Source organism: Gymnodraco acuticeps, unplaced genomic scaffold (assembly GCF_902827175.1).
Source record: "Gymnodraco acuticeps unplaced genomic scaffold, fGymAcu1.1, whole genome shotgun sequence".
Lineage (NCBI taxonomy): Eukaryota > Metazoa > Chordata > Actinopteri > Perciformes > Bathydraconidae > Gymnodraco > Gymnodraco acuticeps.
This window is the reverse complement of record NW_022990441.1, coordinates 5,278,252-5,408,918: the sequence shown is the minus strand read 5'-3', so window position 1 is coordinate 5,408,918 and position 130,667 is coordinate 5,278,252. Positions and strand designations below refer to the sequence as shown.

The 130,667-nt window shown below is 41.6% G+C and overlaps 3 protein-coding genes across 3 annotated transcripts; 2 read left to right on the top strand and 1 right to left on the bottom strand.

Annotated features, from left to right (window-relative positions):
* Positions 1-34,611: 34,611 nt before the first annotated feature.
* On the top strand, positions 34,612-44,439 carry rab4b (RAB4B, member RAS oncogene family). The gene is made up of 8 exons (XM_034225591.1): positions 34,612-34,816; positions 37,923-38,003; positions 38,899-39,013; positions 39,293-39,355; positions 41,105-41,259; positions 41,682-41,777; positions 41,902-42,073; positions 42,159-44,439. Exons 1-7 carry the CDS (start codon positions 34,801-34,803, stop codon positions 42,015-42,017), a joined length of 642 nt encoding a protein of 213 aa, XP_034081482.1. The 5' UTR covers positions 34,612-34,800; the 3' UTR covers positions 42,018-42,073; positions 42,159-44,439.
* Positions 44,440-45,158: 719 nt separating this feature from the next.
* ap2s1 (adaptor related protein complex 2 subunit sigma 1) lies at positions 45,159-52,090 on the bottom strand. Its single transcript, XM_034225507.1, has 5 exons — positions 51,931-52,090; positions 50,955-51,104; positions 50,354-50,467; positions 47,219-47,278; positions 45,159-46,525 (listed from the first exon to the last, which is right to left on the bottom strand). The coding sequence occupies exons 1-5, from the start codon at positions 51,931-51,933 to the stop codon at positions 46,424-46,426; spliced, it is 429 nt and encodes a 142-aa protein (XP_034081398.1). The 5' UTR covers positions 51,934-52,090; the 3' UTR covers positions 45,159-46,423.
* Positions 52,091-55,772: 3,682 nt separating this feature from the next.
* Positions 55,773-118,972, top strand: arhgap35a (Rho GTPase activating protein 35a). Its single transcript, XM_034225506.1, has 7 exons — positions 55,773-56,404; positions 92,162-95,998; positions 100,590-100,728; positions 110,826-110,903; positions 112,643-112,774; positions 114,178-114,283; positions 114,876-118,972. The coding sequence occupies exons 2-7, from the start codon at positions 92,276-92,278 to the stop codon at positions 115,366-115,368; spliced, it is 4,671 nt and encodes a 1,556-aa protein (XP_034081397.1). The 5' UTR covers positions 55,773-56,404; positions 92,162-92,275; the 3' UTR covers positions 115,369-118,972.
* The last annotated feature ends 11,695 nt before the right edge of the window (positions 118,973-130,667 follow it).

Below are 130,667 nucleotides of genomic sequence, written 5' to 3'. Positions count from 1 at the left end.
ATCGACATTTCTCAAGTTATCAACCCAACTAAACTCCTTCAAATGTTGAGGCACAAAGAGAAAACTGTCCGTATAACTTTTATATGTCTAACATGTCTAACATAAAACTGGAATTATCCGCCAGCGAGTTTAGCTTAGCATTTGTACATTTTATGTATGCAGTCTATGGCTCTATACAGCACATGATTCCTGTAAAATCACAGATTGTAAGTAAACCTGTGTGCCGTGGCATAATCACACAGACCAACAACTCAGACGTATGGTCCTGTGAACATATGAGAACATGAGAACAGGTCACTGAAGTAACTACAAGACTGAGGTCTTAAACATACTTTGAAAGAAGATTTATGTCCAGAATAATTAACTGTTCTCAATCGTTGGTTAAGTCTACTGTACGTGTGGGTGTTTTTTAATCAGGGCCCCAGACATATTGCATCGCATTACAAGAGCTTGGGCAACAGTTAATCCTAAAGACAATGTACAAAAGTGGACCACAGTCCCACCCCACGGGCCTGATCGACATCGTTAATGTCCCTCAGTAATCCCGCCCCATGGGCTGAGCTCCAGTCATTATGCTAGTAATTATCTGAGGGGTGCCGAAGAAATCCTTCATCAACTTTAAGACATCAAAACCTATTACAGAGCTGCTCTTTCATCTAGAGTCAGAGTTCACTTGTTACCTAAATGATTCTCAGAAGTTATGTAAGGAGCTGGGTTTGCAGGGCAGAAAGTTCAACGATCATCTGAGTTTTTACAGCTGAAGCCGGCTACAGCACAGTTAACATTTCACACCCTTAAAGGGGCCCTATGATGCTAATTTTCAGGTTTCAGAATTGTATTTTGTGTCCCTACTGTGACTTGTTTCCATGCTTTAATGTTCAAAAAGGTCTTTATTTTTCTCATACTGTCTGTGTTGCAGCACCTCTTTTCACCCTCTGTCTGAAACCAGAGCCCAGTCTGCTCTGATTGGTTAGCTGGCCTGCTCTGTTGTGATTGGTCAACCACTTAGAGATGTCCCGCCCTTTAGCACGTACAATGTGTTTGAGCGCTAGCCAATAGAGTGTTGCAGTGACGAGTCCTAAAACCCGGAAGTGAGTTAGCATTTTACCACATCCGGTTCCCTCGTCTCAGAGTCAATGGGATTTCTCCATAGGATTTTGGAAAATAGCTGGAAATAAGGTCTGTGTTTGACACAAATTGAAGAGACAGATCACGTTTTGTTCTTCGACATTAAATACATCAGCAGTGAACCCACTGGTGATTTTTAAAGAGTTTACGTGTCTGAAAAACGATGGTTGTTAACAAGTGGCTGAATAGGACTACAGCAGTTGTCGAGGACGTTGTACGTCATTACGCCGAACACGTAAACACTCCCGCTAAGTTTGTTCACCCCTGTTCTGCTTGAAAGCAAGTACCTGCGCTCTTGAAAACTGTTAAAACAAAAGCTTGAACTTGTACAATTTTGAATCTGTATTTTTGAATATCGATCTTAAGTTGGCGTGACGTTAAAGTCATGCGACCCTGCTGTACTCGGCTGTAGTTCGTTTATAGCATAACGTTAGCAATTTGCTTCTGGCGATTAGATTTATGATTCGAAAATTATAAAAGTAGGGTAGACATGTGGATATTATCCGGCTGAACAAAACGTGCATTTATCAAACAGGTTCGTTTTCCACAGACCTTATTTCGAGCTATTTTCCAAAATCCTATGGAGAAATCCCATTGTTTTTTTGTCGAGGGAACCCATGCGCAGCTTACTTCCGGGTGAATACGTCATCCCTGCACCACTCTATAGAAGCGCAAGAGTTACATAACGATGTCATTATGTTTTGGAAGTAAACAAAGGAGTCCAATCGAGGGCTTTGAAATACTAATTAAGAAAATACACTTTTTTAAATGTATAAATGAATAAACAACTTGTGAAATTGTTGAAGAACATGTTAAAATACAACTGTCATTATGATAATATATATTATATATATTATTCATTGACATAATAACTCTATATATTCCATATGATCCTTTTTCAAAAGTCCTAGTTTTACAATCACCGGACTCATCCACACCCAGTTCACACTTCAGCCCTGCAGTTAAATCCCCAACTGCTCACCTGCATTGCACTCCCTCATCAGCTCCTCTGTATATTAAACAGCCCAGTTTTATTCATGCCATGCCAAACAATCCAAGTTGCCATGTTCAGACAAAAAATTCCACATGTTTTCATATAAAGCTGCTTGAATCGTTATTAAATATCAACAATGAGTCAATAGACTGGGTGTTTCAATGTGAAAGGGTATCTTGCAGTGATACACCAACAGAGATATAAAACCAAACTCTGCACTTTGCCTCCGCTCTAATAACTGGTCTTTCGTCTTTAAGGTAAATATTTTAGTTTTACAGCCTGCAACTTCACTGTTTTGGTTTAATCTTCTTTTTTTAAATGCAGATACTTGGCTTTCTCTTTGTGTTTGTATCTTCGAACAACAGCTCATGTCCAAAAGTATTATTAAGATCATTACACATATGTAGGCTCTGAGAATCCTAGTCATCAAAAAGTATACAGTGTGGAGTACATTATGTAAACACCAAGTTTGGGTTGTGTAACAGATATTACTGGAGAGTAATCAAGCTAGTTTTCCCCTCCCGAGAAACAGAGTTTCACTTAAGTGGATTTATGATTAACAAAAATATGTTTGACTAAGCTCTCTTTTGATTTCTTCTGAGGACTAAAGCCACCAGCCTGCTGTTAGCTAACACTGTGGTAGCAGGAGCGACCTGTCTGGCATGCTACAGTATGGCGTAGCTAGCAGGATTATGTTTTAATAAGCTTATATAAACACCCCCCACAGTGCAGTCTCATTATGGGAAGCTAATTGAGTCGCTCTGTCTCGGGGTCAGCAGGGCCTCTTTGAACTGCTCAGTGATTTTTTATAAAGAGGCCCATCGTCGCTGCCTCCAGAACATCTGTCCTGTGGTCTGCGAAACATGTGTCTCTTCTTCAGGCAATCTGTTTGGATGTGAACATTTTTGTATCTTTACACTTGCCGGTTATACAGTGTATTTATGTAAAGGTGATTCAACTGTAGCCTCTAGGTTCACTCGTAAAAAAGTTAACTACAAGACCTTGCTCCTCAAGCAAATTCTTTATAAAGCTGTTTAGTAATTTGTAAACCTGACAGAGTTCTTCTTTGTCCTTATTTAACTTCGGCTCCAACTCTGCTTCGCTTCTGTTTGCTTGACATTTTTTGCGAGTTTTTACATTTCTGTCCTATTTGAATGCACTGTGTTTTACAATTTGATTGGTCTGTGTTATAAGAAGAATATTTGCCACTGCTCCTTGGTTACAAAATTCCGTGTATTTTGTATTACATTGCAGTATTGTCTACACGAATTGGTGAATAAAGGGGATACAAAATGAGAAAGCAGTAGTAATCTTTAGCTCTCTTCTTTTTTATAACTTTGAATTGTATTTTCTAATATTTTACCATAATTTGAATTCAGTTCAATTAATTCATGGATTTGTGTTTTTACATTCACAATATAATAAGTCCATAAAGTATGGTGCTTCATTCACAAATGCACACACCTTTGTGCTTGTCACATGGGCTTTACAACATGGTAAACACACGAGAAGGTGTGTAATTCCACTCTTTTTATGGTTGAACTCACAGCTGAAAAGATAATTAACCTGTTGCAGAAAGAATGGGATGACAGAAGCAGCTCCATATCTGTCTCTTATCAGCAGCTCTGTTACACAATGGAAACTGTTCTCCATTGAAGAGTGTAGTTAATAATTGACTTGAGATATGTTAGCATTTCACTTGTTGTCTCCAACATTCAGCTGTAAACATTTGGGATCTATTCTCTGGTGTTCAGACAGTAACCAGATGCTGCATAGTTCTTGATAAGGAGAGCATCTGCTGTTTGCAGAGCGTCTCAAGTTGCCTGCACTGTAGGCTACTTGGTTTCGGCCTTTAGTGCCAAATTGCATCTGGGGCATAAAAAGTAGTCCTTCCCTGACTCTAGAAAGTGATTTTGCTGATGAAACTGGAGCATACGAGTTGAGGCTTCAGGGTCTAATTCAATAAAGTTTAGATTTCCAAGAGGATCCACACTTTAAGTTTTTATTTCCTCAGTAGATCATATTCCCTGGTTTCAATCCAACTGTACGTCTGATGTCACTAAGAGAGGTTGTGATTGGGTCACAGCTGAGCCCACTTGGCTGACGTTATCTGATTGGCCTCCAGAGACATACTGTAGGGTGTTTCTCAATGTCGAGGAGGCTTGCTTTGTAGCACATGTACCTCCGAGTCAGTGGGTGTTTCTCAATGTCAAGGAAGGATGCTCCAGAGCCACCATTTCAAGGATGCTACATCATCGAGTCCCGCCGAAGGACTGTTCCAATGTCCAGGCTACTTGGAATTCTACCGAGGCCGGCGTACTTAGTTGCGGGAAATTTCGAGGCTGCACATCTGTAGACTCCGCGGTCTTAAAATCCAAAGCATTGTGGGGATTTTAAGACCTCATTTACTCTGGGACATATGTGAATATTTTCTCCTTTCTTACTCTCCCTCTCTCTCTCCTCTTTACTTATGATTGTATCTCTCCATGTCCTTTGCTTCCCTTTTCTTTCTGTTAACTCTATCACTTGCTCTCTCTATCAGTATTTTTTGTTGGCGTTCCCTGGGTCTGTTTGATCGCCGTCAGCATGCGGTGCTTTGATCTCTCATATGGGACAGATAACGATACCGTGTGTGTGTGTGTGTGTGTGTGTGTGTGTGTGTGTGTGTGTGTGTGTGTGTGTGTGTGTGTGGTTGTGTGTGTGTGTGTGTGTGTGTGTGTGTGTGTGTGTGTGCGCATGTGTGTGTGTGCGCGCGTGTGTGTGTGTGTGTGTGTGTGTGTGGTGTGTGTGTGTGTGTGTGTGTGTGAGCCCACTGTTTGGACTGCAAACCCAACAGCCTTCAGTTTGACTGATTTAACAGGACAAAGACACCACAGATAACAGATAGGTGACTCACTAGTTTTAATATTGATCAAACACCCTGAGTGAGTGTTTCCAAATATCAGTGCAGAATGAACATATCAAGAAAAGTGCAATTGTATTCCTAGAGTAAACAAATGCCTATGAAATCAGTCTACAGGTTTAGCGGTCAGTGATAATGTCAGAGGGAGAAGCTGATTATTTACCCAGCCCTGTGACTCATTAGTGGCCTGACCAGCTCAACAGGACTGATGGACCAAAGTGTTCCTTGTTGGGAAAGTAAACAATAATTTTGTCCGACACATGCAAGATTAACAGAGCCTGTGGTTGTGTTGAGAATGGAAAAATGACAGTATTAGTTGGTTCAGCAAATGTGTTGAAGTGATAAAGTCTTCTAGCAGCTGTAGGATCAGTCCATCTGGATAAAATCAGAAATCATTGTGACATTAGTATGGAGCCTCAAAGTCCGCAGAGGGAGGGGGATCGCTTGATACATGGGTTAAAAAAACATGTCTATTAACATAGGAGACCATGGGAGAACAATAAGCATTGCTAACCAATTATTTTTAACCTTGCTGGTGTCAAGGTTTCTAGGTCTTCGGTGCAGACTAAAATAGTTCAGAAACTATAATAGGGATTGTCCTGACAGTTTGTACAGACATTCAAGGTCCCCAAAGGATGACGCTGGATCCATTTGTTGATCCCCAACTTTTTTCTAGCCCTACTATGAGGTTGATATTTGTGGTTTTATCTCAGCAACGATAAATTGCGAATGAATCACCATGCAATTTGGTACCAATATGCAGGTCTTCCACAAGAGTCACTTTTGGAGATCTTCTGAATTTTGATATAGTCATCATCCCTATCAATACCTGCAAACTAATGATGTTCCCAACCACTGCAGTTGTACTTTATGTGTAGTGCTTATTAGCAAATATTGGCATGCTTCTATGGTAAGAGGATGAACAGGAACACCATTATTCCACAACATCAGCATTTGAACATGCCAAGGTAAGCATTTGGCTAAATTCACAACCCCCAGAGCAGCTTCATCCATGGCTGTAGTTTTGTTTTACCACAACAATTTATGTATATATATTTCATGGTAACTAAACCATTTTCCGATCAGAAGATACTTTTATTTGTGAACCAATGATTTCTAACACTTCGAAAGGCAAACTATCCGACACATCAGATTGTATGTTTGTTTTTTTATTATGAGAGACTTTTAGGGAATGTTTGAGTCAAAACTTTATATCCAACATGAAACAGTAGTACATATTGCAGGTTTAATAGAGTTATAGCCCTAACCCTCGTCCAGTTTACCTCACAATTATAATTTTGTCATCTTGCTATGACGCACTGAAGATATAGACTTAATCTCTTGTTGATACATTTTAATAAATTGTCATGCCCTGAAGCTGGGAAGTGTTGCAGTGCCTCATCATTTGTTTCAAACTGTTTGAAATGAAATAGTGGATCAGCGTATTAAAGTGACTGTATGACCTCTTTCTCAGTTCTTGGCATTTGATCAACACATATGCTCTTCCACTCAGACGGAGGAGATGCATCTTGACGGGAGACAGAACCTCACATGGCCCGGCTCTTTCCATTCTGTCTCTGCTCTAAAATACTAACTGATGGACACATGAGATCTGGACCCGTAGAAGCTTTAGCGCTGCGGTCCCAGACCAAGCCAGCTGTTGGCAGTCACAGGGCCAGTTATGTAAGCGTGTCCCTCTCTCCCTACAGGTTTCAGATCCTCGCCTCACGCCACACTGTGCACAAAGCCTTTATTCGGTAACCGAGATAACACCTGCAAAAGTGCTCTACTTCCCTGTCCCTGCAGTGCAGCAATGTAATAGCTCACTAGAAGAAAGAATAAGGTTCAACTTGTACTTCTGATGAACTTTTGGTCTTTTTTCTTTTGTACAACTGGTTGCAAGGGTGTTTCTCTTCACTCTCTCTCTCAAACTCTTTATCATCTTACTCTTGGCAGTTCTCTTTTGTTTCTTCCACACTCACACTCAATCCTGTTGTCACCCCCCACTCCGCTGTCTTTCTAGGGCTGACCTTTATCCCACTTCTGAATATCTGCATTCACTTTCCCAATCCAATACCAAAACAATGCCCTATTCTTTATTCTCTGGCCGAAGATTGACCTTCACCTTCTCCTCTCTTTGCCCAGCCAGGGCATTTCTTTTTATATCTTTTTCATTCACTCTCTACCTCCAAGTTTCAGAGTCTCCTTTACAAATTGTCATCTGCATTTTCTCCTCCATTTTTCACGATACACAATACCTTAGCATACTTCACAGTTCCTTTCTCATGGCCTATACTTCCTAGCCACACTGTTTTGTAAACCACAAAGGTATATACCAGTCCATCCCCCCATCACCACCACCAAAACCACTGACACACATGCACACACTATATCTGATCTAGCAGACCTATTGGTCTTTTATCACTGACAGTGAGCTTACACTGAGATTGTGTTTGTCCACTGAAGTCAAAAGCAGAGCTGCCCTCAATGATTGATTGCTCAGTAATCCCACAGTAACGACACAACGCACACTAAAATCACAGTGGTAGCTTGTGCTCAGCCGCACATCAGGTAACGAGCGCCCAGAGACAGATCACACGATTGGGTGAAACCGCCTGACGTTCATCACTGTCCCTCTCTTTCACCAGAGGATTTAAATGCTTCCATTTTTAGTGTTTAATTGCGGAAGCCATTACTGTGATTCACAAAAACACAGCGGCCTTAACTAGAGCCGAACTGCCCACCGTGACCCAGCGACCTCAGCCCCCAGCAAGCTTTGAAACCTGAGAAAGCAGCCCTGAACTCTGACCTGCAGCCTCCCACCTCCCACGGTAAGAGAAGCCCCATCTTTCTCCCCCTTCGGACAGGATGTGACCTATGAGAGGAGCTCTGTAGGAGGGCCTTGACCCCAGACACTGTCCAGACTGAGTGTCTGGACCAAGCTCATCAGAGAAGACAACAACATGCAAGAAATTCAGATCAGTGTTAAACTCACAATTGGTGTTATATCATGTTGCAGTTTATTTACTATCAATAATATATACTTTAGATCACTGCTGATCCTTGAACAGGTTATTCTGTAGTGTTTCTTCTAATATCCTATCCATTGGTAACCATTTATTTCCATGTTTCTTGTTTATCTGGTACAGGTTATGTTAGTGTTACATTCTTAAGGCGTTGAAAGTGATTGATAGGAAATCTCTGCACTGTACTACCAGGCAATGATAACCTTTCTTTGACAACAGACAGCCATGTTGTTAACTCTGATGGATCGCTGATCTCAAGCAGGTTTCAAGTGACTGCAAGTTGATTTTTATAGCATACTGAAATGAATGTAAACAAACAACATTGATTATCTAAATGCCAGCTTTGGTTTCCAGAATGCTAAGAAAGTTCTTAAGGTAACATCTCCAGGTGCTTCTTTTTTTTTTTTTACAATAAAACCTTTATCATATTTTTGTGTTAAAACATTATCCCACACTTTGACCCATTTTCCTCCCTTTCCAATGCTCCTTTTAAAATAATGAATGAATACAGTCACTTCCAGTAAAGTTTACAAGAGAAAAGTCTCTTTGTGATGCCACTGGGCGATGTGAATCCACATCATCCATTTGCTTTTATCTCTGTATTTAGCTAAGGCTTATCTCAGAGTGCACCACTGAAAGGTAGTCAAACCACCATCCAAGCTTCGCTATTCAACTTAGAAAATGACTTTGATGCTTTTGACTGAGGTGTATTTGTCCGATTCCCTTTCAGTTAATTCTTTGCTTTGTTGGTCTGCAGTGTGTCAGCCAACAAAACATCAGGAAGAGCTGAGTTGTTAAGAACAGAAAGAGGGTTTGGACGCATTGCGAAAGGGGTCATGACGTCTGTTGTGTGTCAGAAGCAAAGCTGCTTTCACCTCAAAAGACTAAGAACAAAGACCTACTGCAGGATTTGACTAAGTCTAAATACCGGCCGTTTAATTATATGATGTGTTGTTCAGATAAATAAAAACCTACTGGTTTAGGGGTTTTGTTTGGTGCAGCACATTATTATTATAAAGCTATGTATATATGTATATATATTATAATTGTTTAGCTGCATCAATTATAGTGTTGTGACAGTAGTTTGGTTTGTGTGAAGTTGGCATTCAAAACATGGTTAGTGAGGAATCACTCTGCCAAGACTGACACAACCTTCTGCTCCTTAAAAGCCACTGCCTGTGTTTTAACATGTTCTTTTCTTTTATTGTTCTGTCTTTTCATTTTTTATTTAAGTATTCCAATAATGTATGTTGAATGTTTTAATCTGACTGTATTTACATGTTTAAAATGAAATGTGTTTTAGGTTGACTTGTAAAATCTGTCCAGGGACTACAGACGAAAAATAGCCTCTTGGCTAACTCTGGCCCATTTACAGCAATGTTAATTAATGTGCACTGTCCCTGTTAAATAAATGAAAAATACTCAAGCTGAACCTTCAAATGAGTTGAGGACAGTGATGAAAATAAACTAATACTCAAGTTTGATCTTAAGTACTTGCGTAAGTACTTTATACTTCTACGTCACTACATTTCTGGTAAACGTATTTTACTGTTTACCTCATTCAGTTCTTTAACAGCTTTATTCGATAAAGACTTTGATAACTAAATTGATTCTGTCGATTAGATAGATGTATAGAGAGAGAGCCTAATAAAACACCTGCTGCATCTCCCACAAAGCTTAAACAATACAAAGGTCAGGTGTGTTGCATTTCCAACGACAGAACACCATAGCATCTTTCATTACACACTCCCTGCTTTCAGAGACACAGGAGACACTTAACAACTAGATCTCAATACATGCTGAATACTCATTGTGTTGTGAAAAACTGAATCTCTTTCAAATTGATTGAAATGTCAATCCATATTAAATGATAATGAAATATTGTAAAACGCAAGATAACATATATGAGGGTTATTCTTCTACTTAATTAATAATATTCCTTTAAAGTATATTTAACCTACAGTTTTGATGTATTACTTTACTGTTTACTTTTGTCTCCACCGATGAAGTGAGTATGTAGAGGTTCATTGTCTCAGTCAAGGTTGAACAGTTGGTGGTTAATGGATACATGCTGTCAACTGTCGTAACAAAACTGTGTGTGTGTGTGTGTGTGTGTGTGTGTGTGTGTGTGTGTGTACGTGTGTGTGTTTGTGTGTGTGTGTGTGTGTGTGTGTGTGTATGTGTTTGTGTGTGTGTGTGTGTGTGTGTGTGGTGTGTGTGTGTGTGTTGTGTGTGTGTGTGTGTGTTGTGTGTGTGTGTGTGTGTGTGTGTGTGTGTGTGTGTGTGTGTGTGTGTGTGTGTGTGTGTGTGGTGTGTGTGTGTGTGTGTGTGTGATTTCTCATAATGGGACACTGTGCTGATGGGAGTGAACCACAGAGAGACAAGAAGGGAGTGAGAGGGAAGAAGAAAATTACATACAGAAAGTTTGGGAGAGACTGAGGGAGATTGTGACACAGAGAAGAAGACAGTGGGAGAGCGAGGGAGTATTATGTAAATACAAATGTGAGGTCTAATCGAAACCGGTGCCATTTTGCTCGGCTGTGGGAAAAAAGTCACATGACAGCAGCAGCCATCAGCCAAATTCAAGGAGAGATTGTATTTATTGTTTTAAGGTTTTTGTAAAATGTGGATCATTTCGGAGGACAAAGTGAAGCTTTATTCCCGGGAGACTAAGAAAGAAAGAGATTGAATACCTCTTTGCGGCAGCCTCCTAATTGATGTCATTACTGTGTAACTTCCTGGTGAATGCAGGCCGCTCTGACCTTGGCCTTTGAAATATAGACTCATGGCGTCTCAGGGCTGCTGGCCGAGGGAGGACTTGGAGGAACAACAAATCTCTCTGTCATCCAATGCATGCCTCTTTGTGTGTGGATATATGTGAATGAGCATAATGTGTGTGTTCATGGATGCTTGCCTGTGTGTCCAAGTAAGGCATGTGTGGGAGTTAGTAGTGATTCGGCTGACGTAAATCTAGTGCACTGACACAGAACCCGTTTCCACGGCCAGTCTGCTGCAGAATATGGATACTATGGTGAGACTAAGGGGAGCTGAGCCATGGATGTACAGTCAGCAACAACTGTTTGTGTCTGTTACTTATTTTCATAGAGGCTGATGACTGTTGACACACACCATGCCTGGGACTTTAACTTTTAAATGTTCCTTTAATGCAGGGAATAAAAACTTCCAATTTCACATCCCTCCTCCCTTAATTTTCATTATAGTAGCTCAAAGAGGAGCAGTGTGTACATGGTGCAGTGTTTTTCTCTGCTGTCACACACAGTGGGCGCCTGTCACTTGACTGAAGAGCAGGGAAATGCCCCTTATAGGCCATACACAACTCTGTGTTGTCGAACCAGCATGAACAACTGTTATGTAATCATACTTGATTCACTGATTCTTCTATCTAGATCACAAACGCAATTCATCTTTTCACTCTTCTGTGCTCGCTGTTCTTCTTTTTATTTATGCTTCTTGTACTGGCTTTCACTGACTTTCAAGTTCAAATGTAATGTATTTTTTCTTTATTTCACTTTTGACTTCTTTAATATTTAAAGCCACCTTGTCTTAATTTTACAACGTTTTTTTGCGATTTATCATTACCATTATAAAATGTATCATGCTTGTTTTGGAACAAGGTGATATTGAAAGTACAGATATCAAGGAAAATGACATTAAATATGTTGTCAATGAGTGCTTTGCACATATATTTAGAATAATATCGTGGCTAATTAAACTGAGACTGCTTTGGACACTGGTGCTGTTTCCTTTAACAAAAGATTACATCTTAAGCATTATAACTATCAAAATATTCCCCTGACATAAGCAGGCATTTCAAATGGCATCCCTTTTCTCTTGAGATGCAGTTGCACATTTTTGGGTGTATTTTAACTAGGGGTGCACCGAATGGGAAATTCTTGGCCGAAACCGATACCGAAAATAGGAAAGAGTTGGCCGAAAACCGAATGCCGAAAGGCCGAAAATTATTAATAGAAATATATATATATAATGTATACATTTTTTACCAATGTTGTTCAGCTACCTGATTATGGAAATAGACATGATTATGGCAAAACTTAACTTAAATAATAATCACTATTATGGGTCCATAAAACATTTATTCAGCACATTTGAATGCATACAGTACATTTATATATGTCATGTATTATATATATTATATCGCAGTCTTAGTGTCGCCAACTCGTTTCTAATATGCAAAGACAACAAATGCGTCTATGATGTATTTTCGATCAGACGAGATCTCTCTCCCCTGTCTGTGTGCGAGGGGGCGGGGCAGTTTACACACACGCAGCTGCTACATGCAGCGGAGCACACTGCGGAGATGGCGGAGAGAACGCGCTCCGAGGTGTGGTTAAACTTTACCCGTCTCGATGTGGAGAATACTTGTTACCATAAGTGCAATAAGAGTTTAGCATGTAAGCACGAGCAATTTGTCTAAACATTTAGCAAAAGTGCACCGCATGCAGACGGAGGAATGTACCGGGTTCGACCGTCTTTCTAGCAGCTCTGTAGCCCCATCCACGAGTAACGTTTCCACGTCAGGTGTTATGTATGCTAGCAGCAACACACGGAGTTAACTACATTATACAAACATGGGTTAATGATTAGAGGAAACTGGGGTATTTAGTTTGTTCAAATTTCAGCTATTCTGTTTACAGTCTGCCATCAGATTATTTAATACGATTTGTTAAAAGCTCAGGGCAATCTCGATGACAAAGGTCAATGTCCCCCCCCCCCCCCCCCCCCCCCTGTGAGCCAGCCGCGAGCATGGTCGCCGCGTCTTTATTACGTCATCGCAACAACACGTTAGGTTACCAACGTAAACCTGTTCTGACATTCGGTGATATTTTTTCGGTGCTAAAACCCTTTCGGCCGAAAGCCGAAAGGGCCTTTTTAACCATTTTCGGCCGATAATTTTCGGTGGCCGAATATTCGGTGCATCCCTAATTTTAACCCTAACCCTTCACTGCACTGATTCAACTCCATCATTTAAATAACTCCATTATTGACTGCACTGTAACAAAACTTGAAGCAAACCTCCTGTCATTGTGGGCAACTCTTCTGCTTGCTTAATTATAACAAATTATGCAATTTTCAGCTGTTTCTCAACCTCATTATGTACAGTACTCATACTCATTTCCATGTTTGCCCTAACAATAGGTTATCCTTCCTTCCCCACATATCTTATATCTTCCCTTTCATTCACTGAGACTAACTCACTTATTCTGTTTATTCCTTCTCTATCATTTCAACTTTCTGCCACTCTGTGTGTCTGTAGCCTAAAATTGAATGTTTGCCTGGTGTTGGCAGCTGTTGCAGATGTCTCAGTGGGCCTATAGATATAATCATTCTAAACTGGAAGGCCAATCTCCATGCTGAAAAAAGTTCATCTAGCTACACACTCACACTGTGGAAATCAGTCAGGCAGTAAAAATCCAGGCAAAATGAAGGCTTCAATACACATCAAATTAGTATAAAACATTCTAACCATGCCTGATAATAGATGCAACTTCAAAGTAATGCATACAAACAGTTGTTACATGTTAGTTTATCAAATGCCAATGTAACCGGATTGTTGACATTAGCATTATGTTGCCACTGATTGAGTTAACATTTAGCTGGCACTGTGTTAGCCATGGAAAACCTGAGTCCAAGTTGCATCTGACATCTGTTTAAACAGTGATTAAACAGTCATCAGGGTGTCTGTCTGCTGTTCCACCTGGATCCGTGTGAATAACAATGTGTTATTGTACCAAACAGGTTCTTATGCTTATCTTTAGAGATACAAGCTGACTTATATTAGTTTGTGGAGCTGAAACCAAAGAAAAACAGGGCACTCCTACATGGTGTTCAAGAAACATGGGTGGGATGCTATTTATAAAAAAATTATACTCAGTATGTTCATGTTTTGAATAGATGGTGTTGTTTTGTTGAATGGAGGTGGGATGCAACGAGAGTGTTCAGGGCATTTGGGGTCAGCTGGTGGGAGTGAGCTGCAGGTTGACGAATGACACACAGTGTATCTGTGTCTCTGTCAAAGACCTTATTGATGAGTTATGGAGCGAAGATAAACAAAAGGAGGCATTCTCTCATCCCAACATGTCACAGCATGGAAGACTGTGTACTGTACTGTATGTCCGCCCTGATGCACTACTTTGTTGTTCAACCACACATATAATTCATTGAACAATAGACTGACATGAACACAACCCACAAACATGTTCTAGTAATAGCAGCATTTTAAGCATTTGTACATCATTTGAAAAATTGTCAAAATGTTTTAAAAAGACTAAGAAATAAGTTAGAAAGGCTTAGAAATATATCCAGTGCATTTGCAGCTGCTTCAGACACCACTGACGGGGCAGTGAATCAGACACTAGAAACACCCAGTAACATAAATATAGAAAGATAAACAGACCCGACAAGCTGCTGGATGAGGCTGCTGTGTTATATAAAGCTCATGGCCTATTTGAGACATGCTGGCTAATGCAAATGCTGTCTCATCTCTGTACCTGGAATTAGACATGCAACCACAGCAACTTACTACTAGACAACATATAGAACAAAGATGTTTGAAAAACAGCATGGTGAAATTTTGTTTGTGCATGTGGGCTGATGGAAAGTGGGCAGGGTCGGATGAGTGCTGTTTTATTGCCTGTTGATTGACGTGAGCCCCGGGGCTGCAGACAGAGGGTATGACATAAGGGGATGTAGAAACTGTAAATAATGGGCACAATGGTGCAACTCCAGTCAAGACGACCTGGGCTCGGGGGAGAAAAGGGGCGTTTAAAGAAAGAGATAGAGGAGATACAAGGGGGAGGGAAGCACACAAGAAAGGGCAGAGAGAACAGATAAAGAGGTGGGAGGTGAGAGAGTTTTTTTTAAAGTGTGGAAAGTCGGGTGGATAAAGTTGAAAAAGAAAAAGGGGAGTGGGGGAGAAACACTGTCATAAATCTTCTGTCAGTGAAGCAGATAGAGGCTGTAAAAACTGTCCCCAGAATGAATTGCTGTGCTATACACACTTCTCCCTCGTCAGTATCTCTGCAGCACTGACGTCAGAGTCTCTCAGTAAGAGGGAGAACAGTAAATATCAGGCTGGTTGAAAGAGGTTTGTGAGGATTAGTCCTAACAAAGGACACCTGCTTACTATGGCCGCTGCTGCGAAAAGCTGTAAGGCCACTTACTGGAAGTCATACACACACACTCTCTCTCTCTCTCGCTCCCTTTGAAGGGTTATTATGCTGAAACTAGTGGACTTTGTTCTCCTCTATGGAACAGAGGGAGCCCCTTCCAGCAGTATAGATAAGACCAGGGAGGCATGTGTGTCAGTATGATCATGGGAGCATGTAATAAAAAGCACTGGAATGCCTGTACATTTCCATTTGTTTGTTCAAGCACACACACACACACACACACACACACACACACACACACACACACACACACACACACACACACACACACACACACACACACACACACACACACACACACACACACACACACACACACACACACACACACACACATCAAAGCAATGATAGAGGTCGCTCAGGTGTTCAACTGGGCCTGTTCAGTGGACTCAACCTGCTTTGACCAATACAATCATTACTTACTGGTTGAGTATGGGTGTCATGTGACATTATAACGAACGCTAATGAGACTGGAAAAGAAGACAGGACCTATTCCTGCCGAAAAGACTGTGAGGATTATTTCTGACATCTGACATTGGGTGCTGATCATTGTTCAGACTATAACATCTGGAATTTAGACTTAAACTCAAGACATTTGATATATCACACTTCTCCCCCGACTCCCAGAAGAGCAGGATGTGGGTGACAGAGGCCGGAGAGAGGAGAGAGATTACACACCCCTGCCGGGCAATTGAGGGGCAAATAAGGGGCATGTCACACTGCTGAGAGCACAGCCCCTTTAAGCCCCAATCTGAAGGGTTTATCCCACAGCTCAGGGCTTTAAACCACATATCAGTCTTTATGCCAAATATCAGATTTAATGATATGTAGGGCAAACATATAACTGAGTATATTTCTTATGTTTTTGGCCCTGTGCTCTTATCTCTCTCAAGCCTAACAGCTCATCAAAGCCACTTCCAGGTTATTAGTATGTTCTCAAATCACATGATAAGAGCTCAAAGTAGGAAATGTGTTACCATGCGTGATCTAATATCAATGATGTCCCCTGTGCTCCACATAGCCTTCAGGCTGATGTTTGGTATAAACACTGACATGTGCCTGGTATTAGCCAAAAAATTCATGGTTTGAGTGAACTGAATAATACCAACAGAAGATAGTCTCATGTTTCTCCATCCCACTGCCTCCCTTATCTGCTCAAAACAAATAATCTCAACAGGCAAATTATTTGCTGTGTCAGTGCATGGGCCGTTTGGAAAATAAAGATTTTGTCAGCACCTTCCTGTTTGCAATGTGGCCCCGACAAACAGACTTTGCATTAGTGGAAACACTCAAACACAGGCATGTGTTGACGGCACACACAAACAGGGAGACAGGGAGGGACAAATTAAGGACTTGTTTGTGGTCAAGCAGTGAGCTCGGGGCAGTGTGAAGAATAATTGCTGTGGTTGTGCTTGAAGACCACCAACAGCACAGTCAATGAACAAATGCACAGAAAGCCTTTATTGTGGTCATACAGAATACAACTAAATTAGCAATAGTCCTGATCAGTAATTAAAGGCTGCAGGAAACACTTCAAAAACCAAAACACTTTCTAAAATGAAAATTGAAATATGAAAGTTTTCAAAGACTTCAAAGTTATCCCGTCAATCATTTTCTTCATATCCTGACATTTGATCGGTGCCCATGAAGAAACCAATGCATTGATTATCCACTCATGGGATTCAAATGTGTTAAGCTCCTTGCACCTGATTCTTAAACTCATGTTCATCTTCCTCACAGATTTAGCGTGGGAATCCCCTGACAACTGCTATCTCTGCTTCAGGCATCTGCCCCGCGCACTATCGTATGTCACACATGTATGCAACATACATAACATATGCACATATATGAAACAACACACACATACCATGTTACCCCAGCTGCTGCGTGTCACTTGTTGTTGTCACTTTGACCCCACGTCTCTGTCGCTGGGGAGAAAACTAGAGCATTACTCAGGTTGCACTCCAACATCTGCCACCTTTAACACACATCTCTCCCTGCTTCTCCCTCTCACACACACACACATTAATTAATTCTAAATTAACTGCACTCAGATCCTTTGATAAAGTTAAAGTAGCAATATAAGTATTAAAGTGTATTAATGCCCAAACAGTACAATCTTATATGATGTTGAACAACTCACTCCAAAATCTTGCTCCTTATATGCTGCTTTTCTATTTTTCAGATAAGGATTTCCAAAAGATTGAGAAGTGTAGCTGCAGGGATCCAGTTTCGATTCAGCCACTAAAGCATTAGTGCAGTTGGACACTGATGTTGAGTGATAGGGCCTGACTCACATGCCCCTTTCACACCAAGGCAGTTCCCGTTCTAGTTCCGTGATAGAGCTTTTCTGGTTCGGAACCGGTTCTTCTTTTCAGCCCCCGTTTGTTCACACCGCCCAGAGCCCGACTGGTGCTGCCGCTGCTGCGTCATGACGTCACCGTTTACGTCGCTGATTTTCTCCCCAACGGCGCTCACTACAACAACAATGGGGGACTGCATCGGGTCGATGATCGTGTTGCTTTTAATCATACGAAGCCAGATTAAATAAAATAACGACTTCTACAACCTTATACTTTTCGCCAGAGTGCCTTGGTTCATTGTTTATTAATGTGTTTCAGCGGCATTTACCGACTGCTGCGGTCAGAGCCGGCCCGACCCATTAAGCGACATAAGCGGCCGCTTAGGGCCCTGCAGCCACTAAGGGGCCCCTAGCAAAAAATGAAAAGAAAAATGGGAAAAAAAAATAATCTCAGTACACCGACACCGTGATAAGTATGTTTAATTAATTGTGTGCCTAGATTGCCTACTCTCAAAGTCATGTATTATATTATTGAGTCAATAATATAATACATTAACCGTGCTTTACCTGAACCTCATCATGACACTAGAGAGGATGGCAGGATTGTAATTTCCCGTGTTCAGTGAATGCAACAGAGGCAAGACACCAGACCAACCAGAGAGTTGAATGGAAATAAACATCTGTCTTATTGGCTGACAGGTCCCTTCCCTTCCCAAGTCCCTTCCCTAGTCCCTTCTCTAGTCCCTACTCAATTCCCTTCTCAAATCCCTCCTCTAGTCACTTCCCTAGTCCCTTCTCTAGTCCCATCTCTAGTCCCACCTTTAGTCACTTCTCTAGTCCCTTCTCAAGTCCCTACTTTAATCCCATCTCAAGTTCCCTCTCGAGTCCCCTCTCCAGTTTCTTCTCAAGTCCCCTCTCGAGTCACCTCTCAAGTTCCCTCTCAAGTTTCCTCTCGAGTCCCCTCTCGAGTTCCCTCTCGAGTTCCCTCTCGAGTCCCCTTTCTCGTCACCTCTCGAGTTCCCTTATCTAGTCCCTCCTCTAGTCCCTCCTCTAGTCCCTCCTCTAGTCCCTCCTCGGGTCCCCTCTCGAGTCCCCTCTCTAGTTCCCCCTTGGTTCCCCTCTCGAGTCTCCTCTCGAGTCTCATCTCAGGTCCCCTCTCTAGTCCCCTCTCTAGTTCCCCCTTGGTTCCCCTCTTGAGTCTCCTCTTGAGTCTCCTCTCAAGTCCCCTCTCGAGTCACGTCTCAAGTCCCTACCCAATGTCCTGGTACAATACATATATTATTAAATTAACTTAACACATTTTGAACAAAATTAACATTGCTTTTTATTTAAATTAAATACATAATATTTCACATCAAAAGAACAGTGTTTTAACAAATCGTATTAAATAATCTGATGACAGAACTGTAAACAGAAGAGCTGAAACTGTAACTAAATAAATACTCAGTTACCTCTAATCATTAACCCATGTTTGTATAATTGAGTTAACTCTGTGTGTTGCTGCTAGCATACATAACACCTGACGTGGAAACGTTACTCGTGGATGGGGCTACAGAGCTACTAGAAAGACAGTCGAACCCGGTGTATTCCTCCGTCTGAATGTGGTGCACTTTTACTAAATGTTTAGACAAATTGCTCGTGTTACCGCCCTTACATGCTAAATTCTTATTGCACTTTTGCTAACGAGGATTGTCCACATCAAGACGGGTAAAGTTTAACCACACCTCGGAGCGCGTTCTGTGTTGCATGCATGTAGCAGCTGCGTGTGTGTAAACTGCCCCACCCCCTCGCACACAAACGGGGAGAGAGATCTCGTCTGATCGAAAATACATCATAGACGCATTTGTTTATATTTTTGCATATTAGAAACGAGTTGGCGACACTAAGACTGCGATATAATGTTTTTGTAGCAATAATACATGACATATATTTTTTAAATGTCTCCAGTACCGATAAAAAGACCAATAACGTTGGAGCTTAACGGCGCGTAAAACACACGTGATGACGTCACCAACGAATCGACGACTGAATTAGTTGGCAACTAATTTGGTAATCGATTTTAATCGATTAAGTCGATTAGTTGTTGCACCCCTAATATCTAATAGAACTGCTCGGGTCTTGATAGATTGAGTGGGGAAGTTCATGAGATCTTTCTAGAGGGTTATCAAGAATAACTTTTATCCAATGACCTTTTCCCTCTCTGTCTGTGTCTGTGAATTCTCTTGTTCCGATTAACCCTGAGGTTTCTCCCATGTTCCCTTTAAACTGTCGGTTTTCTCTGGAAGTTTTTCCTTGTACGGTGTGAGGGTCTAAGGATAGAGGGTGTCGTTTTTCTCATACTGATATTCTGAACAATCTGTGCTGTTGTATTTGCTGTAAAGTGTCTCTACTGTAGGCTATTTGTATTATATGTACAGCACTTTGGCTCGACCAAAAATCGTTTATAAATGTGCTATATAAATAAAACTTGATTTGATTTGATTTGAACCCCTTGTCCTGTTCCGTTGGAGGCCCCGCCATCACCTGTCTCGCCGGGGGTCCTGCCAACTCCTGGTCCTCTTCCGTGGGGGATCCTGCCGAAGCCTGTCCCACCGGCTCCGGTTCCTGTTCGGCCGATACCGGGTCCTGCCCGGCCTCCGGAGCTGTCTGGTCTTCGCCCTCGAGCCCGGCCCCCTGAGAGCCTCGGTCTTCGCCCTCGAGCCCGGCCCTCTGAGAGCCGCGGTCTTCGCCCTTGGGGCCGGCCCCCTGAGTGCCGCGGTCTTCGCCCCACCATGGACTCTGCCTTGCCCCCGGGTCGTCCGCCTGAGTCCCCCTTCTCGGCTTCTGCCTTGCCCCCGGGCCGTCCGCCCGAGATCCCTTCCAGGTCCTCCACTGTGCTCCTGGGCTGTCAGCCCAAGACCTGTCCTCCAGACCCCCTCCACCCACCCTGGTGTCCCTAGTTTGGCGTCCCTCCTCCGGATCCCCTCCACCCACCCTGCTTGAGGTTTTGGACTTTTGTGGGGGGTTTTTTAGGGACGTCTGGAATCCGTCCCTTGAGGGGGGGGGTTCTGTCAGGATTAGTGTGTTTTGTCAGGTTTTGGGTGTTTTGCTTTTCTCCCTGTCTTGTTTTCCTCTGGGTATATTGTCTGGTCCTTTTCCCTGTGTTTTTCCTCCTGTCGTTAGTTTCCCTGGTGTGTCTAATTGTCTGATTGTGTTCACCTGTGGCCCTTGTGTTTCTCCTCCCCTGCCCGGCTGTTTCTCGTCTTGTGATTACCCCTCCCTGTATTTAGTCTTGTCTCGTCCTGTGTTCAGTGTTGGTTCGTCTTTTGTTTGTGAATGAGTTCACCGGTGAGAGTTCTGTTTTGTCCTAGTTATTTTTATGTTATCCTTGAAATAAAGGCTTTTTTCAGCGTTATCTGCATTTGGGTCCTGCTGCTCCCGTACCAGTATTGATTCCATCCGATAGCTGCTATAATACAAAACAAAACGTCTGCCTGCTCTCCAAAATGATCAATGACAGCGAACGGATGGTCAAAGTAATGCACAAATAAACAGAATCACACAAAGCCTGACTTTATAAAAAAATGTTTTATAAGTGTGTGGTTGCGTTCTAGTCACTTTGCTCAGCACTACTGCTTGTTACAACTTGTATTTGCCGTACTCGCCTTTAACTAGTAGCTCAGTTTAATCTCACCCCCCTCCGACGTAAGCGTGACGTATGCGGTTAAAAAATGTTTGGTGCTTGAAACGAACGGAATTCTGCGGTGTGAACAGGAAAAAACTGTGCTTTTTAGGCTCTAGCTCCGAACCGGCTCTGGAACCGCGTTGGTGTGAAAGGGGCAGTCAGCCCAAAGGTGTTGGTTGAATCTGAGGTCATGGCTCTGTGCAGGGCAAGGCTAGCGTTGTTTGCCTCACCAAACGGTAATATAATTTCAATTTGAACCTGGCTTTGTGCTGTGAACCATTGTCATTTTGAAACAAGAAGGTAGTAGTCCACCAACCTGCACACAACCCTTTATAAAACAGGCGTTTGTGGTTCGAACACTACAGTGTTGAGACACGGTTCTGAGGATGAACTCTTAGCTCTTCATATGCCTTTTTTTGTTAGATCAGAGTTAGCTCGTACAAGAAACAAAGACCCAATACATCTGTTTTAGGGAATTTTTCAGCTGGGTATATTTAAGATGTCTTTATAAACTCTACCTTAAATATGAAAGAGAAAAATATTTGAAACACAATATCTCTTCTCTCCTGTCAGACTGTTAACCAAAATCCCCCCTGTTTCTAAGAAAATCCCCACTGTGTTGATTCCCTAAAACAACCCCCATTTTCCCATCCCCTTAATTTGCTGAAACCAAATGTTTCGCTCAGGGGGATTCATGTGATATGAGCCGTTTAACAATGTACACAATCATCAGTACCTGCATGTTTTAATGAGATGTGTGTGTAATGAACTCCACCACAACTTACATCATATTTTCTTTGTATCGGTGCCAGAAAATGTGTTAATCCACTCAGTGATTTAGTGTCATTAAAGAGCAGATTAGAGAGCAGCTCATTTGAAGGAGTGATGCACAGCGAATTCACATTATTTAGACTTTTTTTGAGTTTATATAAACCTCACAGGTAAACCAAACAATTCTGCTTATTTGAGAATGCAATTGACAAAAGTCTGAACCATTTCCTCCCCACCTTATCTCTGAATCAATTAATCAACGGCTCATGTCAGTTGCAGGCTTGCACACACACTCATACGCACAGTCGTGCCGATATGAATAGCACCCATTGATGCGTTTCCCTTTGAGGCCTGCCCCCAATGAGTGCTGTGCTGAGCAGGTAAGTGGTGGTGGGTAAACCGATATACCCCTGGGCTCTGCTACACCCCATATACTAACCCAACCACACAAAAACACACACACCCCTGCTATTGTTCCCCCCTCCATGTTTTCCCATGTCTCCCTGCTTCCTGGGCCCCTGCACTACCTGCCGGCACATTCCTGCCCCGGTGCTGTCCAATCTCTTTGTGTTCACACTCTTTGTTGCTCTGTTTCCACTGTCACTCTTTCTTTATTACCTTGTTTGTCTGATGCCCGCTTCCCCTTCTGTGTTTTACCTGTTAGTCTCCGTTCACTGCATACCTGCCTAACTCAAACAGTGATTAACAACATGTCTCACAGTCAGAAAAACGTGACAGTAGCTGCATGCAGGCTCTGGTCCATTAGATTACTGCAATTCATCTTTTCTGCTCCTTCAGACAAATGTATTGAGTATTTTAGGGCTTCTACAGCTACATTCTGAATCTGTAGCAATAACACACTAAACTTATATTATTAAAAACCTGGTATTATCGAATTACATAATTCTGTCAGTAACCAACAGGCAACATTCAGGATAAGAAAGTCAAAAGGTATAGTAAAACGGAATAACACATTATTGTTGGTGACTTTAAAAAGTAAAATAACACCAGCCTTACTCTTAGGTGTTTAAAAGCTTAGTAAAAAGCTTGTCTTCATTTATTTTTCATATACAAAAATGTAATATACTTATTTATTTCAAAGTGCATATGCCTCACACATGTATGTTGTCCTGAAGATGAAAAGAGAAAACACTAATGATAAGGTGAAATTAGTTATTGCATGTCATGGCTGCTTTTTTTCTAATCTAAGATGCCAAATAAAAACTTCACAACATTACCCCTGCAACGATAATGTAACTCTTTACAATAAATAATAGTGAATTGTGAATGACTGCGGCTACAATAATGATGTGTCGGAACAATCTGGCTGCTGTATTGGGGCGCCTTCCTGCCTGGGTGAATGCCCTGGGACTATCATTTGGGTGGTGATAAAGGAGAGATTTACAACCCTGGGACAGGATCAGTCTATCGTCACTCCATCAGTCCTACTCACTCCTGAACTAATGTTATCACTTCACCCTTAAGCACCAAACATAATTGACTTAAATCATTGAGGGTTTTTCCATCTGAGTGGCAAAATCACACAAATCAAGTAATACCCCACCCTCAGGCGTGGTAAGAGATATACAAGCTTCAGGACGAGCATTTGAGTGTTTACTGTTTTCTGTCTCTCCTCTGGTCATTTAGTCAAGTGACCCCCGTCACTCATTCAAAAGGTTTAAAGCCCCTTTCACCCCTCCCTTACTGTTTTTTCATTTCCAACCCTGCCACTACCATCTCATACATGTCTCTGATCTTCTTCCCCTTGCCTTACCCAATAAAAGGCTGTCCCCTAATGTCTTAACCCCACACCCCTCAGCCGTCCCATCCCCAGGGGGCCCCATAAGAGTATGGCTGGGTGGTCCCTCCCATCCCAAACCAACCCCCCCTCCATAGGGTCAGAGGTGAACCCCGACTGTGTGTGGGAAACGTGCTGTGCAGGGCCAGGCAGGGAAGTGAGGAAGCAGTTCAAGCTGCCCCGTTTCCTCCCTGTACCCCACCACAGCTCTTTAATGGGGCTTCTGGGGTCAGTGGGACAGAGAAACACAGGCGTGGTGCTGGTGTTGGTTACAGTTTTGATTTATTGGACCAATTTCTTCTCCAAACGTGAGCTTGTTTTGGTTGAGAGGGAGTCAGAGCAGACTGGCTTAGGCTGAGGGGATCAAGTGAGACGCCGTACAGGATGATGTGGGAAGATTGTGTGTGTGTGTACTTGTCTCTGTTCATGTGCTTATGTGAATAAAAGTGTCTGATGTCTGTATATGTGTGTGGCAACCGAGATCCCTTGCTGAGTGTGCGTTAACTTGAAGCAATTATTAGGGACTGTCTAGCCAGTGCTGTGTCAAAGGAGCTTAAAGTGATTTATTTGAATGGCGAAGGAAGCTGGTTATTTTACTGGCAAATTGCTGTGTATTTTAGAAATGATGACCTTGGTTCTGTCCAGTGGAGGATAACAAGCAAGGCAGAAAATACCTGAGCTGCAGTAGAATAATCTGTGATAATAACAGCTTCGGTCAGCTAACTGAGATAATATGATCCCACCTTTAAAATATTTCTAAAAAACACAAATAGACAGATTCCAGCTGGAGGCAAGAATGTAAGGTTCAAAAGTACCTCCCAAAATCACTGAAGCACACGTACCAACACATCCACAAATATGTGTATGATATAATATTATTAAAATAATGCAGTAAAACCCACAGATATAATAAGATGGGATAGCTGAAAATGTAGATAAAAGCAAGACAGTGATACTAGATGAGATAGTTGTGACAGAGATTGGGAGTGTGTTATATGTTGAGGGCTGATTCATAACATAAATAAGCCAATTATGTACAATTGTAATTTACTGTGCATATTGACTCATTAACACATTTAGTTTAACATATAGTAAGAATTAGAAAGCTAATAGCAAACTCATTGTATGCGCACACACACACACACACACACACACACACACACACACACACACACACACACACACACACACACACACACACACACACACAGAAATAGAAACACACTCACAAGCACAGACATATTTAAGTATACCTATTGCAAAACACATGACCTTATTCAAATATATGTGCTGATAGATTTGCGTTTTGTTTTCACAGACACAGAAAAAAAAGGAACATTATGGCATTGCAGGGCCACTCCTTCAGCTCTGCAGATTTAGAGAACAGCCCTCCAGTGAAACATTTCATTTATAGTGTTTCATCACTTAGTCCTAGCCCCTAATGGGTCGATGGATCATAACATGTGGTAAAACAGGTGTCCCGTCAGATGTGTATTTTTATAATATCTCAGAATAGGTATGACTAGTTTTAAATTGATCAAAACACAATTTATGTAGCACTGTGTAATTTACAATCTTTGTGAATTGTGTACTGTAAACTATGATAACTGTATTTGATTTCTACATTAATGTTTGTAACATTTATCGGAGATCGTAAAGCCTTGCATACCACAAATTGTCCATTACTGAATCAAGATATAACCTCAATAACAAACACAATCTGTGGAAGCCCAGAGTAAACCTCCTGAGTTTCTCCTGCCCTTCTCTTCTTTGTTGAAATCCAAAACAACAAACACTTAAAAATAGCCTGTGGCTATTTCGGACTCTTGGCAGGTCTCCTCAGTGGCGTGCCTTGTTGTTATCTGAACTTTAACTGCACGCCTTAAAAACAATGTATATTTTAAAACCAAACCAAACGTGTTAACTTTCACACTGAAATGCTTTTTTGTATTTTGCTCGTAGTTTACTATAGAATTGATGGAAAAGGTTCTTTAAATAATTAAATAATTTTTCAAAAAGACGGATTTATAGTTTTAGCAGTTTAAATGGCCATTGGTCTGATGGGTAAAGGTGTGTGTGTGTGTGTGTGTGTGTGTGTGTGTGTGTGTGTGTGTGTGTGTGTGTGTGTGTGTGTGTGTGTGTGTGTGTGTGTGTGTGTGTGTGTGTGTGTGTGTGTGTGTGTGTGTGTGTGTGTGCGTGTGTGCGTGTGTGTGTGCGTGCGTGTGTGTGTGTGTGTGTGTGTGTGTGTGCGTGTGTGTGTGTGTGTGTGTGTTAGAGAGAGAGAAATAGAAAAAGAGAGAGGGAGAGGGGGAAGTGACATCATGGAAAGTGAGTGCTGTGCAAACAGAGGTTACAGCCCCCAGGTGGGCTCTATGATTAAGAGATTACAGAGGAAATGAAAGAGCTTCGGGATTGCGCACACACATGCACACATGTACACATGCGATAAATGTGTATGGATGTCTAGGAGGTAGTGGAAGTTGTGTGTGTGTGAGTCAGTGTGTGTCTAGAGAAGGTAGAGGAAGTTAGGTCACATGATGCCTGTCCTGGCCGGCAGCCACTTGCTCTGAGTCAGGAAAAAGCTGATTCAGCATGGCTACAGGCAAACAAACCCTAAATAAGCCTCCATTCAGCCACACATGGAGAAAGATGATAACTTTCCTAAGACTTTCCTTTAATTTGCCATCATTCACCTAAGAGCTGCACCTAGATCAGATATTTTCCACCTGAGCGACTTTGTTCCACTAACTGAAGAGTAATCAGTTTCATATGCTGTGTGTTCAGTTGCTATTAGCTACATGTGTGGTGATCAAAGAGAAGAGCTATCACAGTTTCCACTGCAATCACAACATCAGAGCGATATTTGGCTAGGCATCTAATCAATACCACATTTACTCGGGAAAGTAATTGTGCTTTCGTTGAAAACTTGCAGGCGAAGAAGTGGGTATCGTGTGGGGTATACGCTCCACATGTTGTCCATATGTTCTCATATTGTTTACTGTAAAGCTCAAGTCACACTTTAAACTGAGAAACACCAAAAGGTTCTCATGTCTTCAGCTGCTGGACGCGGGAACGTGGTCAGCAGCTCTGCACCGCGAAGACCCCTGCTGAGAGATCCCAGCAGAGGTTATTGTTTCTGCCTTTAAAAGGGGGAGTGGGGATAGGGAGTGGGGATAAGGAGTGGGTGTTCTTTGCCTAAAGGGCTGCTTTTGTCTCAAGGGATGAGCAGGTTAATTAGAAATTAAGTTTGTTCAACTCTGTGGGACAAGTGGATGAAAGTAGTGCAGATATAGTAAAATCATAGCTGGATTAAGTGGTTTAAAACAAGTTGACGTTTATACTCGGTGTGACAGTGTTGTCATAGTAACTAAAGAAGGGATCTACTAAATTGCTACTTTCCCAAGTGAGCTCAAAAGGACTTCTGACCCCCTATACTCAGCCTCAAAACTTTGTCACTTCGACAAAAGGTAATCCCTGCATGCGCTCCATTGTGTCCTGTTCAGCCACCATTCAGGCCCCTGGAGGCGAGCCACTCAGCACAGAGGCCAGCTAATTTAACCCTCCTCTTCTAAAAGACCACTGCTGGACCAGGGTGTAACTCTATTAACTAAGGGTCCTCGAGGCAGCCAGGTCAGCTTTAACCCCTTCAAGGAAACAACTATTTTGGAAATTATTCAGGAAAATTGGAGGGCTAATGACAGGGGCGAGAAGCTGAGGCTGGAGAAGTTTAGCCAAGTTTAGCCTTTTAATCAAGTCAAGGTGACACATGTGTTAGCATTAGGGACGTGAGTCAAAAAGACAATGAGAAGGTGGTTAAAGAGAAGATGTTCAGCAAATACACAGAGGCACACTTCTGCTGGGAATGAGAGACAGTTTTTGCACATACCCCGTCATTTGAGGTGAACAGCAATTGGAAGTGAGAGGACATAAGGACAGAGCTGCAGCTGGACTCCTTCAAACGCACAGGATAAACACATCCTCACCACCTCGCCACAATAAGGTGTCTTTATCCTCAGCTGACCTTGGAGAAGGGATCCATGGTTTTGTATCATTTTGTTTAGACTGTTTGAAATTGTCCTTTCTTTCATTCAGACATCACAAACAAGTCTACACAGTTTGCACAATATGAGTGAAAACGTACTATCCTAAATTTTTATCAATTCAATTTATCTTCCATAAAAATTGCAATAAAACTAATGGGATACAATCATCAATATCAATATCATCAATAATACTTGTAACTCTCAAAAATAGCTTAAAAAAGCTATAGTTATAGTTCCTAAATGTGTTGTTCCATAATGAAACCCCCTTTTTAGCTTTGTTGTACAGCAAACATATTTGCACTCCTGTTTTGAAATCATGTTTGCATAAGCAATAGATGTTTGTTATCATAGAAAACAGCCTCATTAATTATACATACATATTTGATATGTACAGTATATATGCTGTAGATTTAGATCTACTCATCTGATATGACTACTGGCAGCAATCTCATACAGTTTGTCATACACCCGCTTTACAATAAAACAGTACACATTCATCTGAAGAAGAGTAAAAGACATCGGCAGCACGAGGGGGGGCTGAATTTGTGTTTGGATCTTCGGAGGGGATGTGGGATAAGAACACAATTAGTGGAGCTTAAGGGAGGACAGGGAGGGGGTGAGGGTGAGCCACACTCACCTGCATGAGTGCTCCGACCAAAGCCCAGGTGTGCAACACCTGGGCCTTTGGGTGCACCCATTAGCCATAACCCACCTAGGTCAATGACCCTCTCTCCTGTTACAAATACAGAGGGGATTTTGTGAGGTGGAATTAGGACACATTAGCAGTTTCAGGCCGTTGACAGCACCTCTTTAAAGTTCACAAATACATGTATTACATGTAGGCTCAAATCAAGTCAATGATTATTTTTGTTTGTTTTTTATTTATCTATTTATTGTGTGTTGTAAAAATAGTGCCCAGGAAAATCCCATAACCCAATTTAAAGGATCCAAAAGGCATGTTATGTCCCAGTTAAAAACCCAAAGATATTTAACAATAAAAAACGTAAAGCATCAAATCCTCACATTTTAAAGTTGGAACCATATTTAATTTTCAGATTTTCTCTATAATCCGCTAAATTATTTGTATTTATATGTGTACTAATTACATGCAAAATGTGTTAAACCTTACTTTGCATGTTTAGTTTCATTTTTGTTTTAATTCTTCAGAATCACAAGTCTACTGATTTTATCCATTTTAGTCGTGCATTTGTTTAGAATTACAATAATAAGTAATGCGGGTCCTATTTTCCAAGTCTTTGATACACAGAGAGGAAGTGCACAGACATGTCTTTGATTTGTGGGTATGGGTGTTCGGTCAGTGATGTCATCCATCATGGCCTCTGACATCATCCTCAGGAGGCGACTGTTTTCTCTCACTGACACTCCGCTGCAGGGCCAGCCGAGGGCATGCAGTAACTTGCAGCAGCTTGATGAAGAGCTCCTGTTTCCATACATACTGTTGAATTTTGGACAGACAAGTTCCACTGACAAAGGAGGGGCCTGTTTTCCTGGGTTTTATTATATTCCCATCAACCAGTTTCTTTAACATGCGTTCACTCTGATTATGAACCATTTAATAATAGTTACTTCAAATTGTACCTTCCTGCAGGTACTTGTGTATCATTTTTGTTTATTTCCTACAAATAATATTAGCTAACCTTAGACCAAAAGGCAATGCAAGTTTTCTTTACCTTCATGGACAGAAGATTTGTTATCAGGCTTTCTGACAGATGTGAGAAGAAAATAGATAGGGAAGAGTTTGGCATGTGTTTGTGCCTGAGGGAGGTATATGAGAACGTGAGAGATAACCTCTGAGATAGTAGAGTTAGTGGCAAAGAAAGCAATTCCGGTAAAGGGAAAGATAACATCAAAGGCACAGATTGAGTAACTTATAATTAGGCTGTTTGTTTTTGTTCCACACAGATACTATATATATGTATTCAGGAGTGGAAGGTAATGAGCCTTTGTGGGCAGCAGGGATTTCCTCCCTCCTCTGCACACACACAGATACAATATAAAGGAAAGAGCCTTTTCTTCCCAGCAAGCACAGGCCATTGTACACATGCAGTCTGGCGTGACCCTTGATGTTTTCTGGAGGAGTCTTTTCACTTAAGCGTGTGTTGAAAGATGAACTCACAATAACATTTGCAGAATACCCCTAAATGTAGAAATATGAGTTCTTCTTATTTGCAGTGCTGGGGTTAAAAGGAGAACAAGGTCTGACAGTCAGCTGCAGAAGAGGAGAGATTTAGAGCCTCTGGCTATACTCTTTCACTTTTTACCCCTGGGACCTGCTAAATAATCTTCGCAGCAGATCTGTATGAATTCCACACATTGAGAATGACATCATGCAAAGATTCCTTAGCAAGTTACATCCAGTGAGGGCAGATGATAAGAAGTTCCTTTTGTCAATGTGTGTCACAACATGAGGCAAAAGACTGTAATTGATTATTTTAATGGGATCATGAAGAAGACAGAAACATATCAAGGCATGTTACTAATTTGAATATTATGTGGTAATGTTTTCTTTTCTTCGGTTATGATTTCAGCAATACTATTGGCTAATGATTCCAACCTTTTACTCAAGTAACTGATGCAACATGTGAAATGAACAGGGGAGAATGCATGTTTCGAACAATGGGAACCTATAGCAGTAACATCCTGAGTGAGACATTGTATTGTCTTCTTTCAGGATGTAAGCTGTATTCCCTTTTCATCATTGTTCCCTTTCTCTCACCCTGACTAATTGCTTTTTGTACTTCCATCCCCTATTGTGGCGTAAAACAATTGCTATGTCGAGAAATAGAATGAAAATATTGTGTTTGTATAATGAGTGTGACATTTATCAATAAAAGGAGATAATTAACTTTTACACATCTGTGCTTTTATTAAATTGTTGATCAAATTCTTATTCGTGAAAAATACCAATTCTAGTTTAAATGCTATTTCTCATACATTTCAATCACATGTGTAAACACATTATAACTGCAGTGCAAAAACAAACAACATGAAACCTTCTTGCACTGACCAAACAGCTGACCATAAACAACATTTGGCCGCCCCCTTTTCTGCTCTGCGGTGGTGTGACAGTGTGAAAAGCGGAATCTACTCATGATATCCATGTGACAACCCAAGTAACAAAAGCTTGTTGAAATGAATCAGCGATCCTTAACATCTCTGCACTGAGCAGCATCAGTAAGCTGCCAACAGCACAGTGAGAAAAACTCTGCTTTCAGTGAGTGGGCAGAACTTTAAAAAAAAAAGTCTGCCTTGTTGCTAAGGGTGTATTGAATATAGGTTTCGGCATGCAGTGTAAGCCATGTGTAAATGCAACAGTAAAATTGGCCTGCCTGATCTAGTCTACAGGCCTTGCTTCATTACATTTTGACCCTCAAGCATCACCTTAGCTTCCAGACCTGGGGTTGTTATAGGATGCCTGGCTGGTTGGTGTTTTGGGTTTGCTTGGACCCTTGAACTCATTGACATTTATCTGTTTCTTTGGAACCTAGTCTCACTTCAGTACCTATCCACGACCACCTACAGAGTAACCAAAATCAGTTGAGTCTACTTGCTTTCAGTAATACATCTAAAAGTTGAATTCATATTTTCGTGTATGCAACAAAGTCACGCTAGTCACAAAACAAAAATACTAATGAGTTAATAGTTAGTGAATGTCCTTGTCTGCCAAGTGAAAACCAATAGGTCTGTGGGCCTCTGGGTAGCTTGTGATGTCTTCGTTCTATTTTAGCTCATCTCTACAGCCCCCTCTCCGATGTGTCGCCTTTTAGCATGTAACCTTCATGTCAAAATGAATTATTATGCGGGAAATGGTTGACTTCTGTGAGCCTCTACATTAGGATTGAACTCCTCCAAGAAAATGTATATGCTTTACTCTTTTGTTAACAAGTGTCAGAACGCAGAGACATTTTAACTATATTTATATAAAGGAGGTAATCATTAGGGGAAAAACATAACACATTAAATAAAAGAAATAATCAGCTGGGATTCTCAAATCCGTTACCCTCAAGGATAAGAGGGTATAGTTTATAGATGGGTTGATGGGAATAAACAACACAAAGAAACCATGCTGTCAGTATGATGAGGGCATAAAAAGATAGACATCCCAGGCGTCTTATTTTCATAGATAAAATCTGGTACAGTAGGGTGTAGATTATTTATAACTGACATTACATCAGTTGATAATAATTAGACGATGAAAGAGACACCAACTATGAATAACTAAAAGGAACTTGATATGCCATATCTTGGTCTTATCTTATTGTGTAACCCTCAGTGTGATTTTAAGAGATGTTCTGTTATTTATTTCAAAGACTACATCCCCCCCTGCGTTGTTAATGTGAGGCATTGATAAAGTTATTTAAATAGCCCGGGTGTCTGCTTTAATGTGTAGAGCGAAAAGGGCTACTGATTTCAATGCAGAGAAAAGTGAGATAGATACTAAAGTGGATGCTCTGGCATGCAAACAAATAATTGCAATAGTGCTGTGCAGAGTAGGTATGCACATAAATACACCTCCCCAGTTTAAATCTGAGCTGTTCGCTCTCTACTCAGACACACATCACCCTCTGTCTGCGAGCCAAATTCACTGTTTGACAGTTGGGTTTCAGATCTGTGATTTTTCAAACTACAGTGCCTCTATACTGAGTCTGCCAGTTTGAGTAGATAGAACATTCTTGTACTTGTTTCAACTCATTAATGCATGTATACCTTTTGGCTATGTTTACACCACAGTGTATCTTAATAGCCCTTACTTCATAGAATGCCTTTGTGTCTGTATATAAAACAGCACGTCACCTGGCATCCCTCTGTTTTACTGTATGGCCCATTATTCATGAAACACCTTCCTATTTACAGTGATGACAGCCAACCACGAAGGCCACCTGTCCCAAGAAGTGATTCACTGAAAATACCCTCTGGAAAATTACTCATTGTTTGTCCTAAACATTGTGAATATTGTAGGGTTTGAATGGGGCTTCCCCAATGTGCTCATCATTAACACATTTGCTTTCATCTTGGAGTGAAACCGTCTGGATACAACATTAAAGGCCCCCTTCCCTTTAGCTATTATCTGCTTAACATGTCTAACTAAATCCAGCAAGCCTCACTGCTTTATTCTTAACCGTTAGGGACAGGATAGTCTCAGGTCAACATTTCTGAACCACAAAATAACAGACACATGCAGACAAGTGCCTTTTCTGTCCTGCAGTCCAAACAAATATCTGCTCTAATGTTGGCTCCTGCAATGGACGATAGTAAAAGAAAGAGGACAAGAAAGATACACAATAACCCACAAAGGTAAGCAGAGCACCAAACGGCTCTTTTCTTTCTGCCTGCTGCACACCTTTGAGGCCAGCCTTTCTTGTAGCCCACCTTAAGAAAACATCCGTGCCCCCACACGACGCTGAGCCTTGTGTTTCCTTCTGTCTTTAATCTTAGTGAAAAGAGCTTTTAACAAGACTGGGGAGGATGAGAGGATCTGCCAAAGCCGAACAAAGGCGGGGAGGAACTGGGAGAGATAGAAACATAGTGGAAGGCTCTGTAATTTATCACCTGTTGCCCTTGGGCGGCCGTGCACTCCAAGCCCTGGGCGGTGTGTGTGTGTGTGTGTGTGTGTGTGTGTGTGTGTGTGGTGTGCGTGCGTGCGTGTGTGTGTGTGTGTGTGTGTGCGTGTGTGTGTGTGTGTGTGTGTGTGCGTGCGTGCGTGTGTGTGTGTGTGTGTGTGTGTGTGTGTGTGTGTGTGTGTGTGTGTGTGGAAAGGTGATGAATTCAAAGCAAAGAATAAGAAACAGACATTCCTCTTAAACCTTTCATATACATTACTTTGATCAATTATTTAAAGTGGACATTTGTCATCTGTTTACCACATTTATGCATAACTCCCTTGCCATAGTTCTGACACATACATGTTTGATTGTTTTTATTTGGGGGGGGGGCTGTTTTGGGGCTTAATGGCCATTATTATAATGCAATTAGAATGGGTAACATATGTCGTGTTTCTGTACAACAGTGCAACTTAATAAAATATTACAACTAAAAAAGGAATAAAGCAATAATAAATACTATCATAAAAATGTATTCATAATAAAATGAAACCACATTTTCAGAAAAGTTCATATCATGTTATTATGATAAAGCTTCAGTAGGTGGTTTAACACTTTTGACCGGTCTAAAGTCCCCTTATGTTTGCCTGCCACCTTGTGCCTTGTGGTGGCACATACAACATAGTATCAATATGGCTTCGTTTTAGACTATAACATAAATTAACCCATCAAATAATTATGAATAAAGTATAGACTATTTATATAAAAGAATATAGAATAAAGACAATTACTGCTTTCATAGATATTTAGAAACACCCGTAGGCCTATTTAGCTAAATGTTGTTAGAATGGCAATGCTGAAGCTGCATTCGAGTTCTGTAAATAAGCATGTTCTTGTCAGCACTGAAATATAATTCTTTAATTACAGATAAATGGTATCTTTTACTTGAGTTTGAAAGTGGCGTAAACGAACTGTTGACACATTGAATGACACAAATGTGAATTATACATAAATAAGCCAATGTTATTACATTTCCAATGTGAACTACAAGGGTATTAACAGGATTATGAACACATACATAACATGTGAGGGATTAACAGACCACAAGTCATTATATTTCTGTTATTCTTAACCTAACTTTTTTCTGACCACTCTGTCGGGTTGTTTTTTTCCCCTGAGCAGAATTCCTATATGGCCAACTACAAGCGAAGGCAACACAATGACGTAGCACGCAGCTGCCGTGTTTGGTTGTGGACGAAGAAAATAAGCTAGGAAGGAAACCTCTAGCATCGTAGATAAACACCCTGAAGAGGTGTGCACCCAGCGAGCAAACAGCTGTCACAACACCAAGAGAACAGTACAAAAGACCCGATTGAGTCCTTCAAACACCGAGGGTCAACATGTCTGAGACATACGGTATGTGTGTGCGGGGCGACAGGCAGTAGTTTCATGATGGCTAGCCGTCACTGCTCTGTGGTGTGATGAGACAGACTGGCTCTTAGCAACGATGCTAGTTAGCTAGCTATAAGGTTAGCTTAGGTTAGCTGCGGGCTGCCAGCTCACCGTGTCTTTTGGTTTTGATATTGATAGTTACGTTTTCTGCTTACATTTAATTCAAAGAAACTGGTGTACTTTAACGTTAGGTGTATTATATTAACTGGCACCTCTGTCTTATGATGGCGGAGTGCATTGCTTCCTTATACAGTAATGATAAAACAAATGGTGATACATTTACAGGTGAAAGTTGGACGAACTTCAGACTCAGAGCTTCATACATGTTGACACATACAACATATCTTTTAAGACTCTGGGGTAAGCTAATTGAAATTCCAGCAGGGGTAGCAAGATTATTGCATTCAGTCTCAGGTGATGTGTACTTTTGGGGCAAGTTAGCTCTTAGCTACAAGGCCTATAAGGAAGTTCACTGCGGCTGATCACCCCTCAGTTACCTGTGGAGCAGCAGCTTTTATGTGTGTCTGTTTACATCGTGAATCCAAGGAACTGCGCATCTGTATTCAGACACTTCAGACTATACATCACAAGATAAAGCTGAGAGAAGGTAGTAGAAGGTATCGCATGTCTATACACATTGACATTACGACAGACCACCAGTACTACTCATCAATTATTCTGCATACATGCATTCAACATGACACTTGCCTGATAGAATCAATAGTACAATTGACATGACACTGTAGACCCAGTTATTTTTTAAATGGCCCACCCATCATCTTCTCTTATAACACACACACACACACACACACACACACACACACACACACACACACACACACACACACACACACACACACACACACACACACACACACACACACACACACACACACACTCTCCATCTGCTTCTACTGGTACCCTGTCTCCTTCAACCCTTGATGAAACGTTGTCCCAGTGGGCAGTATTTAGGTAAAAGTGCAGCGGTAATTGTAGCCGTAATGGCCTTTTATTGATTTCTTCCTCACTCCTGTGCTGTCTCCTCTCCTGAAGGGCCAGTAGTGGAACTGGATCATCAATATGAATACACTTTGTACAGGGTAAATGGGCCAAGATGGAATTCATTAAATTGTTAAAATCTATTTGGTCTTTGGTCCATATGGCACTCTTTCATTAGTTAAACTGTGTAGTTGCACAATGTGGTTTATATAGATGGAAAAATATTATAATGTGGCTTAAAATACAGTTAGTCATTTTAATTAGACTGATTCTACTTTCAAAGGAAACTATACTAGAGAATAAGTTATTATTTATTAATTGTTGATGGACAACTTGGATAACCTATTTCTATAGTCCATACAGCTTCAACTAATGCTGATACATGTTCAATATAGGTTCTTTTATCAGTAATCCTTCGTTAATGGCCCTTGTATATAATATTGGAAAATGTCCATGCTGAATTTAAAGGATAAAAACAGACATTAGTGTTGCTTGCCATTGATTTAGACTTTTGTTAGAATTTAAATTTTTCATCACGTTTAATTATTTGTAAATATATAGTTTCCAGTTGACACACTTTCCTTCTGTCTTGTGCAATAAGACAAACATCTCATGTAACTTGAAGTTCAAATTCCCTGTGCACTTTGTCCTTCGAACAGAGGACACATCATCAGGCATAAACCTCGGATAGATCTGGGCCCCGAGATTGTTAAGTGTTGTCACTGTGTGAGCGAATGCAGATAACCGTGTTAGTCAGTTCTCTCAGGGGATATTTAATATTGATGTTTAAAGAATGCAATTGCCTAAAAGGCTGCTGCTGAGAGGCTAGTGCTGCATTCTTCTCTCCCCATTGCTTTGACATATTGACAGCTTGATTGTTGTATGCAGATCTCGCATGGGAATCTGTGATGTCTGGGAAGACGCTGAAAAGCTGAGGCAAGCTTTTAAAAAGGAGCTAAGCTTTTGATCTGTCAGTCCTGCTTTCACGACCAGTCACGATGTGTGTTTGTAACGTTGAGGAAAAGCTGTTACCGTGAATATGACCTCTAGCTTGTGTTGCTTAAGGAAACACTAAACAAAGGTGTACCATAAACTGAGCTGGCGGTGGTTTGTGTCATTCGATGAAGGTCGCTCTAAGCACACTCACTACATTGAAATGCCTGACAGGAACTAAAGATCAGTTTCATATGCTCATCTGTTTGTTTTTTTAAACTACTGTTTCTGTTGGCCTTGGGTCGGGCTGAAGACTTACAGGATGTTTACCTGACTGGTAATCTTAACAGGTGTCATTAATCATTGGCGAGGCCACCAGCAGTTTTGCCTGCAGAGGAAGCGCTTAAGATTGAACCAAATGTGCATCTCTTTAAATCCAGTTTAAGGCTCTCAGGAAGAAAATTGTAATTTAAAATTGTGATTTCACTCTCAGTCTGAAAGTGAAATCTCCCCGCCCTCAGATTTCCTGTCCTACTTTTACTACCTTTCTTATGCATTACTCACAGACACAGAGTTATGATTCAGTCACATACACGCAGACTTTGAATTTGAATTTTGATCACCACATTGTTTCATAACTTCGTATATGTAAATGTCCCCTGCACTATCTTTGGTCACAGCACACAAAGGCAGTCTGTCCTCTGGCTGGCTTTGCATGTCAGGGGCCCCCCGAGTCATTTGGGCTCTGGATCACGCGTGGGTTGGGTTGTACTCTCCAGAGCAAGGGTCCACTCTCCACAACAACATCTGTACAGCCAGCTGGCCGCGGTCATTCGATCCCTCTGCAAGTCCCTTTACCTAAGCCTCGTTCAATAACTTAAAAGCTTTGGCTCTGCTCTAATGACATGTATTATCAAGTGTTCGAGGCTTCAAACACAGTCGAGTTAAACAGGCCCATTCAATCAGAATCATAAGGAGTAGGTTATACTGATTACATGCGAGGCTCTGTGATTAGAAGGTTGTCGGATACTGTGCAGGTAGAAACTCAATGGGATTAGAAGTGCACAGAGCAGCGGGTTCAGATTCTCCTCTGACGTCTGTGTTGCATTGAGCTTTGCCTTCTCTTCCTCTCTTGCAGACTTCCTGTTTAAGTTCCTGGTAATTGGCAGTGCTGGGACGGGGAAATCCTGCCTCCTCCACCAGTTCATTGAGAACAAGTGTAAGTTTGACCTCATTAAAGCCTATTATTCCTATCCGGTGTGTATTAGAGTGAATACATAAATGTGCTGCTACACAAACTTTACTTCGTCACAATTAATATTGTGGATTTGATAGATTTTCAGAAATGTTATTCATTGTCTACCATGTGCAAACCAGAATGATATGATTTAAATAAATTGCTTTTACAGACTCCTAACACAGTAGTAGTAATGTAACTGTTTTTCTCCGCAGAAGTAATTAATTTTGATTTAAACTCACATCTTCAATTCCGATAGGGTTTTCTACTCAATACATATCTGATGGCTTCTGTCGTTATTATTTATGTCTGTTTTTTTTCTTTTCTGTATAGCAAATTCTAATAAAACACCCCAATCAACAATGGCTTGAAAAAAGTAATCGAGCTGTCAGAATGCGGTACATTGTTCAACTGTCTATTATAAACCTATAATCCACACTATCTGTCAAAACAAAACATTTGACTTTACTTTAAACTTCAGAACGGTTAAGATAAGCAAATAACCAAGCCAGTTAGCGCTAAGCATGTCCCATAATTAAAACTTATTTCACTCACACACATGCTTGTTTTAATTTGATTAAAGACGTGTCAAGTCCCTGTGCTGTCACCGGAGAGAGAAAGGGAGGGCGGGTTGAGACAGTGTTCATCTCATGTGAACATATGAAGACGAGAGCTTAGGGTTTTCAAACAAGCACAGAGCTCAACATATTAAAGATGATGTATCGTTTGGTACACACAGCTCAAATGAGTCTTCACAATGGCTTCTGTTCAAATCACTTTGCCAGGAAAAATACATAATGGCATAATGCGTAACACCCGTGCCGTACTATAATGTCACGTTGTCTTGCTTTTCACTCTCTTATTTTTCCTGTTTCAGTTAAGCAGGACTCAAACCACACCATCGGCGTTGAGTTTGGTTCCAGAGTCGTCAATGTTGCCGGAAAGACGGTCAAACTGCAGATCTGGGACACTGCCGGGCAGGAGCGATTCCGGTAACTGTCTGCAATATGTCCTGCTTAGGGTTTGGCAAACCTTTTAGAAATACAACATGACCCACATGCTGTCGTTGGGCAACGTCCAACTGTAAACAGTTACCCGCAGTTTCATGTGGAGATGTCACAGACTCTGAGCAGCTCCACGGAAGGAATGATGTCCTTGAATGATGATTTAGTTAAAAGCGAGGGATGGCTTTCCCTTCACCTTCCCCAGCCCAATTTAACTATCTGATATATAAGTTGTTCATATTTTGCTATTCTGTATTCTCTTCACAGTTCTGTTACGCGCAGCTACTACAGAGGAGCAGCTGGAGCGCTCCTGGTTTATGATATTACCAGGTAAACAATCTTTATACTAACTTTCCACTAACTAATTCCACTACACATTTGTGTAACAGAATAAACATTTACAAAAATATGTAAATCTCATATAGTTGGATATAGACACAAGCATAGGCTCCTGCAAGTGCATACACATACTTATTCCAAAGTAACTTTAAAAACAGAAAACACAACATTGTAGTTGGCTATTTACAGCAATGATCTTTTGAGGCGTTGAAATTGGATGTGGCTAGACTTGTAATTTAAATTCACTAACCCATGAAGCTTAACTGTAAATAGTATTTCACTTTTTTGAAGTATAATAGTGCCTATTATTGTTGTTTTGAGTCTGAAGTGTTTTCCACGTCCCTTCCACCTCCAGAAATTGAGCAATTAAATGACCATGCACTGAGACGTACACAATATGAATACCAGATCCCACTCACTGGTGTGTATTTCGTAAGCTCTGTGTAGCGATAGAGGGGTTGTGAAATCAATATGAAGTGAGTGCGGTAATGCAGAGAGACAAAAATGTAATACAGTTTGTGAGAGTGTACGGGCTCTTGTGGAGGGAGAATGGCGGCAGCAGGCGGGAAAGCTAAGGTCCATCACTGAGTGTCATCTGAGGAAAAAATAGGGGGGAGAAAACTGCATGCGGAGGAGGAGATGGAAAACAAGAGCGTGAGTGGGAGATGGAGACATTCATCGCGTCTCACCGGGAGGAGATTAGCAGGAAGATGGACAGGAGAGTAGAGAGATGCTGCTGCTGCTGCGTGTGATTCTGGAGTGACAAAGCAGCTGTTACGGCCCGTCCACACAGCGGCTTTGGAAAAAGCTTGCCGGCGGGCTTGTCTGAAGCTCGACCAACAACCAATCACATGAATCTCCCGCCCCTGACACACAAGCAGCGGTTTGATTGGCTAGAGCTTGTACTGATATATGATTTGATTGGCTGACGCTTCCACCGAAAGCTTCAGAAGCTTCAAAAGTTGAACATTGCTCAACTTTTGCAGCCTGAAACGCCAGGAAAGCTCCGCTCTGCTTCCCACAATGCAGTTCGGTGAAAAGTGACGTCACCCCATTCAAAGTGAATGGGCAGAAGCGTTGGAAGAAGCTTCCAACGCCGCTGTGTGGACGGGCCGTTAGACATCATTCTACTGACCTCACTGGCCTCATGTCACCATGGACACCCGGGACCGGTCTCCATGGTGACCGGTTGCTTTAACCCCAAGAAGTTTCCATGAAGGCTGTGTGATGGTCGTCACTGCCCAACAGACTGCTCTATGTAATAATTAATCTCATCCAGTGGGCAGCAGGGAACCTCTGTCAACTTTCCTGAAGTACTTCCCCGTTGATAGAAATCAACACGTAATGAATTAAGACCCCACGGTTTGATGATTGATAGGTGTGTGGGCTGTCTTTCATTTTGACACGCAGAATTTTTTTATAATAAACATAGATACTGTATGTTAAATGGATATATCTGCCTTCTTTCATTTATCTTTCCATTCCCACAACAATATACATAAATAAATGGCATATTTTGGACATAGTTCGAATGGTGATTAATCATGATTAATTAATTTTTAAGCTGTGATTAATCTGATTCAAATTTGTAATCGTTTGACAGCCCTAATATATATATATATATATTTCAGGTGATGCTGATGGGGAAAATAATTTGAACTTATAATAATAAATTATATTTGTATAGTTATTTTCTGGGACTCAAAGTCACTTTACCGTTTGCTCTGTCCTGCCTTACAGTCGGGAGACGTACAATGCCCTGACCAACTGGCTGACAGACGCACGGACCCTGGCCAGCCCCAACATCGTCATCATCCTGTGTGGAAACAAGAAGGACCTGGATGCAGACCGGGAGGTGACCTTCCTGGAGGCGTCGCGCTTCGCTCAGGAGAATGGTAACTAATGTTAAATCTTTCTCACTTTCCGGTGTCCTGCTGTTTGTGTTATCGTCTTTATTCATCTGTATGCTTGCTGTTCACTAGTTGTGCCCGGCCAGCCTTGTTCTTTGTTTGTCCTTCTGTCCTTTTGACTCTTTCTGTTTATCTTCACCTTGAGGGTGTGTTTTGTATGCCACTACACTGGTGACAGCCTTGGTCGTAGAGTTTATGTTTTTGGGTCGTCCGTAAGTTCGTCAATTTGGCATTAATATCCCAATTGATATATATTTTGACATCAATCTGGATATTAGGAAGACCGGATTAGAATGTAGTGGTCGATGGTCAAGGTCACTTTTTAGAGAGACATGAATGTTAGCTGCTTCTTGATTGGTTGTTGGACGGCCACAAAGGGTTAATTTCAGTTTGACTCTTTTTTTTAGAGCTGATATTCCTGGAGACCAGTGCTCTGACAGGGGAGAATGTCGAGGAGGGTTTCCTGAAGTGCGCTCGCATCATCCTCAACAAGATAGAGTCAGGTATGCTGAGTCATAACTTCTTAAGATCTGTGAGCTGGCGTGAAGCCACGTTGATCCGCCTTCATTCTGCTCTACACCTTTACGTCTTTGTTGCTGACGCTCCTCCTCACGGTTCATTTCCCAGGCGAGTTGGACCCGGAGAGGATGGGCTCAGGGATCCAGTACGGAGACGCTTCGTTGAGGCAGCTGCGGCAGCCGAGAGGCACCGCCACACCCGTCAAACAGCAGTGTAATTGCTAGGGTTCGGGGCCCTCCCCTCAGCCCACAGGCCCACACAGACAGCACCCCCCCTACAGGTCAGTGGTATGGTCAACTCAGACTGCAGGATCTTTTCAATTAGAGACTTGATCTAAACTCACCTTCTTGTGCTCTCTTCTCCAGGTGTTTTTTGGTGTGTGTGACCCTTCTCTCTGCAGTCTCACACACCTTACATCACCTGGCAACCCCTGACCTCTGGTAAGACTCTTCTTCTAACCTGAGGGGGGCCAGCTGTGCCCTTGTGTCTGCGCAGGGAAACCCCTCAGTGTGAAGACGATAAGATCACAAAGAAGAGAACAAAATGGCTTCCCTGTGACTTACCAGAGAAGGACGAGTCGAGGGTTGTGTGTCGACTGCCCTGCTGTTTATCTGTGTGTTTTTCATTCTGGTTTTAGTAACACCGACATGCTTCATACCATTGCATATCATTGTTTCTAAATTATTATTGGTGATCTATTTTGCGCATACTCATTGTTCAACATATCTGGAATTGATTCATTATAACATCTTAAGAGTTTTTATATTGGTAAAGTCACTTGTTGATTTTTATTTGTTGTTATTTAACTGTAATGTTCGGCCTGTGATTGATGGTGATGTGAGTAACAGTCCAAACACATACTCTTAAAAAGTTAAACTGCGCAGATTTTGATTAAGAATGAATGTAGATATTGAAAAACAGATGCATCCCTTGTGACTGTGTCTGCAGATTTTTCCGATCCAAATGGAAACAGTTGAGCTCAAACATGGTAATTCAAAATGTAAAGTCATACAGACCCAGATTTAGAGCCCTGTGTGTTTTACGTTGAGTCATTTGACATTTTGATTCACATTAAAATGCACTATTGTGACATAGAGTGTTGGCCATAGTAATACACTTGATATTGTGGGTCTACAGTATATTTTCCCTACTCACCACGTCTGTAAACTGTCGAGGGGAACTCCACACACTCCTGTGGGTCAGGTTTAAAGCACAAAAGAGAGGTTTTGCTCTTGATTTAACTCCAAAGTTCCCAAAGTCTGCAGCCTCAGATTTATCCCGTGATAAATTCCCAGCGTCTCTGGTCCTATCCCGGTGTAAGGTTAAGAAAGGGTCATCATTTTTTGAAAAACTAACAATGCCTTTGACTCCTCCTGCTGGGCTTTTTCTCCATTTTCTTTCCTTTTATTCACGCTGCACATTCTGTGTCGGGGGACGTCACAGGAAACCACAGTTGGTTGGCCTCAGTGCCATGTTTGGGGAAACGTTCACTCTGCCCACTCAGTTCCCTCGTAAAGACTGGACTATGTTTAATACAAGGTTGCAAGAGCGCCATGATAAAAATCAGGATGCTGCTTGTTAAGTACTTTTCACTTTTCTTTGTCAAGCAGAGAAGCAAATCGGTTCGTGTAAACAAAATGCCGTCCCAGATGGTGATTTCTCTTTAGAACAGACCCAGTGCTGCCCCAAAGGGAAGCAGGGAATTCCCCCTGAAGCATGGTTTCCTCTTTGCAGCACTGACAGCATGGTTTGTGGTGCTGCGGGATGAGGATGAGGTTGCGAGTCGATAACTTAAAAACGTCCCGCCCAACTATTGAGTCAAATGCACTGCTTCTGTCTGAACCGCTGACCCGACTCCTCAACTGTTAGCATATGTCCTCCCAGACAAACCATATGCGTTATAAGCCCAAGTGAGTCAGCACACTGAAGGGAGAAAGCGGGTTGTGCAAACATAAGATAGTGTAGGATATCAAGAGACAGATAGTCAAGGATTTATTTAGTTTTCATCAAATATTGGCATTGGTGGAAAGTCTCTCCTTCTGCAAGTGCACTTTTACTTTTGAATGTTCATGTTTTGTTTATATGCTGCAACTCTAGAATTGTACATTTTATTTTACTTGAACAGTATACTGTAATAAAGATTTTAATTGTAGATGTTATCATTTTTTGCTAAATAACAACTGAGATTCTTGATTTGATTTCCTTGTTTCTGCTGGCTGAGGTTTGTTTGTGTACCCTGCTGAGGTGTTTGTGGCAATGAAAGGATGTTCACTTCCTGAACTGTACAACCATCAGCAGCAGCTCTGACATTCAACAGGTGTCTTTTTTGTATTCCCTTATCAAGTCCTATAAACGCTGTTGAGCCAGAGTCAACTGGATTTCTCATGTATGTATGTATTGTACAGTTCATTATCAAAATAGCCATATGATAAGAATCACTTCCTGTCTTGATTTAATCGTGATGAACGCAATCCTACTCAGTTGTTGCTTAGTAACTAATGTAATATAATCAACCCAAAATACTACTGTACATCTCAAGTAACATATGCTGTAAATAAGATTTGTCTATTGTCCATTAAGGGTGAGTGTTGCTCATTGATTGTAATGAATATGCAATTCCCAGTAAACTGCTTGTTTTTTTCAGTCCCTCCCTCTCCGTCTCTCGATGGTTCTGTGTCTTGTCTCTAAGCAATTGCAGGTTCCTGTTAAAGTGCCCACTTGGCTGCCCAATGGACTTTAAATGCACTACATCCTAATATATGTAGTCCTCACTTCTATATTTTAGCTCTCCTATGAGCAGTGACTTGTTTCGCCTCAGGTTTATAGGCAGCTGACGGCACAGAGCCTGAATGTAACAATAGAGTCCATGTACTGGTTGATTTGCTTTATCTTCCATTCTTCAGTGGAGTCATTTCTTTCAAAGGCAGTCAGGGTAGGATATCAGAGGACTCATGAGATGAAGAGTAAATGTCCTCTGTCCAATTGTCTGGATTTATGTTCTCTGGTCCATGGAGCAGCAGATAGTGGTTTAATGTAGCCGGAGTGGATATATTGACTGATTTATTGATCGTGGATAGGCTGTCAGAATGACCTCATAACCAAATTGCATAATTTACTGAGGCAGAGCTGATTGTGTACCACTAGATGGTGCTAAAGCATTAAGATATATAAAACTATCCTTGATTGCACTTCGAGCTTTAGTCAATCGTTTTTTTAGTCATTTAAAAAGCTGTTCTTGTTAAGCCGATTTTAAGGTAAATATTCTAACCAGAATGTATAGGATATTAACTACGTAGTTAACATATCATGCAGTAAAGTCTTATCTAATTTCCTAGCGATATATCATTAATTAGAAGCAGATATGGTTGATCATCATGTATCACTTCATTTGTTTATTTTTTATATTTACATATAATAGGTTGCATTGTGGGTAGTTGAGCCAGAGACAGAAATACAAACAAGCACACGTCTTCCATCAACAAACTCACAGGGGACAAGGAAGCATTACATATTTCACAATTGCCTAATGATTAAAAAAAAAAATACAAAAGTCCAACAACAGTAACATTTGTAACCACCTTCGTGACTGGATAAAGTAAAATCAGAGTATGACAAGACATTTCATAAACATTGAAGTCCAGCAAAGGGAAATGCATAAAAGCAGCTTTTGTTTTCTCAAAGTTCATGAAGCTTGGAGGAGTATGTTAAAAGCCAATTTGTTTTACGCAATGGCAAAGGAATTATTGATTTCATACAAGTAAATACTCCTCAGATCTAATGAGCAAGAACAACTCTTTCTGGAATGCATTTGTTATTTGTATAATATTCAACATACGCCAGATACACTGTACGTAAACACCACACAAAGCAAACTTCACAGTACTGCTTTAATGTAAAATACACGTTCTACGTCCAGGTCTTTATTTCCTTCTGATTGGGTTTTTAAGTGAGACCAACAAGCACCACGAGTAGCGTCAAATGATCGCAATGGTTTTCTATGCAGTGAAAACAATTACCACATCTGGAGCGCAGCTATCCGAGCTAACATAGGATACACTGCTGATCATTATGGGCCATGAGAGGAGGGCACAGGTTACCATAACACACCTTCACAATGACACTCGTCCTGAGTACACTCCATTCAATTATCAACTTCCTGTTGAGGCTCAATTGCTCTGAAGGGCTTTCTAGTTGTGGTTTGCTTGCACTATGATCCAGATAGATACATCTAATAGCACATCACTAACACAGTCTTTCTTTATAGTAATGGCTGTTTCAGGCCGAGGTGCTTGTTAGTTACAGTAGTGTCTTTAAATGAAGTTAATGTTAATAAAGGGAGAGGAGGAAAAGGCAGTAAACAGAGGCAAAAGATGTTTGTGAAATGCTAACATGTTGAAATGTAGAGCCTCTTAACACTGGGGGACTTCATTAGAAATGCAGAGTACTGCAACATATAGAACGCTGTCACACACAGGTTACTGGAACTTCCGAATCATAAATCCATATGTAATCAATATTGTGCATTTCTATTTCTAAAAACAGCTGTCCTGAAGTTTTGAAAGAGTGAAGTCTGCTCCGTAGGGGCAGAACAAGGATTGGTGGGAAGGTAGGAAGAATGGTTTTCTGTATTTTACTCAAGCGACTGCAGCATGAGGAGCTGCTTGAGCACCTTGGTCTGACTGGTCTCCCTGATCTCTCCCGCCAGGAACATCTCGTCCACCACCGTGTAGACCTTAGAGTGACACAGGAAGTGCATTAGAGAGTGGACATGGTGATGAGGAGAGGATTCAGGCAACTAAAACAAAACAATAATACAGATGCAACATTTAGCATCGTTGGACCTGAAACCAAAGTGACATTATCGTCTTCCCTTCACATAGAAAGGTTTCCTGGAAACTCCTCATCACCTAACCTGTGGTCATCATTACTCAACTCCACCTTTGTGTCATCAAAACGACAATATAACTGCTGGATGACTAAATATAGAGAGATTATCAACGTGGCAGATATACTGGGATCAATCAGTCCTCGCCACACACCAGACAGAAGAGGGGCTGAGCTTGAGGAGCAGCAGGAAATCAGTGAATTAAAAAGTAGGTTTTTCCTATTTGTCTGCGTGTAACGTGTCCAATGGGGGCGATGCTTGGTTAAAGTTAAGCATGTTGTTTAGACAAATTGTGTTATTAGTAAAAACACTATTGCAGTTGGGAAGGAGTTCAGGGATGCTTGTTGCTTAGCATTTCCCCCGATGCAAAAATATATATCCATCCCTTATTAAAATGTGTAAGATGAATCTTTATGAATGACCGTTTCCATGGCGGTGTTTTTTTTTTTCTTTTTCCAAAGGCGTTATAATTACATAAAAAATATTACATAAATAATGTAATAATATCACAAATCATATAACCTTATGATTTGTCCTTACCTTGTAGAAGTTGAACACAAGGTCCAATTCACACACGTTGTGGAAATATTCATTCAGCACCTTACAGGAAATAAAAACATAAGACAAACATTTAATTGAATCATACATCAGCCAGGAAATAAAATACTATGATAAGACTTAAAGATGTATGGTAATAGTAGGACCTTAATGTAAGAAACTAGTGCAGACATAAAAAGACACAGCTGAGTCAGCAGCAGATACCACATCATGACAATTTCCACTAACTATCCCGAACAATTCGATGATTGTAGCGCTTGATTCATCACGTTTCTACAAGATGTCATTTTGTGGTATAGAGTCATTTGCAAAGGCAGAACAAGTCACCCTTTCTTAAGAATTCGCTTAGCTAACCTGCTGTGAGCCTATGTGCAGTTCATCTCTGTTTATCATAACATTGGTACAGTGACTGAAAATACATATATTAAAGCTTGTGCAAGCGCCACTTAAGACCAGGGTGCATTTAAGAACAAACTCACACACATATCTTTAGTCAAACATTACATCAAATGACCTTCACAGTGCTGTGGATTGTAAACATGTTACTGTTTGTCTCGGGCCAAATTCAAACAGTACATCATACTGTTAGAGCATTTATCAAATGGAATCTCAATAGCAAAGTAAAAACGCTTTTTAATGTAATAGTTATACTGACAAGGGTTTGATTGAATACATCAAATGATACTGTAATTAGGTGACTGTGGAGTTCTATTTCAAAACAGATTTGCACCATTTTTAAAATGTACACGATTATTCCAAAGCAACAGTTTTGACACACCCAACTGCCCGACAAAGAGGATTATTTGAGATTATAGCCATTTCTGGAATAAAATGTTTGGGACATTTCTGTCTTAACCTAGTTCTCTGGATGGGGGAACCGATGTTATTCAGAAGGAACTCTAAAATCCTCAGGTCATCAGAGCTGTTAGAGAATCTTGGATTTATGGGGTTGGAAAAATTCTGCTACAGCAACAAACCCAGCATGATGGCATCAGGTCTGACTCTAACATTCAGTGTATGGTGGTGAGTAACGACAGGCTGCCGTGACGTGAAGGACAAATGATGACAGATGCAATGATCAATACAAGAGATGTGTCCCCAGTGCAGGTCACTCAGCCTCTGAACGGAGCACTGGAAGTATATTTGTTCATCAAAAGCACATTGGCATGGGTCGTTGGCACTGATGTTCGTACTAATCCACACACAACATATTTAGCTTCATGATTCAGTTTACCAAGGAAACCACATAAAAATGTCCTGGATCAGAATATTGCCATGGGCTTTTATCACATGCCATCCAAAGTTATTTATGCTGTGACTAGCATTTAATTCAAGATAATACATTAATACGAATAGTTTTCTCCCAATATATCTGATGATAACTCGACTGATTTACTTCACTAAAACCTCATTTCACTCCCTATTCCAGTGGTTCTCAAACTTTTTCTGTCAGGCCCCCCCTTTGGAGAAAAAAATAGTCGGGTCCCCCAAACACAAATAGTCAGGCTCAGTGGCGGCGCCCGAGATTTGTTTTGGGGGTGCTGTGGGGTAGCTTGACGTTTCATAGAGGGTGCTCAAACATTTAGGGTTTCCCATTAATGCACCGGGCGCTACAGAGGAATTTTCTACTGCAACAATCCCCACACACACACACACAATGTACCCGCGACTGTTACAATGAAGGCTCGATATCAGCTCACGGCATATAGGTGTAAGCAGGGGTAAAGTGCTATTTTTATAGGTGGTGTGTGGACCTCACATAGGGGGGTCCGGGGGCAAGCTCCCCCGGGAATATCTTTAAATATTGAAGTTAAAAGCATCAATCTGGTGCACTTTGAAAGCAACATTAAGAGATCTATGGATACATCTCTCAACACCTATGAAACAGAACTGTAAACAGATTTACTTTTTCTTTATGGATATTTTACAAATCACCCTTTTGAACTTTATTCTTTTTTTACTGTCATAGTATTTCATACCTGTTTTTAATTGATTCTCTTATTTTTTTATAACTATAATGATCATATAAATGTGTGCCTCGGAAATAATTGTTTACATTAATGGTGACCAAAACGTTTGAGACCCACTGAGATAACACAGAGAGTCCTTTAGTTCACCGAGTCTCTCAGTCTGACAGGAGAGGACTCTCCTCCACCTTGTTGTTGAAAAAACTCCTTATATCCGTTAGCGTAGCTAGCTAGCACCAGAAGCTAACAACAATGATCTCCGGTACCGGTGCACTCTCTCGCTCGCACATACAATGGCTCGTTCCACACACACACAGAGCCAAGCTTTAATGAAACACAGAGACCCAGACGTAATAGTACTGTACTGTAGGCCTATCATATTATTTTCTAATCAATAATTTTTCAAAATATTATTTTTTTAATTTTTTTTTAATAACCATTTTTCCACCTTGTACTCTCTCTCTCTCTCCTTGTCATGCCCCCCACTTTGAGAACCACTGCCCTATTCAAAGGATGGAAGAATGAAATGTTTAAATAATGAACTGCTATAACAAGGACTCAGATGTTATTACTGAAGTACCTGAGTATTATTAAGTGTGTTGTTCTTAATTGAAAGGGCATTAGCTTCAACATTTTAAAAGCTATGTCAGTGTTTGTGCAGTTGCTTTCAGACTCAGGTAGTAATTGGTGATCGATTTGTTATTTTATGGCTGAAGGCTTATTTCCGACGTCACTAGACCTAGCATTATCTAACACTGGTGATCTAAGTCAATAATGACACACCCTGAACGTAGGAATGAAAAATAAATGTATTCCTTGAATTTGTAATAAAATATACTGTCACGCTAAATAGTTCAACTGTGACTCATCTGTTGGTCATGCAACAATCAAATAATCTGTATTCTGTTGAAGAAAAAGCTTTGTTTGTATCACAGTGATTAAGATGTAACATTGCACTACATTTGACTGCAGTCCATGCTTTCCACTATTATGCAGGTTTGACATTTATGAGCTGCCAGACAAGAGTGCAGGGGAAATGTTCTGAAGGAAATCATTAACAGACATTCCTGTAAATAATCAGACCATGATAAGTAAATCATCGTAGTTCACTTACTAAGTCTATATATCATGCGTTGTGCGTGCCAGTTACCTCTACAAAGTTGTGGATTCCTTCGAGGTATGCCAGGTTGTTATCAGTCACGTCCACACAAATACAGAAGTACAGACCAGCGTAACGTCGGTAAATGATCTTGAAGTTCCTGAACTGTGAGAACAATACAGATAAAGCCAATTAACAACTTTGTCTCTCATATTATGGCAACAACAGCAGCTTTGCTGGGAATTAAGCTTCCCAGCTTTAAAAAAGGTAAAACACACCTCAACTGAGGAACAAAATGCATAACAAAACCCATCCAGACAAGGATTTGATTTGTCTGTAGAATGCCACCAATTGTTTAAAAGTTGTTGTTATTTCGAATTGCTTTACAAAATGTTGAAAACATACTTATAATTTGATGAAGTAGCTATTGGAAAAGGTTTATAATTTGGAACACACAGGAGTCACCAAATTATTTTACCGGGAAGTAGGCACAAAAGAGATGTTTACAACATTGTGCTTACAGTCAACATACTGTGACTCTTGATAGGATTTACAAAAAGTTCATGTTAAACTGAACAAAGTAACATATTGGGGCATGTTACATAAACATAAAACAATGCATGTATTCAAATTACACGGATATATCCCATACCTCCACAAAGTTGGTGTGCTTGGCATCCCTGACCGTCACCACAGCATGCACTTCCTCAATCAACTTCTGTTTCTCATCATCATCAAACTGCATGTACCATTTGGCCAGTCGTGTTTTCCCTGCTCGGTTCTGGATGAGGATGAAGCGGATCTGTGTGATACAATTGAGAGAAAGAAAAAAAACACAAAATGACAAAATGAGATTAGAACAGAAAGAAACGACTGCAATATGTGTCCAAAGTCTACGTGATTTGAGACAACTGATAAATCATCACGCACACCAATTCATTATTTGTTTCAAACACATCACATGAATTACATATAAGTATGTGTAAGGGTAAAACAGGGAAACGTATAACATAATCTTTTAAACATTATCGTTAGGAAATATATCTTACAAAATGAGGGAAGAAGAATTGTAAAAAAGGTGCGATGAAGCAAGATCAATTTCCATATTTACAGTTAAGACTATAATTAATAAAGAGTGAACCCTCTTTGGCAAATGATTTGTGTTGTTGACACCAGCACATTCCTAGGTCTATTCGTCTAATTTTACTTTGTTGGCTATTGGCTGTCCCACAGCTTAACGATGGAAGATTGTTTTGCAATAGCTATTTCTGAACGTCTTTCAGTAATTATATGTCGTTTAAGTATCGTTAGCTAGATACATACCTGTACCGTTAGCCTTAGCTAAAGTGCAGCTAAACCACACCCATTTATTTTGACAGCTTGCTTGTGAAGGAGACAAAGTTAAAAATGTTTGGCAGAAGACATCCTTTAGCTAAGCAGTAGTCGATATCTGAGATTAAACAGTGTGACTTCAGATCTGTGGCCTTCAGCCTGCTGAGGTAAGCTAACGTTTTTTCCTGGCTGAATGAAGAGGTTATCTAGCAAACTCTCAAATGCTAGCAAGCTAGCAATCATACGATACTATTTTGGAAAGAAAACAGCGCAGCTTTCAATTTTGAGATACTTACCATTGTCGGTTCCTAAATATGGTCCCAGGAGGCGACACAATAGCGCGTATCTAAACAATTACGATACGATTTTACATAAATACATCAGTAAATTATTTGACCGCTCTTCCAGCTATCTTCCCGAGCTAAACGGAAGTGCAAAAGGCAAAGTTGTGTTGCATGATGGGCGATGTAGTTTTTATCGCAACATTTAAAGCCAATAGTTCGTTCCATGGAACTACAAGAACCAGCGTCCCTTTCACTTTGTCACTTGTTGAGACGTACATCAGATCACATGACAAGAAAAGGGCCACTGCTGTTATTTTATGTAGCAGATACATGATGTCTAATCACACATTGATTATGGGATAATGATTAAAAACATATGGGTGACTCTTGAAACTAAAAGGTGTTGTTCAAATTCAATATCTAAACGTTTTTTCCGTTAATTACTTTTAGAATTGAAGACGTTATGTTTGATTTAAGCAACTTTGCTATCTTCGCTTTTGCCTCGCTGCTATCCATTGTTGCCTGATATTACATACTTTTACATTCACTGTGATTAGACTAATTACCCTTTGTGTGTCATAGTCTCACTACCATGGCCTATTATAAACGACAATTACAGTAGAGCACTTAGTCTAAAGCATGCTTACTGTAAAGCTGTTTAACTGTACACAGGTCATTTAAAAATACAATAAAATGTCTAAACAGGGATTTTCCTTGAGTTTAAGTATTTTTACAGTGTTGTATTGCTACTTTTCACTTAAAACAATCGACACAACTGCCTACTGTATGGTGTAAATGTCTTAACAAATATTGACTTGTGTATGCATGCATACATCCCTTTAGTACATTGTTTACCCTCAACAATACACTTATGTACTGCCATTATATTGTTGTCCATGTCACTGTGAACTGTGTCCTCACCCATATTCTACAATTAATTTGTTAAGAATGCCTTTTATGATTTGTATGTGGAATTCACAAGCGTCTCAGCAGAGGGAATAGTCAAATAAAAAACCTCCCTCACCAGCTGCAACATTGAAGTGATGAACACATTATTGGATCAATCATTTTAAATGAATTGGCCATTGTGTGGAATCATTACTTTTACCTTTTGTAATTATATTTTCATTACAATGCTTTCGTGCAGGACTGTTAGAGAATGTCTACACTGTGGTAATATTTAGGAAAATATCAGAATATATGGTACACCACTTTAATAGAGGAATGTGAGTTTATTTCAAATGCAATTCAGTCAAACCATGTTTATCAATTGGACAACTTTGGGAAATGAGCTGTTTTTCCGTTTTGTGGTGTGTGCTTGCATGTTCCTGTTTCAGCTGCCAGAGGGGAGTAGACTTGGTTTTGAAGAGGTGGTGGGCAGGGTAAGCTGGGTGGTATTGGAGGCCCTGCCCCGACATCAAGCCTAGTAAATGTGTATGCTACCACATTTGTGACACACCTCAGAATAACTTTTAAAAACAATACAGAATGAAAAAAGTTGTTCTACCGGTTATATTTCCACCCTCTTGAGCTTACATCATTTGTGGCAGTTGTTTTCTGCAGAGTCAGGACTCAGAGTTTTGTTTACTGGTCTGTTTGGGCAGCCTTTCACCGCAGAACATTGCCCAGACAGCTTGGACAGCTTGCCTCTCTGAACGTTTTGGGCGTTAAGGGAGTCAGAGGGGGATGGGGGGACTGTGATTGTCAGGGATTGCACAACTGTGAGTGAAGGAATGTGCTTGCCCTTGGGACCCAGAAATATTCCAGCCCCAAATACAAAGACAGTTTTCCAGACAAATACATAAAATATAAGGAAAAATCAACAAACCCATAAATGAAGAGCGTTTCTACAATATGTGTTGGTGTGTACAAGGTAATAACAGCACAACAAATGGTGTTTTAATTAAATATGTCAAATTACCTTACATATCATAATTGAATAGCTACATTAGCAAAAGTGTTAAGATAGTGTCCAGCCCATGAACAACATTGGTAGGAGAGAGGGATTATTCAAAGGAAACTTTGACCCCTACTAATCTTACTGTGTGTTACTGGAGTCATGTAAATATTGCTGAGAACACATTGACTATTGTGATTGGACAGAAGCATGTGGACTTTTTCAAATGGAGGGCAGTGTACCTTGAACCCTGCCTGACTGTGTATTTAATGGTGGGTCACATTTAAAGCGGTCAAAGCACTCATAGTGCCTTTCAATATCATTTTACATATTATGTTTTATTAATAGAACTTGCAAATAAGTTACTTATGTCTTGTTTTTAATCAACAGCCCAGGAAGTTGAATGTTGCAAAATGTTGTACTTTGACTGTTAATAAGAGGGCAAGACTCTAACATGCTATCTGTGTGTCATATTCAAAACAAAATCAACAAATTGTCTTTACAGAAGTATTTGTTTTCATACCCGGCAGAGTTAAGATAGCCAGACACTATTGCATGTTTGAGGAAGGAATATGTGGGAGATTCCCAAAGCAAAACACCAAGCATTTGTTTGAACTTTTAGGACAGGCAGTTTGTTTTGTAAAACATTGCAGACACTCCAAGTATGTCTTTCTAAGGAAAAATAAATCTTCCATAGGAACTGAAATGTTTTATTATGTCTTGGCTGAAATCATCAAAGGAAAGGGTTATCTACGTGAGTCCTTCGCCAAGAAGATGACTCTGGATAATTAAGACTAACCTTCAAGATGATAGATTTTCCTTAAGTGAGGAATTCACACATTTTTACTTGTTAGCCACATGGCATTAAAATCTGTAAAAGGGTGACAAAGGGACAATAGGTTCAGTCATGAGACAAGGGGCCAAGAGGCCAAATAGACTAAAATAAAGTAAATGAATTACATTTATTGTGACATGAAGACCTGTAGCTCGGAAATAATGTCGCAATACCATATTCTAAGAAGAAGAGTTTGATATCAATGATGTAGCAGCAAATAATATAAGTATATGTAGCCAATGTATTGTCTATCAATCTGACAAAGGTAAAGGCTATGATACAAAACAATCAACAAAGAGAAGACATGTTTAAGAAAAGTATAGCTTTCGGAAATGTAATGAAAGTATAGTGTAATATCATGAAAGTACTCATGTTGAAGTACCTTAAAAACTTCTATTTACATGTTTGATAATTCTTTAAAGAAGCGTGTTTGTGTGTGGTATGTTATGTTGGAGCCATTATATTATAGGAGGGCATTATTGTTAATTCATGTGTCCCCTGATCATTGAGTGACCAAAAAGTAAAGAGAACAAGTAATATGCAGAGGTGGAAGAAGAAAAATAATCTGTTAGAAGTAAAATTCCTGCATTCAAAATTGTTGCAGAATTGGCGATTTCAGGCACCATATATTTTTCCATTATTATTTAAAAATGATGGTGCATTCATGTGTTCATCAATGTAATGTTGCACTTTGTAAAGGTGGGATTTATTTTAATTTCTTGATACACTACTGGGTAGCTTAACCTATAATAATATAACATAATGTGTGTCGATTTATATTTGTTATTAATAACCTAAATCTGCAAAATAACTATTAGGTAAATATGTAAAATACATGTAGTGGAGTAAAATTACAAAGTAGCAAATTAATGAAAACATATTTCATGTTAAATTCCTATCTGTCCTTTATATTTAATCCATTCTAAGTCTGTGTTGTAATTGTGTCCATGAACCGCTGGGCGAGTCTCTCTCTCTCTCTCTCTCTCTCTCTCTCTCTCTCTCTCTCTCTCTCTCTCTCTCTCTCTCTCTCTCTCTCTCTCTCTCTCTCTCTCTCTCTCTCTCTCTCTCTCTCTCTCTCTCTCTCTCTCTCTCTCTCTCTCTCTCTCTCTCTCTCTCTCTCTCTGGCGAATAGGAGGGGAGATGCTGGATTCGGGAAAAGGTCCGCCATTATTGGGAAGCTGAAAAAAATAGACTTATACACACTCACACACATTTAGCCTGTAAGGGGCTAAACCTACGAAAGGAAAATACAACGGTTTCGGACGAGCTGTTGTTCTCTGAAAAGCGGCGCTTTGAAAAAATGAAGGCAAAGCTCATCATCGCGTTTCATACGGACTCTTTATTTTTGACACAACAAAGGAAATAATAATTGGTCAAAACAACGTGGTGGTTGAAGCAAGAAGGAAAAGCGCTTTTACAACGCCTCCCCCTTTCCTCCTCGTTTCCAGCCGGGGTGAAAAGACTGGAGTTTGAACAGCATTTCTTTGCTTTTCCTGACGATAATTTAGTTGCTTTTTCTCCTCTTCAAAGACACACACAGATATGCATCTCGTTGTGAAAACTTCAGACTGATGGAAACGAGCACTTAATGTAGGAAGCAATGGACATATAGGCTGTTTATTTAAAACAACGGGCAATAATCGATGTCAGGGCTGTAGGGAAGTGTTTTTGTCTGTTTTTTTTAAGTCTTTCACCGGCTGTGAGTCGCAGAGAGAAAAGAAAGGAGTGGACGAGAGCTGGAGAGGAAAGCTATGGTATGTATGCTGCACACTATTCTCTCCTACCACTGCAAATAACACACGCGAATGGACAATTTCAAACAATGTTGAACATATATTTTTAAGGCGTTTACCCCCTGCCTTAATTGTAGCTTGTGTTACTTAGAAGTGCTGCGAAAAACAAGAAACTGGGAGTGAACCACAGTCCCCCTGAGGGCTGGTGGGATTTGAAGCCCTTAATAGTAATAATAATGATTATTCTAATGGCCGTGCATGGGTGTGTTAAATATAAAACCTGTTCTAATCTAAGCTAATGTTGCCCTTGTGCATGTATTAAAGGAAAGTGTGAACAGCAGAAGGGAGGTCATAAAATGGATCTTGTCCAAACATTAAAAATGTTTGTAGAACACCTGGAATGCATTGGTCTTGTCAGGCCTGGTGAAACAGCCCATGTATTCCATGAGTATAATGAATTTCAATTGGTAGAGGAGAAATGGGATGTTTGGGTTGGACTAGCTGCCAAGCAACTGTTTGATGCATCATGTTGGCTTATTCATTAATATTCTGCTCATATCCTGGTTGACACTTAAGAGTTACATTCATTTTGAATCAGGTTTTGTGAAGTTTGAGGTTGTATAATGCAGCTGCCTGTGCTTTTATTTGGCATTTTTAGTATAATGGTAGGCACAAACGGGTCCTAAATCAGATGTAGGTCATGGTATTACCTCTCAAACACACACCATGTTTGTCATTTGTGGTTATTTTCTCTCTTGTCAGATGTCCCACTAACTTTGCAAACATTAAAGCTGCATGTAGGGCTTCCTGGTGACACCGTTAAATAATGTGCTTATGCTCTGCTGGGAGGTAACTGCTCGGTTCCCGTTTAACTGGTGCCTATCTGGGACACATATGACTCAAATCTCCTTAAACAGGATATACAGTGTATGTGTAGTTGTTTTCCACCAACTAAATATCTCAGGTGAGGATATTTAACTTGACTATCAGAGTTCTTGATGTACCCCTCCATGCTGCAAGATAAGGTCCAAATAGATTGATAAAGGTAACCTGATGCAAACCACCAACACTACCATTTAATCAGTTATTGTGAAATAACGTGTCACCGGTATGTCACGCTTAATCTCACTGTTGCCCTGCCAGCCACTCCCTTTATGTCCTTCCACTAGTCTTTAGTACTTTGATTTCAAAAGTGATCTACCTGCCTGTGGAATAATGATTTTAGTTTGATTTTTAAAGACTTTAGAAAGTGAGATAAGTAGAGAAATGCCTGCAGGTTTGTGATGTGGCCTTTACACAGAGGTGTGCAGCAGCGCTGGGGCCTGCAGTGCTATGTCACTGCCAGATACCGGGACATTTTCAAAACACGAACTGTTATTAGATAATGGATATATGGCGTTATCTTGTGGATTTTCGGTCCTTTCCGAGCAAATATGACTCATAACCCTGTAAAACAATAATAATGCACTTTCCTTTGAAAGGTTTTTGTTCGGTTTTTCTGGATTTTCCCTTTTAATGAGGGATTTTAGAAAGAACAGTTATGCCCTGCTTAAGGGCACCTTGCCAGTGCTCTGGAGGTGAAATGTCACCTCTGCCAGTCTGTATTCCACACTTTCCTCTGGTTCCCAAACAAAGTCCCTTCAGACTGACCTATTGCCACCCTCTGGCTGTTCTTTGACTGACTGCTTTTTGATGAGTTTCTCTCTCTTTGATCCTAATCAACCTTATTGGGAAGACCGTGTTATGCAGAAAGTAACCAGTAGCCACTTTACTTGGCAAACAGTCTCTTTGCTCTCAGGTAAATGCATTAGCAGCTGTCAGCACTTCTGTTCTCTACCTGATTGGGCCCTTTGCAGTGCAGTCACACCTCTCCAGAAAGCTACTTTTCCCCCTAATAGCTGTGCCATTTGCCCAGGCAGCAGGCTAGCTACCAACATGCCCACTCACCCCCGTCTGCCTGCCGATCGTGTCGTGAGTCCCTGGACTAGAACATGTTCCTGGGATTAGAGGAGGGCAGGCTTTGTTTGTCAGGATGTGGGCCAGAGATGCGGATACATCCTTTGATGAGGGCATTGGAAGTGAGATTCTGTCCCGTATTATGTGGGCAGAAAATCACAGGGTTTCGACATGCTTTGTAACAGAAACACTTTAGGAAAATCTACTCCTTTATATCAAGCCTAATTCTAATAGTCCTCACTTGACTTTTTCAACATCTGACCATTAACCACAAGAGTATGGCAACCAGAAAGTAAAGAGGCCTTCATTGCTGTAAATCTGTAATGCAAGCGGTGAGTTATTTTGATAAGTAAGGATGTGTTTCTGGCTTGTAATATCAGTCAATTTGAAAATGTTACCATAACCAAATTATTTCTATGTCAACCCAGGCTTTGATTTCCACAAAACTACTGTGCCGCTGAATGAAACAGCGGCCTCTGACTGGCTCATTTGCCAATTTCACATCTATCATACCTGTCAATGCAGGGTGACTCCACATGCGACGGACAGAACATTTCCCTGCTAATCTGTGAAGGTGCCATTCACTAAATGTCTTCTTTCTCTTGTATTACAGGAGAGGTTTGCTTATGAGTCAGTGTAAGCCTGTGTTTGATGGAGAAAGAAGCTAATTATAGCGGGCAGCTTTGGAGTTTGGTGGAGCAGATTACAGTCACTCTCCTCTCAATGGCTGCCTTGTTCTAGTGGCCGATTATTAGGCAGAGAGAAGTGCATTCTGGGATGATTGTATCTGAATTTCCATTAGAAAGTGTGCCTGCCTAAGTTGAACTGAGGTTCTCTTCTCTCCCCATTGCTTCAGCTCCCATGCTCGTTGCAGATGGCTCAGCTTGATATAGAGGCCTCTGTACTGTCCCTATTCTTTTTTAGAGCCAGTTGAACTCCAAACCCTGAATGGCGAATTATGTATGAGGGAACTGACCCCAAATCAACAATGGTGGTTGTGCCTAGCTTTAATTTGAGGTAAAATAATTATTCAAAACTAAAATCACTAGTATTGCTATACATAAGCCCTTTTACAACAAATGGCTCACCCAAGAAAAGTTTGAAAGTAATTTAATTCCAATGAATCAGTAATGAAGATGCATTTGCTCTTTATGCCAAGCCTACCCTGTTATGGTATTGCTTTTACAATACAAATGCATTATTAATGGATAATGTTAGTGGAAAGTAAGGGCTTTAGATATGATTAATGTTTTAAATGGTCGCCGTAAGGCTCTGTTGAGATACTTTTAACTAGCCTTCATATTTCTTCCCTAAGAGAAAAAAAGACTGTTTGAAGCATGGTGACCATGGAGATGAAGTACCAGGATGTAAGCCACAGAGGAATGGTGACCTCTGGACGTGAGCGGCCCTGCTCTGCTTTTTCAGATACAATTACACAACAGAGGGACAAGGCTATGGTAATTTGGAAGAGCTGTGGAGAAGAAACATGAGGGGAGAAATAGGAACAGCGAGAGAGTGACACAACAAAGTAGGTAGTCAGTTAGTGGAGAAAAACAGCTACAAGAATGAGGGAGTAAAGTAAAACGCAAGCTGCCAGTTTCTGCTTCAGGCCGTGTTCCTGGTATGTGCCCTTTCAGCTTTTGTGCTCAAAGATCAACCAATCAATGACAGTCATAAGTAACCCTGCTGCTTGGCTATTGGCCACAGCTGAATTCCATGACTCGGCATGTCTGTAGATAAGATGTTATGATTGAGTCACTGCCAATGAAATGAGCCCACTGCCTGGAGTTCAATAGGTTGGACCTCTGCTGCTGTAATCAGTTGCAAAAAGTTTTTACCACCGACAGTGCCAACACAAAATATAACCCTGAAGTTCTCTAAGTTATTTGGATTGTACAAGGGACTAGTCTGAAAAGAAAAGCCTTTCATGCATAAATGCAGCCGTTACTATCTCAGGTTAAGGGTGTAATAGCCTCTGATTGTTTTCGAGTGAGTCAGTGTCTGTACTTTGGATTTTGAAAGGCTGTACACACTGGAAACCTCTCACCCTCAGGAACAAAGAGAGACGGCCCTGAAATCCACCTACACAAGTATTAAAGGATAACTTTGGGCATGTGTTAGTCTGTGGACATACGCACACTAATACAATTCCCACACTAACCCAACACTTTTTAATTTGTGTCTTATCCTGCTGTGATGACCTAGCCTCATGTCACTCGCAAGCCTCCAGGCTTCATTGCCTAAATTGGGCTGGAGTCAGAAGAAGTCCGTGTGTGTCATTGTTTGACTCCCTCTCTGGAGATTCTCCCTTTGTGGCGCCCCTGGGTTTCCTGTAGGAAGTCCACCTACATACAGTGTGTGTTGGGGGGGGGGGGTGCAGGAGAAGTGGATAGCGTGGAGGGGAGAACTGAGAGACAAAGATTCAGAGGAAAGCTACATCTGATGTCTGTACTCTCTGCACAAGCCTGCCGTCCTGAATGATGGCAGTTGCCGCAGGTGGCACTCCTTCTTCCCTTCGATAGCAGAAGTTATGACTAACTCCATACAACTTGTTGGTTCAGTTGGAAGCCCAGCAGTAAAGCAATGATGGTGCAAAGCGCTCAATGCATGCCTATCCTTTGTCATCCTTTAAAAGTGAAGAGAGATATGTAGTGTGGGATTTAAGATATTGTGTTTTATGGAACATTTCTTTATGATTTCCTACTGTGAAACATTTCAATAGGACCGCTTGGGCAGTCATTTTGTTTTATGCTAGATTTATAGGCTTCGTCATTGGGTATCAAGAGTCGGATTAGTTCAATTCTGAAAGCTCCTATAACGGCAACATCAGTGTGACTGAGATACTTTGTGGTTTGGGTGTTATCTAGGAAGACTAGCTGCACATGTAAGCTGCTCCGGTCAGGTGTAATATTACAATTTAGATTAAAATAACTAGCATCCTCACCTCAGCTCTCTTCCCCTTACTGTTTTGTAAACATTGTTACTCTAAGCAATAGGTTATGTGATTAATAACTACTACCCCTATTTACTTTCTCATTTCACTTTAACACATTAGCCGTAATAAGATTAGGTGTCTAGTGTTAGATGGAGCATGAATGCCTTTTTAGTATTTGGCCGTTTACAAACAGTATTCAGTAGCACAGAGTGAAGTTGTGGTGATATTTTAAACAATAATCCCTTTAGTGCAAGTTGTCTCTATTGGTCTAGACTTGTGCTTTTTGTCAAAATATAACCTCATGTGCATGTTAATGCTCATGGAAAGTATTGACACAGCAGGAACATGATGTTTAGTTTGTGTTATCTCGACCTTGGTATCTTATCTATCCAGATGTCTCCTACATTATGCTTCTGCTCAGTGTCTTGACAACTTTATTGGCAGTGTTTTCGTATACCTGCAGCACAGAAAAGAGAGGTGGAGAGAGTAGGATGAAAAGAGGTGTTCTACTTCTTATGTATCCTAATTCAAGTTGGCAGCTTTAATCACAGACTGATAAGCATTGGAGAACAAAAGAGAAGGACGGAAGCAGAGAGGAGAGAGAGGGGAAATGGTGCCCGCAGACCCAGACAACAATAAGCCCCTGAAAGTACCTCACTCGACCCTGAGCTTTTCTTCCTATTCCCAAACTCCTCATGAGCTCCATCGATCGCTCTGGTCCCTTTTTCACATTGTCCCTGAATATTTCCATTTCTTTTTATTTATCTCCCCATGGCTTCCCCCATGGCTTACCCCATGCCTCATACAAATCTGTCCTTGGAGCACAGTGCAAAGTTATTGTCAGCTGTGGTTAAGGACACAGGAAGGCCATCACCTTGTCACTAGATGTTTGTCTCAGATGCCACTTCAGGGGACTCTAGCCACCACTGTGTTGGCATTTGGCATCTTCCCAGTGAACATGTGCTGACACGGGCTCTCTTCTACAAATATAAGGACACACAAAACCCTTGTTTTTGACAAGGGACATTTTTCACAATGTTGTGATTAGGTAGTCTTTACTTGAAGCTTGCCACAGGCATTTTAACATTTGAAAATAATTAGGTGGCTTTTATTGTTAAATATTCATTGTTGATGCTACTCAAATTTCAAAGTTTGAACCCAATGTTCTGAAAAAGTCTGTACACTACTCTAAACGCACACACAGTATAACCAACAGTGGCTGACCCCTCCTCACTCTCATAACATAACTGTCAGAGTGGATCTGGCAGTTATGCTGCTGTGTGACAGTGAACATCATATCCTCTTTAAGGTGAGAAGATAAGGTGGCTGTTCATAGCCATTTGTTATCACAGGCAGCGAGCCCCCGACACCTCTACATCCCTTATCTGGCCCAGTCCCAGTTTTCTGGCCTTAGCTAGGGCTCATGCGAGCCCATGCTGATGAATAAGCACTGCTCAGCCTGCAGATGTCTTGGCCTGCCGTTATCGATCGCAGCGCCACCGCCTGTCATCCAGCCACCACTTAGCTAATGATGTCCATACTATTGTCTCACGGCTGGGAAAATGGCCGTAAAACAGCAAGCGGCGACTAACCGCGGCGTCGGGGGGCGAAAGATTGATTTTACCGATAGAGGCACACCCAAAGCAACCTGAGCCAAATGTTACTGTGTTATATCTGAGGATGGTAGCACTGTCATTCTTTCTGTCTACCACCCTCCCTTTTCTTTCTGTTGTTGGCCGTCTTTATTGTGGTTCTGGTTGGTCCAAAAAAATACAGACAACGATTTCTGCCTGTTAGCCATTGTCTGTGTTGGCCTGGTTTCGACCTTGTTACTGTTGTGAAGAAAACAGCACATTTTCGTGTTAAAAAATACTCTGAGTGATGAATCATCTTGAATGCTTAAATTTAGAGGCAATTACAAAAAGGCTGCTATGAATGCTACAGAGATGTTTGAATAATACACTTCTATTTCCAATGTGCCATTTTAGAGGGTTGTAAATAGATTTAGCTATTGGGTTGGGTTGGGGGTGACATGGGTCATTTCTCTTCTCAGTGCCATAATTTCCCAGGATGCAGTTGGGGCCCCAAGGTCCATAGCTCTTATGTCAGAGTTCATTTCCTGTTGCAGTTCTCCACCAGCTCCTGAGCATCCACTATGTTGTAACATTCCCGATGAGAACTGGAGAGCTGTGTCTTAATTTAAGTGCAGCTTTTTAACATTCAAATGTATTTCATTCTCTTATCTCAGTTAACAATTTGCTAAATCACGTTGCAGTCAGCTTATCACTGAATAAACAGCCAAGGTCACTCTCTCCTATTATTGGAAGAGTGTGAAATTGTGTATCCTATTGTTCATGAATCACAAAAGTGAGACATTTTAGAATGAAAACAGTCTCACAATAGTTTTTGCTGAGGTTTTTGTTTCTAATGATACTTTGTTGTAAATCCCCACAAACCACAAACCACAAACCTGAGTCTGCACCATTCATGCTGCCTCTTTCTTTTTGTTGCAATGCTGACTTCAATGTATGTATGTATTGAAGATTGAAGAAAGGGAAACAAGTGCGAAGAATGTAAACATTTCTAGAAGTTGTTTTTGGTTTGAGGGTTGTTCAGGGAGAGGACAGACTCCCCACACCACGGCTCGTATTAGTCACAGTCAACGGACAGAAGAGAATGCAGACCTTTTTGCCCAATGAGGGAAAAGGTCGTTGGGAATGCAGTTTGTCAGGTCAGGACGAGCTGGGCCTGTTGTTGCATAAATCCATGTGACTGCCAGAAAGAAAATGAGATGAAGAAAGGTAAACCTCTGCTGGAGCGATCTCTGGTGAAACATGATTATCAAAATATTGGCAGACCATTAGCATTGTCATCATTATTGAATGTTAATCTTAGTTACAGTGTCCATTCATTCTTTCATAGATCCCTTATCTCTACTGTGATGCCAGAGTTTGAATTACTATAGTGGGTTAGGAGAAAAAGAGGGGAGCCGGAATCATATCCTTCGCTTGGATTCATAGACGTGTGGGTGGAGTTCGGCTTCGCAAGTTATGAAAACAATAATTAACATCGATTAAAGCACTACAGCTTTTCAGTTAATAATTTCCATACATTTAGATGACTTTGACAGACAGATTTCAACACAATGCTCATTACTTCTCAGCTTACAATGACAAGTCACAACACTAACGTTTGTTTTGTGCAACAGCAACAACAGGGTGGGCTTACAGAACAAACGTGCATTCTAACTGAATACTTTCCTTATTAATATCCAAATAAAAGCACAAGTCATCAGTTACCATGAATCATGAAGAAAATGCAAGTAGCTCAGATAACTGCTTAAGTTAATCATTACTAACACACATATATATATAAAATATCAAGGACATACTTTAATTGTCAAGAATAACCATTAGGGACTTTAAAAGTGCTAGTAAACACAATTAGTGACAAATGTTGCTTGAGAAGAGTGACTTGTTTGAGTTGATGAGTGGGAACCCATTGTACTTTCCTGTATTGTGTATTAGTTGACAGCACTGAGGGCCTTGTATTAAGCATACAGTATCTTTAAGGAGGTCAGTGAGATAAGCAATATAATATGTCATGTTTTAAAACAAAGCTAGGTCTTGTTTGGAACATGTCCTTGGAATTGTGCTTTTCCACCGTTTTTATAATCTTTGAGATTCACTGTGAAAGCAGTAATTGGCAATTACCTTGCCTTTTATGAGTTTCCCGGCAACCTCTGCCAGAAACGACACCATTAATAGGATGTTGATGCTTCCATTATTTCTACAACCTGCGGTTTGTATTATACATCCAACTAGTTAGAGGAAAGAAAAAGTATAAGAGATTCGGAATAGCAAGATTTCATAGAAAAAGTTAGTGAAGAATAGAAAATAATAAAATAAAAAAGTATATTACAGCCATTAGCTTAGGTGTTGCCATAAGCATGTCAGTGACATTTGAGTTATGCTGTTTTGATTGCAGGACACTTCTTATTTGTTTGCTGTCTGGTAAAACGATGCAAAAACCCCTTGGGGGTCTTGTGAGGTTGGTCGGCAGCTGTAAATAGAAGGACGGGAAGCTGTGATGGCAGAGAGAGGGAAGGAACAGCTCACTGTTGTTCTACTTAGTTTTTTTTACATTTCGGCGCTAAAGAGGTAGACACAGGATGTTAATGTTTAGGGCTGTATTAACTAAAAGAGTGCAGTGGTCGGTATGTATGCATGGATACAAATAGAGCTATGTGTTACGACACAAAGGTAAAAATTGAAATTGGGATTCATCATTTCTTCTTATTTCTCTCCTCCAGAATGTCCTTGTTATTGCTATTTGAGATTTGCTTTCATGCTGTGGAAGGTCACCAGGAGAGGTTGTTTTAGTGCACGCTGGGTCGTTGACTTATTCAGAGGGCCTACATTGTTCAACATCGTGTGCGAAACATGGTTGTGAGAGCGTGTTGGGCGGTGCTCTCGGGTCTCCCTGATGATGTACCATGGTAAACAGCTCCTACCGCCTGCACAGCTGGGGCACACTCCACGGGCCTCTGCAGTGTATAGAGAGGGATGGGGAGGAGGTAGAGAGAGAGAGAGGGAAGAAGGAGAAGGGGAGAGTGGCTGGACCGACACAACAGAGTAATGCTGTGAGGGCCTTCAGGGAAGGATACAAACTACAAAAAGGCACAGGAAACAAGGGTAGAAAAACGGATTATAAATGACAAATCCCAAGCAGTGCTAACTGCTGTATCCCGAGGGTGGGAAAATGCAACAGTAATAGCTCCAATCCAATCTCCTGTATGTATTCAGCCACATGTGTGAGCATCTATGTTAGTTCATGAGGCCTCCCTTAATACAACAGACAGGACATTTCTCCCTCCCCTCCTGTGTCCTCCCTTCATCCTTTGCCCTGTGCTCGCTGCTCGCTGTTGATTGGCTGGCGGGAAAGCGAGGGATGAGGTTTTGTCGTCTAATCTGCCAGCAGATCGCCACTGATGGGCCTGTGTAGAATGGCTTTAGTAAATTACTGTTCCAGGGAAGGGCAAATCCCTTCTATCAGATAGCAGCTCTCTCTTCATCTCTCTCTCCTTTCCAAGTCCCACACTCTCATCACTACATCAGTCAGGCTTTGACTTTATCTCTTCATCACTACCTTGCTCTCCCCTTCTCCTCTCTGTAGCTGTTGGCCTCTACTTCTCCGTCTTTAACTTTGTTCTCTCTTTCATTGGTTCTTCTGTGTTATGCAAATAACTCATGTTATGCCCTTATTTGTATATCTGCCATAAACCTGTTTTTCTCCGCCCATTGCCCGCCGATAGGAGTGAATGAGATTAATTGATGTCAAAGAGAGACGCTCTGTAGATTTCGCTCTAAGGCTACGTGTACAACATCAGCACATAACCGTTTGCATGTGTGGACAGTTTCTTCAATCCCCTGGTGTGTATGTGCATCTTAACAAGATGGGCCAGTTTTGAGGGCGGCCATCTTCCCTTGCCTATGTTGAAATCACCAAAGAGATGTTATTGTTCATCCTCCCTCAGTAGCTGGAGAGTAGTGTTTGTGGATTAAAGGGAATTGCTTTTTTGTATGTGGTTTTATTTTTTGCATTCCTGTGTCACAATAGATATAATTTAACCGAGGCAGGAAGAAAGAAGATTAAGGAGTGAGATGCTAGCGGATACTGACAAAGAAGGGATTGTTTTTGTATACCTGTAAGCCTGAGGTGGGGAATGTTGCCTGGTATGGAAAGCCAAACTCCCAGTGACCTCCTGTGTTTTGTTAAAGCTTCCTCCAACTCCTCCTCAGTCACATAAAACAAGTTTCCCTGCGATGACATATGGCAGCTTGACATGTCTGATGTTTTACAACGTTTCTATCAATGTGACTACATTCCAGCCCGATAATTAGCAGGTGGTGTGTAAGAAGCGGTGTAAAAGTCACACACTTTTTAATTGCTGTGTTGAAGTGTCTCACCAAACAAGATATACAATAACTCTAGCCAGCAGAAACATGTATTTGGTAAAGGTGGTTGTTGCCATTGTATGTTTTCATAATGACGTGTGTGTGTTCACTTCCTGAGTAGTCTGACTGTTTTGAGTCATATACTGGTTTAGATCATGTTCGAAATAAGATGTTCACAAAAAACATTAGGAATCTTGTTTTTCATATCCCTTTATATAGATAACATGATCCAGGTGTTTTGATCATGTGAGATGATATTTCAACATTTTGTATTTTTCTATAATGACTGAGTTTCCTTTGTAGCTGAAGATGAACCCACTTAGGTTTCTGGCTGTGTGGACCGCTGCTGCATTCATCATTCTGCTGGATCACCACTTAAAATGGAAGATGACACAATTTAGCTTTGATGTTACAGGTTTCTGGCTTCCTTTTTAAGTTTGTCAAATGAACACAAGGAAGTGAAGTAGATTTTAGCTGTAAAGCGTCTTTGTAATCATACTAACGAAAAATCATTTTAAATAATCAGTTCATGTAACAATTATTTCCTTTATCAAAAGATAGAACCCAAGAGAAAATAGAGACTAATGATCGTCACAACAGGGATCTTTTGGCATGTTTCTTTAAAAGTACATACATTATTATATCATTTATTTTATTTAAGAGTTGTCAGAAACCATCTATAACCACAACTCCTGCCAAAGCCCTAGCATATGAACCTTGAATGAATCTACGAATCACCTGTAGTTTTAGATATTTCCCTGAACCACATTGGGTGAATGTTGGTGAACACTCTGATAATGAGCATGCAGTGCCTAACTCTGGCTGGTTTACCAATACTGATTAGAATGACAGGAGCACAGTTGTTTGGTGAGCCTCACCCTTCTTTATCGACTCTCTCCCCCTGCAGTCTGAGAGGAAGCCTCTGCCTCCCCTCTGCTCTCCACACATGCTCTCTCTCCCCCTCTCTTTCTCCACAGCTCACACGGCTATCGCTGCGGCTGCTAGCTATCCAGCTCGCGCCAATGTTAGAGCCTCTAATCTCTCCAGCATAAAGGCCATGCAAAGGGAATTTATGTTAGCCTGCCACGGGAAGAAAAGGAGAAGCGGAGAATCGTTTGAGCAGGTTGACAGATAAGGCTCTTGTGCGTTCTGTGTGGTGCTTTTTAAGCCATGTTAAGCTGCTTAATTAGACATAATCTACAGACCCCAGACTGAGGCGGAACTAATGAAGTTAAAAGACTCAAATCCCATCCTACCATCACACTCTCCTATATACATCTCTCGTGCCTCTCTGTCTCGTTACTATTGCCTCCTTTCTGCTGCCATCAGTCTCTCCTCCTCGCAGCACACTCCCTCTCTTCCTCCTTACCATCCCACTCTTTCCTTTTATTTTACCATTATTGTCTTGCGTCACACCCAGATGTTTTTTTCTATTCAACCTTCAAATGCTATACTGACATTTTGCTTTCCTTTATGATTATTTCTGCAGAACAATACAAATATTCTAGCACAAGTGATATGACGAATGTTGAACCACAGAAATTGATGTTATAATCATTAGTATTACGGTAGGTGTATTAAAGCATAGGGCTGCTTGATTATGGCAAAAATCATAATCTCGATTATTTGGGTCAATAATTGATATCACGATTATTAAAAACGATTATCCATTTACTTTGAAAACATCCATTTATTGAAAAAGAAAATGTGAACATTATGTTTTTAACAGTTGATTGCCCTGAACTTTATGTATAATTCAACTGAAAAACCAATAAAAAAAAAAAAAGAATTCGTTTTATTTCGATTATGTTGTTTTCATAATCGTTGCAAGCCAAAATCGTAATTGCGATTAAAATACGATTAATTGAGCAGCCCTATTAAAGCATTTCACAAACCATGTTAACACTAGAACCGCCAACGGGTACATTTTACCCGCAGCTGTTTTTTGATTGTATGTAACTTTATTTCAATAACATATTAAAGTCTCCCAGTCCGTGACTTTTCCTGAAAGTGTGTTATGTAGCACCCTCTGTTGTTAACAATTGTCAATATGAAGTCAGATTGAAAAAAATCGCCAACAAAAATGCCATTTATACCTATATCCGCCAGCGGGCAATATTTACCTCGTAGAAAATGCAGCGTAAACATGACGTGTTGCTATAGCAACGCCTTTTGTCTACTGCGGTTCCTTATAGATAGAGAGATAGATTGAGAGAGAGAGGGATAGATAGATAGATACATTGATAGATAGATAGAGAGAGAGATAGACAGATAGATAGTGTAACATCTTGGAGAATACAAGCTCTTGGATGACTGAGCTCACGTTGAGGACGTAATGCATGTGTGCAGGTTACGTGCCAGTTGAATAAAGATGGACACTCGGAATGAGAGAAGTAGTCCGCGTCGTCTGTTTATGTAGACAATTATATGTCCATAGAACAGAACATTACGGATTGATCGATAGACATATTTTATACTTCATGTTATCTGCACAAAATATATCACATGAAAAGCTGAGAGTCCACAGATTCTATTGGTATAAATGTCATCCCTGTGCGATCAAAACTCACTGTTCTGTATGATAAATAAAAGAACATTGTACCTTGAAAATCAATAGCGGGTACATTTTACCCGTTGGCGGTTTTAGGTATACAGCGACCTCTGGCGGTTCTAGTGTTAAACGTGCCACCACTCGTCTGCCTTTAATCTTAGCGCTATTGAGTGTTAAGTGGCATATTGTCTCATTAGAGACGAGCCTTCAAAAGATCATTTATTTAAAATTAAACTTGGTGACAACGTAAGACATTTAAAGGAATGCTTATGAGTTGAGAAGATTGATGCCACTCAACGGAGAATCCGCTAGCATGGCTCTTTCAGGACACATTAAATCTTATGTGTGTAATCGGTACAAAAAATGAACGATTAGCTTTGATTTTACAGGGGCTTAAGGCAAGAAACAGTGACTTCCTGGGGTCTGGGCTGGTTGTCTGACTATTTCACAACGACCCCAAGTCAACAGGGAGTAACTGTAGGAAAGAATCCACACATAACCCACGGCAAAACTACTACTTGGCAATCTAATGATAGGTACGGATCTTCTCGTCCAACTCTCTTTGAAAGAAAGAATACGAAAAATGTCGAGCTGTAATTATAAATACTTATTATAAATATTTTGTTGGCTGATTTCTCTTTTTTTGTGAACACTTAGTTCTGCATCCTACCACTGCAGACCAGGTTCCTCTTCGAAACATAAAGTCATAATGAGAGAAAGGTACTCTGACAGCTACAAACTGAGTCAGGAGTCTCACACTCTGAACAACACACATAAAACAATACCAGTGGTACATCCTTTAATGTTTTAGACATTTTAGGAAACACCCAGTAATCGAGCTTTAGCTTCAAAGAGAGGCTCATTTCGCTACAGTTTTGTGATGCAATTCCTAAAAAGCAAGGCACATAAAACAATATGATAAGGGCTTTTTTGAGGTAAGGCATTAATTGCTATAGAATTCAAAGGGTTGAAGCCAGACGGAGAACCTCGGGGAATCGGTGGGTGTTAGAACAAGTTACTTGGCAGAGTCTGCTCTCTTTTATTACATTTCCATTTTTGCAGCAGTTCTGCTCCCACAATCCTCCCTGCCCTTGTTCTTAAGCCTTCCCTCTTCCTTTTGCACTAAGAAGAGAATGTGTTTCTCATGTCAGTACAACACTTCCCTTCCGTAATCCCTCCATGAGGCAAATCTGTGCCGTGACCATGGGTATGAATACTTTATCTCATAGGTGGATGAGTAATTCCAACTTTTTTGCCTCGCTTACAATACGCTTTGTTCGTACACCCACTCTTGATGTGGCCCTCCTGTTGTTGCTGTGGCATGTTTACATATCTCTCCTATCACTGCATCTTGCAGGACCGGCTTCTTTGTTGTGTTTTGAGTTCTCCCTGAAGCTGAACAGCAGTTATTTACCTCCACAGAGAAGCTGGCTGGCACGCTAGCATGTAAACGCTCATCCTCTGTCCAGGAGGAGATAGATGCAGCTGACCATTGTTGGGTTTCATCATCGTCATGAATGCACTGCTTCACTGGTGATGGCCTGTCAGTGAATTTTCTTCACCCCATTATATCTCTGCCTCTCCCTTATGCCCTCCTTTAGCCCTCCTTCCCATCTTGAGTTTAGCTGGAGTGGTTACGGCCTTTTGAACTCATTCTCTTCACTATGTCCTAAGGTACACAATACCCAACCTTTAGAATCAAAATGACTTTCCGCGGTTATCATCATTTTGTCCTGTGCATATTTATTCTCTTCAACCTTTCCTCAAATCCTGCTGCTCTCCACTTCAGTGTGACCCAGTATCATGGTGGTGTTGAGTGGATGTGAGGGCTGCTGCATTCTGGTCTTGCTTGATTAGCCAGTGTGTGATGCTTTGGGCGGCTTTTGTTTTGTTGCTGAATGGGCTGTTCCACTGAGAACGCAGCAGACGACGAGGAGCATCAGCAGGAGGAGGAAGGAGGGGATGGAGAGGAGAAGGGTGGAGTGAAAAAAGAAAAGAAGGAGGATACTGGAGGAGAAAAAAAAGATAAAAGCTATAGGATATAAAAGGAGAGGTGGGAGTAGATCAATGAAATGGGAGAAAAGGCTTGAGCAGAAGGGGAAAGCAAAAAAGAGGAGAGGACGGTGGTGCACAGGCAGAAAGAAATGACCTCTCCTCCTGAAGAGAGGGGAGATAACCGAGTGTTTAGAAATGCTGAGGTGGACGGAAGCCATATCTTCCACCAACACAGCACCTGCTAGTCGGCCTGCCCCCTCCCATTCATTGACCGACTTTCTATTGTGTGCTTATGTGTGTTCTGCCTGTGGATGGTGTGTGTGTGTATATCTGTGCATACACATTATTATGCATAAAGGTAGTATACCATTTTTGTTTTTGCCCATAAGATCGCAGCCCAATATATTATGCTCTAAACATGTTAATTCTCAGACAAAGAGAAATCCCTGAATTCCTGCACTGCACCACCTTAATACATGAATGCATTAATAGCTTTTATGGTAGAATATGGGAGGCGGTCTGTGCAGTAGTTTCTCTCTTCTGGAGATTTTCTATAAATCTCTGTGATCAGATGCACAGTTATTTTGGTCAAATTATATTCTCTGATTGTCCAAATAATCCACTTGGTCGTGGTTTATTGAAAAATACTAAATGGTACTGACCATATTGAAGGGCTGAAAGATTTGATATAACTCAAAATAGATTTTTTTAAAGCCATCTTTCTGACCAATATCGCATTTATTTTAAATATTGATATGTTCCTATGAATTAAACTGGAGACCTATTTGTGTTCAACATACACATAGAACACACTTAATGCTGCTGTTATCTGCTCTTTAGATGCTTAAGAAAACATTGGCTTTAAATGCAGGGCACAAGCTGCTTCACATCAACATTGTTTTTGTGAATGTTTCTAAAAGTTTTAAGAGGCAGACACTCACAACTCTCGTTACAAAATGTCCATCAGTAATACATGACAGGCACCACGTAACCACGTTCTAGCTATGTCATTGATGTAGCAATCACTGATTACATTTTTTCAGAAAAATACATGCTATTCTGTTTTTAACAATGACAAAATGGTCTTTTGCCAAGCTAAATACCCCAGTATCTTTTGTTGTTTTGCCAACTCGCACAATTAACAATAATTGGCTACATCTGAGGACTTTTGCGATGACAGTTTTCTTTGTAGCCGGTGAAATAATTGGTTTAAACATTCTTTTGCTTGTTAAGCCGCTGTTAATTATGTTGGTTATAATTAAAATTGTGGCTCTTGCTGAAAGATAATTGCTCTCTTTCAATTTGTTATTTGGTTTAAAATCAAAATAATCATTGTGTTCTACCTTGTTTTTGATCGTTCCCTTGATAAAGGGCACAGGCTTTAGTGTGATACAGACATTTATACATGAACCCTGAATATTCTCAGCTGCTCTTCTAACTTAGTTCCTCCCACCCGGTTACATTTCTGAGGACCAGACTCCATGTTACCTAGGCTGATGGAGGGGGATGATGAGACACCACAAAAATACGGGGGATTTTTGTATCCATTTTAGTAGGAAAAGGAATGATTTTTTTGTGCTGTCCAGGCCGTTTGTCTGGTAATGTTTTTTGTGAATGTGCGTGTAACTCCTGTGCCAGTGTGTGTGTGTTCTGGAAGCAGGCTGTGTTGTAGATGGAATAAAGCCCACTTTGAGTGTTGACAGTATTGGCTTGTCAGTGCTGACGCGGTGGATGAATGCTGAGTACTATGGGCTACAATGGGGAGGCAGATCGGGAATGTTTTCTTGTACAGGATGTGCCTGAATTCTACAAATCTGTCTCTGATAAATTCAAGGTTGTATACTCAAATGAAAATATGACAACGATAAGCCCCCTTGAGCTCCTTCTTTGCCATCTCGGAGCCTGACTTCCTCTTTTATTGCCTGTCTCTTTTCACTTTCGCTTATTCCTCTGTCCTATAAGTGATTCTTGTTTGCTCCTTCCTCTTATTTTCCTTTTTCCCAGAAACCCTCTTGCTTTCATTTTTTGTAGCTCTATATGTTTCCTTTCCTCCCTTTTTCTGTTTAAAAGACTATTGGAGGGACACACACAATGCACACATTCATTCACACACCAGCGAAATACTGAAATAAAGAAGCCCCTTATCTCTCCTACCAGAGACACTTCGTTCATGTGCTCGCATGCAGATGAATAATATATGTGGATACAAGCGCGTACACACACTCACACAAGCAACCAAATGGTGGTGGTGATTCTGACATGAGCTGTTGTATGCTCTGTGCTTTTTGTAACACAACTTGTGTGTGTGTGCGCGTGTGTGTGCATGCGCGCGCTCTGTTCACTGCTGTCACTGTGGAGGGATGTAGAGTCTCCAAGGGCATGGTGATGAATGGGAGTGTTGTCACTAGTCAGTCAGGTCCAGCTCCCTTTGTGCTGCCTTTTATGCTGCATGTTCGCCTATTATACCACACGTGCCGCATGTGTGGGGGGTACGAGCGTGGGTGTGTTTTGTGTTAATGTGGCTTGAATTAAACAATTGTTATTTGAGAAGGTGTGTGAACAAGGTGTTAACACATAGGACATTTGAGTGATGTGTATAAGCCATGTGTCCTCATCTTTGTCTGCAACATGACATGCACCTGTGGGGACTTCACACCAGACACACATCTTTCTATCTCAAAACCAATCGGCCGTCGGTCTTGGAACGATAAGCCTCTGGGGGCAAGGGGGCAATAGTTAATGGATTTCTGTGTAGCCTGTGGAGATCCAGTTCAAGCCTTCTTTTTCTGTGCACCGCTCATTATTTAAAGACTAAAAAGCGACTTGATGTTTGAGAATGGAGTATGGTTTAACAGAAGATGTCATCCTGTTCACGGGCAACTTTTAGGCTAATAAAAATTGAAATTGTTATCAGACAATAGCCGATGGGATCCAATTATATATATTTTGGCCAAAACCTTTCCTCTTGCCTGCTTTCTGTTATCTGAGAGATAATACACCCCCTGCATCAGATAGAATAGCTTCATTTGCCTAGATAAGTATGTGAGTGTGTGCCTTTGGCTTGCAGTTGGTAAGAAGCGGTGTCTCCTGTGCCAGTATGTCGGTGTGTGAGCAGTGGGCTCAAAGAAAATGCTGTCAAAGCAGAAGCTGAATAATTTGCCTACAGATGCATTTGTGATACGGTGACGTGTGCACATACATTTGCCTTCCAGTTGACTTGCCTACTATGTATGCTTAACAGATAGCTTGCGATATCAGAAAACCCACACATGAGTATGGAGGTCTCTCTTTCCCACTGTTCTATACTGGGTACCACTGGGATCTCTTTGAGAAGACAAGTCTGCAGACAACACACACACACACACACACACACACTACAGTACACTCACTTGTATGTGGGGAGTTGTAGAAAATCTATTCCCTTCATCTGCCCTATGCAGATAAATCAGGTTCAGTGGTGTGGAAGCAGGTAGTTCTGTGATGCAAGCAGTGAATATACAGTAGAGCCTTTTGGCATTACTCTGGCCGCATTTTGAAAAGAACACTTTGTGATTGCTGTTGTGACTATTTTAATCACTAACCACATACTACTGTACCCACATATTCACACTTAAGTCACGTTTACATATACTTCTCTTAGGAATACACTATCAAGGCTAAATGTTAATGTGAGTCCAAAAGTAAGCCATATGTCAAAATATGTTTTACAATTGTGGATTCAGAAAACTGCAACAGTTGGACATAGATTACTGGACATCTAAGGTTTTTGTGCATGCTTCAAGGTCTTTCAATACCCTGTTAATGTCATTAGATTTGAACCTACCTGACACATTACAGTACAGGATATATAAACTTCAAACCACTGTTGGTTTTATTACTTTGTTAATTTCCAAAAATGTCATTTAATTTAACAACGCAATTGATGATAACAAAATTACAGCAGGGCTTTACGTTATTGTTTGACACGGACACACACACTGTCTCTCACCTCCATGTGCTCGTTCAGCCATCTAAATGGAAATCTGACTGGAGGTAAACATTTCATTGTGTAGAGCAGCCCAGCAAACAGTCAGCCTGACAGGACAGTTAACAGGGAGATGAAGGGATAGGGTTTAATAGGCAGCAAAGAAAGATTAGTAGATTTATTTAAGCAGTATGGACCATTTCAGATTGTGTTCAAATTGGCATTTGCTGTTCCTCGAGGTGTCATTTATTTTTCAATTCTGATGATTTAATTCTGCTCATTTATTGCCATACTCCTCTGATTGTGCCAAGAGTTTGATTTAGTCTCTATCATATGTTGTTTCTACTGAGGCAAGGGCCTCACTTGAAAACCTAAACATCAGAGTGGATTGTGGGATGGGAGCCAGGAGCCGTCTGCTACTGCTGCCAATGAAGGATTTGAAAGGTTATTGGATGCTAGGAGCTAATATGTATTTACACTGTTTTAAATCAATGTTGTTTATGAATAGAAAAGTTGGAGAAATGTTTCTGACTGCTGTGTAGACTTTTCTAAATACATATTTTCTCTATAATAAAGTTGTGAATAGCCGTAAGTGCAGGACTCTGTGTGATTCGGCTCGTCACTTTCTTTCACTTCCAAGGGCCTTTTTTTTTTAAAGCTTTCTCTTCCTTTCTTGCTTTTCTACCTCCATGGCAGCAAGTCTCCAGAGTGCAATAGGCACAAGGTTTTATCTGGCTTAATTCGTTTTTTCCTTTCTTTCCGGTCTTTTCTCCACTCCCCCGCTCTCCCAGTAGATTTGATCACGTTAGGTTGTTTGGTTGTGCCTCGTAGGTTGGCTTTATGAATGAGCCCACTCAAGGTCATGTGGTCATTTGTGTCTGTCGATGCTTTGCAGCTCAAATATTTTCTTTATCTCTCGAAATAAAAAAAGAAACTTGTTGGCCGGCTTGCATACCACCTCAACCCCCTTTCAAATCCCCATGGAGGCAGGAGAGAATGACACAGTAGCAAAGTGAGCCGGAGAGATTGTAAGAGAAAGACAAAAGAGAGAACCTTAAGTCCCCTGATGTGTTCTGAGTGGACGGCACGCTGGCAAAAATAATCCCCCTTTACCGTCACACCACAATCACAGTATTGACCTTAACCCTGTGTTCATCAGTAGACAGACTTGCATCTTCAGGGGGTCAGGTGTGGTGTGAGACTGTATGAGTGCTCCTCCTTTGTCTCAGATCAAGCATTAGAAAGGCTTAAAGATGGTACGCCTAAATGGAAGTGCGCATTTGTGTTTTTGTGAGGTGAGCGTTATCTAAAAGGACGTCAGCATTTAAAAGAAAATCGTTTTTGCAATTGAAACTCAAGTGCAGATGCTGCAGTCACATTGGTCCTGAAATGTGAATGAGAAGACAGAAAATGTATTCTTTGATTCATTTTCTTCAATCTATTAATGTCTAATGCGGTCACCACAGCTCCGAAAAAAGATTTCTGTTGAAAAAGACGAGTTGACCACACCTTACTTTAACCCTCTTATTATAATTATATTAGCTATGTATACCTATTAAATGGTTTATATTTCTTCCACAGTTATCAATCATATATTCTCCCCAATAGTATCTGGTGTATAATTGGTTAGGTCTACTTACTAAACTTCCTCCAGGGCTTTCAGCTGCATCCTCTTATAAAGTATGATTGCATTAAATGACAGCTGTAGAGCTATGCCGTCTCTCTGTTTTCTGATCCAGTTGCTTTGTTTGAGGAGTTATAGTTTCACAAATTGCAATGTGTTACAAAGCTTTTATTAGTTGTTTGCTTTTTATGTTTCAGAAAAAGTCAAGTTTGTATGATTTTAAGTTTTTTTTTTAGGCTAGCAAAAAGCTGCATGAAGCATTGCACAACATTTCACCCTAAGGCAGAGATCTTTGTTTTCCTCCGGCCTATGGTGTCAGATAGAAGTTGGAACAGTATCAACTAACCTGATTGGCCAGTGGGCTCATACGAGAACTCTGGGATATGAGGTATTGAGGAGCAACACTGCCAATCAGAGGGAAGAGAAGGGATGGGTGGGGAGAGGAAGGGAATAGTGGGAAAACGTATTGGCATCATTGCTAAGAAAAGGAATGAATTTAATGGTGTGTGTTCATGGGGTGGGAGGTGCAGTGTTAACACTTGGATTTGGGCCAGGAGGACTGCTTTAAAATCCAACCTGCTCTTTTCCTGTTTTAGCAGAGAGAATGGCTGATTCTCCCCCCTGCCTTTTCCTGAGATGTTTTCTTCCTCTAGGCCTAGAGAGGGCAACAACACTAGTAGCAACAATATATAATAAAGTTGATATGTAACTTTTTTAAATGAGTAGGAGGAGGTCAACTGAGATAAAGATTGATTTTTTCGTTTTTTGCCGGTCTGTAGCAAAGTAGTGGCCAGCCCTATAAACTCATTGTCACTGAGTCTGTGAGTGAGTGATGAAGTTGCACCATTTGTATGTCGATTATGAGCTTCCGTATACTACGTCTACCTCTGCATCAATCTCATGATCCAATTCCTCAATACAGATGTTGTTGTCACTGCACAGTGCTGCAAGTGTTTGTTACTGACAGATGTAGACCTCTTGTCCAGACTGTTGTGACCACTGGTGGTCTCCAGCTGCCACTCTCTACACAGATAAAGTGTCTGTAAGGGGACAGCTAGCCCAGGAATAAATGGGTTTTGACTTTATGCTGGACAGAACGACCTTAAGATGTAACTGTAAACTAGTGTAATATGAAGCCTATAGTAAATTATTATAACATAACTATTAATATAACTATTGTTCAGAATTAGACACAAAATGTTGCATATATAACACATTTGGATAGTTTGACATTTTCTGAATTAAACTTATATTGTATTTGATATATATATCTAAAGTCTGATTGCCGCTAATGGAGCCATAGTCGGGGAGTGATTAACTTGAAATTCAGAAGTAAAAGAATATGCTTTCGGCATCTTAAAGATTAGTGATTTAAAATATGAACCTTGTTTGTTCAAAACACATAATTACAATGTGTGTGTGCAAGAATATTAAATAAGGAAGACAGAGATTAAAGAATCAGTTTTGTGGTTGAATATGGACACGGTTACAAGATGTCCTTCAATCTGCTGTGTTTATCTCACTGTGGTTAAAGTTTGACTCTCACTCTGCAAGGCTGCATTCCTCTGACTGTGATGTAGGCAGGACCAACAGGGCAGTGGACACCACTGAGTGAGCCTCGGCAGGCACAGCTTGGCCTTGGGCCCTAATACTGCTGCAGCTGCAGGCAGATCAGTGCAGAGCAGCAAAGTTTTGAGCTGTAATGGCGCTCCAGTGTCTGTCTGGAGACTGATTTAAAATGGATGACCAAGCACAACCCCTGTAACCTCTGGACAAGCTGCCCCAGAGCCTGTCAGCTTCCTCCCCTCAGACTGCTGGAAGAGTTCAGAGGTGACACTCCCACATGTGCGCACACATGCATTGCTTAAAGAGTGTTAAAAGGTGATGTGTTTACATTATGCAGACTCTGTTAAAGCTTACAAGCTGCATTATACTGTGGGAGACATAGTGTATTTAAGTCTACTCACCACCTATCCATCTCATTCTTTCACCTGTGCACCTGAATCTGGTTTGTTTCTTGCTACACAAGAGACACATAAGAGGCTTTATTGTCGGGTTATTCAAGTATGAAATTGTATATTTATTCGGCTTTCTTTTGCCTCTGCATGAATTGGTGGAGCATGCAGGAGGGCAGAAAGAGAGAGTGAAGCTCTTGGACAAAAATGAAAGCTACATATAAATAAGAGGAAGGCAGGGCAGGAACGTTAGTGGAACAAGCCTCTGCAGCCATCTGCCTTCGTGCCAACATTTGGTTACTGTGGCAACCAGTAAAAAGTCATTATCTTTAATTTACACTGTGGCAGGTTCAGGTGTTTTCAATTGTATCATGAGCTTTTTTCTCTCTGCAGTGACTCACCCATCTTTGGCAGCGGTAGTCCACTTCATTCTGGGGCTCTCCATTCTTTTTTCCCTGTGTCATCCTTTCCTTTAGTGCGCTGTGTACCTTTCTTTGAGCTGCCTTACTGGCTGATTTAGGGTCTGTGTGTATCTCAAGCAGTCGTCTCACTCTGTACAGTTATCCTGTTCTTAGGTCATACAGTATGATGATACTGTGCTGTTTTAGATGGTGTGGATTATTGATGTATGGCACTATAAAACAGAGCAAATAGTGACAAGAGAACAATTTGAAGCAGGAAATGAGAGGAGCATACCAAATGAATGGCAGCAGAGACGACTGTGGAGTGGAGGGCAAAGTGGCTTATTTCTTTCAGGCTGAGGCTTGTCGTGGCGGCAGTTGTAAGAAGTGCAGATGAGCGATCGTAAAGTAGCCTTGTCTGTGTACCATTAGCCAACCGCAAGTGCTAAGCACTTACCAGAAGCTGCTTGTGTTAACCTCCTCCTCTCCTCCCCCAGACTCTCTCTCTCTCTCTCTCTCTCTCCCCTTCCAAGCTCTCTTTGCAAAAACTCTCGTCTTGCGTATACTATTTGTTTGCCTCATTTAGGATATCAGCAGTCCTCTCCCGCTCGCGATCCATCCACATCTAACAACCTTTCAGTCTTTGTTTGGCTCATTTCAACTCTCTTTTATCGTACGGGACACCCAAGTTCTTGAACGGTTGCGTTTAAAGATAGAAAAAACATGTATTTCTCTTTGCGCCTCTGAAAATGAAAAACACAATTTGCTTCAGTGTCTGCAAACAATACAAGCCTTCAAAAAAACAATTGTAATTTAAAAAAAAATCCATTTCAATAGCAAGCCTTCACTAGCTCGGTCGATCAGTCTCTGGGTCTCAAAAGTGTCCAATTCAAGAAGAAGTAACGACACAAACAAAGCCAGTATTGAGATGTTCAGCTTACAACATTGTTTGAATTTGGGTCGTGCTTCAACTATTGGAGAGCCAGAAGCAGTTGGCAGTGCCGAGTTCAGGCGAAGCTTTTATTACTGGTGTCTGCTCTATTAGCCATCCACAGGGCAGGGAAGGATTGTTGGAATTGACTAAAGATGCAAGTGGAAGTGTCACCTATTAACTAGTGTGTCTGCGTGTGCTGCTGGCAGGGTGCGATGATGCTATTAGGACACTGCTGCCCAGTCCAGAACATTAGCACCTTGGGCACACACATGAGAACATTACAAGAACAGAGTAAATACAACGTGGCATTCACAGCCTCGCAGTGATTTAGCTGCTGGACTCATCGTTCTCACAGCTAATGCTCTTCTGAGTTTACTCTCTTCAGCTTTCTGTAAAAACTAGTTTATATCATATTTTCATATCCTTCTCTGCACATCATTTCTGACATTTGCAGATTTAATTGGTCTCCAGATTTAGGCTGCAGCCACACGAGGACGATAATGGTCGTATCTGCTACAGTTCTCTATCAGATAGACGGTTCGGCCACACGAGGCCGACATGGAAACGCAGAAAACGATAACGGGTCCCAAGGTGGGTAGATCTGCGGACGAAACGCTCTGGGGGGCCAAACAGCTCCGTGATTACGCCCTATAACGATCATTTCCTGCTAATGATGACGCAATAACCGGGCTGTCAGGAGAGAGGGAGGAAAAGAGAGGTTCGGTCCTCCGTGTATTATTATTATTATTATATAGAGTCGTTATTCATTTGTTTTAAAGCTCAATAAATAACAAAGGAGACCTTTGACCGGCACTTTTCTAATTTTGTCCGGAAGATTTAAACTTTAACGGACATGTTGACCGGCGAAACCCCACCTCTGCTACTAAATCCAGCGCGGAGAATAAACAGAAGGGCAACCATGCATGCGCGAGAAGTCTTCTTCACTGCTTTTGGTGTATTTTGTGGCAGAAGTACAGCGCCACATATGGCGCATTTCCACTACAGCGCGGAGCTCGCTTTAAGCGTGCCGTGCCGTGCCCGGCCCGTTTTTGGTTGCGTTTCCACTTGGCGTAGTTCCGGCTAGCGGGTACTATTTCACAGTTTTTCTGGCCCCATAAAATCGAGGTTCTTTCCAGGCCAACAACCAGGCTGAGTCGCGCTGAGTATGCTAAACTAGAGAGAGAATCGCTGGCAAGGGGGCTACAACTACAACAAAATGAACATATTTGACCGTGATTTAATTGTAATACACGTTTCAAAATGATGCCGAAGTAACAACATACTGATACCGGTTAGTAAAAACCATGAATTAATGCTTTGACAAGTCTGCAGACAGACGGCAGGCGAAACACCTTTTAAAATGTGTGTTTTCAAAATGGAGATCGGCTAAGCTAACGCAGTATATGCTCCGACCGTCCACACTCACAACAACGGCCTATACAGACATAAATAAACCAGCGACTCTATTCGCCATGACACAGACAGTCTGTGGTTTGTACTTGTTTAACGTTTGTCTAGTTTCTGAACAGATATGAGGAGCTGTGAGCTTGAGTGCTAACAGCTGATGTTGTTTTTCTGTGGTTCTCATTGAAGATGACGTCACGGCTCCGCCTACACTGCGTTACTATAGTTACTGCCCCAGCTACTAAACTGTAATGGAAACGCAGCATAAAGGGAGTCAGTCCTAACGAGGAATAACGAGGCCTAGCCATACCGAGCGAGGCAGAGCGAGGCCCTGTAGTGGAAATGCGCCATTACAGGCCCGGCATATGTACTACAGCGTCTCCAACGGTTCGAGCTGTCTCGTGTGGATGGACACGTTTCTGGTGCCTATTGTGTGTGGACGGAAGACTTTTTTGATAACTATTTCGGTGCGTTTCCGTCCTCGTGAGGCTGCAGCCTTGGATATTCAAGTGTTGAAGAGGCAAAATCATTCATTACTTTTGTCTATTTTAACAAAGAACAGGCAAGTCAAAAAGGCATGAGTGTGTGTGTGTGTGTGAGAGGAAAATGTGCCGTATCTATGTTGAAGCATATGGTGTAGGTGTGGGTGTTTTTGTGTCATGACCATCTGTCACCTAGTAACAGTTTGGGTGATCTCTGGTAGATCTCCCTGTTGGGATCATAGCACCTGATTATATACAAAGCCTCGGGGTTATAAGCCCAGGTGGATAGACTTAGGCAACATGACCCTTTTTCTTCTGAAAGCCAGTTAAGAGGGGAATTATTGTGTTGCTTTGACTTTAGAGTTATACATATTCAAAAAGTCTTTCGGAGTCCTGTGTATTTTTATAGTTTGATAATGGCCCTCTAATTGATATAAAACAATGTGCACCTGGGTTAGGGTTTTGGCTTTCACACACAGTTTTTGTCTTGTCACAGCAGCAGCCATTTTGCACTATCCCCTATGCTTCCACTACCTGTCTAAAGCAGGAAGCTGCATGAGAAAGACACAGGTGGACACTTTCATTCATAATAATGCAAAACAATGGAAGCTGTTTGGCTGCATTCAAGTAATTGTTGCAGTCAAGACTGTGCCGTGAGTTTAGTCTGGCCATCAACCCTCACAGCAGTAGATAAAGTGATACAAATGAAACTGGTGGCAGCAGCATTGCTCTGCGAGTGTGCACAGCTTTCCTGTCTCAGTCACCATCTGGAAAACACACCCAGCTCATCTATTAGACACCCACTCTAGCAAGGGATGAACGCTCCACTGAAAATGGCTTAATAATGACAATTCAATTGAAAGTAATGCCAGTTGATCTGTCACTCGCAAATCATTGTATTTTATGGGAATGGCTTTCTCTAGAGTGAAATTGTGGTGTTGAATAATTGTGCGAGTCACTGAGACGCGTTATTGAAAATGTAAGATATGTGGAATTGTGTTTTTATCAAGACATTCTCTGACTACATGAAGCCTTTCCACCGAAAGGTCAGTGTGCAGATTTATCTACGGTAGTTAGTCTGGCAATAAAGATGCTTCACTTTCTGTTCAGTAATTAACTGTCTCTTCAGTAGTATAAGAGCTCAACTTATTTTTTTAAAGTTTCTATTGAGGAAATCTATTATCCTGTGTCTATATCTAAGTCTGTTTTGATTTGTTAAAGGTCCCATGTCATGGCCATTTCTACTGGTCATATTTCCATTGTTGAGGTCTACTAGAATAGATTTATACTGTGCAATTTTCTAAATCACATTGGTTTCTCATACAGTATCTCTGTAAAGTATGTGTGTATACTATTCACTGAAGTTCACTCTCTGTCCTAAACGGCTTGTTGGAGCTCCTGCCCCCGCCCCCCCCCCCCCCCTCCCTGTGAGCCCAGTGTGCTCTGATTGGTCGGGACGTTGCGAGGCTCGCCACTGCGAGGAGCGGACAGGTTTCCGGGTCGGCGATACAGCCAGACAAAGCGAAACTCATCCTGAGCACACACAAACACTCACAGCCGAAGTAAAAACAATATGTGTGGCTTGATATTGAGTAAGAAAAAGGTTTATAACGCTGTGAGAATGGGTCTGCGGAGAACATTTCTCCGCGATCCCAACTCGTCTATTACCAGCGTTCAGGGAGCTCTATGCAAGTCAATGGGGACTCCCTGTCAGTTAGCCAAGGGAACCTGGTGTGTGAGGTGCTCCGCAAATCCGGTCATTTGTTGTTGATTTGGGTGTTCACACGTCACAGAACCCAGGAAGCAAACAATGGAAAAAGAGAAATCTCCAACGAGGCGTTCTGGGGCAGCATAGACTGTGTTAGAGTTTTACTCGCTACAAGGTGTACTTTGAGGGTTTTTGACTCTGCAGACCGTTTACATGCACAAAAACCTTCATAACACACAAGGGGACGGGTAATAACCGGAAAAGCATGACATGGGCCCTTTAACAGGGAGGATGTGCTGAAAGCAATGTTCAACTTGCACTATCTCGACATTAACTTTTATATTAATACCGACAAATGTAACATTTTTAATGTAACAGTTTGTTTCGACAGCCAGCATAGGAATGCAAATATTCCTCAAATGACATTCAGCTCTCGGTATTGAAAGATGAGAGACAACCCATTTCTGAAATGAAACAAACACACACCATTGCTGTCAAACCAATTACAATAGCAGTTTGATTTAAGGTGAATTATTGGCACAGAAGATTAAACCGCTGGGTTTAAAAACACGCTGCCAAATCTCCCTCCCTTAAAAAAAACTAATGTTGTCATATTTAACCACAAACCGTGTCTGTGTGTAGAGTATGCAAGCACCCCCCCTCTCCTGTTGAGTGTCTGACACATTTGTGTACGGTCTATATCTGTCTGCGTTGTGGCTGTTTGTTTGTACTGTTGCATCGAGTTTTGCTGGGAGGACAGGACAGCTGTATTGGATGTCGGGATGTGTGTACACAGTTGTGCTGATGCTGACAAGCGTTCTAGCTGGGGAGCAGGGATCAGATGTATGCTAATATTTCCAGCAGACAGTCTGCTCGTCTGACAGGGGCTGGGCCGAGAGGTTAGTAACTACTACTGCAGGAGAACACAGAGCTTAGAGACACGGAGCACAGCAGACACAGGCTAAGACGTAGGAAGACAGGAAATATAGTGAGAATTAGACAAGGGCCAGGGGGCATTGAAAGAAATGAGGAGTGAGGCAGTTCATGCCTGGCAGAGGGAATAACGTGGGAGGGAGAGCGGAGGCCCACAGATGAGCTTTTGTGCCAAAGGGAAACACAGGCTTGTCTGTCTTTCTGACCGTGCTTGTAAAGCAACACTTGTTGTTTATTTTGTTTAGCCTGTTGAACAGTGCATTTCTGGACAAAATCATTCCAAGTGCATGTTAAAATTGTACAACAGCAGTATTTGGTCCCCCAAAACCAAGTTACTATTGTACATTTTGCAGCCAAATAATAATGATTTCCGTTACACTATGTTACAAATAAAGTGATAGAAAATTATTTTGTTTAAAAAGGTACCAAACTTGTGACTGTGTGGTTGTATGAGTGGATTTCTGTGGTGGTAGTTCAAATGTATAGCTGTCATTGCCCATGTTTCCAGCACATTATATTTAGCCGTGCTATCAGTGAGGCCTTCTGGTGCCGTTGAAGAGGTTAAACCACAGTGACACACTCCTTCTCTGCCCTTACCGCTCTCTCCTTCCACTCTAAATAGACTGTCCATTCTTTCAAGATCATGTCTTTATCTGACTTGAGCCTTTCTCTTTCCTCTGCCTCAGTTTCTTAAACTGCTCAGTTACAGTCTTGAATTTCAGATGAGGCAGTGATTATGATCTTCTCGACCCTCTTCCTTTTGTCTTATTCCCCGATACCCTTCATTGTTGACTGTTTGTTTACAGTCTTTGTCCCTCTTTTTTTCTTCGATTATCCTGCATCCTTCCTCCCTCTGTCTGTCCACCCCCTTCTCAGGGGGTCTGTCAGTAAGTGGCCGTCTATCTCTACAGTGCCAGGCGGAGTGAGGAAGTGGAAATGAACTCATAGCAGAGAGCCAGGCTTCATGGTAATTTCACGTAAGATTACAAAAAACTATAATACACCGAAAAACTAGTCCTTAGCAGACAGATGTACAGACTGTGAAATTGAGCAGTATTATATATGGAATGGCTAATGATTAACTTAATGCACAAATGTGTTTCTTCTATGCCTGTGTGCACATGTCAGGTGTGAAATAGAGCAGCCGTTCAGGGATGTGTAATCTGCAGCTTTTTCATGAGGTTATATCACCATGTCATCGGATCATGCTAATGCAGAGAGAGAACCACTTGGGGCCCTGCAAATGGAAAAGATGCAGCTTATCCATGGTGTCCCTAATCCAAGTCACAACTGACCAGCTCTTGTGGATCAGAACCTGGATATGTGGCGGCTGTTTTGGTGCTGCATTAATATTTTCTATTCAGATATTTATTTTGTATGACATGACACAAAGCATCAGCGAATGTATTATCATGTCATGCTGTGCTCTTGTTGTTAGTGTAAGTATTTTCTTCTTGTTGGTTGGACACATATATAAATACATTAATGTCGTGTGCACACATACAGTAGAAGGAAACAGTGAGGATATCTGTATTTCCTGTTTGGTGAATGATAGATGAGTGTTCAACATTTGTAGAAAAGACAAATGACTTCTGATTTAGTGGGAACTCTAAACACCACAGAGCTCTTTATGTAAAGTGTGTTAAATGTGGTTGCAGGCAGATTCCTTTGAACAGTTGTTTATGCCTGTGTGTGCACCAGTAAATATGCTTTTTACATTTGTGTTATATTGTTTTGGTCTATCTTCATCAGCATACATATCACATTCATAGCATCCTTTTATTCGGTACATTCATCGTCTGTTTATACTCATACTGCAGGTAGAAGTAGTAGAACACCATCCCTCTAGCTAGCCACAGCTCAATCCCCTGCCCAGAACCCTTGTACTAATGGACAACAAGTCTCCAGAGAGGGGTAGAATAAAGGGGGAGGAAAAGTGTTGGATAGAGTGTTGGAGACAGGGATGAGTTAGATGAAAAATGTCTTGACAGATGGAGATGGGAAATCTATATGATGAGGGTAATGTTTGTGGGTGAGCGCACGAGAGACAGCAAAAATAATAATAGGAAAGGGAAGAGCGGAAGTACGAGTGGTTGCCACCTTGCATCATGCAGAAGGAAAGAAAAAGGGAGGAGCAACATGTTTTGGACTGGAGCGAAGGGAGGGATAGCCAGCCTGGTGAATTAGAGAGAACGGGAGTGAGAGAGTTTTTCCCTGCTGCCTCTGTCATCATCATCACCATCACACTGCTTCATGACTATTTCATGACCTCTGCTTCTGTCAACTCCCAGCCTTCCTGAGTGTAGAATATTGTACAATCAGAGGGCATGCTGGGAAACCATGCAACCTTCCACAATTATACTCAGTTTTTAATATGAACTTTACTCCACTTAAGAAATATGTGACAGTGCTGCTATTGTGTTAGGGATCTTCATCACTGAATATCTTTAAGCACCCACACATGTATTGGATTTATATCAGTCCCCTTTTTGTATACAATTAGAAAAATAAACCCCTGCAACATTCATAATTTCCTTCTACTTTTCATGACTTGGATCTTCACATACTACATTCAGTCATTGTGAACTATTCCCTTAATTAAGCTAAGTGATAAGGATATTTCTATAACAAAACAGGCCTGACTGAAAATGAGTCTGTGGCTGCTGACTCTTCTTCTTTGCTCTGTAATTAAATGAATGCAGCCACCCTGTGAAGGCTGTGATTTCTCTCCTGATGGGCTCTTCCCTGCTGCCCTTTGTAGCATGTGTTATGATGAACTTCACGCTCTGCCACCCTAGGATTAGCTTCAGGCTGCACTCCAATGCCCTACAGATGCATACTATCTTCCTTGGCTTCTCTTGTTCTTGAGATAGTCAGTGACCTAGAAAGGGCAGGTTCAGTCTAGGCAAGATTTGCTGGCTTAAGTGTGTTTTGACTGTTTTCAAGATTAGTTAAAGAAGAAAGGAAGGAGAAAAGGCAACAAGGACATGGAGATATGGTATTTAGGTATGTCTTGCTTGTAATGCTGTTTGTGATTAGGCAGGGGGCGAGTGATGTGACGGGTCAGACCCTGACCCTTAACTCATCCTGGCCTCACCACGCCCTGCCCCTCTTCCCTGAGGGGATTCCAATGTGCAGCTCACATGACCCAGGCCACTGACCTCTCTCCCATTCCTCTCATAACCATTCTTCTCTATAGCCCCATCCTCTCAATGTGCACTAACTTCCCTCTCTCAGTCCCCCCGCCTCTTCCCACTGCCTTACACTCCTTCCTGCATTTCTTCCACCTCCTACTCTTTCTCCTTTTCTGCTTACCCTCATGTTTCAGGGTCAGAGGCAGATGCAATGCAGGCCCTAACCTATCTCTGCCTCAGCCCTACACAGCCCTGGGCCTCGAGACACTGGTATGTGGCCAGACATGCGCATGACACACCAGGCCTCGGGGTGAACCAAGAGACTGCCTGAGTGCTCGACAACTGGACTGTTGCACCAAGGCTAGCTCAGGCAGTGGTGTCTTTTATAGGTCTGCGGAAAGAGGAAATGTATTCCCTAAATGAGATCTATTGTGTATGAAAGTCACCACTTAGACTGTTCATAGACAGGCTGCTGAAACAACGTGAATTGTGCCGTTGTAATGTCATATATATTCCATGTTTCTGTCAGTTTGACTTGGGCACGGCAGTCAGTCTCATGAGGCATATTATTTTCTTCCATTATCCGATGCTATGTTTTAAATCAATGCATCACATCACTTAAAACTGAACCCAGAGTTGTCTGTTTCTCACACCGACATGTCCCTTTGACACAAGTGGGGGAAAAGTGTTATCATTACTTCACTTATTCTCTATTTCTCTTTTCTCTGCCATTCCTTTTTTGGTTATTCTATATGCCACAGCTCTGTCACACACCATATGCATAACCTGCACCATTCCACAGTGAGTATGTTAGTTAACCGTCACAAAATGTGTATGAACTTGTAGATTCACATACACGGCACACACTAGGAACACTCGTAGGAACATTCTTAGGAAAAAGATAAGTGGGGTCAATGCAGCAGATGTTAGCTGTGAGAGCATTGAGGCTGGCTAGCCTCCAGGTCTATAGGGACTTTAGGAGTGCTTGATTTTCTTTTAATCCAGACACTCTCGCAGCTGGTCACAAACATGACCTATTTCACACATGACACACTGATCACTAGGGTGTTACATAGGATAATGTCCATGTGTGAATGCACGTGCATGTGTGTACCTTTTATGTGTGAGCCCATATAGGTCATTTGTGCTAATATGAGTTTGCACCATGGCTTCTTGCATATCTGTATTTAACACCCTGTGTCAGCTCAGTAGACCGCTACCTAGAGCATGTCACTACAGTTCAGTCTGCGCAGGGAAGCAGTTCCAAGCAAACTTTGCAGCTCATAAACATAAATCACATTTATTTTAGTTTACCTCATAAAAGAAATGTATACAATTTTAGAATGCAATTTATGATGAGACTGATATGTACTTGAGGTGATCCTATTGGTCATTTAATCCTTTCTTTATTTATTGGACTATTCGGAAAGTACCCCTTATAGCATAGCTAACTACTGATAACATGATCTGCATTGTAATACTCCTGCCGACATGTCTGTTCAGTTCTGTGCATTTGTGTTTGAGTAAACAATATAAATGACACTCACTTTACAAGATTGGAATAACACTGCAGCATTTAGGGAGGAAAAACTGGCCCTTGTAGACGTCAGATAAATCTATTTTATGGATCTCATTACATTTGTATGATCTATGATTATGATTCACTATACAAATCATTATGAAAAGGCTGCATACAGTTTAGCCAAAAATCTTAACCAGATGCAGCATGTGATGTTTCTTGTGACTCATTGTGGTTTTATGGTGTCTGCTCTTCAATGTTAACATTACTAGTTTAGGACATAGGTGTGCTCTGTCCTAAACTGCTCACTCCAGTTCTATAGATGCCACACCTGCAGTTCTTTTCATCTAGTCAAAGCTGTATATACTGCACCATTTTCCAACTAGATGTGTTCCTGATGTTAGACTTGTGGGTGCACACAATAGAAGCAGTAAATCTACTAAAAAGAGAGTCTTGAAAAAGAAGACAATGAAATAGCCATGATTCCTAGGTCATATATCTTTCCAAAATGTATCAAGCCTTGCTGAGAACAAGAAACACCACATTTTAATACAGAGCAGGGTCTTTCTCTGGTTGCCTTGATCCATTTTTCATGTATGTTTCCTCTATAAATATCAAAACTCAATACATTATTTTTGATATGGATTCCCCTTTTTATGCTGGCACTTGGTAATATACCTGGTGCAGCAGTGGGGAGGTCTTGCCTCTGTAATGTTAATTCACAGCCTGATTCTAATTTTCTTTAGTGAGACTCAGGGTTTCAAGGCTTTGCCATAACTGTCAAGCTTTGAACTTCGCTTAGTGGTACTTAGCTTTCAAGAAAAACTCAATGTACAGTATATGCAGTATTAGATAGACAGCAGGTGTGAGGTTGCTTTGTATCTACACTGAGTTCCACTATAGTAAGTTCTTACTCCTACCATTTCCCTTTCTTTGTCTCGCAGTGTTGAGCTTTGAAGTTCCTCTGTGCGCATCCACAGCTCTCTGTTGTCTGACATACTCAATTCAGCTGCAATGAAGGCTTTGTCTGGTTTTGTGTTCTCTGTCAAAAGAGCTATTCATGATTAATAGTGGTTTTAATGTCTGTTTTGCTACATTAACTCCTCACTTATGACAGCTCATATTGCAAGTCTGTGTTCTAACTGTCTCTGAGAATTTTTGTTCCTTACAAATTGCGCTGTCAAAAAAGGCCATTCCTTAAAGAACATCCCTCATCATGCCTCTTTAGTTTTAGTTCGGATCTACTGATGGATTAAATAACACTGAGATTGCCATGTCAACTAAGCCGCGATCTATGTTTATATGTACTATTTCTTGACGGCATGGGAGCAGTCGGTTGCATTAACTGTAGGTAACCATGTAGAGACATTAATGATGGCACACCTGCCAACTCTGATCTGTTTGCAGAGTGTTTGAGAAACGCAGGAAAACATGTTTTTGATGGAGATGAGTCAGCCAACAGGCAGTGCAGCTTTTTAAATTGCAGATGGCTTTCCCTAGTTGGCCAATTAGTAACTTTAGCTCTGGAACACTTATCTGCTTTCATCTTCTTGTGTGCGTCTTTCATTTGGGGTGCAGGGAGCTTAGTGTGCCTGTTTTCACGTGTGTGTGTGTGTGTGTGTGTGTGTGTGTGTGTGTGTGTGTGTGTGTGTGTGTGTGTGTGTGTGTGTGTGTGTGTGTGTGTGTGTGTGTGTGTGTGTGTGTGTGTGTGTGTGTGTGTGTGTGTGTGTGTGTGTGTGTGTGTGTGTGTGTGTGTGTGTGTGTGTGTGTGTGTGTGTGTGTGTGTGTGTGTGTGTGTGTGTGTGTGTGTGTGTGTGTGTGTGTGTGTGTGTGTGTGTGTGTGTGTGTGCGCGCACATTCATGAGTCTGTTGTCTGCGATAGTGAAACCCCACATAACTCTCTTTCTACTGCTGCTGGCTGTGAGAAAACTAACCACACTGTTAGATCCTGGATAATAAGCCAAAACACATACTGAGTCGCAACGAACATAGGAATGAGATGTGAAAGGCACCACTATTAGCAGTGCAATCCTGGCAGTATACAAATTAAATGAGTTAAATGGTGAGGAATTGCCTTTTACTGAGCTACAGCTGAGTTAAATAATGTGCAGTATTCTAGCAGCTTTTCCACTGACCTCAATCTTTTCAGGAAACATTCAGTGGAGAAATAGGATCACAGATTAAACATTATTACCAGCACATTAGGAATTTTAATGGGAGACACAATAGCTTTCGAATAATAAAGCCTTTCATTGGAATGTTTTATTTATTTATTTCACTTGATTAATTATATCTCCCCCTTTCTCTTTCTCTCTCTATCATGCAGGACCAGACCACATCCCAGTGAGCTCCTGTTGCATGGGAAACCCCCTTCCCTGGCTGCCGTCTCCTCTCCCTAGAGCTAGCAACTGCATGGCAGGATGAGCCTCTGCCAGCTATAATGATGGCCAAAAAGCAAGATGTCCGGGCACCCATATACAACCTGGTCGTGCTTGGGCTGTCCGGCACAGAGAAGGAGAAAGGCCAATGCGGCGTGGGCAAGTCTTGCCTATGTAACCGTTTTGTCCGGCCAAGTGCAGATGACTTCCACCTAGACCACACCTCTGTTCTTAGCACCAGTGACTTTGGAGGCCGTGTTGTGAACAATGACCACTTCCTGTTCTGGGGAGAGGCTGGGCGGATGCTGGAGGAGGGGCCTGAATGCCGAATGAATGTGGTGGAGCAGACGGAGTTCATTGATGATCAGACGTTCCAGCCCCACCGAAGCACGGCGCTCCAACCGTACATCAAGAGGGCAGCGTCCACCAAGCTGGCTTCAGCTGAGAAGCTGATGTACTTTTGCACAGATCAGCTGGGGCTAGAGCAAGACTTTGAGCAGAAACAGATGCCTGAAGGCAAAATTATGGTGGATGGCTTCTTACTCTGTGTGGATGTAAGCAGGGGTATGAATCGTAGCTTTGAGGACCAGATGAAGTTTGTCACCAACCTGTACAACCAGCTAGCCAAAACGAAGAAACCTGTGGTACTGGTTCTCACCAAATGCGATGAAGGAGTTGAGCGCTATATTAAAGACTCGCACACCTTTGCCTTGGCAAAGAAAAACCTACAGGTGGTAGAAACATCAGCACGCTCTAATGTCAATGTTGAATTGGCCTTTCTAACACTGGTTCAGCTAATCGACAAGAGTAGGGGAAAGCCCAAAATTATCCCTTACTTTGAGGCACTAAAACAGCAGAGTCAACAGATTGCCTCTGCCAAAGACCGCTATGAGTGGCTGGTCACCCGTATTGTGAAGAACCACAATGAGACGTGGCTAGCAGTCAGTCGCCGCATGCAGTCTTCTCCTGAGTACAAGGACTATGTTTTCCTTGAGGGGACAGCTAAAGCCAAGAAGCTCTTCCAGCAGCATGTGCATAGACTTAAACAAGACCATATAGAGAAACGTAGAAAGGCCTATCTAAGTACTCTGCCACAGGCTCTCTCTGTACTGTTACCAGAGTTGGATGAGATAGATCACTTGAGCTGGTCTGGAGTTCAGAAAGTCCTGGAGACAAAGAGAGATTTCACCCAATGGTTTATAGTGCTCGACGACACCCCTTGGGAGACCACACCACACATTGATCAAATGGACGATGACCGGATCCCACAGGACCTCCTGGAGACCCCCATAGCTGAAGCCATCTATGAAACCCACTTGGAGCATCTCAGAAATGAGCGCAAACGGGCAGAGATGAGATGGGAGTTCAAGGAGAAGCTAAGTGTCTCTCCTTTTATCACACCAGGGAAACCTTGGGAGGAGGCCCGAAGCTTCATCATGAATGAAGACTTTTATCAGTGGCTTGATGAGGCTGAATATCTGGATATCTACAACAAACACCAGAAGGAAATCATTGACAGAGCCAAAGAGGACTTTCAGGAACTGCTCCTTGAATACTCTGAGCTCTTTTATGAGCTGGAAGTGGACGCAAAGCCAAGTAAAGAGAAAATGGGAGCCATTCAGGAGGTGTTGGGTGAGGAGCAAAGGTTTAAAGCCCTGCAGAAGCTACAGGCAGAAAGGGATGCTCTGGTATTGAAACATATCCACTTTGTCTACCACCCCACAAAGGACACCTGTCCCAACAGCCCCCACTGTGTGGACAGTAAGATAGAGCAGATACTGGCCTCCAGATTCCCTACTCGCTACCCATCATCAGACACTACAAGACTGGATTTGGGGAGGGCTGAACGGATCAATCTTGTCATCCTAGGGAAAGATGGGCTAGCCAGAGAGATGGCAAATGAGATAAGAGCCATGTGCACCAGTGAAGACCGCTACGTGCTAGATGGCAAGATTTATGAGTTAGCCCTCCGTCCCATAGAGGGCAACGTACGTCTGCCAGTCAATTCATTCCACACGCCAACCTTTACACCGCATGGCTGCCTGTGTTTGTACAACTCAAAGGAATCCCTCTCTTATGTTGTTGAGAGTTTAGAGAGGCTTAGGGAGTCAACTATAAGCAGAAGGGAAAGGGAAAAAAGCTTAGCCCAACTCCCACTGTCCCTCCTTCTGGTTACCAAGCGGGGGGTTGGGTCAATTGGGGATATTGGGGGGGAGACAGCGCAGACTCTTATCCAACAAGGGCAGCAGGTGGCTGGAAAGCTGCAGTGTTCCTACCTAGACCCTGCCTCTCCAGGCATGAGCTACGGTCGCAATGTCAACGAGAGGCAGATCAACCAGATGCTGAAGGGCCTCTTAGAATCAAGGAGAAGCATAGGGAGCATCTCCCCTCCCTCACCGCCTTCATCCTCTGCCTTCAGAGACTCTCAGTCCCAGCCAATGCTGGAGGCAGACCTGAGAATAGTCATGTGCTTGATGTGTGGAGACACTTACGACATAGACCAGCTCCTTGCTCCATTCCTTTTACCCCAGCATTGTCGTCCTGCCGCCAGCCTAAGCAGTGGAACATCTGTTTTGCTGGAACTGAGTATAGGAGGTCAGAGGCTGAACATTGAGCTGTCACTGCTCTCTTTTCATTCCTCTTTCTCACTCCGCAAAACCAAGCTAGTTCACGGCTACATTGCAGTTTACTCAGCTCGCCGCAAGGCCTCTATGGAGACATTATGTGCTTTCCTGTGTGAGGTCCAAGACATCATCCCAGTCCAGTTGCTAGCAGTAGGGGAGAGCCAAATGGAGCTGTCAGACTCTGAGTCAGCTAAGGAGCAGGTCAGTCAGGGAGAGGAACTGGCCCATGAAATAGAGGCCAGGTTTAACACAGTAATATGTGGACACGGTGGGGTAGTAGGGGGGCTTCATAAGATAGACCTTTTCCAAACCTTCCTAAAAGAGGCAATAGAGAAGCGCACTATTGTTGAGGCCACACACATGTATGATAATGTGGCTGAGGCATGTACCAATGAGAGCATCAGCCCTCGTTGTGGCTCTCCTAGTCCAGTTAACATTCTTATGGACTCAGAGGACGATATCGACCCATCACCCCTGAGGGAGGATGGCAGTCTCAGTTCCCACCTTGGAAACTTCAAGTTACCTGATCTGGACTCGAGTGACACCTTCTCTGTCCTTTCTGAGCTAAGCACATTTGAGAACAGGCTGAACAACAAGGTTCCTCCACAAGTGAAGCCGAAGCCTGTACGTAAGGTTAACCTCGGCCCTTACATGGACCAGCAGGGTGGCACCAACCGCCGCTCCTTGCCACAAGCTGTCACCTGGGCTCCAGGTAGCGATGGTGGCTATGACCCCTCAGACTATGCAGAGCCCATGGATGCTGTGAGCAAACCTCGGCCCTCAGAAGAAGAGACAATTTACTCTGTCCCTCATGACAGCACACAGGGCAAGATTATCACCATCCGCAATTCCAACAAAGGCCACTCCAACGGCAGTGCTGGGGGGAATGGGTCCGACAGCGAGGCCGATAGCAGCTCACTTGAGCGCAGGAGAAAGTTGTCCGCCATCGGTGTAAAGCCTAAGCTTTACAGAGATAGATCCAAACGGCTTGGCAAGTTCAGCAGCTTTAGGACAAGCTTCTCCATAGGCAGTGATGATGAGTTGGGGGGTCCACCCAAGGCTTGCCAAGATGAAGTAGGAGCCCAAAAGGACAACTCGATTGAGGAGATTGAGGACCCCAAAAGGAGAAATATTCTTAAGAGCCTGCGCAGAAATACAAAGGTTAGTGTGCTTCCATCTGTTTTGTAATATATGAATGATGTAAAGTATGAGTCTCACCTCTGACTTAAACAAGTTTAAATCTCAAATGTAGAATCTTTAATAGCACAGGAAAAGTGTCACTTTTGTAACTAGCGAACATTTTGTTGTAATTAATGCCACACACACACACACACACATGCGCACATACAAATATTTGTTTATAGAAAGAATGGATAAAATGCCCATAATCCTTAGCACAATAAGCGGTCTGAGATTCAATACCTGTTTTCTTTAGTGGGTAACGGCTTATCGCTAAAGTCGAGGAATAACTAATGAGTTCAGTATAATCTCTTTACTCTCTGCAGCTAAGCTCAGTGAAAACATGCCATACCTTAGGAGTGCCTCTGAAGGCATATTATACTGCAAGATATATTTTATCTTGGCTGCTCTGTGAAATTCTCTAAACTAGCCACATAATCAGAGGAAAATCTTAATGAATAGGGACAGAGCCACATTATGCACTGTGCTATTGTATCACTTTGTGCTAATGTGTAAATCCCCATGGTTCAATCAAGTCTCCCATTAAAGAGCTGGCATAATGATGTTTGACATTTAAAAAAACTTGATTTGATTTGATCAACATCCATCTTACAATTATCCCTGTAGCAGTTCATGAAGATAAATTAAAACTCATGTTATAGCTCAGCAAATGAGTTGTAAACAGCCCTGCTGTTTAGGAAAACAATGCGATCATGCAAATGATCTAAGAGAATCTGAGCAAAGGACCTCCTTAAATCTAATGAATAACAACCAGCCCTGAAAGTAGAACAACTTTGCATTGTTTACAAATTATTTGTCAAAGGGGCAGTGTATTTGCCGTTAGTGATCTGTTGTTTGCCATCAGCGCCACCTAGTTAACGCAGTGCTTTTTTTTTTTACTGTTCACACAGTTGTGGGACTGCATGAAAGTACATGTCAAGTCTGGTCACTCAAAATGGTCAGCTTGGCTTTCTTTTTTTTGTGACCAACTTTTTTTTTTGCCCTCACAAAAGGGACTCATATACACAGATACAAATTATATAGACAATACAAAAAGAAAAGTATAACAAATATAGGGAATCCCTTTCCCATGCCACCCCGTCACTCCCACTTCCCACCCATCTTGCCATTTCACAGAAAATCCTACCTGATGTTTGTTAGCAATCGTCAGCTTGGCTTTCTTTGATTCCTTCCTTTATTTCGCTCATATTCACAGTGATTGTGTGTTCTTGCGGATTCATACTTTATGCTTCTCACATTCCTGTCACACTCTTAGTCTCTCGCCACATTATGTTTACCCCATATCTCTCTAGCCTCAGCCTCGGTCTACCGCTGGCTGTTTCTGTGCTTGTCTCTCACACGTGTTGTGACCATAGTTTTAACCTTACTCTGTCAGGCTTATCAGCATGGTATGTTGCTCATTCACACACATGGCGCGGCACAGAAGTGTCAGCTGTATATGTTGTGTGTCTGTGATAATTACCATGGCTGTCAGTATGGTGGAAAAGGAGGGGGATGATTAATGTTTTCACACACTGTGATGTCCAAATACCTGCGTGAAGCCTGTCTACTCACATAGCTACCCTAAACCAAGTTATTTCCTTTAGCCATTACTGATATTGTGTACTCAATGTACCTTCTCTAGAACAAACTACCAATTAATTGGACAAACCACTTCAAGCCCCATGTTATACAAGCTCTGACTTTTACCCGACCCTGTGCTCTGACCCTGTCCTTTGAGGGGGGGCAAGTGGGATCAATAAAATCTCATGTGACACATCATTAGCCTTGTTTGAAAACAAACTCCCAAGAAAGAAGCCAATTTAATTTGGATTACCATTACCTTAAGTTGTGCTTCTGATTTGTGCCCTACAGCAGATCTGGGATCTTGATAGCTGCATTGAAGGCCGTTATGGCTTGAATATAGTTGTAACAATGTGATCAAGTTCTATCACCTGTTTTCTAAGCAGCTGTCTGAAAGATAAGAGTCCATTTTCAAACCGCTCAGCCTGAAATCCCCCCAGGTTAACTGGCATGGTATTGACTTATTTGGCCATTTCAGGGAGATGTGTTTAACAGTGACTCTGGGTTGATATGAAACCAGTTCCTTAGAGTCTTGTCAGGGTTAACAATAAGTCAAATGTTCAGTTGCTTTTTTCAGGGTGAAAGTTTAGGTTTATGCAGTGTAAACACTTTCTTGGTCAGAGCCTTAGGGTGCTGTGTACCAAATAATTGAAACTAGACTCTGAGCCTGTTTCAAAACCCCCTTTACCTAGGCAATAACGTGTTTCTGTCCCGTCTGCCCTCCCTCAGCGAGAGGCCGGAAACATTTCCTCTTTTCTCCTGCAGCTTTTTTCAAACCTCCTCAGCCAGCAAGAGAAATGCTTCAAATTCCTCAGTCACCTAGTTCCAGTCTAGTGTCCTCCTCATACAAGAAACTAGAGGGAGGGAGACAATCAAAGGAGAAAACACAACTATGGAGCAAAAATGAAAATTAGCCGGAGAGAAATTAGTTATGATAGAACCGAAATTATTTTTGTATTGCGGCTTAGTGTTTCTGCATCCTACTGCGCACTGTGTATGTATACGCTCACCACAATGTCTGTATGTTATTATTAAGGATGTGTTTTGTTTGTCTTTTGTGGTAGAGATCTGTTTTGTCTTCTCAGCGCTGGCAACATATCCTGTCTCAGTCAGCAACTAAAAGGAGTGGCCAGAAGGCAGAACTACAGGGGGATAAGACATTAAGAGAGAAAGAGAGGGGGGGGGACAATGCTGCAAAAAAACAAACTGATATAGGGCACAGATACCACACAGTCAGGATGATGGGACACAAATAAATGATGAGCTGCTACGTTGGAGCTAAAAAAACAAGCTGGCAGTGAGTTATGACAGTACAACTCCATCACCACAGAGGCTGTTGTCTTGTAGCTTCACTATTATTACTACACCTTTAATGCAATGCAAACCCCACATGTTGGGCATATGTGAATAAATACTTCAACTGTAAATATGCAGATATTCAGCTAATTGTCACAAGTATAAGGATGTCTTTAGGTTGAGAAGGGAGCATTAAAGAAGTATCAGTCAGTGCAGCAGGGGAGTTTGTTGGAAGTGATAAGTAAAGGAATTCCTGTTGGGCATCAGTTCATCATACTTAGATAACTGGGCAACAATTGCTAATTTACTTGGAATGTCTTTTTTTCAATGTAACTTTTCCAGTATACCAGTTCGTGTCATTTGGGTTATCTTTCACATGTTGTTTCCCTGACACTTAAGCACCCAAATGACTGTGAAAGTAGCAACAGTTCCCTTTTCCTTCAGTTTATCATAATAACGTATCTACGAATGCCGCCAATAGAAGTTCTATTTAATTTCCCGTTCAATATCTTGTAGGTATTTCCTGACATACTCACTGATAATGATGAATCAGAATTAGAATCTGTTTTATTACCAAGTAGATTTACACATACGAGGAATTTGCTTTGGTATATATGGTACATTCAAAGACTCAGAAAGAAGAATAGGTAGAAAATATAATAAAATATGACAAATACTATATTCAAAGTCAGCTGTGCTGAACTAAAATAAAAATTTGCTTTAAGGTGGAAGTCTTCCAAAAGCAATCTGAAATATTGTGTAGATTAACAACTGAATGTATTTACTAAATATTCAAACAAAAGGTGGAGTCGAAATAGTCCAGGTGGACCAGTGATAGTCTCAGTCTTAATTAGTTTCCCTGCTTGTTTTCTTGAGCACCGTTGGGAGTGAATGTGTAGTTATGTTCTATCGAACATTTTTGGTGGAGTGCAGTGAGGCCAGTATATGGAGCAGAGGGCACGTCGGGCTTCTTCTCTCTAATGAGCCCTCATCTGCTTCTTTCCTGTGTCTGTCTATCAGGCCTGCACTGCTCCCACAGTCTGTGTGCCCAGCCAACCATGCATCCTGCCTCGCCACCCAGCCTGCCAGGGCAGAGCCTCAGGGGGCTGACAGACTTACTAGAGATCCAGGCCTCAGGGGCCTTCAAAACATTCCCCCTGAACATCATTAAATCACAGTACAATTACTGCTGATGCTTCAGCCATACCAAGGCAGGCAGGGAATGTTGCAGGAGTGCAATACAGGTCTCCTAACAGGAGAATAACAGGAGAAATTAATTTAGCAATGAATAACAGAGTTTGATTATCCTAGAGCTGCAATGCAGTATAGAGAGAGAAAGAGAAACACAGAATGCCTAAAGAAGGAGGGTAAATATGAGAAGACCAGAGGGATGAAGCAACTGATGCATATCTCATGTATGCACAAAGCAGGATTTAAGTCAGGAATGTTTGATTGCTTATCAGTTTTAAAAGAATGTGCGGGATGGGTGTGTGTGCATGTGTGTTTTCATCTTTTATGCTCAAGTAGATACTAACAAAAAACAGTCACATTTCAAGTACAAAGCCTCTAGGCTCAGCTTAATCTTAGACATGAATGCCTATGTCAGCAGTGTCAATGTCAAATGGACTCAAATTATGTTAAATCTACAACTTGAGACTACCAACCAATTGTATTTGTTCTCTTTTTCCTCTAGAAACCACGAGCTAAACCCAGGCATTCCATCTCAAAACCCGAGAGCAACTACTTTGGTTTGCCTCTGGTCACCGTCCTGAGTCCTGAGAGGCCAATTCCTGTCTTCATTGAGAAGTGCATCCGTTTTATTGAAACAACAGGTAAGAATCTGTTTTACTTTACCTTATAAAGAGATGCTTAATGTCATCGAATGCCGAACAAGCCTTTGTTTTTATTCTTTTAAGTGTTACCTGTTGAAATGATTATCATTTTGCCTCTATGCTTTACATGTCCTTTGAGCTTTTTTTTCATTTTCTTATTTCTGTTTCCTTATCTTAATCTTCCTCCCCGGTGAGAATACTGTGGTCTACGTTGCTAAGAGTGTGATTCTGTGGTACTCCTTAAATCACAGGCAGCCTTTGTATCCATGTGCATGTTTTATAGATGGTAGTGCGTTGCTGAGCTGTAGGCTTTATAGGTAAGCACCTCTGGAGAAGTGAAGCATTTTGTGCTGTAAACGTGCTTTTTTTAATAGCCTAAATAGGTGTCTCTTAAAAGTAAAGCAAAATTAGGTATGATGAAATCCTTGGATTAAGACTGTTTCTTGTTTGTAAATGTATATTACACAGAAATTGTTTCTGTGGCAACTCCCAAACTGGTTTGAGTAAAAGCTTCATATAGATTATGCTGGCTTCTGTTTCCAATGGCTACAGTACTTTCTGTAAACTTTCAAATGAGTCGGAGCCTCATTTCGATCAATGTGATGATGAGAAAAGCCAAGGGGGAATTTTAGCAAACAAATACGTTTGTTGTGGAGCATAATGTTGGAATTGCTCTTGTTTTTTTAACTAAAATAGTCTCACCTGCTTAAAATAACTTTGAAATTGGCGTGGATGTTTTTTCCACAAAACCAGTACCGCCTCTCTTCTACTCTCCTCTTCAGGAGTAGATGGAGTATAGATGTGGTTAGATAGCTGCTTCTAACCTTGCAACCCTGTTACCCAGATGCTTAACCCCCTGCCAGGTGCTGCTGGGGCCCCCCTGCCCCGGGATGGCCAGCTTTCCCGTCTGTCTGCCACCAGCTGTTACACTAAACCAGGGGCGACTTAGGTCAGAGTCGCAGAGTATTTCTGAATATTTGTATGCGTCTGTTTAATCTTGGCCATGCTGTAATAATTATTTAGATACTAAAGTCATTAGTCAGTCACCTACCCTCTACTGCGAAACACCTCAAAGAATATAGTTAAGTTAGCTCTTTAATTGTGTTTTCTGGAGCATTTACTGATACTATTTGGAAGATCTGTGTGAGTACTATCTATTTGACCCCTACTTAGTACTGCATCCCTAGTATTAGATTACTTTAACAGGAACCCACCAACTCATCAAGACATGAAGGAGCCATAAAACAACTAGACTATTTTGACTATTGTCAATGTATAAAAAATGTAAAGTCCGCCAAGGTTGCTTCAACCACCAGATTTCTTGAAAAAACAAACAGAGAACATGACATTGATGAAAGTAACCGTAAAATATATACTTAGTTTATACATCTAATAAATGCCAAAGAAAATGTGCAAATTACTTGCTTAAAAGTGTCTTTTTCATGACCTTCCTTAAAGTGAGTTGCATGCAAATACATTCCACTGTAATCTCTGCCCTGATTAAAGACTCTGTACTTGTGGATCACTGTGGCCTTACAAAACATCCAGCGTGTTCCTCTTTGAGGGAGTATGGGGGCAAAGCTCTAGATAACAAGGCATCGCTTTAGATTTCACCTCGCCCTGTTCAGGTGTTAACTGGAGCAGTCACAGCACTTAGTTCTGGATGAAGGACAAACTGGTTTAATATGCGTTCATATACACAACAGCAGGGCCGGTCCTAGACTTTTGGGGGCCCTAAGCTAGCTTTGGCTTGGGGGCCCCCTCACTCTAGCGCGTTCTCACTACACACAACATGGAACCAACTTTTGTCTTATGATGTTAGCATAAGCACACATATTGTATAAATAAGCATGTAAACACCGTAGACCTAACATCCTCTAGGAGGGTCCGGGGGCATGCTCCCCCAGGAAGATATTTTTTTAAATATTGAAGTTAAAGGCATCAATCTTGTGCACTTTGAGAGCAAAATTAAGAGATCTTTGGATACATCTCTCAACACCCATATGAAACAACTGTAAACAGATTTTTCTTTATGGATATTTTATAAATCACTTAAACTGTATTCTTGTTTTGTCATATAGTATTTCATAACTGTTTTTCATTTATTCTCTCTGGCTGTCCATCTCATAATGTTCACATAGAAACTAGCTGTCAATAGGAATATCATTCAGAAGAATTATAATTTCATGCAAAAATCTGTCACAAAAAGAGGTTGCCCATTTAAATTCAGGTGTTGTTATGGCAACGTCAGTGGCCAAACAGCCACATGTACTGCTGAAAATACGTTCAAACATGCTGTTGACACGTAAAGCAGTGGCAACTATGCCACCATTTCAGCTGACTTTTTCTCTGAAATACTGTTACAAAACATCCATATATTTTAGTGCTAGGTTGATGCTTAGCTAAGCTAACTATGAAACACTTTAACTGACAGGACTCCGGATCAACTGTGTACTGTAAGCAGGGTTGGGTTGTAACGGAATACATGTAACGGCATTACGTAATCAGAATCCAAAAATCAAGTAACTATTCAGCTCGCGTTACATTTGAAAAACGAGTAATCTGATTACAGTTACTTTCGTAAACCTGAAGTGAATACATTTTGGATTACTTATTGGAGTTATTGGTGGAAAGATTTCCTCACAACATTTAATATTCATTACTAAAGGTACAGCCGAATCATCACAGCGCACAAAACCTATTACCGCCGCAGATGGACCAAAAAAGGGAGCGTTTGAAAAAAAATTGCGGGTCCGCTCAGTGAAACAATAACAACGAAACATGGAGGAACAAAAGTCTGCGTTTAAATCGTGTGTTTGTAGAGGTGTATGTGGTTAAAACACATCAGCCACACTGCTCTTTAGCCTTTCTAATGAATCTGAAGGTAAACACAGTGAAGGCGGTGCGTGAAAGGCGGTGCGTGAAGGCGGTGCGTGAAAGGCGGTGCGTGAAGGCGGTGCGTGAAAGGCGGTGCGTGAAAGGCACTGCGCGCACCTCTTAGAGGCTGAGTTAACCCTCTCGCTGCCTCCTGGTGCTGCAGAGATTTCATGAAGTGAAGGAGGTTTTCCTTCTATAAAACAGCTGCGGGCAGCAGATACTGTGAGAGTCACAGACATGAATACATAGATCAAGGCAGACTGGTGCACACACTCTCCTGTTTTGCAAATCCGGCGCTTGAACAAATATAGCTATACTACACCCCTGGCCGAAATGTCCTTAAAATGAAGTCTGAGTTCGAAATTTTAATTCATGTCCTGCCAACACTAGCAGGACAGAAGGCGACACGCCCGTTCTAAGCCGTGTCCCTCACTCCTCACATCCCAAGCTGCATCCCCAAAAAGTGTATTATGTTGTTACATCGTTTCAGATGTTATGTTATGTATTGTAAATAAGCCATCTGTATGTCAAATATGTCTTATATGTCTTAAATGACATGATGAATTGGAAATGGGGGACCCTGATGTAAACAAGACGAAAGTCTTTCTCTGGTCTGCATCCCCTTAACAATTGTATGTTTTGAGCTGTACTGTACTGTACCCAATATACAAGCTGTTAATAAACTTTTCAATCAATCAATCAATTTCAGTTGTGCTCTTGATAAGCCATTAAAACAGTAAAAACACGTTCAGTTTCCTTTTGCTTTTTGTGTCTCCTGTACACCAAAACATACCCATCTGTGATGGAAAAAGAAAGTAATCCAAAAGTAATCTGATTACGTTTTTAAGACATGTAACTGTATTCGGATTACTTTCAGAGCCATGTATTCAGTAATCAGTAACTGATTACATTTACAATGTAACCCTCCCAACCCTGACTGTAAGGTAGCTTCTAGCTTCATGTCGAACCGTAAGTCAACATTTCCCAGAGAGCTTTCTTTGAAATCACCAGGTAACGCTACAAAACATTACATTTAGATTTTATGACAAAGTGTTTATTTAATATATCTGGCTAGCTATAGCTACATGCTAACGGTTTAGCTTACCCCCGCGATTCAAAGTAACGTCAACGTAGCTATAATTTATGCTTTGCTTACATGTTCGCATAACTTGGAAGTTTACTGACAATGTTTGCCTGGCTCAAGTGGTGGCTCTGGGGTTGTTGTGTGAGCCACCACTTGAGAATTTTCGTTTTTTTTAAGAAAACATTTTCTTATCTCCATCTTGAAAAACTCTGAGTCCGACTGACAGTTTATTTTAAACATTGTCACAGCTCACAGGATAGGTACCTGTCAGCCAATGAGACAGATGTTTATTTCCATTCAACTCTCTGGTTGGTCTGGTGTCTTGCCTCTGTTGCATTCACTGAACACGGGAAATTACAATCCTGCTGTCCTCTCATGATGAGGTTCAGGTAAAGCACGGTTAATGTATTATATTATTGACTCAATAATTTAATACATGACTTTGAGAGTAGGCAATCTAGGCATATTAACACAATTAATTAAACATACTTATCACTGCGACGGTGTACGGAGATTTTTTTTCTTTTTTGTTGTTGCTAGGGGGCCCCTTAGTGGCTGCGGGGCCCTAAGCGGCCGCTTATGTCGCTTAATGGGTCGGGCCGGCTCTGCACAACAATGTGGGTGCACATGAGGATGTTTTCCACTTCTTACTCTCACTCCTTCTTTTGGTATTTTGCCTAATCCTCATCCTCCTGTGCCCTTGTTCCTCTACTGCTTTCTCCAGTCATCCTTCTCCCTCTGTCTCCACGAGTACCTTCACATGTCACATTGGATTTTTCATCTCCTCCAGAACTCATATTTCTATTTCTCCACGTCTTATCGCCAGCTCTCTCAATTTTTTTCACCTGCAGTACCCGTCGTCCCTCCCCTCCTTCATGGCTCACTCTTTCCTCTCGTCAGCAAGCTGTGTGTGTGTGTGTGTGTGTGTGTGTGTGTGTGTGTGTGTGTGTGTGTGTGTGTGTGTGTGTGTGTGTGTGTGTGTGTGTGTGTGTGGTGTGTGTGTGTGTGTGTGTGGTGTGTGTGTGTGTGTGTGTGTGTGTGTGTGTGTGTGGTGTGTGTGTGTGTGTGTGTGTGTGTGTGTGTGTGTGTGTGTGTGTGTGTGTGTGTGTGGTGTGTGTGTGTGTGTGTGTGTGTGTGTGTGTGTGTGTGTGTGTGTGTGTGTGTGTGTGTGTGTGTGTGTGTGTGTGTGTGTGTGTGTGTGTGTGTGTGTGTGTCACTAGGGGGTTGCCAGGTAATGTTCTGCCCCATTGCTCCCTCTATCCGATCAATATCAAAGGTAGAACACTGGGAGAATGTGGGCTCAGCACTTTTCCGTGTGTGTTTTGCTTGCTTCTGTGTGATTTATGTGAGTATGCATGCTAAGTGTGCCCTGACACATCTCAGTCAGAACTAACGTGCACAGGAATGCTACGTTTACATTTGAACACTTGCCGTATAGACTGGCACACCCACAAAGAGAATAACTGCAACTGCAAAGGGAAATGAGTTACAATATGCTGTTTAGCTTCGATTGTAGCTGCTGTAAGTTAGACTTTACTTATCCCGAATCTGTGTCTACGATCTCTAGGCATAATAGCACTCAAAGGAAATTACCATACAGCGCTAACACTATGTTTGTCTCTATAGCGTTGGCTGATAATAAGTGACATTGTAAAGCAGCTTTACCCTATATCCTTTCCCCTTTTCCTCCTTTTCAAGTATAAATACAGCGTTCCAGCCTTTATTCTTGTAAAACTCAAATGGAAGGTATCTCTATATGTCCTTTGAGTTTCTCAGCAACCTTCATCTGAACGACTTTACACTTGCCGCGTGTGTTGCTGAGGACATGAAGAAGTGCTGTGTCGAGTGTGAAGTTGTTTGGATGAGTGGTTTTCGGGAGAGCTGCAAACAGCAAAACCTGAGGCCAAGCAATCGGCCAAAGGGGGATTGCACTAGTCTGTTTAATGTCACCAATAACGTCTTACAGTCTATGATGAACTTGGTATATTTAATACAAAAACACATTTTCTGAAGCCAAATTGTATAGTAACTTGTCAGAAAACTCTGACTTCATGGATAAAACACACATTTTTGAAGGCATTTGTTGGAGAAAAAATAGTTTTCTGTTCCTATTCAAACGTCTTATGTCTTTGTTGCTTCTCTTAATTGTGCTTCCTAGCTCACTCCCTTTGTCCCTGAGAATAAAGGGAGTAGATATGGTATTTTGTGTTATTTTCATGCATTGTGAGCTTGTGGAAAAGCAGCATTATAAAATCAATCCATTGTGACTGCTGTTATCTCTATTCAGCTCTGGCTTTTTCTCGCTGTGTGTTCTGCTCACGGGTACAGAAGTGATGTGTGTGTTAGCTTGTGGGGGCATATCTTCTGGCTGTGGCTGCCTCCGTAGTGACGTAAAGGGCAGCACCCAGCGACCAACAGTTTTCACGGTGAACTGTGAAATCAGCCACTCTGAGCTGATGCGGGCTCAACTGGAGTGTTATAAGGCAGTAACATGCTGCAGGAGCACAGCTGCTTACTCCAAGGACGTTTACCGCTCGGTTTTTGCCCACTTGACGATGATGGAAGCTGTTAAGTTTTTTTTTAATCTGATACAAGCTTGAGAAAAGCCTTTTATTACCAATGCACTGTAAAATTGATTGACTATAAAAGCCTGGTTAGAGATGCAGAATAACACAATGTATTTGCTACGGGAAGTGCTCATATTTACCTTGACCCCAGGAGGCACAGAGTGCTTTGTTTGACCCCAGAGAAGGAGGATGCTGTTGTCTGTTATTGAGAGCTTTCCTTTCATTACATCTATACAAGTAAAACTCTTCTATTTCTTCTATTCCCCCCCCCCCCCCCCCCCACCCCACCCCCATTGCTTTGTGGCTTCTCTGCTGTTATTATTACTCTCCTGCAATCTCCATCCTTGAAGTGATTTGTTGTCTCAAACACGTCTATCTTATATATTCCTCCTTATCTTAAGCCCTTCATTTTTTCCCATTCTCTCCTTCATCAGTCCTGACCCTCACTCCCATGCGCCCTTCACTCTCCCCCCACTATCTTTCTCATACTTGGGTGCTTGTCCTGTTTTGCCCCTATCTCTCACTCCCTCTCCCCACCACTACTCCCCTCTCACTATCTTTCCTCCCATCCCTGTTTTCCTAGTGTCTGGCTAGAAAAGCTTTTGTGGATAATTGATTGGTAGAAGGAGGAGATCGATGCTGTATGCGTTGACTGAAAGCTCTCCCATTTCCTCCCTGCCTCTCTCTATCTCGCCCTCCTTTTCTGCCACTCCCTTTCTCCTTCACTCCCTCTGGATCGCTCTTTGTCTCCAACCAAAATGAAAACAGAATTTCAAGTGTGGGAAGTAGAACCTTATCTTATCAATGGCTACTTAATTAGCTTCATCTTGCTAGTACCTTGTTGGACCAACTTATGCCTTTAGAAGTGCCTTTATTATTTGTGACTAGATTCAAACAAGTACTGGAAATATTACTCAGAGATTTTGGTCTACGTTGACATGATAATATCCAACCCAGTCTCATGGCATTTCGTGTTCACCAACACGATTTTTAATCTATTGATTCGTGTTCACCAACACGATTTCCCCCTTTTTTTCGTGTTGCACAGCACGATTTTAAAAGCAATGTATTTCTACTGGTAATGACGCTCATGGAAGCACGGCATTCGTTTGTGTCGGCTGCCCTTAAAGGCAATGTGAGCGTCCATTCTCATTGGATAACGGAGAATTGTACACCCGGAAGTAAGTATTCCCCTTACTATCGATTGATTTTACAGTGATATCTGCACTACTCATCGACTAAAATACACCAGATTATCCTTGTTAATTACACAACATTGATTGGTTTAAATTGTGTGCAATGCTTTTGTATTTTTCCCCTTCGATTCGGAGAAACAAATATTTTTTCGGAGTAAAGGATGGCAGAAGACACTACACTACCCAGAATCCCCAGCTATCGTTTAGGACTACACCATGCATCGGTTTGACAAACCCCGTGATAGTCCTCAAGCTCTGTGATTGGAGAGTGTGCTCCGAGGGTTACGCCATTCATTCCAATGGCTGGCGTCTATGTCACGTGATCTTCAAATTTCTCCCTGCAGAAAAAAAAAACATGGCCGAACTTCGTTTTATTCTCGGTGGAAAATGCCTATTTTAAAGTTAGTTTGGCCATTAAAATGCGTTTTGATGTCATCTGATGCGAGAAATATGAGTTGTCATTTCAGATTATGTGTGCAGTGGATGTACATGATCTTTAGTTTGCTAGTTATTACGAAGATTACTTCAGGAAGTTTTCATTGTTACCAAGGTGGTTGCTAGGGACGCTGCTATCGATATTATTTCTGTTATGTTGTGTAACTGTTTAATGGTGTTATCTTTATTGCTACCCCCTTCCCCGTCAATGTATAGTGTTAATCCACAGCGCAAACATATTAGTTATTAAACAAAATCTGCATCTAAAGATAGCCTACGTTATTTTTCCCCTGTGCAATTCCAGTCTCACATCTCACAGCACATCGTCATTAGCAAATACCGGAAACAGACCGAAAACATTTAAAAAAAATAAAATAATACTTTATTCCGAGTGTGCTTGCTTTTCTCTTTGGAAGTCATCACATAACGGCATTGTAATACACGGTTCGGCTGCATTAAATATTACATATCTGCCGTAGTTCTGTATTTATAGAGCCCTGATGAGAAGACTTCTAGACAAACATGAGGAACTGAAAACGTGACGTGGATCATAAATATATCAGCACGATTTTTTGTTGAATAGATTTGAGTGCTTCAAAATGTTGGGTCGCGATTTATTGACCAAGTAAAAAGTGGGTCCCGAGGCCTGACCAGTTGAGAACCACTGTTCTAGAACCTAGTTGTTGAACTAACAACCCTGATATGTTAAAAGGGAAATTCCTTTTCCTCCCTATTCTGCTATTTGGTTTAACATTCAGCAGACCACCTTGCCCATGTCTACATGCCGGAATGTGTTGTGTCCATGTGGTTGGCTAACTAAATATTTGCATTAAAGAGCAGTGAAACTGGTTCAACTAAAAATACGTTGTCCTGCTTTGACTTTGGTTGCTTGTGTTTTCCATGACTGAGTACACGGATGCGGTGCGTAAATACAGGACTAAAGGTTATATTTACTTGATCTTACTGCAATTGACATAACTATTTAATTCAGGGAATATTTAGTAAGACTTAATAAGAACTGAAGTTGGGCGTTCAGAGAAGTGTTTTGAGTTTTCTCGAGGGTTCTCTGCTGTTGAATTTGAAATGCGTAGAAGGGCGGACAGTTTGAAGCTGCTAATGCGTTCTTTCCCCTTGTAAAATGAAAATTATACAGTATGTGAGCAAAAATGTGTTAAGTTTGTCAGTGGTTGTCAGCACGACAGTGAATGAACTAAAATGGCCTTCAAGACTTGTGCAAAATCCATGGCGAACCTTTTTGTTGGTTGTTAAATCTTTGAAACTGTCAAACTATATAAGATTATTAGATTATAGCTGGATAAATTATAGCTGTACGCAGATAATACATTCATTTGGCCTGTGATTTTAATTAGTATATTTTTCACTTATTAATAAAAATAAAAGAGAAAATACATTTAAAGGAGTTCAAACTTGTACATTTTAGTATAATAACTATTCTGCCGCAAAATCTCAGTGTGGCCCTTTAATATATATAGATGCAATTTGACTGTTGAGTGTCTAAAGAAAGGTCTACAATTCTGAGTAATTATTCTCCACAGAATAAAGTTAGATGAGGAGAGTAAAACCTCTTGGCATCTGCAGTCCCTCAAGTCATTTTAAAGTGTGTGCCTATTAAGGTAGCATCAGTCTGTCACATTGCACCGGTGGGCTCTTTGCAGGGCTGCAGGAGTGCTTTATGAGTTTAATAAATAGTGCTAATTGTGTGTTTAGAAGGAAGGGGACATAAGGAGAGGCCATTAGAGCAGCCGGCTTTAGCTCTTATTTTTCAGCCCTTTAGGAGTGCATCCAAACGCAGCATAGTGATACACTAAGAGTCTTGGTGGTGACTGACCAGCTACTATAAATACTGGATCAAGGTTGCAAATTAAATGCAGAACATTGTGCTAATAACATTCCTTTTGCGCTCTCTCTCTTCATTAGGGCTGACAACAGAGGGCATCTACAGGGTCAGCGGAAACAAGGCTGAGATGGAGGGCATGCAGCGGCAATTTGAGCAAGGTACGTTAATATTTCAGCACTCACAAGTACACGTGTACACATGCCCATTCTTGCTTCAGCTGTACACTTACAAGCTGGGTTCAAAGAGAAGCTACAAAGACGTGTATGTCAGCTTCTATCTGTAACAAGCCTGGATCCCCTTAATTAACCAGGGAGCATTAATTCTACAGGGGGAATTGGCCTTGGCTTCCTTTTAGACAGTAGACCTGCCTCCTTAATCTTCTACCTGCTCCTGTGCGCATGCATGTTAACACACGTGCACGTACACGAGCTCTCAATATGTGTCTCCATGCGTGTGTCTATCTGCTGTGGGCAGTTAATTACTAGCAGATTGGTTTGGTTAATGAAGCATGTCCCTGCCAGGATACAGAGAGGTGTGTGTGTGTGTGTGTGTGTGTGTGTGTGTGTGTGTGTGTGTGTGTGTGTGTGTGTGTGTGTGTGTGTGTGTGTGTGTGTGTGTGTGTGTGTGTGTGTGTGTGTGTGTGTGTGTGTGTGTGTGTGTGTGTGTGTGTGTGTGTGTGTGTGTGTGTGTGTGTGTGTGTGTGTGTGTGTGTGTGTGTGTGTGTGTGTGTGTGTGTGTGTGTGTGTGTGTGTGTGTGTGTGTGTGTGTGGTGTGTGTGTGTGTGTGTGTGTGTGTGTGTGTGTGTGTGTGTGTGTGTGTGTGTGTGTGTGTGTGTGTGTGTGTGTGTGTGTGTGTGTGTGTGTGTGTGTGTGTGTGGGTCTCATAGCCATTCTGAAGATGGCACTTCACCAGCCCGCTGCAGATTCTGATAACGCGTTAAAGGACAAAACAGCATCTTAAGCACGGCACTCTCTTAAACTCTCAAAATGGGAGTCCTCCTCAGACTTTTCAAGAACTCACTAACCTATTCTACATTGCCTCTTATTCTTTCTACACATACTACCTTTAAAAACGGTTATCAGAAAATGGGTTTTTCTAATTAAGTCTCGGCCTCGGCACACTCACACACACACACACTCACACACACACTCACACCATACACTCTCTTTCTATCCCCCTTACCTCACACCGAAGTGAGGGGAACTGAGCTGTTTCGCAAATTATATTTGTATTGAGCAAAATAATAATAATCCTATGGTTTCACCTAAGGTGCTATTTGTTATTTTATTCTTATTGATTAAATGATGAATTGAACAGACCTGTTAGTGCACAATTTAATACAACAGTGGGAAGTATGGAAATAACCTCTAACACATCACCTTGATTCATTACATTTCCTAGAAAGTCAATAACCATAGATGATTTTCATACCAGACTTTAATAACAGACTGAATCACATTCATACAAATGAATATTATGAGTGCATTACTTCCATAAAATACTGTTCAATTATTTATCTAGCAACCTACTGCCGTTGAATATGTTTTAGTTCAGTTATATGACATACTGGTATTATTGTTAGTAATAATAACAAGAATAATCATGACTTCAATTAAGTGTTTTTTATTTAAATCAAAGATGCTTTTCAAAACAAAAGATGTGCAGAAAATGTCTAAGGCAGAGAGAAGGGATGAGTTTTGAGACATCTTTCAAATTGTTTTGTTAACCTTTATTTATACTGTTTCACGGTATCATTTTATAGCCTCTTCCATGGTTGGATTAACATTGACTAAGCAAAGAAGCCACCTGTCTTATTTGCTATCTGCATATATAAACAAATATGTGTAATATGTGTGTTTTGTATTTAAAATGTTGTCTTTCCATTGTTTTCTTACAGACCACAACCTGGACCTGGTGGAGAAAGACTTCACCATAAACACAGTGGCCGGAGCCATGAAGGCCTTCTTCTCCGAGCTCCCCGAGCCTCTGGTGCCCTACAGCATGCAGGGGGAGCTGGTGGACGCCTTCAGTAAGTCCTGGGGCTCCGGGGTGTGGAAAACCTGAGGTGTATTGACTTTTCTTTGTAACTTTTCTTTTACCTAACAAGCAAAGCTCTTGCAACACAAATCCACCCATGGGGAGAATTGGATTTGCCCTCTGTGAGGAAATGGGGAAAGGAGAAAAATAACGGATGGAGGAGAGAATATTTAAATCCTATAGTGAAGGAGGTGGTTGGGATGATTGCCCATGATGGAGGGATGCAGGAACACTATAGGCGAAGTCATGAAAAAACAGTCATATGTTAGATAAACGAGGGTGCTCCACCATCGCTCACCACAGCCTCTCTTCTTCTCTTTGTGTCCTGTAATCTGTCAAAAATGGAGATTTAAGGCATGGCTTAGTCTTGCATCGTGCCAGAGAGATTTACCCCCTGGCCGCAAGGCTGCTGTCACTCACCAAGCTCTGTGTGTGTGTGTTTTTAACGGCCCCGGTGAGACTCTTCAGCCGTGACAGAGACTTGATAAAGCTCTTGCAGTCTGCACCACAATAAAGGAAAGGAAGACGGAGTGAAAACAGAAAAGTGAGGTGGGGTTAAGAGACAAGAAAGCCTTCATTCGGTAGAAAACAGCAAATTGAGCTCCGCATTCTCAGAATTTCAGCTTTCTACTGTCAGGCTGAGAGGTGGAGAAAAAGAGGCGTACAGAAAAAGCTGGGCGGGTGGATTTTAATGCATATTGTCATGGTGACGTTACTTTAAATAAGCCGTAGGAAGTTATGTTTTGATTACCGATGATGGATGTGTAGCTGGGGGAACTGGGGCTGTGTTAAGTCATTATGCCTGAAATCTGTTTTTGATCCACACTGACCTCATTGTGGGAATACACATTTGAATTCTCTGATTGTAACTCATGTTTGTGATGTGGACGAGAGAACATCTGCTATTCCCACTGCTGCTCTCTGCCTCGCTCACACACACACAGGATGGACTGTGTTAGCTGGTGACGTCAGCTTTTCTGACTCACCGCTCGCTGCCATCAGGCTTAACACACCCAGTGTGTGCGTGAGTTACTGTGATCTGTAAGGACATTGTGATGGGTGTATTTTTCTCCTCTGAAATGTGTGTGGTCTTTGTCTCTTTATTTTTCTGAGATGTATATTATACTATAATATATAGTATAGTAGTGTGAAACTCGGTCTGTTGTAGGATTAAATCACTGTGTCCTGTACGGATTTTTTTGAGAGCTGAATCAAATTGGTTCCACTATGCTGTTCAAACTCTCCTCTATTCCATTGTACTCCCCCCGACCCATCCCTTCTCAACTTAACTCTTACTCCCCTGACATCCTTCCCGCAGATTCCCCGACATCATTTTTTTCATCCACTTTTCTCCCTCATCTAACCTCTCTCTTGTCTCTCTTTTCAACAATTCAGAGATCAACGATAGGGAGCAGCGCTTCCAGACGATGAAGGACATTCTGCGCCGCTTCCCCAAGGAGAATTACGAGGTCTTCAAATATGTCAACAGCCATTTGATCAAGTGAGTGAGTGGCGGGGTCGGAGTCAACCTTTGACATCCCTGCTGACCACACCGCCGGTCACCCAGTCAAGTGACCTAGTGGTGACATCACAGAATCTAGCACACTGAATAAAGGTTGCTGTAGTGACTCTTGCTCTGTGAAAACATAGTCTTTTTTTTTATGTAATCGTTAAGTCTGAATTCAAACTATAGTATGGATAAGAGGTTCTCAGTTTGAGTCAATACCCTCACGTCCAAGCATACAACTGAGGGGTAGCAACATGATTCAAGGGTAAAGCAGCATTTCCCCCCCAATTATTTACTTTAGTTTCTCCAATTTGAAATGTTTCTCTTTTCCCTGCTTTATATCATCTTTGGGTTTCGGACTGCTGGCTGAAAAATTCATACTACAAGACATTTAGTAACCTATAATAACGGTTCATTTGCACCCATACAGTACACAGTATACACCTTAGTTTATTCTTCTGGACATCCTGCTGATTTGCCCATTTCATGCCATTTTCAATCACTGCCATCATTCAAGGCTGGACAAAAATGAGCGGGTGATTTGTGGCCAATTAAATAAACGTATTGCTTTCTTTGTGTTGTGCAGGGTGAGCCAGAACAACAAGTCGAACCTAATGACCAGTGAGAACCTGTCCATCTGTTTCTGGCCCACGCTGATGAGACCAGACTTCACCACCATGGACGCCCTGACGGCCACCCGCACCTACCAGACAATCATCGAGAGCTTCATCCAGCAGTGCGCATACTTCTTTTACAATCAGCCACTGGCCGAGGGCCTCCCGGGCTCCCCCACCTCCACCATGTCCGGAGGAGGAACCTCGGCCTACTCCTGCATGGCGGGGGGCTACTCATCCTCGCCGGCTCCATCCCTGACCCCCTACGTCCTCCCAGCCACCCCTCCTGTCATTCCCCACTACGGCCCTCCTATCCACCACCACCTTCACCACCACCTTCACCACCACCACAAACATCAGTCCCCCCCCCACTCCCCCCCTGCCACCCCCCAGTCCCCGATCCCCGCCCTGCTGCCGCCCTCCCTGCACCCCCATCACCCCCCTACGGAACAACACACGCTGTGAACCAGGGATCAAGGGAAAGAGGGGGGAAAAAACTAAGAAGACGGTTAACTAGATTCAGAGAGATTTAAGGGTTTAGAATTAGAGATTTTGAAGTTTGGGAAGGAATTTAAGAAGATAAATTGAAACGAGTACAGGAAGAAGGAAGAGAAGTTGGGAGATATTGATTGAGATGCAGTATGTACAGGGAGAAACCTACATGTTTGGGAGAAATAAGGGGGCTTTTGAGCCTCGGTTGCTTTTAGAAAAATGGACACACACACAAGGCAGAAAAAAGGGGAACGCTGAAGAGCCTCTGAACTGGCAGTATGTTCTTTCTCCCTACTTGCCACTTTATCCCTTTGTCTCAGTCTCACTACATCCAGACCTGCCCTCCTTGCCTTATAGAGAACCTACACACAAACACACTAGTGAGTGAGATGTTGCCAAGAACTGTTAAAGGGACTCAGGGAGGGACTCTGAAGTAAAGTGAAGGGGAATGTGAACTTTGTTATGTTGGGATTGCTTCACCACACACACAAAACAGACACAAACTTGACACAAACACCCAGTGGCCAGAGTGCCTCTGACAACCATTCTCCTCAGCCCCTTAGCCTCTAACTGTGATGGTAACTTTGGTGCCCGGTGCACATTTTTGCAATCCAACACACCTACTGACCCACCTGGAAGTCTGTGTCTGGGACTAAGTGAAGCAGAGAGCGAGTCCTGAACACATGTTTGTTTATTTCGCCACTGTACAGAGGACTTAGGCAAGGAACACATGTTGCTTCTCACCCAACAGGATGTTCTGTCCTTCGCAACACACACACATTCCTATCTATCAACCCCTCACACAACCACACACGCAGAGAAAAATCAGTTTCAGTTGAGGCAGTATGCCAAATACAAAAAAAAATCTCAACCGACCAGATCTACTAGACAGTAAATAAGAGCAAAGGATTATGGGAACTCACACCCTTTGCATTCTGGGAAGGCTCCTCCCATCCTTCTGATTGCATTCTCTCGGGTTGATCTTAAATCTCATGTCCTGTATTTGTAAACACATCAAGAGAACAACTTGCAAAGTGGATACTTTGATTGGTCTAAATCTTATTTCCTACATTCACATTCCCACTATCCCAACACTTTTTTATTCTGTGACAAAATCTTGGGAAATGCAGAGAAACGCGGGGCCTATTGCTCAATGAGTGGCCTTGTGTGTAAGTGTCTGTGTGACTGTCTATCTGTCTGTGTGCACATGTATCCATGCCTTTTTGTTTGACCTGAATGTCCCTATAGGCAGAGAGTGGGAATAATTCCAGTGCTGGACCTTCACCTGTCATGTTGCTTCTTTCACGCTGTGGTGGTTTCAAGAGTGAGTCAGCGATGCCGTTTCCACAGTAAGGACCTTGTTCAAAAAGCACTTTTCTGAGCACTTTGAGGCACATTTTAAATTGGAGCTGCCATGACATGACAGCCACCATTCACTTTATTGTCAGTGCAACCTACTCTCCTTCTCTCTCTGGGAGCACACCACTGACATCTAGAGGAATAAATGGGTATTGCAGCCATAACCTCTACCACCACCACAATTTTCCTACTGTGGTTTTTGTAGCATCAGAATCTCTTATAGATGCAATGGTTAAGGTCGTACATCACTGCATGTCAGAATGTAGAGCTCAATTATTGTTATAGTTAAAATAAATAACGTTAGTTTTTCAATCTGGTGAAAATAATTTGAGATTATATTGATTTACGCTTTTTAGCCACATTGCAGCCAATTACACATGCAGTGAATAAAATTGCCTCATTGTCTTTGTTAGTTTCCACTTCACTAAAGCACTCGGCCCCTTTGTAAAGGAGTGCATGCCAATTCCCAAACGTGAAGGGAAATGAAGAGATTGTGGCACAATGTAGCATTATGGGCCAGAAAGCTGGAAGTGAGACTAAAGCTTTGACAGGTGGGAGGGGAAGGCTTTTTATTGTTGGAAATAATTGGTAAGCACTGCTCCAGCCCCCAGCACGCCTTCCTCTAAGGACACAGCTTAGCACCTCTGGAAAGGAGACTCACACCTGCTCTTTGAAGACCCAAATAAATTGTTCAAGAGCCACTACTAGACTCTCCCGGCTGTCACTGTCATGCCACTGCACCCCCTAGTCATACCCAATCCGAGGGAGACAGTTGGGTCTGGGAGAGACAGGAGACCGAACAGACAGTCCATTCATCCGTCTGCACGACTGGAGCGGAGCATCACAACATTCCTCAGCCCCGCCTGCTGTTACCGTAGAAACCAGCGAGATGGGGCTCGATGAGAATTGCTGAGCCCCGATCGAAGCTGCTTTTCATTGGTGTGTGTGTGTGTGTGTGTATTTGTGCACGCATGAGTGTTTCCGTGAGCTTGAGAAAGTGTGTGCGCATGGGAACTTGTGCGTGTTAATGTTAAGCAGATGCTCACCAAGGTCACTTATTCAGTTCGACAGTGAATTGCATCTCTGCATGTCCCCACACTGTCATCTCTGCCCAACAGGGGAAACTAAATACTTTTAACCAAACACTGAACTCTTAAAGGAGCTTTTATAAGTCTACACTACCTATTTACCTAGTGTGTGTGTGATTAGAGGATAGAGGAATTCAAAGTGTGTTTGGGTGGGTGGGTTTGAGCTAACATGTTATCAAGCTGTGCCTGGCTGACAGCCAGACACCAGCGTGATCCAAATAAACGTGAAGGAGAGGAATGCAGTTCTCCTTGCGGTCATTACCCCGCTGTGTAACCCTGTTCGCTCGTCCAGATTACACACACTGATCCTCAGAGAAAGGGTGAGAGAGATGGGGGGGAAAGATTGGGGAGAGGGAGGGAAGATAGACAGGGAACGTGTGAATGGGATCATTATTTGGGAGACCGAGGGAGGAAGGAGGGGTGACCACTGGTACTTGTGTGTGAACGCCAGCCAGTGGCGTTCCCTGTGTATATCAATGTGTTAATACTGAACTGACTGTGAGGCAGCCAAAGACTGTGGAAAAAGGGTAGAGGGAGAGATGGGAAGCAAAGTGACAATTTAGAAGAACAATTGAATTAAAAATGTGACTTTGGTTCAGCGATGATATGTGGCTGCATTGCTTTCTTTTTTTGTTTTTCTTGTTTTTTGCAACAATGGTGACAGATGTCTGTTAAGTTAAAATGAGAAACAAGCAAAACTATATTCAAATGGTTGTTTATTGGTATGTTAGGGGGTCTAACACTTTACCCTTTAGTCAGTGGTGATAGAAAAAAAAAGTTTCTTTTTATGTTTTATTTTAATAATTAAAAAATACAAAGCATTTGTTTTAACAATTTCTTTGTGAACGATTGAGAGACCAGCCCAGTATAGTGCATGATTTCTTCCCAACAAAGGAAGAGGGCTCCACCACTCTCACTATTTAAGAGATGATACAAAAATATTAAGAAATAATGGGGGGGGGGAAATAAAATAATAAAAAATAAATTAAGTACTGTAAAGTGAAATGATAACATCAAACAAAAAAACTGTCATTATTTGCTGAGTATGGTAATTTGTCTCGATGGGAATGGTGTATACAGCAAGGCCTTATGTGATCTGTATCATAGTTAATAAATCAAATCTTGTTAAACCTTTGCTTCTTGTCTCTTTGTTACACACGACTCGAGTGATTACTGACACATGGAACAGACAAGAAAATCCTGATGAAGTCTGAGGAGAAATGTGATTGTCCCGGGACACAGTCTGTAAGTTGGTGTAATGAATTCTGAATCGACTTCTAACCTCAAATTCAACTCAACAAAGCTCTGGTAAAGCTACTGAACTTTAACTTGCCTTTTTCCTTGTCAAATTACTGTTTTCAATCTCAAGGAAGAACTTGGATCTGATTAGCAACACTCCAAATTTCCCAAACCATTTTTTTTTTTAAATCAGAAGTGTGCAGTCAGGGCAAGTTATGGGGACATCTGAGGTTTCATGAAAAATATTACATTTAAAAATATACATTGATTTAAGTGATTTATGATAGAATAAGTGTTGCAGTGCAAATTCTTAATTTCTTCTCGATTAACAATTTTGCAACCCTTTTAGATTTACCGTGTGATTTCTAATGGATTGCAGCAGGATTTAAAAGGTAAAGAGATAAGATCAAAAACATTTTAAACAATATATATGTTGTGATAAAAAAAGATGAAACGTTGCCTCTATGGTAATGATTTTGCAAACCAATTAATCTGACTAACAAACACAGCAAACAAGCAGCAACAGGCAACTGAACTCCTTGCTGAGTAACCTTGCAATGTTTTTTGCAGATGTTGTTGGTGTAAAGTTTGAGTATCTGGGGATGTGTGTTTTGCTCAAGGTTGTGTGGAGGGAAGGAAACTGGGATCTTTACAAAGATTAAATTGAATACTGCTTTACAAGCAGAGATACAGTTGCCCTAGATACAGTTTTTGGGTTGAAGAGCACAGCCACTCTTATCTATTATTACAGAAACAGGCCGTGTCAAACACACTATCAGAAAAGTAATCAAATACTATGATGAATGTTGTCTTACTCTTGTGTAACACTGTATCCAGAAAAGTATGTTTAATTGAAATAAAAAGCACAGGAAGACATGTGACGATTCAATACTTATGTTCATAAAAGTTTAGTTTCATACAACATGTGATACTCTTTGTACCACAGTTTGTTCCTCGGTTATCTTTGCTCGCTGTGGGCCACTGAAGCCACGTGGGGGTCTAGACGAGGTCGCAGCGGCCCACGGGACACTCCCGGTTTTACGAAAGCAGCTCCAAGAGGTGCCATTTCCAGGGTGATGTGAGGATTTGGGTCCCTGTGATGGCGATGTGAAGGCCTCACTGCCATTTCATGGTGCCCTCATCTGACCTTTTCATTGAGTCAAACCAAAGGAAATCCATGTCCATGACCTTTGTGGTGCATCTTTCCATTTTGGCACAGGAAGAAAAAAAAAGAGAGAAGCGGCTGATTGGGAATGAAAAGGGCAAGCCCGTGTGCACACAGGACACAAGACCCTTGAACTCTAACCTTTAAGAAGTGTCATGAGGGAAAGAGTGCTGTGGGATTTGATTGGAAGTCAAATATACGAATCGTCAACATTGCCTTACTGGCCAAAGTGTTGGTGAAAATACTCATCAGGATTCCAAGATCTGTCACTCATTTGTTTAAAGGAGGCAAGTAAAACCAGCCTATTGAGCTCCATGGTGTTCGTTAAACAATTTAACTAAATTATAATGATCTAATATTCCCTTTGTATTTCTTTAATCTAATGCTTTCCCTTGTACTTAAACAAATACGCCACTAGGAGGCTGACTTGTCCCACATTACCCATCGACCCTCGCGCTGCTGTATCCGGGTAAGGGAGGCAAACGCAGAGCATGGACCTAATTGATTGGGTCAAGGTTTGGATGTCAACAGTGAGACGACACTTTAATCCCGCGCTCACAGTGAGATGAGTGCGTGAGACGAGCATCTGAAGACTTTTCTCATTGATGTCGAGCTCCACTTCCCCTCTCACAGTTTGAAGTTGGAGAAGGAAATGGGTTTGACTAAACTCCAGAGATTGTGAGGGGAGAGGAGGAGGAGGAGGGGGGAGAGCTCGGCAAAGTAAGCCGCGGAATAAAGACAAAGAACTTAATTTGAAGTCATTGTTGCTCCGTATTAGAGGCGTGATGTGCTTCTTTAGTGCAAAGCATGGCCAACAAAAAAAAAGTTCTAAGGTAGACGGAGAGGGGGGAGGAGGAAGGAGACGTTGCCTATATGGAGAAAAAGAGACCGGTCTTATGATGAGTCGAGGCACGTATCTCCGCTCAACCGTGTCTTTCTGGGCTCCGGGCTCGCAGCTGCGGCGGCGGGTATTGAATTCAGATGCGGCCTGCATGTCTCCCCGCCCCGGCCGCTACAGGTGGAAATGCTCTTATCAATACGGACTGTCCGAGCCTGACTGCGAGCCGATCCGTCTCATTGATGATTTTAGGTGCCCCTGCCCTCCCCGAGGAGCCCATTGATTAATGTCTGGGTCACAGTGGTATTTCCATATTGATGGCTCGATTGATGACGGCGCTCCAGGAACAAACCGTATTGACCTGCCAGAAAGTGATACGCTTCAAACTGCTCGGCGGATGTATTTATGCATAATGGGCATAATGAGGGTTACATAGTCTAATGTGGCGGAGGCACATGCAATCTAGGTAAAATATGAAGTGCAAGGAGTAGCCCTGGAAGCCTATATCCTACTGGCAAGTTTAGTAAAAGGCTATTTCCTGAGAAAAACACATCAATATTCCCACAGAAACGACAAACCGTTATACTCTCACTACCACCACTACTAATTTAGATATTATTACTGTTAATACTTTGGTAAATTATAGTGTGACTTTGTTCTTCATAGGTTGTTTTCCCATTACTTATTCAACAATAAGATCAAAAAGATTAATTTGTATTGATCACAAGGAGGACAATTAAGAAACGGCAAACAAACAAATCGGTGAGGTACAAATGACTAATGATAGGCCTACATCAAAGTAAGAAAGCTATGGCCATAGTGTAAATAAATGATATACAGTATTATCCATGTTTCTAATTTATGTTAATTCATGTAAACTCTTGTCCTTAGGGTTGTTCCGAACCTGGGAGACAGAAGGCCTGATGTGTCACCAGATCAATTTGAGGGTTTGTGCAACAAGGTAGGAAACAATGCACACATCAAACAAAATCATAATTATCTTTGCAAAAAACTATACGTTTTATTATTTCTATGAAAATGTATCATAGCTGGAACACACTCTTCATCCTGTATTTGAAAGACATCTTACAAGCGATACTGCGGTAGTAAAGGGTTTTAAAGTTGCTTTGGGTTGCAAAATTGGGTTAACAACTTTGCAATCTAGGAAAGAGACCTTGAAATTATAGCAGAAATTACCTCAAGAGCAGGCGAAAAAATGCAAATCATCACATAAAAAAAGGGATTTTTAGTAACCAATTCATTATTTAAAACTCCTACACTTACATGTATAAGGTTTTACTAGATTAGATATCCATCACCTGCTAGTGCTACAATAGACAACTATGACAAAGTCAATCTGGTACATTGGTTTTCAAAGCTACATAAGACCACTAACGTAGTTTCACAAGAAGTCCAATTATCTGTGCAGTTTGCAGGTGCATTTCTTTGCTAAATTATTTTCGTGGGGACAAATCATCTCAACTATCTACTGTAATCAGGATTCAGTATGATGGACATACTGTAGTGTACCAGGGTTGAATTAGTTCTGCTAATTGGCATGCAACCTAATGTGACATTTCTAGCTGTGTATGCAATGGAGATTTACTAATTTTGAAGTTGTTTTGTGTGGTGATTTCATGGTTTTGTCAGCCTCTTACTGCTATGTGATCATATTTCTGTATTATAAAATACATATCTTCATAGGGTCAAGTGCAAACACTGCATAATGCAGAACAACTCCACAGAGAGCCCAGAGTTTTGAACCCAATTTTGCAGACACCCTAATTTAAAGGACAGGCAGACAACAACATGATTCTGTGGGACTTGTTCTGCTTGTTGTGGAGATTACTTTGGAGGCAGAGGGCATTGTGCGGAGAAGATAGTCAGTTTGAACAAAATAAAGCCTTGAGCAGAACTGATCCCACTTTACGCTTTTAGGGTCAGTGGTCAAAATGGGTGTTCGGCCTCCAGGTCCCAGTGACATCGAGGCCGAGCACCCGATGTGTATCTGCTGATTACATCTCCTGAAGTGGAAAAAATGCAAATAATAAATGTATGAGCAACGTGCTTGTTTTTTTGCTTGATTAATTATGCCGTTTAATTCCAGATCCACCACGCCGCTCCACCGTATAATTTCCCAGTGGTCTTGGCTGTTTCTTCTCTCACATGCGCTCTCCTTTTTTTCCTCATTGCAAAATGAATCATGGATCCAACCGTCTGTGCCCGGGGGAGAGCGGCGTGCTGGCGAACAGGCTGACCAATCATGAGCATCAGAGGCAGACACACAGACGGAGGGAGCCTTTTGTTGTGCACTGCACTCATCAAGTTAGAACACAACTACCCATTTGGCCTGAAGACAATTCAAAGATGGAGAGTAAGGAGACAAAATAACCAACTTCATCTGTGTTTATCATTCTGTTTTCTCTCCCTTGTTACATTACATCTCCTCTTTGCTCTGCAGCTTATCCAATCAGACTGGCCAGTGTGTGTTTATCTGAGTGGGTGGCAGAGTCTCAGCACCATTCAAAATGTCGACTGGGAGCATGACCGCTCCTCTATTCCCAGCCTGGCCAACCCTCTCTCAGCCTCCTGACAGTTCCAGGTTAGCCTCTCTCTCTCTCCTCTCTCCCATTGGCCCTCTTCTCCTCACTCCTCTGGCTTTGCCTCTCTAGCTCTCCCAGGGGCCCCACTGAGAATACTGCTCAGATCCAGGCCTCTGAGCCCAAAAGCCGGCCCTAATCCTCCGCATCGATCGCCCTGAGAATTTTCCTCCCTAGCACAGCAGGCCCTGCTTCCTGGCACTCGCACTCCTCGCCTCGACCCTGAACAGCCAGCACTCAGCAACTCAGTTAGAGAGGCAGGGAAAACAGGGTCAGGAACATTTTGATGTGATGTGCGTTATTGGGTGCTTATAGCAGGTTGCACGTTGCTCCTGAGAGCACCAGCGTTGTTGCCTCTCTAAATTAATTTAGACTTGTCTGCCGATGAACATCTCTCAAACTGATCTATCTATACGATGTTTTCTAGAAGTCTAAATACCATTGTATTCCTTCCTCTGTGTCGATGAGTTTGAAAGATACAGTATGTTGAAAAATCTGAAAAATCTGAAGACGCACATATCTTAAAGGATAGGCCGCATTTTCATCCATCATGCTGATGAAGATGGAGTAATAGAAGTTGGTGTATGCTACACAACTCTGCTGGAAGATGAGAAAGCATCATTACTAGTACGAGTCCTCCTGGGAAAGCTCCCAACCAACAGTCTATCCTGCGTAACATACTCGTTCATAATTTATTTACACGGCAAGCTTCCCTTGGACTTTGCTGTGTGTTTTACTAAGTGTGGCGGTATTCGAGAGGTATTTTCCTCTCTCTCTGTCTGCTTGTGAACAAGACCAGCAATGTTTACTAACCGATTCAATATGAATGATTAAACTTCATACTTTATCAACACAATTGCTATGTGGTCAGCCCAATCATAAACAGAAACAAGGGGGGAGGGTCTGGAACATTTGGCCCCAACCACATGCCGCTCTGTGGAACATTTAGAGCATTTCTGTCAATACTGGCAGTTAAGAGCCAGTACAGATGGTAGTGTATCAATACTCTGTTTAAACAGGGCTCCGAGCCACATTTCTAAATCAGCCCCAGAGATAGTTTTGAAAAAATCTGTTTTCAGTCCTTCTTGGGTAAATTTACAAATTTGGTTGACTTGTGCTTCATTGGTGTCACAAAACACTGCAGACGCATCATTTATTGACATTTGGATTTCATTCCTAGAGTTAAATTCAATACTTATACCTTTTACTCTCTCTGACCATCTTACTCGTCCTCTCTGTACCTATCATTCATTAGCTTTTTTTCTACCTGAGCTAACCGCACACCCTTAGCTTTCACACACCCTTAGTGTTCATACACCCTTAGCGTTCACACACACACACACACACACACACACACACACACACACACACACACACGTATACACGTACGCACACACCCACACTATTTTTGCAGCTTTTCCCTCCATATCCTCTCTCCAAGCCCTCTATACTTCAGTGCGTCGCTCTTTCCTCTCATACCTCTCCTTCCCTGCCCTTTCCTCATGCCTGCTTCCTTCCTTCCCTCCCTTCCTTCCCTCCCTCTCTCTTCCCGTTTTACCCTTGCGTGCTCTCCTCTTGTCCGCTCCCTCCCTCCTTCTCTGCTCTCTCCCCTCTTTCTCTTTATTAATTTATTGGGTTGTTATTCTCCTTGTCTGGCTCTGCTAATGAAGGCAGGATGCAGATGAGGGCGAAGGTCGTCTCCGTAGCGATCGACCTCACCGCCCCGCAGTATGGCACTCTGACTGGCACAGGTCAGTGGCAGCTGTCAATCAAAACACACACACATGCACATTCACACGCACTCTTGCACCCACATGCACTCTTTCACCCACACACACTATCACTAGTATGTCTTAATATATGAATATATAAGCTATTACAATTAACAGTTCTTCATTAGCCATACCATTTCAGATGCTTTGAAGCACACACTTCGACTCTTATATGTGGGTTTATTTTATAACCCCCTAAAATTAAGCAGGACGGAACATGCAACCCATTATCATTATTTGTACAGATCTGTTAAATTGTGTGCAGCTTAACCAGAAAATTGTACGCTCTTCGACGTTTTCATTTTCAACAATTTTAGAGGCCTGAGGATTGATTCCTCCAGATTTCAACACCAGAAAAGAGATTAAAAAGTAAAGTTCGGAAATCATGAAGTGAATTTAGAGTGGTGTATTATGTAAACCTATTCACCCTCTGAAATAAATAGGATGGACAGAGCAGTTTTACGCATGGTAAAAACAATATGTACTCAATATAAGTTATACAACACTACAACAACACCCCAAACTTAAGCTTCCGAAATGATAATACAGTTGACAATCCTAAAATCTCTAAAACATTTCAACCCTTATGAAGTACAATATCTGTGTTTATTAGACTGCATTTGTTTTAACTAATCATTTGGTGACTAAAAGTATAATGTATTGATCTGTCAGTTTCTCATCTTTGATCCAAAAGTGAAATATGTTTTCAACTTTTAGATGGATTACTTTGGAGCTAATTTGCCGATCTTAGAATGCGTACATGCTAAATAAGTTTAGTAACATGGTTAACATTACAGCGGCTAAACTTTACATTGTTAGCATGCTGATGTTAGTATTTAGCTTTAAGCATCTCTGTGCCCAAGTACTGCTTCACTGAGGCACTAAGTATGGCTTATTTCTTCTTCATGTCTTGTTAATCATATTGATACCCTTTGGGGGTCCCGACCCCCATAATTGGAACAGCTGCACTATAGAACACCAAACATGTCCAAAAGGCATCACCTTAACACACACACACAAATACACTCTTAGATAATCTTTCATTTAACATTTGCGTGCCCACAGGTTGAATGGTTATAGCAAAGTGTCTGGCCCCCTGCCCTGTTGTTCATTGGCCTTGACACGGTGGAGACCTCTGAATTACTCCTGCCTACGTCCGTATCCCAGTACTTGTAGCATTAACAACCTCTGCTCTTCATCACAGCATGTCAAGATATTGCGTATTTGTAGATGCACTCTGCATTCAGACATTCTGTATGCAAGTCGAATTTGACCATGGTTATTGTTATGAGTCTATTTGTGTGCTCAGCCATGTTCTTGAGTGTGTTCACCTGTATCTGGGCGTGACGTCTGAGAATATGCATGAACACACACACACACACACACACACACACACACACACACACACACACACACACACACACACATTTCTATTAGCGGCATAGTAGTGTTAACAGTGTTATGCCATGCGTGAACCTCCCCACCTTTCCCTCATATCTATGCAAAGCTGGGGTCCTGTCAATCAGTCACCTTGGTGACATAGAGCCCCACCTCCCCAATTAGAGCTGACAGGGCAGGATTAGGAGGGGGGCGGGCCCCCGCCGACCTGCCTACGTGTCAATCACGCGCCGGGCATCCACACGCCTGTTTACTGTCAGATCCCATCTCCGTCTGTCAGACTGCAAGGCAACCGTCGCCCTGGGAGGAAGGGAGGGGGAAGGCGAAGAGGGGGGAGTAGGAGATCTGATCAGAATTAACTATGCTTCTCCCCACAGACCGGCCGTGCTTTTAATTCATGAAAGGGATGAGAGCAAAGTGGGAAGAGAGAGGGAGTGATAGAGGGAGGAGAGCATTTAAAACCCAGAGCAGGGCCTTCTTTAGAAGTTTTCAGAGTGATGTTTCTTCTCTCCCTGACAATCACTTTTCTTCTCTCGCTGACTCTCCCTCCTGTCTCTCTCTCACGGACTTCTTCCGAAGGTGTGATTCATGCCGCCTTAAAGCAGCTACAATTTATCAACAGCCTAACTCTCCCTTTTTCTCTCTGAAGTTGTTATTTGACCCTGGGTTTTTAAAGTCGCCCAAATATGTATTAGTGTTTTTTGAGTTGGAGAGTTAAGGTCAATTTATTTAGTTCTGCACATGCTCATGCAAATGTGTGTCTCTGTTCTGGTACGTATCTGGGGATCTGGCTACACACCTACAGTATTGAATACATAATGTTGTTATGCTCCTTTGACTGTGTGTGCTTTAAATCCGTGTGATGTGTAGTGTGTACACAATGTTAATTTAATGTGTGAATGTGTGTATTTGCGGCCCTGCGATCCCTGGTGTGTGCGTTTTTTTCTTTTTAGGGTCTCTGGTGGTGGCCTGACTTTGACCCCGATGCCCTCACTCTAATCCTTTAGCAAATGAGGGCTGTGTGGGGCTAAAGGGGGTGTTTGGGGGCCTGAGCCAAGCCATAGTTGTAGTATTCGACGACCAGAATGAAGGTCCAGGGGTTATGAGGGATGAAGAAGAGGATAACTATTGTACTGAAAGAGAAGGGGGGGTATGGTCATTAGATTATGTTGTTTTTCCCTAACATGTTTGTTTGTTGTTTAGTTAGCATCATCAAACTCTACTTAACAGATTTAATGGACATGCAGCCCAAAAAGAGTTGTATATATTATTTTTTTGGTGTAGATAGCTCTTGTATGTAGCCACTTTAAACTACTTTAACTTTTCTTTGAATGGCCAAGCCAATTACCCAATCTTTAATACCAAATACACAATGTATCTGCAAGACGCTAATAAAGTAATTAATTTTTTAATGTCATGATTACTCTAGTGCCTAAAAGTATTTTGGACATGGTTTATCTTATATAGGTTTTGAATGTTTTGTGCAATTGCAACCACATTTAATCTCAAAATTAATTATTTAATTAAATAAATAAATCTCACGTTTATTCTATCTATAGGCAATCCTGCAGGAAATTATACTTTTAATTGGCCGTTCATGAGTTGAACTTGCCGTGATTCATCTTTGTAAAAAGCCTTAGAATTGCCTTAGAATTGCTGAATCAAAAAAATATATAAATGTGATATTGAAATATTATTGATTAAGTTGATGTTAACAGTCAGCTGCTCATGTAAACATCCAGCCGTTAGCATTCACTTTGAGTCGTGTTTCTGGTCCAATATTAGTTCTCATAAATCTCGATGTTAGGACTCTACAAACTCTATGTGGCTTAGTATTCGATAATACTCAAGAGAGTGGTGAGAGTTCACCAAAACAGTAGGGTTGCAGGCATGCTAGAAAAAAAAAAGTGCTGACATTTAGCATAAAGGCCAGGAGCTCTGCAGACTCTGTAGGGTTATCACTACACTATCAATATAACTGCTACTATTGTCATTTGATAATAGCTGATTTAAATAGACATGTTTTCAGATGTGCATTAAAAAACGCCTATCATTTTATTGCTATATATTTTGCGCTGCCTTGGCGTAGGTATGAGCTCTCTGCGCCTGTAGTTATCTCTATTTCTTGCTTCGACATCTCTTGAATATATAGATTTGCATTTTGTTAGCATGATGTGAATCAACAAATGTATGTTTATTTTGAATAAACATTTTGTCAGCCATTGTGCCGCATGCTTCTGACAGAAATACATGTACCACGTGTCATTTCTGCTGATGGCTAAATGTTCCCAGTATGTGTTGGTAGGTACTAGGCATATGTGGGTTGAACATGTCAGTTGGTGTGTGTGCTTTGGTGTGTGTGCATTTGCATTAGAGATGCATTGCAGGGTTAGGTCTGAGACACAGCTCAGGTGTCTGTTGGTGTCTGTTGAACGACCTCGCTGCAGGGAACAGGCTATCAGGCTTAGAGGGAGGCTATCATGTTAATTACTTTACACACACCCCGCCAGCCAAGCGTGCAGCACAACTGCTGAGCTCACACACACACACACACACACACACACACACACACACACACACACACACACACACACACACACACACACACACACACATCTTGGCACCAACACTGTTAAGCTCACGCACATACACACAAGATCAGCCGTCTTTCTTTCATTTTGTCGTTTTTCTGTCTTCTGACTCGCTGTTTGAAGGCCTTGGACATCAATTCCCTTTTGCTTTCAAGAAAGATTGTTTTATATTCTAATCAATTCAAGTCCGCTCTGTGAAATTAATTGACATTCATTCAATGATTTTAAATTCCTCCGAGGCTTTTCTTTTGTTTCAGCCTGTCAGCGAGCTGCGAGTGAGATCGGACTAAATGTTTTGTCATCTCACACTCCAGGGTAAGCCTGCTCCAAAGCGAGTGAGCCTGAGGTCAGCTTAACCTCCTCTCAATCTCGTCTCTCGTCAACTTTAGTGCTTGTGAAAGGAAAGGGGAAACAATACAGATTCATAATCACATACTTGGGTGAAGCTCGTTCTTCAGCGGCAGCCTTCATATGTTTTCTCTGGAGGAATTTTTCCAGAATCATGTCAGTGGTTTTGAACGGCGGTGTCCGGCGCGCTCAGGCCGGGGAAACGGAAGAGTGGTATTGGCTGGGGCAGCTTGATGCCTTTAGTTAAATGATGCTGGCACGCAGAGGGATTGCTTTGGGAAGTTGTCATCCATCATGATTTTAGAACGACTCAAAGCAGCACTCTGCTTTTGGGGTTATGGTCTTGGATCCATGATTGATGTGGATGTATGTGTTGGAGGGAGGAGTGAATAAGCGACTGTGTATATTTGTGAGCTAAAAATAAGCAAAGCTGCTGGTAGTTAAACTGTTCCTCTGGAGGAGTGTTTGTATTTCCCTCTGCTCTTGTGTATGTTTTGTTAAGGAAGTTAAATGACACTGATTAAAGTTACTCTTAATTTGATAATATTGATAAATGTAGCATTTTGTGAGTCCTACCATGTGACAAAATGTCTATACCCATCTATCTTTGAAGGAGCTCTGATTCATTGCACAACTTTTCCCCCATTTTTTTCTGTGATTGCCCGTGCGTACGCCTGGATGCACCCCGGTGTGTGCCTTATTGTATTTCTTTAAGCTGAAGCATTTTGTCTGTCTTTGCCTTTCCCCCTTTTCCTTTTTTCCAGGTTCAAGTCTCACCTAAGTTAATTCTTCAATTAGCGTGATCCCGATATTCAGGAGGGAGCCCTGCAAATCGATGTCCAATTAGCAAAGCCTCCCTAGCCCAGAGAGTAGG

Coding starts and splice junctions, on each gene's coding strand:
- rab4b (XM_034225591.1), top strand. Junction 38,004..38,898: donor CCAGTTCATTGAGAACAAGT/GTAAGTTTGACC, acceptor TTCCTGTTTCAG/TTAAGCAGGACTCAAACCAC. Junction 41,260..41,681: donor GCGCTTCGCTCAGGAGAATG/GTAACTAATGTT, acceptor TCTTTTTTTTAG/AGCTGATATTCCTGGAGACC.
- ap2s1 (XM_034225507.1), bottom strand. Junction 50,468..50,954: donor AGCACACCAACTTTGTGGAG/GTATGGGATATA, acceptor TTGTTCTCACAG/TTCAGGAACTTCAAGATCAT. Junction 46,526..47,218: donor TTGTGTTCAACTTCTACAAG/GTAAGGACAAAT, acceptor TGTCACTCTAAG/GTCTACACGGTGGTGGACGA.
- arhgap35a (XM_034225506.1), top strand. CDS start 92,276: ATGATGGCCAAAAAGCAAGATGTCCGGGCACCCATATACAACCTGGTC. Junction 95,999..100,589: donor GCCTGCGCAGAAATACAAAG/GTTAGTGTGCTT, acceptor TTTTTCCTCTAG/AAACCACGAGCTAAACCCAG. Junction 100,729..110,825: donor CCGTTTTATTGAAACAACAG/GTAAGAATCTGT, acceptor TCTCTTCATTAG/GGCTGACAACAGAGGGCATC.